At 36.0% G+C, this 144179-nt stretch overlaps 1 long non-coding RNA gene and 1 pseudogene across 1 annotated transcript; one reads left to right on the top strand and one right to left on the bottom strand.

The window, feature by feature from the left end:
- Positions 1 to 15500: 15500 nt before the first annotated feature.
- On the bottom strand, positions 15501 to 70871 carry LOC112625445. Its single transcript, XR_003119594.1, has 5 exons — positions 70802 to 70871; positions 68600 to 68748; positions 47569 to 47616; positions 15841 to 15879; positions 15501 to 15662 (listed from the first exon to the last, which is right to left on the bottom strand). It is a non-coding gene; the product is annotated as an uncharacterized LOC112625445 (long non-coding RNA).
- A 20479-nt stretch (positions 70872 to 91350) lies between these two features.
- On the top strand, positions 91351 to 92216 carry LOC112625283 (annotated as a pseudogene).
- The last annotated feature ends 51963 nt before the right edge of the window (positions 92217 to 144179 follow it).

Genomic DNA, 144179 nt, shown 5'->3' on the forward strand with positions numbered 1-144179 from the left:
TTATTTAAAAACCTCTTCAAAATGAAAATACATAGCCATTGTACAACTAAATATCCATAATAAATAATAATTAATTAGTTGAAAAACCACTAATACATCCACTAATAAATTAATATACATGGCACAATGTCAGGACCACCACTTAAGATACAGCGTGCCTCCTGGAGTTGCACAATATAGTAGTACTGACCTGTAGTTAGGTTAATTTTACATTTGGAGAAAAGGAATAAAAAATAGAAAATAGTTCATTCAAAATACATGCAATTGTTATACACTATGTGTCAAAATTGCATATTCAAAATAGATAAGTCATTATAAGGACAATATCAGTGCACAATTTCAATGCATAGCAGTCAAAGCAATGCCATTGAGAACTTAGGACCTTTGCATTCTCCAGCATGCATCCAATTAAATCTGCCTTTCTCATCCTATACTCCTCTTTGTATTTGAGTCTCTCTTTGCTTTTTTTTTTCTCTTTTCTCTCTATTAATTTTTTAGTAATCAATATCCCCAGAAATCTTCAGCCAAGGACTATTAACCTCTATTTTCATATTCCAGGTTAGATAAACTGTTTCTTAAAAAGTACATATTTGCTGAAGTTGTTCATTATTGGGACAATGGTAAACAAACAGCACCTGAGGGGTAATCATGATAAAAGTGGTAGGAATGCCATTTGGGGTGATTTGAGTCATTTTAAATACAAGGTTTTTCCAAACTAGGAAAAGACAAAAAAATGAAAGCATTAGTTCCTTCACATATCTTAGAGGTCATCTTCAGTAAATGCGTTGACCTCAAGTTGGATTGGTATATGAGTTCAGTCTTATTTTATTAGCTATTTCTAAGCTAAAGATCCTACTCAGATTATCTAAATGAAAAAAAAAAAATACTACTGTAACAGGCAACCATTTGTGACTGTCCTTTTGTGCCTGGTCTTCAGATTTCTACTTTTTCATTCTTACCATTTGGGCAAGCCTAATTCCTACAAATATTGAGCTTGCCTTGTCTGTACCATGGTGACAACAATAACTTTTTTGCAGAATTGTAAAAAACAAACATTTACATCACAATTGCCATTGAATAGTCCCTGGGACATCGTAGGTTTTTCTTTTGAAATTCTGGTAAAACAAAAGTATTTCTAAGTAAAATGTCAAGCCAATTTCTTTTTGCTTTGTGTGCATTTTAACAATCCCATAGGAAATTCCTTATAAGCACTTTCATTACTTATCTGCTGCATTGTGTGTGATTTGGGTTGTTGTTTTCCTATGTTTCACATGTTATAGATGGAGAAAATCGAACATTCAGACTTCAGGATTTTAAAGAGTAGAAAGTTTTACAAGAAAATATATTTTTCAACTGAGTATAATAGTTGATTATATGGAACATAGCTTAGAATTTAAAAACTACTAGAGATGTTATTTTTCTCACATTATTTCCCATAGGTACTATTTAAATTTTTCTCATTTTCTAATGCTATTCTTTTCCCCCACATTCTCTCCCTACCACCAGTTCTGCCAAGTTAAATGTAATTTTGATGTCAAAATTAGAATCAGTTGAGTAGACTGTAAACTATAGATGAGTTTTAGTTATATATAAAAACACCTTAAAAGAATTACCATTCCTTTCCCATGTAATCCAAATTCTAGGATACATTTTAAGGAAATAACCAGAAAAGAGGGGGTAACAGGTAATAATTGTTGAAAATGTTTAAATATATTTTAAAATATATTTATATCAATATGAAAACATATTTTGAAAATATTTAAATATTCCATAAACTCCAGACAATTTGCACACATTGTTATTTCCATGTAGTGGATTAGCTTATTAAAATGCTACTTAATGTATATTTAAATATAAAGAGATATTTGCATTATAATTTATAGTATAAAAATCAGAATTACAAGTTCCATTTTAACTTTTAAAAACATACATACTAGCTGGGCATGGTGGATCATGCCTGTAATCCCAGCACTTTGGAAGGCTGAGCTGGGCAGATCACTTGAGGTCAGGAGTTTGAGACCAGCCTGGCCAACATGGTAAAACCCCGTCTCAACTAAAAATACAAAAAAATTAGCCAGGCCTGGTGGTGCATACCTATAATCCCAGCTACTTGGGAGTCTTAAGCAGGAAAATCGCTTGAACCCAGGAAGGGAGGCAGAGGTTGCAGCGAGCCAAGATGGTGCCACTGCACTCCAGCCTGGGTGACAGTGTGAGACTCCGTGTCAAAAAAAAAAAAAAAAAAAAAACTAAACACATATAAGGAAATACACTAGAATATTGGCTGCAATAAGAATTAGATGGTACATTTTGAAATATTAAATATATTTTCTTTTTCTGATATTTTGTTTTCAAATGAGTACTTTTTTAAAAGTGAGCATTATTTTAAAATACGTGGTCTTGGAAACAAATTTAACTTATTATTAAATGTATTATCCATAAATTCTGTTCATAGCGTTTGACTATTTCCATGGTGTAAATACTTCCACAATGGCTGATTTTAAACTACCAATGTTTGAATAGCTAGCTGATAGAGATTCTGAAAATTTAATAATTTGGTCTGTGAGCTGGTATGAGCCATTCTAACACACCATTTCAGGGATCCCACTAATCATTCTGAAAACTAGGAAAATAAAAGGAAAGAATCAAATAGTTATAATCCTATTATAATTGAACTATCCCTTGAGTAGCCAAATAGTATATAGGAAATATCTCTTTATAAATAATTACTTTAGCTATAAATTAAAACAAGATGATAAAATTAAATATCACAAATTTATATCCTCAATGTATTAATGGATCTAGGCTTTGAGCTTCCGTGGGAGGAAGTAAGAGAGTGAATGAGAGAGAGAGAGATTGCTATTCACAGCATAAGGGCCAAGAAAACAGTGATTAAATAAATGTTTTAAACTATGTGTTTCAATTTAATCTGCATGCAATTATTCCCTGATCTATAAGTTGTATATTTTACAATTCCTCCCACTTTCTAGTCTGTTCCTATTACTTTTTGTCAGGGTTTATATTAAAGACTGCCTTTACTCTATTTTGTTTTTTCTTGGTGGATTGCTCTAGTTCCCTATATGAATTCAATATTTACCACCATTTCTTTATTAAGCGTGGCTATTTCATTTTTTAAAATTTTTGAATTCTTGACTTTTGAATTATCTTTTGTATGTCTGGATTTCAATACTAGTTTGCTTTTCAGCCATCCAAGAACCCATGCACACTCTTTTAAGTTGTCTCCTGTGAACAATTGCCATTTGCCTTTATACTCGAAAGTCAACTTTCTGGATAACAATTTTCACTCACACATTGTTTTCCCCATCAGAAAATTGAAGACAGTGTTTCACTGTATTCTGGAATTGAATGTTGCTGTGATGAAATTTAAGGGCATCTTGAATAATTTCTTCTTGAAGTTGACTTGCTTTTTCTGCCTGTTTGGTTAAGGTATTTTTTTTAATCAGGGACACACAATAATTTAATTATGGTTTGTGTAATTTCTGAATATTCTGTTAAAGGTTTTTCCTGATATATAATATAACCTCTTCAGATTCAGATCCTCATGTCTTAGAAATATTACTGTATTATATTCCTTAAATTTTTTATTTCACTCGTGTTTCTAATAAGTAGTTTTTCATATATTCAATTATCTTTGTGTGTCTATATATCATCTTTCAATGAGAATCTGTTTCCCTTGTCTCTGAATTTCCTATATTTGCTTCAAATCTTTTCTTTGTGTCAGTTATTTGACTTTTTATTTTGTTTATCTTGTTTCTTGCTATTTCTAATCTATCCAATCAATTTGACTGTTTTGGTTCTCAATTAATTTTCTTAGTTGTGAAATCTTGTATTTCAACTCATTTTTGTTCTCTTTCGTCTCATCTCTGAGATGCATTTTATTGACTCCTACTTACTCTTATCAAATTATTCTGTATTTCAAAATGATCTCTAGAGTATGCTTTTAGTCTTTGGATTATGTTTCATGCAGGTAGTTCTTTGTCCTTATTTTGTATATAATGTTCTTGTTTACTCTTTCCTTTTTTTTTTTTTTTTTTGAGACAGTTTCACTTTATCACCCAGGTTGGAATGGAGTGGTATGATCTCGAACTCACTGAAGCCTTGACCTCCTGGACTCAAGCAATCATCCTACCTCAATCTCAATGTAGCTAGGACTACAGGCATGTGCCACCATGCCCAGCTAATTTCTTTTGTGTATTTTTTTCATAAAGATGTGGTTTCACCATGTTAAGCTCAGGCAATCTGCCCACCTGGACCTCCCAAAGTGCTAGGATTACAGGCATGTGCTACTGTGCCCTGCCATATATAATGTTTTATTTCTTTTTCTTCTCTTCCACCTCTAACCTTATCCTTCTTTTCCTTTTTTTTTCTTCCTATTGCAATATATTTACCTAGTTCATTTACGCTATTTCTTTGAATTTTTAAAATGAGCAACTTGGCTCAGATCTTGTATTTGCACTGACTTTATGTGACTGAATTATCCTAGACAACATTTTCCACCTTTTAAGACTATTTTCTCTACACTGCTATATTTAAAGGCTAAATATTTTGATCTACATATTTTCTCTAGCTTGCATATTTGGTAGTATTCATGAACCTTTCCTGTACATATCCAAGGCCTCTCTAGTTGTGAACTGGATCAGGTCCCAAAGACACTCTTCAGCATTTCCCACTCTCCCTCCATCATCAACATTTTCTATCTCTTCTAGATGATCCCAGCAGTAGAAAAATAGGTTCTTACATGCCATAGTTTTAAAAGTGCTTGATTGACTCCTCTTTCTCTCCAGTCATTGCTGCATACCCCATCTCCATTTACTGCAAACTTCCTTAAAATATTTTCTATACTTACTTTCCCCAACTCTTTCCCTCTTATTCTCCCTGCCACTCAGTAGGCCTTCAGTCTTTACATTACATAGAAACCACTCTTGTCATAGCCAACAATAATCACCAGGTGGCTAAATTCAGTAGTCAATTCTCAGTCCTCATCTTATCTGATTATTAATTAGCAATATGTAACGTAGCACTTGACACTCATTCTTAGTGTCATCTGCTCTTGACATCCAGGACACCATCCTGTCTCACTGACCAGCCATTTTCAGTTTCCTTTTCTGGTTCCTTCTGATCTTCTTAACTTATTAAAGCTGTAATGCTCTTAGGCCCTGCCTTTTAACTTCTTCTTTTCTATTTCTCACAACCTTGGTGAGAGCTTTAAATGCTATCCATATGTTAAGAAGACCTTATGTTTTATCTCCAGTCAGACTCTCTTCACTAAACTCCACACATCAAATCTCCATTTGGATGTCTAATGGGCATTTCAAAATTTACATATCTAGAGCCAAACTCCTGATCTTTTTCACAGTTCCTGCTTCTGTAATATTCTTTCCCATCTCTAATGGCTACATTTTTATTTTCAGGGTATAATTTTGCAGATATACTTGACTCATTTCTTTTACACCCTCATCTACTCAGTCAGAAAATCCTACTAGCTGTACTTTCCAAATATAGCCATATTTCAGCCTCTTTCTAGAACCTCTTTTGCTACCACTGTTTCTCTGAATTGTTGATATATCTTCCTAATTGGTCCCCTTGCTTCTATTCTTGCTCCTCCTATTGTCTATTTTTGAGACCATAGTCAGAATGGCCCAATTAAAATATGTTAGATCAAGAGTATCCTGTGTTTGAAACTCTCCATTGCTTCACTTCTCACTCCATGTAAAACTTAAAATACTCAAGAATGAGGCCTATGCAATAGACCTGCCTCCAGGCCCAGCCCAATTACTCTTTTATCCCATCTTCTATTTGATACTGACCTCTACCTAGCTCATCCCATCTAAGTGACCCTGTCTAGCTGACTGTTTCTCATGCTTGCCCTTGCACCAGCTGTTTCTGCCACCTGGAATCTCCACCTCCACCTAGCTACATGGTTCATTCTCTCCCTTCCAGCCTTTGTTCATTTGCCACCTTCTCCCAGAGGCCTTCCCTGACCATCCTATTAAAAATTAGAACCCCTTTCCCCTCAGTTCTTTTCAATCTCTTTTTTCTCCTTTATTTTTCTTCATACCATTTAAAATATTCTAGTAAGAATATGATATCCTATAAGAATATTGAACATAAAATTTATGTTAGAACGATAAATGCCGTGAAGAAAATTTACTTGGTTTGTTTTTAATACCTGTCTCTATGATAGTGTAAGTTCCATAAAACCAGAGATTTTTGTCTGATTTGTTCACTCATATTTCCTCAGTGCTTAGAACAGTGCCAGATACATAATAGTTTTCCAATAAAGAATGGTCGAATAAACAAATAAATCAATGAAAAAATGAATTGCAGATGGGTGAGGCCTTAGCTGAAGCTGAGTGTAATTCATGCTATGAGACGTGGGCTTTTTCATATTGTTTCATAAATTTCCATGTCAGGGCACACTCATCCCATCTAAAAATCTGACAATCCCTTGGTTTTTTGCTCTTTTCTTTAACTCAGTACAGTGTGCCTGGAGATAGAAACTCCTGATGATACTTTCTCACTGATATTTCCCTGTATTATGTAAGTTGTTTGTAGTTAGTCTTATCCTGATTTTCCTAGGGCTCATGAGTCACTCCCTCAGTTAGGTTCACTCAAAACTACAGGGTATTGATGAGAATGTACAGAGTTTTTGTGACTCATTATTGCTTACATACTGGCTTCTTGAGAGATGGGGCAAGACATGATGATGCTGAGATCATCTGTTTTCTTGCTTTGGCTTTCTGCTTTTTCTGGCTGCTATTCTGTTGTACTCCTTTCATAATTTGGGTTGTGCTTGTGACTTTAGTTGTTGTAATTTTTAATATTTTTTTAAATTTTGTTAAATATTGTGGGAGGGAGATTTTTCAGTTCTGCTTTTATCCTATCTTTGCAAGAAATCCAGATATTATTTTTTAATGAAGCAATAGTCAAAAATAAATCAACAACCTGTGCTATTGGTATATTTTTGTTTCTTGTTTTTTTAATTATTATTTTAGTTAAAATGTGCAGCCATTTGTTGCAGATTTCAAGATCATTATGGTTTTTTGTTTTTGTTTTTGTTTTTTTTCAGGTTGCTTTTTACCTTTCCAGCTATAGATTTTACTGTGGAAATTTCTAAGTAATATTTGCCTAAACTGTGTAATTATGTACATTTCTTTGGTTTCAACATGAACATCCTTGTTTTGTGATATGTAAAAGCTTTTATAATTAACAGTAAAATTCAATAGTATTACATATGATCAAGAAAAAAGTAAGTTTTCTCCTATGCTAAAGCAGATCTTTATGAGGAGATTTTTCTAAATCTTAAACTTAATATGAAATTAGAGGAACATGGACTTTTTATTAAAATTCTTTTAACATCTTACATGAAAATGACACATACCTTTAAATTTTAATTTCAGCCACTCTAGCAACAAGATGCCTCATTAATAAGTTCTCTGCTATTTAAAGGTGGTCAGCATGGTTTGCATCAGAAATAAAAACTGAGTCATTATATGAGAGCCTACCTGACCCACAGTGGACTCATGGGGACTAGACTACGTTTTTCTTTCCTGAAATTCTTCAATTTACTAAACAAATGGTCTAATCATACACCCTTGTTTTCAGGAAAAAGAAAAGTTCTTATTGAATGTTCACGTTTCACTAGAGCTCACTTAGTAAGGGCTGTCTATAGCTGTTTGTTCCTGTTCCACTTCCTGCTCACAGTCAGGGGAACTGGTTCTCAGGCTGTCACCTTTAAAATTTGTTGAACCTCAGCCTCAATAAGTTACATTGAGGCAATAACATAAGAATGGAATAAATAATAGAAAACCTAGGAATAATGAAAAATGTAGGCATCAGAAGAATGTGTGTATAAATATGAAAAGGATGAAAAATGTTAGTGATAACTTGCTAATTTATGTTTTCTTTATTAATATTTTGAAATCATATGCATTTCTCCAACAGACTCTCTCTAAAAGCGTTGCAAACAGAAGGTGAATAATGGAATGGACACTTATAGTATTACCGCCCATTCTCAAAATTCTAACTCAGCATAAAAATTTTTAAATTATAGTTTCCAAGTAATTATCTTATACTGAGTGTAGGATAATTCAAAATAATTTTAGCTAACAAAAAGATATTGGCAGAAATGTATGCTTATTTTAACTAAAGATTTTAAATAACAGAAAGTATAACTTTCTCTACTAATTCGGAGATTTCTGTTGGTAGATAGAAAACATGATAGGAAGAAAAATATTGCCTTTTTCTGTCATACTAGAACTTAACTGAAGTATTTGTATTGAGGTCACATATTTTGTTTATGTAACATAATCAATAATGTTAAATAATTGACATTTATTAAGTTACTAATTCCCATACACATTATAGTGAAATGATTATAATTGGGTATGTAGTAAAGGATGTGTTTAATCAAGAGTTTTGCTAGTTATTTTCTAGCTTTTCTCAGATTGAGATGGCAAGTAGTTCTAAGTGTATCTGCTGCCTGCTTGTGTTATTTTCTGTTCTGATTTTCTTTAATGCTTGAGAAGTAAAAGGAATAAGTAAATTTCAAAACTATTTCCTCATTTGTATTTTAAAGAATGCTTATTTTTTTTTATACAACTCATCTTGAATAACGCTTCTTTTGTCCTGTGTAACATGCTCACAGGAACTTCTGCTTTAAAAAAAAAAAAGGGAAAAGATGGAATCATGAAAATTTGGTTATTTTTCATAGCATTTTAATATGGATATTATTTTTTCTTTTCTAATGGAGTCATGAACTTCTATCTTAAGTATAACAGCAGAAAAACAAACAACTCCTGAAGAAATACTTGGCAGACAAAATGAATGCCCCATGCTGAGTCTCACCTTTCAGCGAAGTCAAAGCATAACCAAAGGTACATTTGTAGGAGATTATTAGATAAGAGAAATGATTCACACACTGCTGGGATACAGATATTGCTCTGTGGGAACTTTCTTCAGAGTTAGGATGCTTCAGAGAGAATGGGCTAAACTGTACAGATGCCTACACAAACATAGGGGGTACGCGTATGATTTTCCAACAGAAAGATCATTTTATTTTCGAAACCTAATGTTTTCTTGCTACCTTCTAGATTATGCAATCTATTTTGCTGGATAACCATGGCAGTGCAGTAATTCTCAGGTTAAAGCTTTTCATGAAACAAAGCTTACATTTTTTCTAGCAGCGGGAAACATTTGACTGAAAAGCAAATCACAATCTTTTGAGACTAGATGCATGCTGTGTAATTTTGAGTTCAGCATGTGTCTTGGGGAGTGTATTTAATAAATTTTTTTTCCCTGAGGCAGCTCTATTTTGTCTGCCTAGGGATACAAAGGACATTCTGTTCAACTGTTAAAACTCCATATTGACCTAGGCAACTACTTATAATTGGTAAAAAGCAAATGAAAAATTGCAAATTAATTTGCTATTCTCTTTACAATATATTCTTATTGAAAATACTTTTGGGGGGCATATAAATAGATTATTTTAGGATGTTTTTATGTTTAAGGCAATACAATAAAATTGCTGAAAATGATATTACTAAATATTTTGCCTTTATTAAAGTGTTAGTCATCTCATTTATAAGACACATTTGTTGTCATTGATTTTCAACGTATGTATGCATGTTTGTGTGTGTAAATCATTTTGGAGTATTTGTTTAATGTACTCATGAAACTTGAAAGCACAAAAAACAGTTCTCTCTTTCTTCTCACAATAGTAAAATTTAAGAAAAACACAGCAAATATTTAGATTCATGTGGATAATAGCTATTTACTGATATATACAGATGTTAATAAACTCAATAAATTAATTCAACCATTTGTTTACTTATTTTATTTTATTTTTTATGTTTTTTGTTTGTTTGTTTGTTTTTGTTTTTTAACCAAACTTCTCATGTAGAATTCAATGGAAAGTTAAAATTTTAGAATTTGGCTTACTTTGTAGTTCTGGTTTGTTTTTTTTTGTTTTTTTTTTTTTTTTTTGCCTTGACCATTCCTTTCCCAAACATTTAAAATTATAATGTTTGGCAAAATAAGTTGTTTTACTGCCAAGAAACTGAGTTTCCTTTGAACACTGTAAATACAGATCATTAATATAGAGTTTACCTGCATTTATTTAGTTTTTGAGATCTATTTTTTTCAAACTGAACTTAATAATATATTACTCCCTTGTATTGCCTTATAGAATCTGAATACTAAATGCAATACTAGAAATAAAATGCAGAAAGAGTAGCTTGTCACATAAAAACAAATACTGTACAAAAAGTTTGTGGTGGTTTTAAGGCTAATATTTCATTTCTAATATTTAATTTGATATTTCAGCATTACAAACTGATGTCTTGTGTTTTTGTGTATCACGTTTTATGCTATACTTTAGCTTAGGGAGAAATAGAATTGCATAAATAAAATTTGGTGACTTAAAAAAGAAAATAGGAAGAAACTACTAGGAATAATAGGATAAAGGAAAGGAAAAATAAAAGCAGAATAAGAAATATTCTATGTACAAAATGAAAAGGACTCAACCAGAAGAATTATATGGTCTGTCACAATTTATTTGCCTTTTAAATTGTTTATTATATATCTATATTCAATATAGATATTCAATTCTTCTCTGAAACACTAAAATATGAGTTCTGAAGAATGGAAACACTGTCATTTGTTAGCTACATCAGAAACATTTGTTAATTATTTTACATTATCATTTTTTCTTTTTTATTTTATCAGCAATGGGTGTGGTTTAATTTAGGATTTAGGAAGACAGTGTAAGTATGTGGCATATATATTTTCTTAATGTTGCATTATTCCATACATTTAATTATTATGATGGCAAAATGCTAATGTCACATTGTGTAAAAGCTTTTGGAATAAAAGATATTGTTGTAGCTATCTTTGACCATTGTTTGCTTCCTGGTCATAAATATTCAAATATCTCCCACAAAGAAAATCCTTACTCCTTCCTCAAAACTAGAATCCCATTACAGCATTTGCTTGAAGTCTATAATCTCATCATTTAAGTCGTATCAATTTCTGAGTGATGCTTCCCAAGACTGGTATCTCAGGATTAGCTACTTGGACATAGCTTCTCTTAGTCCAAAGGCAAACCAGGAAGTTAATTTATTTGCCCTCCATTTATCAAACATATGATGTGGAAACAAAGACCAGATGACTTCTAGACACATATAAGTAAAAGAGAGCAGAGCTGTAGGCTCATAAACATCACAGATCCACAGCAATTCTAAAATTTAGCCAGGCAAATGAATTTGTGAGTTCTTTATTGGGGCAATTCTGCTCCCCTGGATTGATTCTTTGTTGTTCTTCACTCTGCCCACTAAGTAAATGTTCATTTTCTGTGAGGAAGGCATTTATGTGCAACTGAAAAGCTTCTCAGCACGCTACCTGACTGAAGGAATTTAGAGGCAAAAAGTCAACTTTTTAATTTTAGAATGTCTGTATCTCTCCAGCTCATGGACATATAAGTTATTTCAAAACCTCGTGGGTTTTCTAGATACCAAATTATAAATTTACTCCATTTGACGTAATTCATACCCCCAAATCTCTTTGAGATAACCCTGTCTCTGCTATACTTCAGGGTTCTGTGGGACAATTTTCTTAAAAGTTGTTTGTGTTGAATCAAACGTGAGTCATTGAGAAATTCCTTAGGACTGATAGAAGCCCATTTGTCCAGCTAAACTGTTCTATAGGGCACCTTGTTAAATCTGTTTAACAACTTACCAAAGGATTTCACAGTAGGCCTTTGATTTGATATTTACTCCTGAAACATTATGGATTCCATCTTTGCAAAGAGTCCTTTTTCAATAAGGTAGTTGTTTGTTTAGGGGGTGACCAAGGAGGAAAAACAATTTCATCTTTGATCTCAGTAAATATTGGCTTTTTAATATTTTCACCAAATTCTGCTTGAAAATGGAACAGTATCTCCTTTAGTACATCTCATTTCTTATATATTTGGTCATGGGAATCTAAAATAAGACAGTTGGCACTTACAGCATTTTGTATGAAAAATCTTAGCCAGAACTAAGTACATTGGGTACACTTTTCATATTCCATGTTATTCCTGGCCACACTTTTGATAATTTTGCTGTACTAGCAGCAAATAATAATTTGTATATCCCTTTTTTCCTATAATTTTCTCTGTTGCATGCAATAGCAGTTTTCACTTCCCTTAAAACTCCACTAATATTCTCCTTGGGTAACTTTAGACCTATTCCCACTAACAATTCCCAAAGTCAATGCTACATGTTTTAGGTTTCTATTACAGCAGCATCCCACTTCCAGATATGAATTATGTTTTAGTTATCCATTGCTGCGCTACAAACCACATCAAAAGTTGGTAACTTCAAACAGTAACAATAATCAATTTATTTGTATACACTTCCTTAATAAGAACTGGGCTGGGTTCTGTTTTGTTTTGCTTTTTCCTCAGGGTCTTACCAGTGTTATTGTTGTGGCTGTGTTTCACTGTTCAGTTTGGAGGCTGTAATAACTGATGTTTTACTCTTTTTATACAGACTAAATGTCTCTTGGTCTCTAGGTGGCCTATCCTGCAAAGTAGCTAGACATATTATAGGATGACTCAGTACTACTGAAAACTGAAAAATTTATGTCTTCAGGCCTTCTTAAGGCCTGGGATCAGAAATCTCAGGACATTACTTTTGTCATGTTCTTTGTCAAAACAGTCCCTGAGGGCATTCTAGATTCAAAGGGAAAAGCAGACTCTACCTCTTGACTGGAGAGTGCTAAGGTCACATTTCAGGAGAAGATTAGGAATGGGAGATTTTGGTGTAGCCATCTTAGAAATACAATCTTCCAAAATACATAATACAATACATTAGTATAGATATTTGAACTTCTAACCTCATTGGGTGTTATAATGATATAGTCTCATAAGTTATTCAATTTAGTATCCTATACATTGCAAGAATCTCTTCTTCTTGTGGAAATATAATAAAATATAAAATCTGCCAACCCCCAAATTTCTCCTCACAAATATAGAAAAAACAGCAACAACAGTTTTTATCATTGAATGAGCATTAAACTGACTATAATTCACATTCTAGACGATCCCTAAAGAGATGGCAAAGAACAAAAGAATCTAACTCTTCTATAGCCAAGCTGATGCAGTCCATTACATACATGTTGGATTGTATGTTTAAATGTTTCCATTCAAAGGAAAAATTAAACTTACATGTTTTTAACAAATAGGAAGTTACATCTTAGAGTCAAATATCTAGGCTTAAACTTCTGAGGAGTCAGGGAGAAAGAGTGGCCCCTCCTTGATGTTTATATTTCAAAAAGAGATGTTTTCAGAGGTCCCCATGTAAGACATTCCTGGGATCAAAACTGGCAAGAGGCTCATTGAATTTTAAAAAGATTTGCATATATCTCAGAGAGACAGAGAAAAACTTTTACAATTTCAGGTGTTCTAATAGAAGACAAGTAGTTCTTCGATGGTTGGGAAAGGAGTTCTCTTTCCCTTTGGCACCAGGGAAAATTTTTAGTGTAAATATTTTTTAGATTTGTATCTACCCTATATTCAGCACCATTTTTACCAGATGACCATCTAGGTGTGCACTGAGTGCTTTAAAGAGGAAATCGCTATAGCATTGTAAATTGTACTTTATTGGCAACTAGTCATGAAAGTATTCTTTACATGCAGTGATAAAGTTGGTGCGACTTTTACTCATTTATCCTGGGGCATCATTTATTCTCTTCACTGTCCTCTTGCCTTTTAATTGCTTGCTTTTATTATCATTGCCCCATTGAGTTCATCTTCATCACTGCCACTCAAGAGCTCTTTGCAAACCTGATCATGTTACTTTTCTTCTCAAATTGTCCATTAGGTTTTCTGTGCTTTCAGAATAAATTTCACACTTGTTTTCACATTATACAGAGAGTATTGTATGCTTTCTTTTGCCTACCTGTCTGACTTGCTTCCTTACACTTGCACCACTCTTTAGCTATAAGTTAAAATCTTTAGTTAAGGGCATCATGCCTTCTTAAGTCTCTGTGCCTTTGCATGTACTCTTGCTTTCATGCTAAGCATTCTCCTATCCCTTCTTCATATAAACTAATATAATGCCTGTTTGTTATTCAAAGATTCAGCTGATGCTTTATCTCCTCTGAGAGGCCATTTGTTTCTACGTATAGCTTCTGTCCAATGACTCTTTTTGATACTCTCTCCTATGTCTTCTGCATTTCTGTAACTCTGGCACCAAGTACAAAGTATTTGGTGCCCAAATTTTACCAAATAAATGTTTGATAAGTTTAAAAAGGAATAAGTTCTTTGAGGTAGGTCATCTAATTCTGTTGGGGGACTGAGGCAAGAAGAATCTGGAAATTTATTTAACATCTTTTGTTTTTTAAAGAGGAAAATTAAGAAGCTGATAAGCTGTTTTCTCCTTGGGTAAAAAAGCCCAAGATTGCCAATATGTGGGCTTTCTGTGGAGTAACTTTCTTTTAAAGTGAGTATGGGTTTGGAGTAACTTTAAAAGAAAATTTTCTGCCAGAATTTGAAATGGTGGACTTAGGTCTCAGCCAAGATGACGTTAACACCTCACCAAAGTTAGAATATGTTAAGAAATACAATAATCTTAAGTATAAAAATTAGGAAAAAATAATCCAAAAAATTGCAAGTTAGTGAATCAGAAAGAGAATAGAAGAATGCATTTGCCAAGTAAACTGAGGTCATATTAACTAAATTCCTTATGCTGTAAATGGGTTTAGCTATGTATTTGCTTGCCTTTTAATAGGTTTAATTATATGCTTTTTGCCAATGACTGGTGTTTCAGAAATGGGAACTTCAACATCAGAAAAGAGAAAGGTTATGGGAAGTCCTAAATCTAAGCTCTTTGAAGGAGAGATGTTTAGAGATATTGAAGGTTAGGAACACAGAAAAAGGGCAGTGGAAATTGGCATGTTAGTTTTCAGATTTCATGCTGCATATGTTGCCTATTTGGTACTAACCTATACATGCAGACAGTACTTTGTGAGCTGTTTTGTGTTATTACTTGGATTATAACAGTGAAACCAGGAGATACATGGAAGCAAGTACTCCTTCACTGAGTTTTTAAAAAGTTATCCTAGTGTCTCTATAATGTAACCAATTACTTAGTGGAAATGTACAGATAGAGGCTGAGAATGGCTACCATTTTTGGGAGGGACGGAGGAAGAGAATCTAATAAAGTGGCAAACAGAATAGTAGAATATAAGTAATGGCATGGAAATTAAGAAGAGAGAGAGGGAATAATTAATATTGCCAATGGCTGAAGAGACATTAAGTAGAATGAAGACTGAAAGAACTCATTGGGTTTGCCAAGTAGGGAACTATTGGTGGTCTTAGCAAGAACAGTTTATGTAGAATGATGAGGGTAGAAAATGTGGAAATCAGCCTGTCATAAATTAGAATAAATGAGGGGAGGAGTGGGAATATCAATAACATCACTATCATATTTATGTATCCATAACCAATGTGTAATATTGGATTGTATCTGTAAAAAATTTACAAATTATATATCTAGATAATACTATACTAGCTGGCATTGAAATCTATCCTTCTTGAGCCAACACAGCTGTAGGAAAATGAATCTTCCCTGGATTTCTTGGTGTTCCTATGAGGTCCTGACCATCTAAACTACAGAAATTGATACACTATGAGATAATGTTTGCTTTATTTCCCCCAGAAAAAAATGTTCTCTTCATATAGTATGGATACTAGATCTGCGTCTTTTGTCTCCTTAATTGTAGTCAGTTGATCCCATCTAGAGATTAAGAGTTCTCCTAATTTACCCAGAGCCAAACACTTACATTCTGGGGTAGGGACCTTCACCCTCTTCAGAAAGAGACCTTTGAAGGAAATAAGACCTTTGAAGGAAAAAAAATGTATGTTTACATTTCAAATGAAGAGAAAACCCTGAGTAGTAAACTCAGAGATGCTAGTGTTATTTTCCCTCTAGAAGCATATTTACACTCAAAGTGTAAGAACTCAAAATTCTTTCCCTTTTCTTCCCAAGGTGAATATGCTTACATTAGGAATAAAAGGTTTTCCTCCCTTAATTTAAGAGGGAAGGAGGGACAACTGTCCCTCTACTATATAAGCCCCTAGATCCGTATTTTCAGAGTCTCTCTCCTACGGTACCATCTTTGCATATGTGTGGAACTATCTATTTGACTATATGTGGCCTCTCATCTGGTCACCTAGGTGGTACTAGCCTTGGGGGACCAGTGCTACAATGTTACTCTGGCTGCTGTTATTGTAAGAAAATAAAGCTCCGATTTCTGTTCCAGATAATATCTACTATTATCTATTTATTTGTCTCTCTATCTGTCCATCTGTATTAGTCTGTTTTCACAATGCCAATAAACACATACCTGAGACTGGGCAATTTATAAAAGAAAGAGGTCTAATGGACTTACAGTTCCAAATGGGTGTGGAGGCCTCACAATCATGCTAGAAGGCAAGGAGGTGGAAGTCACGTTTTACATGGATGGCAGCAGGCAAAGAGAGAGAGCTCGTGCAGGGAAATTCTTGTTTTTCAAACCATCAGATCTACTGAGACTTATTCACTATCATGAGAACAGTATGGGAAAGACTCACCCCCATGATTCGATTACCTCCCACTGGGTTCTTCCCATGAACTGTGGGAATTGTGGAAGTTACAATTCAAGATGAGATTTGGGTGGGGACACAGGCAAACAATATCACCATCTATCTATCTATTTATCAATATATAAATGTGAAAGTAGGGTAACATCTCAGACCCATCACAGTTTCTGACTCACCATCAGCTAGACCATGTTATCTTGACTATCATATAGTTACCATAGATGAACAACTGAATTCTAGTTATTGCAATGTGAGTGGAAATGATGTCTGTCACTTCCAGGCCTGATTCTTAAACATTATTTGTTTTGTCCTCTATGTATTTTCTCTTTCTGTTCAACTGGGATTGCCAGAGATCTTGGAAACCACTTTTTGAAAATGGCTGATTTGCTATGAGTCTGGGTTTCTGAAAGACTGCCTACTTACCCACTCCTCTCACCTCCTTTGCCTTGCTGGCCAGAAACATTGATTCTTCACTACTGTTTGAGTGAGATGTAAATTTCTATTTTGTCTATTTGCTAGAGCAGTTAAGAACAATACTGTATTTACACATGATAGAGTGGGTAAGAGCTTATTTAGGGACAGATTGCATGTAAATAAATTACTAACTGTTCGATCTTCAGCAAAATACTTAATCTTTCTGTTCCTCATTTGCTCATCTGTAAACTGGGATAACTCTTAGGGCTTTTCTTGAGATTAAATTAATATATTTAAAGTGCTTAGAACAATGTCTAGCACATAGAAAATAGCCTGAAATATTTTGTTATTATTATTATTATACATTCATTACTTGATTTTTCTCTTAAGATAAGTTTTCAAGAATAATCTCTGTAGATAAATGTAGATTTAGTTCATTTATCTTGATGATTAGATTATATTCCATTTTATTAAGGCCCAGACTTAGTTATTTCTTGAATACAAACTATAAGAACACAAGTGTGAAGAACATGTAACAACTTCAGAATTGTAGTTATTTCTGTGGAAGAAAGAAAGAGGGGAGGGGATGCAATTGTGATGGAATTTTGATAATTATGGGTGGTAAATACATAGGTTTCTTTTATATTATACCTGTATTTTCTCCAATTTTGAAATACTATATAATTAAAATAAATTGCAAATTACTTTGTATGACCTTTTTCTAATAAACAATAAATTTTCATATAAATTGGTGCATTTTACTCATTTATAGCTTTTTTTCTAAGTCATTTATAAGTTTTGTGTTTTTCTGTACCATTAATGGAATAGTGCAGTTTTGAAAATAGCCCAAAGTATTCGATTCTTAAACATGGATGGTATAAATATGACATAGTAAACTTAATCCAACTATTAGTATTGCTATATTTTATTGAATCTAATATAACATCAAGTGTAAAATTTTACATAGCATTAAGAAAGAAAAAATTCTGATTTTAAGAAATCATGAAGTGTAAGATGCATTCTAATTTTAGAGATGTTAAAATGTAAAAAAAAATGATGTGTTGGAAATAATAAAATGTGTTTTTTCTAATAGCAGTTTTCATTTCTTCAATAGACATAAATATCAAAGATTTAATTTAGTTTGTTTTTTAGTCAGCTTTACTGAAGTATGTTTTATATAAAATTTTTAAAACTAAATGTAAAGGTTCAATTTGATGAATTTTGATAGTTATAGTGTGTAGTAGATCATTTTCGTCACCTCTTTACTATAAGTTTCCTTTCTGTGATCCTTTACCTGTAACAACCACTATTCGGGTTTTGTAGTTAAATTTTTCCTTTTCTAGAAGTTCATTTAAATGAAATGATACCATATGTAGTCTTCTTGGTCTGGGTTTTTTTTTTTCCATAGATTATTGGCATATAGACAGGTGGTATTTGGTTATATCAGTATACACTGCACCCTATTTGTACTCTTTTATCCCTCCCCCCACTCCCACCCTTCCTCCCAAGTCCCCAAAGTCCATTGTATCATTCTTATGCCTTTGCATCCTCGTAGCTTAGCTCCCACATATCAGTGAGAACATACAGTGTTTTGTTTTCCATTCCTGAATTGCTTCACTTAGAATAATAGTCTCCAGTCTCATCCAGGTCACAGAAAATACTGTTAATTCATTCTTTTTTATGACTGAGTAGTATTCCATTGTGTGTGTGTATATATATATATACACACACCACAGTTTCTTTATCCACTCATTGATTGATGGGCATTTGGGTTGGTTCCATGATTTTGCAATTGTGAATTGTGCTGCTATAAACATGTGTGTGCAGGTATCTTTTTCATATAATGACTTCTTTTCTTCAGGGCAGATACTCAGTAGTGGGATTGCTGGATCAAATGCTAGTTCTACTTATAGTTCTTTAAGGAGTCTCCACACTGTTTTCCATTGTGGCTGTACTAATTTACATTCCCACCAGCAGTGTAGAAGTGTTCCCTGTTCACTGCATCCACGCCAACATCTACTGTTTTTTGATTTTTTTTATTATGGTCATTCTTGCAGGAGTAGGTGGTATCACACTGTGGTTTTGATATGCATTTCCCTGATCATTAGCAATGTTGAACATTTTTTCATGTGTGTCGGTCATTGTACATCTTCTTTTGGGAATTATCTATTCATGTTTTTAGCCCACTTTTTGATGGGATTATTTTTTTCTTGCTGATTTGTTTGAGTTAATTGTAGACTCTGCATATTAGTCCTTTGTCAGATGTATAGATTGTGAAAATTTTCTCCCACTCTATGGGTTGTCTGTTTACTCTGGTGACTGTTCCTTTTGCCATGCAAAAGCTCTTTAGTTTAGTTAAGTCCCAGTTATTTACTCTTTTTTATTGCATTTGCTTTGGGGTTCTTGGTCATAAAATACTTGCCTAAGCCAATGTCTATAATCTTCTAGAATTTTTAGTTTCAGGTCTTAAATTTAAGTCCTTAATCAATCTTGAGTTGATTTTTGTGTAAAGTTTGAGATGAGGATCCATTTTCATTCTCCTACATACGGCTAGGCAATTATCCCAGCACTATTTGTTGAAAATGGTGTCTTTTCACTGCTTTATGTTTTTGTTTGCTTTGTTGAAGATAAGATGGCTGTAAGTATTTGGGTTTACTTCTGGGTTCTTTATTCTGTTCCATTGGTCTGTGTGCCCATTTTTATACCAGTATCATGCTGTTTTGGTGACTATGACCTTAAAGTATAGTTTGAAATCAGGTAGTGTGATGCCTCCAGGTTTGTTCCTTTTGCTTAGTCTTACTTTGGCTAGGCAGGCTCCAAAAAAAATTTTTTTTTATAATTTTGTGAAGAATGATGGTGATATTTTGATGGGGATTGCATTGAATTTGTAGATTGCTTTTGTCAGTATGGTTATTTTTACAACATTGATTCTATCCATCCATGAGCATGGGATATGTTTCCATTTGTTCATGATGTCTTTGATTTCTTTCAGCAGTGTTCTGCAGTTTTCCTTGAGAGGTCTTTTGCCTCCTTGGTTATGTATATTTCTAAGTTTATTCTATTTTTATTTATTTATTTATTTTGCAGCTATTGTAAAGGGGGTTGAGTTCTTCATTTGATTCTCCACTTGGCCACTGTTAGTGTATAGAAGAGCTATTGATTTTTGTACATTAATCCTGTTGCTGAATTCTTTTATGAGTTCTAGGAGCTTTCTGGAGGAGTCTTTACAGTTTTCGAGGTAAATGATCATATGGTCAGCAAACAGTGACAGTTTGACTTCCCCTTCACTGATTTGGATGCCCTTTATTTCTTTCTCTTGTCTGATTGCTGTGACTAAGCCTTCCAGTACTATGTTGAAGAGGAGTGGTGAGAGTGGGCATCCTTCTCTTGTTCCAGTTCTCAGAGGGAAGGCTTTCAACTTTTCCCCTTTCAATATTATGTTGGCTGTGGCTTTGTAAGAGATGGTTTTCATTAAATTGAGGTATGTCCCTTGTATGCTGATTTTGCTGAGAGTTTTAATCAAGGGATGCTGGATTTTATCAAATGCTTTTTCTGCATCTAGTGAAATGATCATGTGATTTTTGTGTTTAATTCTGTTTATGTGGTATATCACATTTATTGACTTGAGTATATCAAACCATCCCTGCATCCCTGGTGTGAAACCCACTTGATCATGGTGGATTATCTTTTTGATGTGTTGCTGGATTTTGTTAGCTAGTATTTTGTTAAGAATTTTAGGATCCAGAGCAAGATAGCTGAATAGGAAAAGCTCCAGTCTCTAGCTCCCAGCGTGAGTGATATAGAAGACTGCAGGTGATTTCTGCATTTTCAACTGAGGTACTGGGTTCATCTCACTGGGGAGTGCCAGACAATCAGTGCTGGTCAGCTGGTGCAGCCCAACCAGCAAGAGCTGAAGCAGGGCGAGACATCACCTCACCTGGGAAGCACAAGGGGGAAGGGAATCCCTCTTCCTAGCCAGGGGAACTGAGACATACAACACCTGGAAAATTGGGTAACTCCCACCCTAATACTGCACTTTACCAAGGGTCTTAGCAAGCCAGGAGATTATATTCCACACCTGGCCTGGAGGGTTCCACGTGCACGGAGCCTCCCTCATTGCTAGCACAGCAGTCTGCCATCTAACTGCAAGGCAGCAGCGAGGCTGGGGGAGGGGTGCCCACCATTGCTGAGGCTTAAGTAGGTAAACAAAGCCACCAGGAAGCTCGAACTGGGTGGAGCCCACAGCAGCTCAAGGAGGCCTGCCTGTCTCTGTAGACTCCACCTCTGGGGACAGGGCATAGCTAAACAAAAAGCAGCTGAAACCTCTTCAGATGCAAATGACCCTGTCTGACAGCTTTGAAGAGAGCGGTAGATCTCCCAACACAGAGGTTGAGAGGACAGACTGCCTGCTCAAGTGGGTCCCTGACCCCTGAGTAGACTAACTGGGAGACAGCCCACACTAGGTGCAGACCAACATCCCACATCCTCACACAGTGGGGTACACCCCTGAGATGAAGCTTCCAGAACAAGAATCAGACAGGAACACTCGCTGTTCAGCAATATTTTATCTTCTGCAACCTCCGCTGCTGATACCCAGGCAAACAGGGTCTAGAGTGGACCTCAAGCAATCTCCAACAGACCTACAGCTGAGGGTCCTGACTGTTAGAAGGAAAACTAACAGAAAGGACACCCACACCAAAACCCCATTAGTCCATCACCATCATCAAAGACCAGAGGCAGATAAAACCACAAAGATGGGGAAAAAGCAGGGCAGAAAAGCTGGAAATTCAAAAAATAAGAGTGCATCTCCGCCTCGAAAGGAATGCAGCTCATCGCCAGCAATGGATCAAAGTTGGACAGAGAATGACTTTGGTGAGTTGAGAGAAGAAGGCTTCAGTCCAGCAAACTTCTCAGAGCTAAAGGAGGAGTTATGTACCCAGCGCAAAGAAACTAAAAATCTTGAAAAAAGAATGGAAGAATGGATAACTAGAATAATAAATGCAGAGAAGGCCATAAAGGAACTGACAGAGATAAAAAACATGACATGAGAAATACGTGACAAATGCACAAGCTTCAGTAACCGATTCGATCAACTGGAAGAAAGAGTATCAGCGATTGAGGATCAAATGAATGAAATGAAGCGAGAAGAGAAATCTAAAGAAAAAAGAGGAAAGAGAAATGAACAAAGCCTTCAAGAAGTATGGGATTATGTGAAAAGACCAAATCTACGTCTGATTGGGGTGCCTGAAAGTGAGGGGGAAATTGGAACCAAGTTGGAAAACACTCTTTAGGATATCATCCAGGAGAACTTCCCCAACCTAGTAAGGCAGGCCAACATTCAAATTCAGGAAATACAGAGAACGCCACAAAAATACTCGTCGAGAAGAGCAACTCCAAGACATGTAATTGTCAGATTCACCAAAGTTGAAATGAAGGAAAAACTGTTAAGGACAGGCAGAGAGAAAGGTTGGGTTACCAACAAAGGGAAGCCCATCAGACTAACAGCAGATCTCTTGGCAGGAACTCTATAAGCCAGAAGAGAGTGGGGGGCAATATTCAACATTCTTAAAGAAAAGAATTTTAAACCCAGAATTTCATATCCAGCCAAACTAAGTTTCATAAGTGAAGGAGAAATAAAATCCTTTACAGACAAGCAAATGCTTAGAGATTTTGTCACCACCAGGCCTGCCCGACAAGAGACCCTGAAGGAAGCACTAAACATGGAAAGGAACAACCGGTACCAGCCATTGCAAAAACATGCCAAAATACATCAACTAACGAGCAAAATAACCAGCTAATATCACAATGACAAGACCAAGTTCACACATAACAATATTAACTTTAAATGTAAATGGACTAAATGGTCCAATTAAAAGACACAGACTGGCAAAGTGGATCAAGAGTCAAGACACATCAGTTTGCTGTATTCAGGAGACCCATCTCACATGCAGAGACACACATAGTCTCAAAATAAAGGGATGGAAGAAGATCTACCAAGCAAATGGAGAACAACAAAAAGCAGGGGTTGCAATCCTAGTCTCTGATAAAACAGACTTTGAACCATCAAAGATCAAAAGAGACAAAAAAGGCCATTACATAATGGTAAAGGTATCAATTCAACAGGAAGAGCTAACTATCCTAAATACATATGCACCCAATACTGAAGCACCAAGATTCATAAACCAAGTCCTTAGAGACTTCCAAAGAGACTTAGACTCCCATACAATAATAATGGGAGACTTCAACATCCCACTGTCAACATTAGACAGATCAACGAGACAGAAAGTTAACAAGGATATCCAGGAATTGAACTCAACTCTGCACCAAGCGGACCTAATAGACATCTACAGAACTATCCACCCCAAATCAACAGAATGTACATTCTTCTCAGCACATCGCACTTATTCCAAAATTGACCACATAATTGGAAGTAAAGCACTCCTCAGCAAATGCACAAGAACAGGAATTATAACAAACTGTCTCTCAGACCACAGTGCAATCAAACTAGAACTCAGGACTAAGAAACTCAATCAAAACTGCTCAACTATATGGAAACTGAACAACCTGCTCCTGAATGACTACTGAGTCCATAACGAAATGAAGGCAGAAATAAAGATGTTCTTTGAAACCAATGAGAACAAAGATACAACATACCAGAATCTCTGGGACACATTTAAAGTAGTGTGTAGAGGGAAATTTATAGCACTAAATGCCCACAAGAGAAAGCTGGAAAGATCTAAAATTGACACTCTAACATCACAATTAAGAGAACTAGAGAAGCAAGAGCAAACACATTCAAAAGCTAGCCGAAGGCAAGAAATAACTAAGATCAGAGCAGAACTGAAGGAGATAGAGACACAAAAAAACCCTCCAAAAAATCAGTGAATCCAGGAGCTGGTTTTTTGAAAAGATCAACAAAATTGATAGACCACTAGCAAGACTAATAAAGAAGAAAAGAGAGAAGAATCAAATAGATGTGATAAAAAATGATAAAGGGGATATCACCACTATCACCACTGACCCCACAGAAATACAAACTACCATCAGAGAATACTGTAAACACCTCTATGCAAATAAACTCGAAAATCTAGAAGAAATGGATAATTTCCTGGACACTTACACTCTCCCAAGACTAAACCAGGGAGAAGTTGAATCCCTGAATAGACCAATAGCAGGCTCTGAAATTGAGGCAGTAATTAATAGCCTACCAACCAAAAAAAGTCCAGGACCAGATGGATTCACAGCTGAATTCTACCAGAGGTGCAAGAAGGAGCTGGTACCATTCCTTTTGAAACTATTCCAATCAATAGAAAAAGAGGGAATCCTCCCTAACTCATTTTATGAGGCCAACATCATCTTGATACCAAAGCCTGGCAGAGATACAACAAAAAAAGAGAATTTTAGACCAATATCCCTGATGAACATGGATGCAAAAATCCTCAATAAAATACTGGCAAACCGAATCCAACAGTGCATCAAAAAGCTTATTCACCATGATCAAGTGGGCTTCATCCCTGGGATGCAAGGCTGGTTCAACATACGCAAATCAATAAACGTAATCCAGCATATAAACAGAACCAAAGACAAGAACCACATGATTATCTCAATAGATGCAGAAAAGGCCTTTGACAAAATTCAACAGCCCTTCATGTTAAAAACGCTCAATAAATTCGGTATTGATGGAACGTATCTCAAAATAATCAGAGCTATTTATGACAAACCCACAGCCAATATCATACTAAATGGGCAAAAACTGGAAGTATTCCCTTTGAAAACTGGCACAAGACAGGGATGCCCTCTCTCACCACTCCTATTCAACATAGTGTTGGAAGTTCTGGCTAGGGCAATCAGGCAAGAGAAAGAAATAAAGGGTATTCAGTTAGGAAAAGAAGAAGTCAAATTGTCCCTGTTTGCAAATGACATGATTGTATATGGAGAAACCCCATTGTCTCAGCCCAAAATCTCCTGAAGCTGATAAGCAACTTCAGCAAAGTCTCAGGATACAAAATTAATATGCAAAAATCACAAGCATTCTTATACACCAGTAACAGACAAACAGAGAGCCAAATCATGAATGAACTCCCATTTACAATAGCTTCAAAGAGAATAAAATACCTAGGAATCCAACTTACAAGGGATGTGAAGGACGTCTTCAAGGAGAACTACAAACCACTGCTCAGCGAAATAAAAGAGGACACAAACAAATGGAAGAACATACCATACTCGTGGATAGGAAGAATCAATATCGTGAAAATGGCCATATGCTCAAGGTAATTTATAGATTCAATGCCATCCCCATCAAGCTACCAATGACTCTCTTCACAGAATTGGAAAAAGCTGCTTTAAAGTTCATATGGAACCAAAAAAGAGCCCACATTGCCAAGACAATCCTAAGTCAAAAGAACAAACCTGGAGACATCATGCTACCTGACTTCAAACTATACTACAAGGCTACAGTAACCAAAACAGCATGGTTCTGGTACCAAAACAGAGATATAGACCAGTGGAACAGAACTGTGTCCTCAGAAATACTACCACACATCTACAACCACGTGATCTTTGACAAACCCGAGAAAAACAAGAAATGGGGAAAGGATTCCCTATTTAATAAATGGTGCTGGGAAAATTAGCTAGCCATAAGTAGAAAGCTGAAACTGGATCCTTTCCTTTCTCCTTATATGAAAATTAATTCAAGATGGATTAGAGATTTAAATGTTAGACCTAATACCATAAAAACCCTAGAAGAAAACCTAGGTAATACCATTCAGCACATAGGCATGGGCAAGGACTTCATGTCTAAAACACCAAAAGCAACAGCAACAAAAGCCAAAATTGACAAATGGGACCTAATTAAACTAAAGAGCTTCTGCACAGCAATAAAACTACCATCAGAGTGAACAGGCAACCTACAGAATGGGAGACAATTTTTGCAATCCACTCATCTGACAAAGGGCTAATATCCAGAACCTACAAAGAACTCAAACCAATTTACAAGAAAACAACAACCCCATCAAAAAGTGGGCAAAGGATATGAACAGACACTTCTCAAAAGAAGACATTTATGCAGCCAACAGACACATGAAAAAATGCTCATCATCACTTGCCATCAGAGAAATGCAAATCAAAACCACAATGAGATACCATCTCACGCCAGTTAGAATGGCGATCATTAAAAAGTCAGGAAACAACAGGTGCTGGAGAGGATGTGGAGAAATAGGAACACTTTTACACTGTTGGTGGGATTGTAAACTAGTTCAACCATTGTGGAAAACAGTATGGCGATTCCTCAAGGATCTAGAACTAGAAATACCATTTGACCCAGCCATCCCATTACTGGGTATATACCCAAAGGATTATAAATCATGCTGCTATCATACACATGCACACGTATGTTTATTGCGGCACTATTCACAATAGCAAAGACGTGGAATCAACCCAAATGTCCATCAGTGACAGACTGGATTAAGAAAATGTGGCACATATACACCATGGAATACTATGCAGCCATAGAAAAGGATGAATTTGTGTCCTTTGTAGGGACATGGATGCAGCTGGAAACTATTATTCTCAGCAAACTATCGCAAACACAGAAAACCAAACACCGCATGTTCTCATTGATATGTGGGAATTGAACAATGAGATCACTTAGACTCGGGAAGGGGAACATCACGCACCAGGGCCTATTATGGGGATGGGGGAGGGGAGGGATGGCATTGGATGTTATACCTGAAGTTAATGACCAGTTGATGGGTCCTGAAGTGTTGATGGGTGCAGCACACCAACATGGCACAAGTATATATATGTAGCAAACCTGCACATTGTGCAGATGTACCCTAGGACTTAAAGTATAATACTAACAAAAAAAAAAAAAAAAATTTTAGCCTCTATGTTCATCAGGGATATTGGTCTGTAATTTTCTTTTTTTGTTATATCCTTTCCTGATTTTGGTATTAAGTTGATGCTGACCTCATAGGATGAATTAGGGAGAGTTCCCTCTTTCTCTGTCTTGTGGAATAGTGTCAAAAGGATTGGCACCAATCTTCTTTGGATGTTTAGTAGAATTCTGCTGTGAATTCGTCTGGTCCTGGACTTTTTTTGTTGGTAATTTTTAAATTACCATTTCAATCCCACTACTTGTTATTGGTGTGTTCAGGGTATCTAATTCTTCCTGATTTAAGCTAGGAGAATTGTATTTTTCCAGTAATTCATTTATCTTTTCTAGGTTTTCTATTTGATGTGCATAAAAGTTTACATAGTAGCCTTGAATGATCTTCTGTATTTCAGTGGTGTCAGTTGTAATATCTCCTGTTTCATTTCTTAATGAGGTTATTTGGATTTTCTCTCTTTTTCATTACTCTTGGTAATGGTCTTTCAATTTTATTTGTCTTTTCAAAGAACAGGCTTTTTGTTTCATTTATATTTGTTGTTGTTGTTGTTGTTGTTGTTTCAATGTCATTTATTTCTGCTCTGATTTTCATATTTCCTTTTTGCTGCTGAGTTTGGATTTGACTTGCTCTTGTTCCTCTAGTTCTTTGATGTATAACCTTAGAAAGTCTGTTTGTGCTCTTTCAGTCTTTTTAATGAAGGCATTTAGGGCTATGAACTGTCCTCTTAGCACCACCTTTGCTGTATCCCAGAGGTTTTGATAGGTTCTGTCATTATTGTCATTCAGTTTGAAGAATGTTTTAATTTCCAACTTGATTTAGTTTTTGACCCAATGCTCATTCAGGAGCAGGTTATTTAATTTCCTTGTATTTGCATGGTTTTGAAGGTTCCTTTTGGAGCTGATTTCCAGTTTTATTCCACTATGGTCTGAGAGAGTGCTTGATATAATTTCAAATTTCATAAACTTAATGAGGCTCATTTTGTGGCCTATCATATGATCTATCTTGGAGAAAGTTCCATGTGCTCTTGAATAGAATGTATATTCTACGGTTGTTGGATGGAAAGTTCTGTATATATCTGTTAAGCCCATTTGTTTTGTGGTATTTGTTTCATGGATTCAACAAAGAATCCATTGTTTCTTTGTTGACTGTATGTCTTGATGACCTGTCTAGTGCTGTAATTGTTTTGTAAATTTGGGAGCTCCAGTGTTATGTGCATACATGTTTAGGATTATGATATTTTCCTGTTAGACAAGGCCTTTTTACCATTATATAATGTCCCTCTTTGTCTTTTTTAACTACTGTTGCTTTAAAGTTTGTTTTGTCTTCCGTAAGAATAGCTACCCCTGCTTACTTTTAGTGTCCATTTGCATAAAATGTCCTTTTCTACCCCTTTAAATTTATGTGAGTTCTTATGTGTTAGCTGAGTTTCCTGAAGGCAGCAGACAATTGGTTGGTGAGTTCCTATCCGTTCTGCAGTTCTGTATCTTTTAAGTGGAGCATGTATGCCATGTGTATTCAATGTTAGTATTGAGATGGGAGGTACCATTGCATTCATCATGGTATTTGTTGTCTGTGTACCTTGGTTTTTTGCTTTCTGTTTTTGCTTTTCAAATTGTATTTTTGTTTTATAGGTCCTGCCTGACTTATGCTTTAAAGAGGTCCTGTTTTGATGTGTTTCCAGAATTTGTTTCAAGATTTAGAGCACCTTTTAGCAATTCTTGCAGTGGTGGCTTTGTCGTGGTAAATTTCTCAGCATTTATTTGTCTGAAAAAGACTGTATCTTTTCTTCATATATGATGCTCAGTTTTGCTAGATACAAAATTCTTGGCTAATAATTGTTTTGTTTGGGGAGGCTGAAGATAGGACCCCAATCCCTTCTAGCTTGTAGGGTTTCTGTTGATAAATCTGCTGTTAATTTAGGTTTTCTTTCATAGGTTACCTGGTGTTTCTGTCTCACAGCTCTTAAGATACTTTCCTTTATTTTAACTTTAGATAACCTGATGACAGTGTACCTAGGTAATGATATTTTTGCAATGAATTCCCCAGATGTTCTTTGTACTTCTTGTATTTTGTTATCTAGGTCTCTAGCAAGGCCAGGGGAGTTTTCTTTGATTATTCCCCCAAATATGTTTGCCAAACTTTTAGATTTCTGTTCTTCTTCTGGAAAACCAATTATTCTTAGATTTGGTTGTTTAACATATCCCAGACTTCTTGGAGGCTTTGTTCATATTTTCTTATTCTTTTTTCTTTGTCTGTGTTGGATTGGGTTAATTAGAAGACTTTGTCTTTGAGCTCTGAATTTCTTTCTTCTACTCATTCAATTCTATTGCTTAGACATCCCAGAGTATTTTGCATTTCTAAGTGTGTCCAGTGTTTCCTGAAGCTTTTATTGTTTTCTGTTTATACCATCTATTCCTTTGAATATTTCTCCCTTCACTTTTTGTATCGTTTTTTGCATTTCCTTCCATTTGGGCTTCACCATTCTCTGGTGCCTCCCTGAGTAGCTTAATAACTAACATCCTGAATTCTTTTTCAGGTAAATCAGAAACTTCTTCATTGTTTGGATCCATTGCTGGTGAGCTAGTGTAATTTTTGGGGAGTGTTGAAGAGCCTTGTTTTGTCATATTACCAGAGTTGGTTTTCTGATTCCTTCTTATTTGGGTAGGCTCTGTTAGAGGGAAGGTCTAGGACTGAAGGCTATTGTTCAGATTCTTTTGTCCCATGGGGTGTGGTAGTGGGATGTAGTACTCTCCCCAATTTCCTATGGATGTAGCTTCCTGTGAGCCAAATTGCAGTGATTGTTATCTCTTTTCTGGGCCTAGCCACCCAGCAAGTCTAGCTAGCTCCAGGCTGGTGAACTATCTGTGGGTCTCTCAGCTGTGGATACTAGCACAGTATTTGGGGTGTCTCCTGGGTCCTGCTGTGGGTCCTCTTGGGATTCTTGGTTTGTTCTTTCAGTCATTCTGGAGCTAAAATTCATGATATGAGCCTCTGCACACAGCTCTGTCCGTCTGAATTGAAGCTGCAATCTAGTCCTGCCTCCCGTCCACCATGATGATCTTGCTTTGCTTTTTTTTTTTTTTTCGTTTACTGTAATGGTTTTCAAATTTATCTATGTTGTTTCATTAATAGGTTGGTGTTTTTAATTGCCCAGTAGGATTACATTATATAGCTATACGATATTATGTTAGTTAATTCAATAATTGATGAGGCATTAGATTGCTTTCAGTTTTAGACCATTGTGATTGAAGCAGTTATGAACATTTAAGTACAAGTCCTTATTTGAGCATATATCTCCATTGTTTTGGAGTAAATAAGTAAGAGTGGGCTTAGTGAGTGTATATTTAACTTCATAAAAGACTGGGAAAGAATTTTCCATGGTGTTTGAAACATTGTAAATTCCCACTAGAAATGTATGAGAGTATCAGTTGCTACATTTAATCATTAACACTGGATATTTTCTTTTTAATTTTAGCTGTTGTAGTAGGTGTGTAATGTGGTTTTAATTTTGCATTTCCCTGTGACTAACAATGTTAAATACCTTTCCATATGCCTATTTGTTGTTTATAGCCTTCTGTGAAACGCCTATTCAAATATTTTGCTTACTTTAATTGGTTTTTACCTTCTTATTATTGAGCTACAGGTATTTTTAATGTACTCTGGTTACAATCCTGAATAAGCTATATGTTGTTAAAACATTTTTTCCCAGGATAAGGTTTGTTGTATTATTTTCTCTAAGATTTCTTTTGAAGAGAATTTTTAAAAATTCAATGTGGTCAAAGTTATCAATTTTTTATTGTGTGGTTCATAATTTTGGCTTTACCTAAGGACACAAAGATTTCCTACCAGAATTTTATTTTCAATAAGTTTTATAGTTTTAGTACTTACATTTCTATCTAAGAGCTATTTCAAGTTTAATTGTTTTACATGGCATGACATAGAGAAATAAGACATTTTTGGCATACCAATATATAAAGTTATTACAGCAATATTTGTTGAAAATATTTCCCATTTTCTATTGAATAACTTTAGCATCTATGTAAAAAATTAACAGACCATCTACAATAGTCAATTTTTGAACTCTGAATTCTGTTTCCCTTATCTACATATCTATCTTAATCAATATCCAAACTATTTTGATATGTGTAATTATAGTGTATAATCTTGAAATTAAGTCCTAAATCTTTGGAATTTTATTCACAATCATTTTGGCTATTTTGAGTAATGTATTTCCTTACAAATTTTAAAATCAGCTTGGAAATTTCTGAAAAAGAAGCTTGCTGGTATTTCTATTGTGTTTCATCGGTAGATCAATTTGGAGAGAATTCACATTGCATCTTCTAATCTATTAATAAAGATTTATTAGGAATGTTAAAGATTTTCTCACCAATGTTTTGTACTTTGCAGCATACAGCTCTAACATGCTTTGTTAAATGTATCATTAAGTTTTTTATACATTTTGATGCTATTATCAGTGGCACAATTTCAACCTCAAATTTCAACATTTCTTGGCGAGTATTTAGAAACACAATAAATTTTTGAACATTGACCTTACACCTGTGACATTGAAAAATTCACTTATTAATTTTCGTGTCTTTTTTGTAAGCTTGTTTTATTTTTCCACATAGATTTTTATTTTTGTCTGTGAAAAAAGTTTTACAACTTCTTTTATAATCAGTATGCTTATATTTTTCTTGTCTTATTAAATTGGCTAGAAACTCCAGTGCTATGTTGAATAGGAAATGTAAACAAAGGCATCCTTGTCTTCTCATTTTAGGGCAAGAACACTCAGTCTTTCATCAATAAATATATTAGTTGTAATCGTTTCTTATATGTCATTTATCAGCTTGAAAATAAGTCTTTCTATTTCTAGTTGGCTGCTAATTTTTATCATAAATGTATTGAAATTTGTCAGATTTGTTTTGGTATCTTTTAAGATAATCTTTTTTTTTTTTTTCTTTTTTAATCTATGACTGTGGTAAATTACACTGAGTGATTTTTCAAATGTTAAACAATTCTTACATTCTTGGACAAACCCCATTTAGTCATAGTGTATTATTCTTTTTGTATGTTATTCAATTTGATTTAAACAGTTTTTGGAAAAGAAAGTTTTGGATCTACGTTAATGAAATATATTGGTCTCTAGTTTTCTTCAATTATGATGTTTTTATCTGATTTTGGTATTGAGGTATTGCAGGCCTCTTAAAATGAGGTAAGGAAGTCTGTCTCCTTCACTTTTCTAAAGAGTTTCAGTAGAATTGGCCTTATTTTCTCTTAAATGTCTGATAAAATTTATTGCTGAAGCAATCTGTGCCTCCCGTTTCTTTTTTTTTTTCTTTTTTTAATGGGAGAGACTTTTAAATGATATTCAATTTCTTTAGTAAACTGGGCTATTCATGTTAACTCAGTCATATTGAGTGAACATTAGTGGTTTGTATCTTTCATGGAATTTGTCTATCTTTTATACATTGTCAAATGTATTAGCTTTGCATAATTTTCCCTTATTTGTCTAATATTTATAGATCCATATTGAGGTTCTCTTGCTTTATATTTTTTTTTGTCTTTCCTATATTTTTGATCAGTTTGAAGTTTGTCAATTATACTGATCTTTTCAAATAACCAGTTTCATTTAATTTGATAAGTATATTTTATTACAAGTGTGCAAAATAGTTTTTCAGCTCTATGCTTATTTGTGCAGCTTCCTGGATCTACAGAATTATAGTTTCAGCAAATATGGAAACAAATTATCCATTACTGCTTCAAAAGAATAAGCTGATTCAATTGTAGGAATCACTTTGTTTCCCTTTTCTTGAGTATCATAGTCCTGTGCCTTCTGTTCAATAGCTGAAGACTGTTGTTTCTTATATTTTACCTAGTTTTCTAGTAGTTGAATAAAAGAAGGTAAATTTTGTCTTTGTTATTCTGTCTTGATCTATAATGGAAACCTTAATCTATTTACATAAGTCATAAATATCCAATTCTAAAATCTTCCTAAAGACTCTAAAATCTGGTTAGTGTAGAATCTGTGGAACATCTTAAGGATTCCATTTGAGAAATCTAGATGCTAATCAATTCTACAGCTATTTCTATTATGCAATCTAATATTTAATATAGAATGTCAGATTCAAAAGGATATTTATAGTACACTAAATTATTTATCTTTATGTAGTATTCTATGAAGACTATTTTAATTGGGGATTTTGGATAGATTTTGAAAGCTTTGTATCTTTTCTTTTATACAGAAGAGTTTGTACTTTATACCATTTATAGTCTGGTGTGTTTTGGTGAAAATAAGGTTGTCATGCTAAGTGTAATCTGAAGGATATTCAGAATAATCTTTCTCCCTTAACCTTAGAGTTGATAAAAATCAACTATGTGTGTGTTTATATATATACATATATACATATATACACACACACACACACACACACATATATATATATATATATGAGATCAGTGATTTGGCAAATTAGCAATCTCCTTATTTATTTTAAGTATTTTAATTTCTGTTTGAGTAATCATTATTTATGCCTGTGTGTGTGTGTGTGTGTGTATACACACGCATAAACACAAACATATTCTGCTTTCTGTATATCCTTCTAATAGTTTCAAATTTTTTGTTTTTATATTTAATTATTTAATCAATCTAATATTTGAGTCTGTTTGTATGCTGTTGTTGTAGGGATCCAAGTATTATTAATGTGGATGAACAATTGTCTTTGCATCCATCATCCAATTACTTATGCCTGGTCTTTCACATATGAAGTCCACACACATGCAGACACACACACACTCATATATATTTGGCTTGATTTCTAGGGTTCATTTTGTGTTTATCATTGGGATACTTGTAAATCAATTTAACAAATTAGTAATGTATAGTAAGTCTAGAGATACGGTTGACAAGCCCTTCCTCATTTTTTTAGTCATTTGAATTATTAGGCAATCGTGATAGCATAATGAAATTAAAATTTTAACAAAAGAGAAAACCTAACAAATTTATCAGTTATTTAATTTCATTAAAGCTAAACTATAACTAAATGAGTACAAAAATAATTTAAAAGTAGCATTTAAAAAACAATCTACATAATTTAGAGACTATGTTGAAATAATTTAAGATTCAGGACAAAATGGTATAAACATAAAAACAAATACTGCCCTACTAATTGGCGGTCATCAAGGTTATCATAAGAAAATTACAGTGATCCTCTCTTATTAATTTTTCCAGTTCATGTTTCAAGTTGCTGCCCTTTTAGTCTATCAGAAGTAAAACAATCAGGTCACTGTAAAAAGTAAGAAGTCTCAATTTATTCCTAAACCCTCCATTTTTCTGATTCTAGTGTGCTTTTTAAACATGACTATTAGTTCATTTTATATTTATAATTTTAGCTTAATAAAAGTACTTGTGATTCCACATACTAGTTGACTCAGTATTTCTGCTTTATTTACTTTGCATATTCTGTTTACTCTGCTTTGTGTATCACTTACTTATCATTTCCAAAATCAATCCATGCTTCAAAACCCAGTTTAAATGTTAGCTTGCCTGTCACTCCATGCAAAAATATCAGCAATCTCCTTTGAGTCTCTGTTTAACATTTTCATCCTTTATATCATAAATGTATTAGTTTCTACCTTGTATTATTACTTATGTGATAGCTTAATCGCTTTAATTAGACTTCCTGTTCTTCAGAAGCCTTACTTATGTATGATGCTTTTTTATTTTGTTAACATGCTGGTTTTTATCATACCATAGGTGATTTACAAGTATGTGTTGAATTAATATAAACTAGGGATAAGATTTGTCAAAGGATATAGAGAAGAAATAGTAAATAACGACAAAAACAAGGAAAGGAGGAGGTTTTAATCATTTAAAAGCGAAGACAAGCTATCATAAAGAACACCTGATGATTGAGGATAGATTAAAATGATATAAAATTTTTCTTTACATATTTTTTCTAGGAGGATAAGGATAAATAAACCCCTAGAATTAATGGCATCCACTCAGGTGATTAGGAGTTCAGAACTGAAAACTGGAAACTGTTATACAAAATGATAAATTGTCATTATAAATGACCCCTGTGTCAGAGAACAAATGTGACTGGTATAAATTAATAGAAATAATGACAATTACTATAAAAGCTATTGTAAAATAAAATAGTAACACCAAAAAAATACCCAATAATAGTTAACATTTACAGAGGGGTTACATACCAATATGGACATGCATGTGTGCAAACATATACACACACACTCAGAGGACTCTCATAGAGTAACTGTTCACAACCCAGTGACAGGACCTTGAAATTGTTATAGGTTGGTCTACTCCATGTTGGTGATTCCCTAATCATATCTCCAATCTGGCTGCAGTTTTGTCCCCAAACTCTGAAATTAATTATCCAACTGTCTGTTTGATATATCCATTTGAAGATGTCATTTGGAAAAGTGTCAGGTGTCTACTCATGATCAGTAAATATTTACTGAATCAAGAAATTAAAAGAATGATATTTGCAACCAAGTAGCATTTATTGTTGGGATGAAGGAAAATATTCCAATGTAACTAATTGAAATAGTAACTTAAATGATAACAACAATGTAATGATTTTAAAGGATGCTGCAAATCTGCTTCCCAAATTCAGGGACCTGTCCTAATAATAAGCTCAACTAAAATATGATTTGATAGCACATTAAAACAATTTAAAGACTATATGGAAAATGTTTGTAGCAAGCATAATATTAAATGTTAAAACACTAATCTTATTTCCATTAAAATCTGGATGGAGACAGTGATATCCTCTTGAATCACTGTCATTCAGTTTTGTTTTAGAGATTCTAAACAATGCAATATGGAAAAATAATCAAATAAGGAGAAAAAATGTTAAAATGTGAGATATGAATAATGTGTATATGGCAAAAAGAAAAAAAGAAATGGTATTAAAACCATTAGCATTATTAGGAGAATATTGCAAAGTCAGTGGAACAAGCTATATATAGAAAAATTTTTTTAAGTTAAAATAACAAATTAGGAAATTTTGATTATGAAAAAATAGCTAGGCATTATAATGTCCCAAATAAAACTAGATATATTAAGAAGTAAATTTACTAAGTTACTGGATACATATGAAGAAAACTACAGAAGTTTGTTTCAGGATACCAAATAAAACCTGCACATATATGGAAAACATGCCACAATGCTGTACAGGAAAACTGAATATTATTCAAATATTTACCACATTATAAATTAAATACAATATATTAATTCATACATTCATTGATTTAACAAATTTCCTAAGTGCCCACATGTCTTTGGCACTAGGTATACAGGCATGAGAGAGATGGACAAGATTTCTTCCTCCCAGAGCTTACATTCTAATGGTACAGAGAAAAAATAAACATATAAACAAGTTAACTTTTTTTTTAAGGTAGTAGTAAGTGTTGTAAAGAAAAAGAAACCAAAATCACGCAGGAATGAGCCTGATGGTGGTGGTTGGCTGGCCTTTTAGGTAAGCGGCCAGGGAAAGTCTCTGTGAAGACTACCTTTCAGGAGAGGCATCTAAGCAGTCAAGGGTCATTCCAGGCAGCAGTCTGAAGAAAAAGCCTCTGTTCAACAAGATCAACAAGTGCAAAGCTCTGAGGTCAAAGTATTCATGGTATGTTAGGGGAGAGCAGAGCAATAACAGTGAAGCAGTGTGAACAAGGGGGATAGTATGACAGGAGATGAATTTTATGGAATAATGAAAAGAAAACCCATGTAGGACCTGTACACACATATCAACCATACATATGTAATATGCAGTATACAATATTATATGGAATATAACATATATACTATATGGTACATATATAATACATACATATTTTACATATATGCATATGCATATATGTGTTCTATATAACATATATGCATATATGTTAGAATAAGTGAAAATTTTTTATAAACATTGTATACAATACACATTGTAGTTAAAGAGTGAAGATTTCTAAGAAATACCTAATATACAAATATACAGTTCATTATGGAGAAAGGGTAAATGGACTATAAACATAAGAAATTTAAATTATTTAGTAGAGAAATAGTAATCAAAACAATTATATACTGTTTTCAACAAAAGTTAGGCAAATTAAAGAATGAAAACATTAAGTGCTAAAGTCTTTTTGGAAAAACTATTTATTTGCCTCCAGCAAAATCTATGTTTTAGAAACTATCTCTAATAATTAAATTATATATGAGGATCTGTTTTCAAAGATGTTTATTCAATATTTTATAAACAAAACCCTCTTATCCATTGGCAAGATTTGAATAAATTACAGTAGTATATTTTTAACAAAAAAATGCTAATTGAATGAATAAATTAATTAAGAGAATGAATTTATCCTATATGAATTAACTTGTAGAGAACCATATATATCACTAAGTAAACAAGCATATTAAAGAATTATACATACTACATAATGCCATATATTTATGTAAGTTAAATCTTTATGTGTATATTTGTTTTAGTAAGAGAAAAGTATGGGTGAACCTACACAGAAAGTTATTTGCTACCTGCTAGGTAAGAATTTTGTATTTGAGGAGAGTTGGTGGTTTATTAACTTTTAAAAATACAGCTCTGTGGGGTTTTTTTCTACTGGTTCCAGTGAGCATTCTTTTTTATAATTTTATAAAAATTCAATAAAAGAAATTAAAAAGAAAGTACTGACATTAATATAGGCTTTTCTCTCTAAAAGTCATAAAGGATTCTGGCTAAACCTTCTCCTTCTCTGTAACCATCTTCCTTGTCCCTGATATATACCAAGGGATAGTATGGAAAATTTGCTGTTCATGCAAGCAATAAGTGAGTATATTGTAGAAAAACTTAAAATCATGTTCAAAGCCACTAAAAGTCAGTTGGAGTATTACCACCATGAGCTGGCAATTCTAAGCAATATTAGAGATAAAACGACCATCCCACAGGAATGCTTACTATCCGCCCCCCAACCTCCACAGTTACCACTTTTTTGTGTTTTCATTTCAGCCATGATCGTTGCTTTAAAAAATGGAATGGAAAATGCAAGAAAGCCAACATTTTTACTCTCTTCTGGTCTTTTTTGTTGTTGTTGTTAACATATTTTGTTTTCTAGAGCAATTTTATGTTCACAGAAAAATTGAACAAAATGTATGGAGAGTTCCCATAAACTCCAGTTCCCACAAAAAGACAACCGTTCAATCAACATCCTAGACCATAGTAGTACATTTGTTATAATCAATAAACCTGCACTGAGACAACAACATTATCATCTAAAGTCCAAAGTTTACATTAGGGTTCACTCTTGGTGTACATTCTATGGGTTTTGACAAATGTATAATGACATGTATCCACCATTGTTGTATAAAATAGTTTCAGTGATCAAAAAAACCCTCTGTTCTCCACCTCCTTCCTCCCTAACCTCTGGGACCAATGATCCTTTTATTGTCTCCATAGTTTTATCTTTTCCAGAATGCCATATAGGTTGAATCACACGTAGCCTCAACATTTGACTTCTTTCACTTAGTAACATGCATTTAGGGCTCCTCCATGTCTTTTCATGGCTTGATAGCCCATTTCATTTTCTTGTTGAATAGTATTCTATTATCTGTATGTACCACAGTTAATAATTAGGTAATAAAATAATTAATAATTAGTTTATCTACTGAAAGACATCTTGGTTGCTTTCAGGTTTTGGCAATTATGAACACAGCTGCTATAAACATCTGTGTGCAGGTTTTGTATGGACATATTTTCTTCCTGAGAGCAGGCCCTGCTAAGAACAGAATACTCTCACATGTTTTAAAATGGTTCCTTTTCCCCTTTCCCTGCTGAAAGCACTAGATGTTTCTCCAATATTCACTATGAGAACCAAGGCAAGCTCCTGGAGGTGAAACTCACCCAAGTTGGGGGATGCCCATGGACTGCGTCTCCCTGGAGTTTTTATCTCTTAGACTTGTCCACACTGAGCCTCCAGCAATTCATCAATTACAGATTGTCCTACCGTAGCACTGGTTCCCACGGAAATTTCAGAATGAATTTCTGCCCCACTAAGTTGCATTTCTCTGTTTCTATTTATCCCTTCAGTTTTCTGGGCAGTGGTTTGTCCTGTGACTTCAATTCTCTGATGAAACTAAAAAAAGTTATTGATTTTTTATTTTTCTTGTTGTTGTTAGGATGGAGGAGTGACTTATAAGCTTCTTACAAAATACTATTTACACTCAATATACACATAAATGTTCTCAAGTAAATCAGCCTTCATGTGATTTTGTGTGATGTATATTTAAAACTAATTTGTGAATTTGAAAGAAAGAAAAAGATTTATTTACCATTGAGATGTACCTGCTGTGTAAAAATTTGTTTTTGAGTCATGTGAAACTGAAGGGATAGCATTACTCAGATAAATCTATAAACACTCAGAAAATGTTTTTTTCAAATTCCATTCATATTGTGTTTATAATATTAATCCTTAACTGATATAAACCTCTTCTTGGAATATTAAGTTTTATTTTTCCCAACATTAAAACATTGTGTTAAAATGAATTTTGGAATAAGAAGCCAATGGGATGAACACACAATTGCAGCTTTTCTAGGAGAAAGTTGAGTGCTGATCTTTTTTGCCACTTCTATTTAGTTCCTCCCCTAAGATGGTCCCTGAGGCACCTTTTCAGAATATCTATGGATCTCCAGAGAAGTATTTTGGTATTTTGCTGCAGATAAAATGTATACCATATACAAGAATCACTTCAGTTAAAGTATTCTAAGATTATTTGCAAAACACTGAAATATTAGCAATAGCATATTATTCTAATAATATGAATATGACTATTTTTATTGTTTCAACTAGAGATTGTGGTCAGGAGACATTTACTCAGATAACTGACACGGTTTAAACTCTGTGATAATCAATATATTGTACATGACATAATAATATGTAACAAATTTATAAAGATGCATGTTTCACCACAAATCAAGTATAGTAGCTGCCCACCCCTTGTCTGTGGTTTCAGTTTCTGCAGTTTTAGTTACTTACCCACAGTAAACTGTGATCCAAATATACTAAGTGCTACATTCCAAAAATAAATAATTAGTAAGTTTTAAATTGCCATTCTGAGTAGTGTGATGAAATCTCAGGCTGCCCTGCTCCATTCTGCCCAGGATGTCAATCATCCCTTTGTCCAGTGTATCTAGCTGTATACACTACCTACTTATTAGTCACTGACATTGACATCGACACTGCTCCTAATACCCAACCATCGATATTGTCATTGCTTGATGATCCAGGATTACCCGAAGCAGATGACCCTCAATCTGACATATCATCAGAAAGTCAATAGTAGCCTACTGCTACGGTGCAATGCCTATGTCATTCACCTCACTTCACCCATCACAATGCTTATGTCATTCACCTCACTTCATCTCATCACAATGCCTGTGTCAGTCATTCACCTCATTTCATCTCATCTCATTGTATTTTATCATCTCACATTATAACCAGAATTGTGAGTACAGTACAAAAAGATATATTGAGGGAAAGAGAAAGACCACATTCATATAATTTTTATTATAGTATTTTGTTATAATTGTTTTATTATTGTTGTTAATTTTTTATTGTGCCTAATTTATGAGTTAAACTTTATCATAAGAATGTGTGTAAAAACAACAACAACATAGTATATACAGTGTTTGGTGTCATCCAAGATTTCAGACATCCACTAGGGGTCTTGAAACATATTCCCTGCAGATGAAGGGGGACTACTATATATTAAAGATTGCATGTTATATAATATATGTTGAAAGATAATATAATGTATTTTAGGAAAAATATATACTGTACCAAATTCTTCCTTGCAAAATAATTTTTACCCCCACACTATAAAACACAGAAAATGTTTAGTGAAAATATTTGAAAATGTAGTACAAACCAGAAAGGCAAATGTTCCTCCAGTCTCAGTCTGTCAACTGTGTTTTAAAATCACCTGAGTCTCATTAAGAGGATTCATCTATCATATTTCTCTAATCTCAATGCCTCCTTACTTTATTTTATTGTTAATTCTCTCTCTCCTGAGGGAGAAGGCTGGTATTAAAAATCAGAAAATAATTGTCCTGAATCTGACTTTCATTTTATTTTATAAGATGCAAATAAGCATAAACCATCTACAATCATAGCTCGTCATATGCAGTGGTTTCACTAGGATTCATTGTTACAGAAGGATATTTTTTAGTCATGTAAATTTCTATTTCTTTATATACACATAGCTCCTAGAAATAAGACATGCTCAAATTAAAATCTCTTTGTCTGTTCATTTGGTTACTGGTCCTTTATACTCTCTCCAGTCATTCTCTCACTATGTCCTAACCTGCACATAAAACAAAACCTTTTTTTGGCCCACATGCTCCCACTTGCCTTTTTGACTTCTTGACATGGAGATTTCTGCCTCTATGTTTTAGTTTCTGTGTCTGTGTCTTACTGTGGCATTTCTTCAGATTCCCTTTTTGGCTCTATGAGCTTGGTCTTTCTACTTGGTTTTGCTTGGGTCTCTGGTTTTTGTCTTCCTTGAGGTCTTGGGTCAGAAACAACTAATTTTATATCTCATGAATCTTAGATTCAAATGTACAACTGCCGCTCTCTTCCTTATCCTAGCATCCCTCAGACATATTACACTCAGAATGTCCAGAACCAAATCTAATATCTTCCTCTCTGATTCTGTGCTCTCACTGTACTTTCTCTCGTGGCAACATCCTACCAGTTGTATTTGGTTCCTTCTTCTGCATTACTACCATTCATAATGGGGCAACCCAATGTTTCTGTCAAGCCAATCCTCAACATTTTCTTCCAGCTGTTACAGATTAGCTTGATCAATATTCCTTCATTTCTGGTTTTGGTTCATTTTATTTCACAAAAGTAGAGATGACTACGGTTATTTCAAATCCAAATTATTTAGCATGAACTCAGTTCTTTAATATATTAACATGCATTTTTTAAAAAGTTATAGATGTCATTGGGTTGTTATTTTAGAAAACTGAGCATTCCCTTTAGCCAATAAACAGGTGGATTTTAATAGCACTACCCGAACATCATGATGGCACATGTTTGCCTGAGTTTAAAACAAAACGCTTCCAGATTGTGAGAGTATTACCAACCTTTGTTTTTCTCATCCATATTTCATAGAAAAGTTACAGCTAATTCAATTGTATAGACCAGCATACTATAATATTTTGAAGGCAGTAAACTTTGGTTGTATGTGGTTTTTAATTTGGTTCTGTTGTAGTTTTTACATCTGTGTGGAAAGAGAAGCCAGATGGTCAAGGTGGGAGAGCTCGTGTTTCTTAGTTATCTGTGAGAAACCTTAAAGTAGCCTGACTAAATAAAACTGCTTTTCTCAGATATCTTTTTCTTCGTTTTCCCGTTCCACTGCATAGGCCAAATCACTATGAGGCTATTTGACACATGGAAGAATTTTATCTGACTAGGGGAAGGAAATAGGATTCATCTGAACTGGAAGGGAGTTGATTTGCTGTTCTATAGTGTTTATAGAGCATAGGAAAAATTTAATAGTCCAGGGATTCTATTTACCATGACCACCTCCAGAAAAGCTGCTCGGACTGGTTATTACCACTTTTAAGTACCTTTTCTTCTGAAAATCAAAGGTGCCAGATACAGAGCTTTATATGGTAGTGCATGCAATACATTTAGGAATGTGAGAAAGAAAATGGAATAAAGCACAAAAGGAGATGACTGATGCTTGTAGGGAGCTCCCATTTAGGTGACATCAGTTACAGCAATCTGTGCAATTAAGCTCATTTTCAGATAGCACAGAAGGCACTAGAGTTTTCCTTTCTTCTTGATGGTCAATCAGAAAAGAATGTGCTTATTTTTGATTAATTAAAAAAGAAACAAACTTGGTTGGGCAGAGATATGGATTTTTAAAACCCAAAGAAATAACTTTCCGTCATCGCTTTCAAAGACTAGTAAAATGTAATATACAAGTTTGTCACTGTCACAGATTTTTGAAGAAACCATTACACTGGAAAAAAAGTTTGACAAATATTTTGTGTACTAACTAATCTCTTAGAGTCTTATAAACTTTAATCTAGATATAGAAGCTTTTCTTTTAGTTTTTGTTGTTTAAACAAGAAATTAATGATGGAATGTTAAAGTATAATTTAATCACTGGATTAATCTTTATAAGGATATGTATCAAAATCTTTAAACATGCTAATGCCTCTCTTTTTCCTATCAACTTACTCTCTTAGAGATAATATAATGTTTATTCTCTACAGTCTATGTATTATGCCACATAAGTACCTTACCTAGGAGCAAATCCATTCTTAATGCAGTAGGTAGAGTCCTATGCCATCTTTTTTTAAAAAAAAAAAGGAAAAGCAGCTTTAAAAACTCTTATCAGCCATATTCTTACTCAAACTATGAGATGACTTATAGAGTTCCTGGCAGTGTTCCTTGCTCTCTATCTAATTATTTTTCATTAGCCTACTCTGCATTTGCATTTATCTCCTGATCCAATCAACAAAACAATCTAAACTTTTTAGCCTGTTTGCCTACTTTCTCATAATGGTGTTTTCTCCATTTCCATTTTGAGTATAGTCAGTTAACAGACTGGTTTCTTTTTAATAGGTTTTAAAAATCACTTTATTATTAATATGCCTTGTGGTTCATATAACATGAATACTGTATGAATGTAAAATGAATTCTTGAACTCATTATATATGTAATTTATTTTAAAGTTGAAAACTTCGTTTGGTAAATCATCATCTGGTTATTCTGTTTTACTCTTGCCATTAGTATTGAATGATGATGCTTGGGATTTTTTTTTCTATATGAATAAAGGAAGAAGAGTATTTGATTATGGTAATATATGATTAAGAATTTATATGCTTTTTTACCTAATTTAAATATTAAAATCATCAAATTAAAATCATATACTTTTAACATTTTAATTTATGAAATGATAAACCTCTTTTATAATTGCCATGAAAATGAAAAATGTTCATTTAGTAAGGTTTTAAATATAATCAGATTTTGATTGTAATAATGTCAAAGTAATGTCTGGTTAAGGCTTCCCCAGAAGATAGGGTTAAATTCAGTGGCTATGCAATTCTTGTGACCTTTTTCAGATACTGGAGATAACTTAGTCATTTTCCATTTCTCAGCTATAGTATTTCTTTTGAATGTTGTGAACTTTTTAAAAATGTCACTAAAATGTTAACTATTTTTTTTCTTCACACATTTCTCGGTTTTGACTATAGTAGCTTAGGTACTAGAAAGTCTATTGCAAATATCTTTAACAAACTCTATAACTATTTCTCAACTTATAGGTAATCCTATTTCACACTTGAATGCATGATATATGGCTTCCAATAATCTATGATCCAGGTTTCTGAAATGACATGGAGAAAGATCACTAGTTTCTTTTTCTAATATTCATTAATTTACCAACTTATTCAAATGACTTATTTTTTTGTTCTTACATTTCTGCTATGTTTACTTACGTTTTGGATGATTTTGATAAACTCTGTGAAGGTGTGAATAATATAACCATAAACGATGGAAGAAACTCACAAAAAAAAAATGTAATAGACTTAGTCATCTAAAAAGTTAAAACTTTTATATGAAAAATAAACACAACATCCACAGAAAGAAGTAGAAATAGGATATTAGTAAATGCCACAGATAACTAACAAGTGTTGATCAGTTGCTATGTCCCAAGCCCTCTTCTAAGAACTGCTCATTCCCATTAATGGAAAAGGAAGCTGAGTACCTAGCCCCATTCACAAAACTATTAAGAGGCAGTGCTTGACTCTAAATGTAGACAGTATAGTTCAAGAAAACATACTCATCTTAACCATTATCACTAAAAGTTAAGTGATTAGGGCATATCTAGATATTCAGAAACAAAACTGATGCAGATGTATCCTAACTTCTATTAATTACACACTCATTAAGGCTGTATAAACACAAACATTTCTATCTCAGACAAATAGCCTCTGTGGCCTTGGTGCTACGAGTTGGATGTGGCTGGATATTTGGAACAGGAAAAATTCAAATGATGGGCTTGAGTAAATCATAGGCATGGATATACTCTATATTACCTTTTGGTGTTATAATACATAGATAGAAAGGATTTATTTAAAACCCTGGAATCTTATAGAAACAAACACAAAACTTCTCTGTAGGGCTATTTTTGGTTTTGAACAAATTTTTCTTTCCTAAACTCTGAAAATGAGTTAACAACAACAACAACCAAAAAGTTACAAACCACTGTGAGGAAGAATAAACACATGTAAACAACAGGAGATTTAATATACTCGAGAACATTACAGTGGACCTCCTGTTTCTGTGGGTTCCTTATCCACAGATTTAACCAACCACGGATCAAAAATATTGGAGAAAAACACCAAAAAGTACAATTCAACAGAAAAAATGATACAAATAAAATATACAGTATAATAACCATTTATGTAGCATTCACATTGTATTAGGTATTATAAGTAATCTAGAGATGATTTAAAGTATATGAGAGGATTTGCATAGGTTATATGCTCATATGATGCCATTTTATATCAAGAACCTGAGCATCTGAGGATTTTGGTATCCACTGGGGTTCCTGCAACCAATCCCCTATGGATACAAGAGAAGACTGTACATGATAAAAGAATCTGATAAGAGATTATGAAATACATGATTAATATGATTAAACAAATGATATAATAGAACACAGAATGAATAATCGGGAAAGCATATATACACAAAGAACAGATATATTTTTCAAATATCCAAATAGACTTCTGGATTCAGCTGTAATATATAAAGAGCTTGAAAGTCATCACTCTTGTCTTTACAATAAGAAAAATCTGGACAAAATGAAAAATAATGACTTCACTTGGACCCATCTAAAAACAAGTTGCAGTAACAGCCATGATTTTGAAATCTGAACAGAGACAAATGGAGATTGATACAGCAAATGAGATCAGGAGTTGAAACCACTGGATCCATCAACTGGGAGGAATACAATGGTAATTTTGACAAATTGCTGGAGGCTGATCCAGAACTAGCTTGGGAATTAGAAAGCTCCAGACTTTCTAACCCACATATTCACATGCTTCCTCTCTAGTAGCTCACCCACAAGTTCTTGTAGCGTGAATCCTGGAAACGTTCCTTCAAAGGAGAGAGGAGTAAGCATTATGAAGTAAGACTGTAACCTTTTCCAAAATAAAATTCTACTCTCTGGGGGAAAGAACTTAACCTAATACAATTCTGAAACTATTCCAACTGAAGAAAACAGAGGCACAGAAAAAAATAATGACTTTTTTTAAGGGTGCATGTGTTGAGTACTATAATTGAGTGGACATAAATACGATCTTTTATGACTGTTGATATATACCTATGCAAGAATACATTTAGATTTCTTGCAAATATTCTGATAAATAATAATTCAATTCACCCACTATTTATCCCCACTATTATATGGTGACATGTACCAGGCAAGTACCAGTGATAGGGTAAATAAGCATGTAAAAATATAAGGAACATTTGGGAGGCCAAGGCAGGCAGATCACCTGAGGTCAGGAGTTGGAGACCAGCCTGGGAAACCTGTGTCTACTAAAAATACAAAAATTAGCCGGGTATGGTGGTGTGCACCTGTAATTTCAGCTACGTGGGAGGCTGAGGTAAGAGAATCGCTTAAACCCAGGAGGAAGAGGTTTTAGTGAGCCAAGATCACACCACTGCACTCCAGCCTGGGTGACAGAACTGGGTGAATTGCTGGTGAGGTTGAAGAATAACACTGACTATAACAGAATTAATTCCAGCATGAACAGTGGCACCACTACTAGTTTGGAAGATAGTTTGGCATCTTCCAAAGTATTAAGTCAACTCTAGATTACTTATAATACCTAATGCAATGTAAATGCTATATAAGTTTTTGTTATACTGCATACTTTTATTTGTGTCATTTTTTACTGTTGTGTTGCATTTTTATGTTTTTCCCCCACATATTTCACAAACTTTGTATAAAATTTCTTACAGAGCTAAATGTATCTTTACTGTACAATCCAATGACTGTGTTCTTAGGTGTTTATCCAACTGACTAGAAAACTCATGTCCATATAAAAACCTTCATGCAAATATTTACAAAACTTTATGCAAAATTGCCATAGACTTGAAGAAACCAACATGTTGTTCAGTAGGTGAATGGAAAATCAAATTTTAGTACATCTGTGTAATGGAATACTACACAGCAATGGAAAGGAGTGCAGTATAAAGTCACAGAAAGACCTGATCTACTAAATGTAATATGGTATCAAGATGGGATCTCAGAATAGAAAAAGAACATTAGATGAATACTAAGGAAATCTGAAAAAACATATGGTGTTACTAAACAGTAATGTATCAATATTGATTCATTAATGATAACAAATATACTAATGTAAGATAATAACAATAGGAGAGGCCAAGTGTAGTGGCTCATGCCTATAATCCTGCCACTTTGGGAGGCCAAGGCAGGCAAATCACCTGAGGTCAGGAGTTCAAGACCAGCTTGGCCAACATGGTGAAACGCCATCTTTACTGAAAATACAAAAATTAGCCAGGCATGGTGGCACACACCTCTAATCCCAGCTATTTGGGAGGCTGACGCAGGAGAATCACTTGGACCTGAGAGGAAGACGTCGCAGTGAGTCGAGATCACACCATTGCACTCCACCCTAAGTGGCAAGAGTGAAACTACTTCTCAAAAACAAAACAAAACAAAAAAAACAAAAAACAAAAAGCAAACAACAAAAACACAATACGAGAAAGTGGTATGGTACATACAGAAACTCTCTAATATCCTTGCTACTACTTTTCTATAAACCTAAAGCTATACCTAAATAAAATGTTTATTAAAAGCTAATAAAACATCTGGAATTTATATATAAATGTGTATAAATTCAGTTAAATAAAAAAAATGTAGTGACTGGGCACAACTGAGCAAAGAAGTAAAGGTAAATGTGAGGTATCAGTTACAGTACAATTCAAAAAGATAAAGAGATGAAAAATGTAAAAGACTGCTTGAAAGCTGGAAAATATTTCAGAAGAACAAGGTTAACAAAAATAAAACATGAAAAAATTATAATTTACCACATTTGCATATAGAGTAATGGTGAAAAATTATGTGATCATCTTAATAGATTCAGAAATAAAAGAATAAAATTTATGCTCATTGTAAACAACAATTAACAAAGAAATATAAGGAAATATATAATCAGATAAAGAAATTTTTAAAAATTATAATGGTGAATTATTGAAAGCTTTTTCTGCCTGTGACTGGGAAGTCAACAGGAATGCTAGTTATAACCACTGCTATTCAATTCTATACTGGAGGTCTTCGTCCATACAATAAGGAAGAAATAAAATTGCAAACATCTGTTGATAACACATTTTGAAATTTAAGAGTCCAAAATAATCTGCAGGTAAGTTATATGAAAATAAATGAGTTTAGCACAGTCGGTGAACAAAAATAAATTAAAATTTATAGCTATCAGCAACAAATTATTGGAAAATAAAAATTAAAAATTTCATGCCAATGATATAAAAAAGAATACCAAAAATCTAACAAAAGATGCACAAGACCTCTAAACTGACAACTACAAAAAATTATTGACCAAAACTAGGAATTACATCAATAAATAGAAGAAGGTATTATGATTATACATTCAATATTTTATGGATGCTAGTTTTTCAAAAATTAACCTTTAAATAAATTCAATGTAATCCCAATTAAAAATATCAGCGGATTGTATGTGTGTGTGAAAATTGACATGCTGGTTTAAAAATTTATATGAAAATTTATATAGAATTTGATCATGAAAGCAATTATGAATAAGAAAATAGCCTAGAGGATTTACATACCAAATATTAAGATTTATATAAAACTACTATAAGTTAGGTAATATGACATTGACATAAAAATAAAGAGACAAATGAGAGAGAAGAGCACAAGTAACAAATAGAGCCATAGATATGTAGGACAATGGAAAATTGGTCTTATCAATAACCAGTGCTTATTCAACTGGGTTTCCATATGGGATAAAAAGAATCTTGAGTGCTATCTTATACTACATACAAAATTGATTCCAGATGTATTGTTGATCTAAGAATGAAAAAAAAAAATCAAGATTCTAGAAAAGAAGAAGTAGGAGACTATCTTCATGAGGTTGTTAGTCAGGTACTTCAAGAGGACATAAAAAATGCTAATAATACAAAGATGATATATTGGATGACATTAAATAAAGAGCATCTATTGATTAAAAGATACCATTAAAATGAATGGAAGAGCATGACACAGAGAAAAGTGAAGATATCTAATTACAGATATCTAGAAATGAATTTAGAAATGAACTTCTAAAAATAGATTTAAAAGAGGCAGATAGTCAATAAAAATGGACAAAGACTTGAACAGGCACATTAAAAAGAAAAGAGGATATGCAAATGACAAGTCAACATATGAAAATGTTCTCAACTTCATTATAAGTGATAAATTAAAACTACAGTGTCTTTGTTAGTCAGTTTGGGCTGCTGTAACAGAATACCAAAGACTGAGTGGATTATAAACAACAGAATTCTTTTTCTCTCACAGTTTTGGAGGCTGGAAATCTGAGATCACTATGCCAGCATGGTTGGGTTCTGGTAAGGGCCCTCTTCTGGGTTGCAGACTGCTGACTTCTTGTTTTCTCACATGATGAAAAGAAAGCTAGCTAGCCCTCTGGCCTCTTCATATAAGGGCACTTATCCCATTCCTGAGGGCTCGACCTTCATGATCTAATTACCTCCCAAAGTTACCACCTCCTAGTAACATCAGATTGCAAGAGGTAGGATTTCAACATACGAATTTTGGGTGAAGAACAAACATTCTGCCCATAACAGTGTTATACTACTTTATTCCCGTTAGCATGGCTAAAATGTAGAAAGAGAGAGAGAGAGAGAATGAACCAAATGTTGGAAAAGACGTGGGGAAAAAGGAAACTCTCATATGCTCTACTTGGTAGATTCTGTAAAACTAAATATATGAATAATTTATGACCCAACAGTTACTCTCTTTTGGGTATATAACAAAATGGAATGTGTAGATATGTGCACCAAAAGGCATGTGCAATGATGGATAGAAGCACTATTTTTAATAGCTAGAATTGGAAACAACCCAGAAATGGTCGTCAGAAGTAGAGTGGATAAAATACATTGTGGTGTATTTATAAAATGGAATGAAGAGGAGAACTGAGCATGAATGTTATATGCAACCACACGGATCCATATTACAAGCATAATGTTGGATGAACGAAACCAGACTCAAGAGGAAATTCTCTATGTGATTCCATTTATCTAAAGTTCAATATTAGGCAATGGTGATCTAATAATAGTATTAGAAGTCAAGTTTCTTGTGGCTGTTGCAGGCTCAGAAGTGCATATGGGCAGTTGTGACTGGGTGTGGGAACGTAAGAGCATTTTGGAGGACTGGTGACACTTTGTTTTTGATAGGGTGTTGGTTACATAGCAGTGTTCATTTTTTGAAAATTCATTAAATTATAGTTACTTGTGCAATTTTCTATATGTATGTTATGCTTTTAATAAATGTTTACTTGAAGAAATACATGAAGAATAGTTTAAGAAGGTTAAACATGCCTAATAGCAGTACCAAGTAAAAACAGAAGAAAATGGAGAAGAGATGCACAAAATAATCTTAGCTGAGATTGTCCAGAAATAAGCGAAGACCTAAAGTCTCCAAAATTAAAAAAAAAAAAAAAAAAAAAAAGGAAAATAATTCAAGTATCTGTGTCAAGAATAGATCTAAGTACTATATAACCAATAGACAAAAACAGCTTCTGGGAAGCTAGATAAGAAGCAAAGCAAAATACACAATAAAATATATAATATGCATATTGTAATAAATAGAAAAAATTAAAGCAGAGAAGGAAGCTATCACATGTTAGGTCTGAGGAACAATGTTGAAATATTAAATGGGGCTTCCAGGGAAAACCCTGCTGAGTATAAAGGGACATAATATAGGGGTGCAGATACAGGAAAGTGGGTTGATGTAGTGGCGGGGCTTGGTGGAAGTAGAGAAAGTGAAACTTCCTTCTACAGGCATTGTGGCTAATTCTCTATAGTTAAATCATAATTCAATTACTAATTACCTGATTGTGAGGTGAATGCCCTGGTGTTATATAAAGACTCTGTAGAGCTTTCATAAGTGAAGCATAATGTTGCTTCCACTATCATTCTCTAATTATCTGAAAGAGTGAAATATCAAAGAAACATAACAAGACTGACAGACAGGAAACAGAAAATGCTTCTTTCTAGTATGTGTGTATAGAATTTATGCAAATAAACTCAGTGATTAGAAGGACCCAAGCAACACAGTAATATAGATTTTATAAAACTCAAAGTGAAAAATAAATCTGAAGCCATATAAAGTAGAAACTGACATTGTTCAAAAGAAGCATCCTTTGAACTGCATGATACTGGATTGAGTAGAGGACTTTGGTTTCTAGGGAAGATGAATTGTAACCAGAATATTAGCTAGAGAAGATGAACACTTGAATGTCTAGAAAAGTGACTTCGTGTTTAGAGTTTAAATTTTGTTTCAACATTTATTTTGAAAAATTCAAATATTGAAACACTAATTGTTAATATGTTGTATCATTTGCACTCTTCCTCTCTGCCTCTTTATGTGGGTGTCTCTCTCTCTCTCAGTCTCACACACTGATACACACATATTTATAAATTATTATTATTGTTGGAGAATATATTCTTAGGAGATATATTGTGTAACCATTTGAATCTAGCAGATATCTTTTACACTCAAATACTTTACCATGTATCTCCTAACAATGAAGATAATCTTCCTATATAACCACAAAAAATGATCAAATTCAGGAAATGTTTTATTGTTACAATATTATTATTATTATCTAGAATATAGTCTTTATTTTAAATTGTCCTTATGATATTCTACACCCAGAATCATCCATTGAATTTAGTTATCATGTTCCTTTAATATCCTTTAATCTAGAACAATTGCTCAGTCTTTCTTTGTCTTTCAGGGACATCAACCTTTTTGAACCTATTTGGTAGGATTAGTTTCAGTATTCGTTGATTCTCTGTCCTAACATGTGTGTGTCTAATCAGAACTACAAAAGTTAACCGGTCGTTATCCTCTCATCCTTCTTTGACAGGGAACAATGTAATGATTTTTTAAAAAATTTCCCATTGTGCTTTGAAAAGGCATTAATCACTCCAGTGGAAAAATATATTTAGTTGCTATTCTATCAAACATATGAATTAAAACACTTTAATAACCTCTTGTGACTGAAACATTTTAAACAATGTGTTTTTCTTCACATAATTAATATATACTATATATTTATAATTTCAGTGAGAATTATAAACCACGGAAAATTAGAATATATTCATTTTGCCTTTCATTTCATTATGAGTTTGAGAAAGAAAACATACAGCTTTTTAAACATGGTATTGATTTTACCTCAGTTATAATTCATATTTCAAACTCATTCATCATAATTTCAATGAAATGACAAATGAATTGTTCTTTAGTTCATATTAATTTTAAACCAATTTTGCATCCATAGAACACAGAATATAAAAATTCTAAGTGGACATTAGGCACTCTTTGCTGCAGACAAGTACTTTCAGATACTTTTGTATTCTGAAAGCTACAATTTGAACACGGTTTCAATGCAGATCAAATACACTTAGGACCCATCTTGTATTCATTCCTATTTTCAGGTGAAAAATGCTTTGAATACAAAATAACTGTTTTCATCTCTCTAGTAAGAATGCTAGTCTTTTTTCTTCTCCCACTTGCACATGATTTAAGAGAAAGTAAGTTGTTAATTGGAAAATGTTTTTGCACAGTTATGAACCTCTGATTATGTGCTGTCATCCATTTCACTTTATTTTTTTCACCTAACGGTGTAATGAGTGTTAAAGTTTAGTTCTTTCATCATTGGCACCTCTTCGTCATGGTTATTTAAGCCATTAATTTTTTCTCTAGGTTTCTTTTAACATCACCCCATTCCTCAAATGCTCTGCAGTTTAAAATTTCATGCTTAAGTTCCAGATTTTTAGTCTTTTCCAAACCCAAGCTGTCTCTTCATATACTTATCATTCTACTTCCACGTATTATTTGCAGCAATGGTGATTTTAACCCTTTATTTTTTGTTGCAAACTGTTAAAAGACAAACTTAGGCACATTAAAATGTTAGAGGTTTTTTTGTTGTTTGTTGTTTGTTTGTTTTGAGCAAACAGTGATTCGGGACTTGGACAGCACCAGACCAGAAGTAGTTCAGAACTCCACCTAGGGAGTGTGAGGTGAAAATTTATATAAGGTGTTCATGGACGCAAGACAATGAAAATACTTGCTTGGCTAAAGGGAAATGTTCCTAGTTAAATGTTAGTTGGTGGCCTATGCCTAGTTAAGCTTCAGTCTTGTTTCACTGTTTACACTGAGTTGGGTTTGGTTTGATTACATAGGCACTGGAGTTGCCTCAGCATAATGGCCTCCTAATTATTTTTAAGTTTTGGCAATTATGAACAAGATACCTGTAAACATTCATGTGCAGGATTTTGAGTAGACATAAGTGTTCATTTCATCTGGTTAAATAACAAAGAATGTGATCACTGGATCATATAGAAAGAATATGTTTAGTTTTGTTAAAATACTGACAAAATACTTTCCATAGTGGCTGTGCCATTTTGTATTCCCACCAGCAAGGAACAAGAGTACTTTTGCTTTTCGTCCTCACCACTATTTGGTATTGTCAGTGTTTTGCTCTTTGATCATTCTAATAGGTAGGTAGTGGTATCCCATTGTTGTTTTCATTTGTAATTCCCTAATGACATATGATGTGGAACATCTTTTCATATGCTTGTTTGCCATTATATAATCTTCTTTGGCAAGGTATCCATTCAGGTATTTTACTCATCTTTTTTTTTTTTTTTTTTTTATGGAGTCTTGCTCTGTCACCCAGGCTGGAGTGCAGTGGTGTGATCTCAGCTCACTGCAAGCTCCAACTCCTGGGGTCATGCCATTCTCCTGCCTCAGCCTCCCCAGTAGCTGGGACCACAGGCGCCCACCACCATACCTGGCTAATTTTTTGTATTTTTTAGTAGAGACAGAGTTTCACCATGTTAGTCAGGATGGTCCCGATCTCCTGACCTTGTGATCCACCCACCTCGGCCTCCCAAAGTGCTAGGATTACAGGTGTGAACCACCGCGCCTGGCCCCATCTTTTATTTTGTTATTGTTTAGTTTTAAGACTTCTTCATATATTTTGTATAACATTCCTTTGTCAGTAATATGGTTTGGCTCTGTGTTCCTACCCAAATCTCCTGATGAATTATGATCTTCTGCATTGGAGGAGGGGCTTGGTGCTTGGTGCTTGGTGGGAGGTAATTGAATCACAGGGAAAGGTTTCCCCCTTGCTGTCCTCATGATAGTGAGTGAATTCTCATCTGGTTTTTCAAAAGTGTGTGGCACTTTCCCTCCTTGCTCTCTCTCTCTCTTCCCTACCTGCTGGCCATGTGAAAATGTGCTTGCTTCCCTTTTACTTTCCACCATGATTGCAAGTTTCCTGAGGCCTCCCAGCCAATGCTTCCTGTACAGCCTGTGGAACTCTGTGCCAGTTAAACCTCTTTTCTGTATAAATTACCCAGTCTCGGGTAGTTCTTTATAGCAATGTGAGAACAGACTAATATAATTAAATATGTCTTTTACAAATATTTTCTTGGTGTCTGTAGCTAGTCTTCTCATTTTCTTGACAGTGTCTTTTGCAGAACAAAAGTTTTTAATTTTAGTGAAATACAATTTGCTTTTTCATGGACCATGCCTTTGGTATTGTTGTATGTAAAATGTTGACATGGGAAACATTTCCTTGTTCCCCTTGCAGGGTGTGCAACAGGGGGAGTGGCTCACTTCTTCAGTGCCCCACTGCTCAAACCTCTGGGAGGAGAATGTAGATGGGCAGTTTGTGGGGCTCCATCTGCATAGCAGTGTCTACGGGGGAATGCTTAAAGCTCCTGAAGCCTCAGTGGGCATGTGTTACAGTGTGCCCTTTCCGTTTAGCCATCCATATGTGGCTTGTGTCTATAAGCTCAATTAGACCCTCTGCCTCAGGGCTTTCTGTATCCTGGGCTACTTGCCTTGGTGTACTGGAAGAATTATATCACATGTGAGCTTGGAGAATGAATGTAAGGTTTTATTGTGTGGAAGTAGTTCTCAGCAGATGGGAGAGCCAGAAGGGGATGTAGTGTGAAGGTGGTTTTCCCCCGGAGTCAGGCTGCTCAGCAGCCGGGCTCTCCTCTGACTGCCCCGGCAAACTCCATGTTGTTCCAGTGGTGGATGGCCTGCCAACATCTGCTGATGTCTGCTGGTGTGTTCTTCCACTGGTGTGTTCCTCTTGACATCCAGCTGCTTGTGTCTCCGCCCACTAGGGTCTCGGGGTTTTTATAGGCACAGAATGGAGGCATGGTGGGCCAGGGTGGTCTTGGGAAATGCAACATTTGGGCACAAAAACAAATGCCTGTCCTTACCTAGGTCTGTGGGTGGAGCCCTAACCATGGGCCCTGCCCTTCTCTTCCCAGCCCTTCCCTGCCCCACTCCTATATCAATGTCGTTGCCAAATACAAGGTCATCTAGATTTTCTTTTGTGTTATCTCCTAGGAGTGTTCTGTTTTTGCATTTTACACTGAGGTCTGTGATCTCTTTTGAGCTAATTTTTGTGAAGGTTGTAAGATCTGTGTCCAGATATTTTTTTTTTCTATCGATCTGTTTGTTTCTTTTTTCCACCAATAAAATACTGTCTTGATAACTGCAGCTTTATAGTAAGACTTGAAGTACTGTAGTAGGCATTTTTTCTATAGTAAACAGTAGGCGTGTTTTAGAACCAAATATACCAGCTTTATATGTTTGTCAGAGCATTCTATTTTTTCTATATTAGGCATAATTTCTAAAACATCGTCAGGAATTCTTTCTAGACATTTTGAAAGACTTCACTGACTTTCTTATTATATAAAACAGCAATATAAATATCATCTCAGATACTTCTTTGTATATAGTCAGGATATATTCCTAAGACAAAATTCTAAGCATGATATTCCTTTGTATTTTCTTTTAGTTACTCTAATATTCCAGATTTTTAAACATTTAAACATGTAACTTTGCATGGGCACATAACATGAAGATATATATATATTTATTTTTACAAATGCAAAACTGATTATTCCAGTACTGGCAAATTTTGAATCCCTTTTCTGTTGATTAAAATGCCAGCTTACACACTAAATGTCTATTTTAAGCCTGGCAAGCTTCTTTTTCATTAAAGTTACCACCTGTTTTTAAGCTTAAGCCATGTTGTTTTAAATACTATATATTTATATTGTTTTATAATGTGTGGTACTATCTCAGTTTTCTAAATCTTTCTAAGAATGATCTTCAATTTAGTCTCCTTCAGATCTAGGAGCCTTTGGGGAAGAGTATAGGGAGAATGGCTGCAGGGAATACCTTAAGAAGAGTTTCATTTCTTTCCTGTGCTCTACATAAAGCCTGATCCCTCCACCTCTCTTCTACTTCTGTAGTGTCCATCCTAGTATCTCCTTTTGGTCTGATTCCTATGTCTGAAACAAAGTTGACTATGCTTACTTCTAAGTTGGTGCTGAGCATGGTGCCAGGACTGAAACCTGGGACCTCTCAATACTACTCGGACTCCAGTATATTATTCTCAATGATACCACACTAATTCCTCATTTTTAGAGAATGGCAAACTTTCAACTTCCTGAAGTCAATATTTTTTCTTGGAAGTTATTTGGGGATGGGAAACAGAAGGCCTGAATTCACTCTCTTACCCTCCCTTCAGTCCATTGCTGTCCCTGTTATGTCAAGCAGTAATTCTTTGAAAATTTCAGGAGATTAGTATCCTATTGTCACAGGATCTTTGAAGTCTTGCTTTTCTGACCTGAGACCTCTGGCTGGTGGTGCCTTTGCCTGAGTTTTTCTCAGGCTCGCTGGGCTGGTTCTGCCCACTCAGCCTCACAGGCTGTGCTCAGCTCACTCTACTGGCCTGGATCCCATGCCTGCCAAGGAAGAGTCAGGCATGGAGCAGGAAGGATGTGTGAGCAAGTGTGGGCTCCAGATTCTGCGCAGTCAGACATGCTGGCTGCTGTAGCGGGGTGGGCAGCTCCAGTGCCAACATGGCTGTCAGCTCTCTGTGAGGCTGCAGCTGGATCAGGTGTACACAAGCAGCTTCCCCTGCTGGCTCCAGGACATGCAGTGGCACCTGGAAGCTTGGAGATGCCAGGTACTGCAGGACTCCAAAGAGGGAGTCAAGCTCTGACTCAGGGATCTCCCAAGTCTGGGATCCCTGAAGGGTCGCAGCTCTTCTCTCCTTCTCTTTGTCCACAAGGTGGTGAGCAAGTGCACGTTTCAGCCCTGTTTGTGTTCTAGCTCTTTTAACTCCACCATTTAGTGGGTCCTGAGTTCTTGCTCTGTGACCAGGAAGAATGAGGTACACAGACAAGTGGAGGATGAACAAGATGAAGGGAAGTTTTATTGGGCAATAGAACAGTTTGCGGGAGACCCACAGGGGGTAGCTCCTTTCCACAGCAGAGGGTTCTGATGAGTGTTCAGCTCCTATAGCAGAGAGAAGACCCTGGATTGGGAAGCTCCTCTCTGCAGGCAGGTCATCCCATTGTCTTCCCAGCTCTCAGCAGAGAGGAGACCCTGGAGTGGGTTGCTTCTCTCTACAGCTGGTAGTCCTGGTAACTCTGCAGGTCTCTGAAGCTCTCAGCAGATAGGAGGCCCTAGAGTGAGTAGCTCCTCTCCGCTGTTGGTCATCTTGACATCTCCTTCTATCAACAGTAAGGGTTGCTCTTCTCTGCAGTTGGTTGTCCAGTTATCTGCTCATGTCTGGCTGAGTCTGGGGCTTTTATGGGCCTCAGAGGGAAGGCATTACATGCCAATTTGTCTATGGGCAGCCATGGGCAGGCCCAGAAAAGGCACCACAAGTTCCCACTCTGGTTTGTGGGACTGGCAGCCTGACCCAGCCTTGAGGCTATTCCTGGCCTAAAAAAGGTGAGGCCTCTGTGGAGACCTGCCCCATTCCACCCAGGAATCTGTCTGCCTCCAGCTGTCCTTCATGGTGCCCAGGCTCCACCTGACTTTGCTCCAAAATTGGAGAAGGTGCAGAGAGCAGGGAGAAGCCAGGCAGCAGGAGCAGGCCTTCTGAGCCTGTGAGGGCATGAGGGTCTTCCTGGGTCCCCAAGTGTGTAGGGATGTGTAAGTCTGCAGCCAGGGTTTGGGCAGCTACAGCTGCAGCTGTGCCTAGAGGTGGCGGGGCTCTTGCCTGCTCTATGGAGTGGGAGACCTGGCTCTGCAGCTGCAGTTTGGGTAGCTGCAGTGGCACCCGGGGAGCTTCTGCCTCAACTTAGTGGTGGTAGGGCTCCCACTTGTCCCCAGCTCCTACAGGCTCCATGGAGTGTGCAGCCCTGGCCGCACCTCCCTGCTGCAGCCTGTCTGATGGCAGTCTCAGGCTGTCTGCAGCAGCTGCTGCCATCACTATCTCTGTTCTTCAACTTTAACACATGATTTTCTCTAATTGTATGTTTTATTAGTAGTTTCCATGGGAATTTGAGTAGGAAGAATTCTTGATTGCAGTAAGAGAGAAAAACAATATCAGATGGAGAGTCTCTCAACTCCACTACATTTTATTCATAATTTATATATATCTGGATTTGTCTTATAATCCTTCGCAACTCTTGGAATAAATCACTCCTTTTCACTTATTCTGATACCTCCATATATACTCTAGATCTTATTTCCTTCTGTATTCTCTGGCACATTTCACTATCAGTTATTTCTCTCTCAAGTACAAGGTAATCCCTGTTGTCTTTTAGTTTCTAATATTTTCTGTTAACAAAAGAAAAATAAAATTGTAAGAAAGATCTCTATTTCCTATTTTTGAAACTAAATGTCTTAAAATGAAGTTTGTTGCTATTCTACCTCCTCCCTTCCCCTCCCCTCACCTCGCCTTCCCTCCCCTCCCCTCCTCTTCCCTCCCCTCCCCTCCTCTTCCCCCTCCTCCCCTCCTCTTCCCTCTCCTCCCCTCCCCTCCCTTCTCCTCTCCTCTCCTCTCCTCTCCTCTCCTCTCCTTTTCCCTTCACTTCTCAATATTCTCCAGTATGGATTATATGCATTTTAATTTACCTCAACTAAACTAATTAATATCCATTTCTCTTAATATAATGGGCATATTTCTGTCCACTTCACTTTTCAGTAGTACTGAAATCTTAAAACCAGACATATACATTCACTTCTCTTGGCTCTCCTAACATACCACTCTCTGATGTTCTGATCTCTTTTATAGGCTCCTACCCCATATCTGGCTATGAATTTGAGAGTTCATAAAGTCTTGAACCTGAATCTTTTTCTCATTCTATAATCTCTCAGTAGTCTATTTGTAGATAACCCACACATTTTCATTTTTTACCCATACTTCCCCCTCTGAACATTGGTCTATAGTTTCTTTCCTGCCTCCAGAAGGTAATTCTAACCTGAAAAACATCTTGATGAGTAACTCTTACTTAAAAATATGTATATAAATAAATATTAATAATTCCTTTTGAAATTAGTAGTACACAATTATTTTAGTAAATAAGTGCATGTAGGATATTTAATATTTATACAATAAAAACATTAATGTAAAATACAATAATAAGTGATTTTACAAAAGCAATAATCTCTTACCAACTTTGTAATAAACTTTAATGGCCTCTCATTACTTTTGTCATCACCAGAATCCTTAACATGCCCTACACAGGTCTATGGCATCATCCCTCATGAGGCCTACCTTGCTCCGTGCCACTCTAGGCTTATTAGCGTTCTTTCAGTTACTACAACATGCTACAGGATCTTTGCCTGTGTTGATCTCTGAGTCTGGAGTGCCTCCCCAACCCTATTCCCCACCGTTGCCTGATTAAGTCCTGTCTTTACTTCAGATTTCAATTCAATTGTCATGTCCTTATTGAACCCTCTGATCTCCTTTACTTGGTCCATTCTTCTTATTTTGTCTCTATGTACCTCTTCTTGGGAGTTCTTATCAATGTTTGATTTTATATGCATTTTATGATTATCTCATTATTGGTAATAGATTTTATGAAACCTGGGATTATGTATTTTTGGCTGACAATTTTATTATTAGATTTCTGTACAGTGCCTGATATATAATAGGCACTTGATGTTCACTCATGGAATAAATAAAAGGAGGAGGGAATAAGTGGAAGTTTCCCAATTTTCCTTCTATAAATCATGAAATATTTTGGATTATGACTAAAGCTTGGGGGTAATTTTATGAATGTTCGTTTTTTCTTTTGTAATATTTTTCTAAGCGATTTGACTTATATGTATATTTCTCTTTAGTTCCATAGTTATTCGATAGGCTCTTTTTAGATTTTTTAATGATTGAGGGACTACCTCACAAACTTTCTTCAGTTCCAATTTTATATTTTTTCTGAAACTTAATTTTGTTCATATTATAAATAAGTATTGGTGACTTTTTACAATATAGCTTCAAATTAATGCTACTTTCCTTTAGGATATGTTGTTTGCATTGGAATTGTGTTTCTGTTTGTTTATGCTTTTAAAAGAAGGCGTCTGTGCAAAACCAAAACTTCCCAACAGTAGGACATCTGGATTGCCCTGGCTCTGTGCTCTCACCCTGATCATGGAAATACTATTCCTTTTAATTTTATCCTAATGATATGCTAAAATAATCTACCTCAATGAACTTTTACTGTGTTTACAGACTGCTGGACTGAGGGCAAATTCTAACTGCCCTATTTACCACTGCCCTAATTATAAGAATAAAAGTTTATTTTTAATTAATTTGATGTAAATATTTACTCACTGGGAGACATTACACAAGATGATAATGAGGAGGAGGATAATAGTAATAGACACATATGGTTTTGATAGGCCATGCTTGATATGCTTTATACATTATTAACTCATGTAATCCTCATAAAAATATCTTATTATTTTAGCATCTTCTCTTTCCAAGTGTAAAGACCAAAGCACCTAGCAGGGTACGGTGTTGCATACCTGTAGTCCCAGCTGCTTGAGTGGCAGAGGTGGGAGAATCCCGGGCTTGAGCCTGTGAGACTGAGGCTGCAGTGAGCTGAGATTGAGCCACTGCACTCCAGCTTGGGCAACAGAGTGAGACCCTGTCTCAAGAAAAACGACAACAGCTACAAAACCAAAGCACAGAGATAGTAAGTTGTTTAAGAACACATAGAAAGCAGATAGCAGGAGTAGGGTTTCAACCAATGAAAGGCTCATGCTTTTGACCACTAAGCTATATTGCCTTTTTAAGATAAAGGACTACTTTCCATACCATAACTCAATTATTATAACCCCTAAACCTACATAAAATAGATCGCTTTGACTCCATTTGAAAAGTGATGAAACCTAAGTTCAGAAAGGGGAGGTAACATTTTGAAGTCCACAGACATTGAAAATGTCTGAGTCAAAATTTCTACCGAGATATATGAATTATCTTTCCACATGAAGCTGACTTTAAACCTGTAACTCTCATTCTATTACATGAAGACAGGCAATGAAAAACTGTAAATCTAAGAATGCAATATTCTCAACTTGTGCCTACTAAATATGTATCTCAATTTCTAACTTTTTAATATATCCTATTATATGACGTTCTTGTGGAGGAGAAGATTTAAAAAAGAGGATCATTGATAATAGCTATGTTAGGACTAATACATATCACATAAGAGGCACTCAAATAAATATTGATTGAATGACTATTCCATTAATTTCATTCTTCAATCAGCTCCTTTTTGCAAGAAATTTGGTGGACAGTCCTCAGAGCAATGGAAATAAGAGTTTGTTTTAGTTTTAAAAGTTCCTTTGAATTTTTGTCTGTCTTGATGTTTTCATTGGTATGTTGAATGGTGAATGTAAATTGACTTTATCTTGTTACTGCATGTTAATAGTTGGAAAATAGGCAGATAATATGCATTTAACAAACATTTGTTGAAAGAATAAATGCTGAGAGAAGACACATCTGGAAAGTCAATATCTGCTTTCATTGGAAGCAAGATTTATTTTGGGAATAAAAATTATTTGATATTAATACATGCAAAAATGTACATATTGCTTTTTTTAAAAGAAATTTTAGATTTCATCAAAGGTTTTTGCCTCTACCAAATATATATGACTTTTAGAAGAATATTAAACATGCATTAAGTTCATGACTTATAACTTTTATATATTTTATTTTATTTTTTACTTTTGGATATTTTAAATTATACTTAGGTATGTTAGCCCTAGGAATCCAAACATGTAAGATATCAATAAATGGTTTTGGTAAGTTATTTTATGTTAATGAGTTCATTATTGAATAATGTAAAATAATATTTCAAAGTTTATGAATGATACAATTAAAATATGCTATTCGTTTTTTTAATGTCCACAGCTCAGTCCGTTTTTAAGGCATACTGTTCTGAAGAGAACATTTAATGTAACTCTGCCAAATTCTTTCTTCATTGATAGAGAAAACACTTCCACTCTAGAACAAAAAGCCAAACAAAAACACCAAGGAGGCAAAATAGAATCTTCTAAATGGTGAGTGTATCAGTTCGTTCTCTCACTGATATAAAGAAATGCACAAGACTGGATAATTTATAAAGGAAAGAGGTTTAATTGACTCATTTTCACATGACTAGGGAGGTCTCAGGAAACTTACAATCATGGTGGAAGGCAAATGAGAAGCAAGTACCTTCTTCACAAGGTGGCAGAAAAGAGAAGGAAGAGGAACTGCCAAACACTTATAAAACCATCAGATCTCATGAGAACTAAGTCACTATCATAAGAACAGCATGGGGGAAACCACCCCCATGATCCAATTACCTCCCATCAGATCCCTCCTTTGACACGTGGGGATTATAGTTTGAGATGAGTTTGGGTGGGGACACAGAGCCAAACCATATTATTCTGCCCCGGGACCCTCCCAAATCTTATGTCTTTTTACATTGCAAAACAAATCTTGCCTTCCCAAACTCTTACTTCAGCATTAGCTCAAAAGCCCATAGTCCAATGTCTATCTGAGACAAGGCAAGTCCCTACCACCTATGAGCTTGTAAAATCAAAAGCAACTTAGTTACTAAGATACAGTATGGGGACAGGCACTGGATAAATGCTCCCATTTCAAATGGGAGAAATTGGCCAAAACCAAGGGGCTATAGGCCACATGCAAGTCTGAAAGCCAACAGGGCAGTGATTAAATCCTAAAGCTCCAAAATAATCTCCTTTGACTCCATGTCTCACATCCAGGGCATGCTGATGCAATGGGGAGGGGACTCCCACAGCCTTGGGCAGCTCCTTTACTGACTGGTGTTGAGTGTGTGCAGCTTTTCTAGCTGCAGAGTGCAAGCTGTCAGTAGAGCTACTATTCTGGGGTCCGGAGAAGGTGGCTTTCTTCTCACAGCTCCACTAGGAAATGCACCAGTGGGGACTCTTTGAGGGGCCTCCAATCCCACATTTCCCTTCCACACTGCTCTAGCAGAGATTCTCTAAAAGGGCTCTGACCCTGTGAAAGAATTCTGCCTGGACATCCAGGCATTTCCATACATCCTCTGAAATCTAAGCAGAGGTTCCCAAACTGCAATTCTTGACTTGTGTGCACCCTCAGGCCAAACACTACATGTAAACCACCAAATCTTGGAGCTTGCACCCTCTGAAGCAACAGTTTGGACCATACCTTGCCCCTTTTAGCCACGGCTGGAGCTGAAGCAGCGGGACACAGGACACCATATCCTGAGGCTGGACACAGCAGTGGAAACCCTGGTCCCAGCCCACAGAACCATTTTTTCCCTCCTAGGCCTCCAGGCCTGTGATGGCAGGGGCTGCCACCAAGGTCTCTTGATGTGCCCTGGAGACATTTTCCCAATTTTGTTGGCAATTAACATTTGGCTCCTTATTACTTATGCATATCTCTGCAGCTGGCTTTAATTTCTCCCCAGAAAATAGATTTTTCTTTTCTACCACATGGTAAGGCTGCAAATTTTTCAAACTTTTATGCTCCACTTCCCTTTTAAATATAAGTTACAATTTTAGATCATCTCTCTCAAGTTCAATGTTCCACAGATTTCCACGGCACGAGGAAAATTCTGCCAGTCACTTTGCTAAAGCACAGCAAGAGTGATCTTTACTCCAGTTCCCAATAAGTTCCTCATCTCCTTCTGAGACCACCTCAGCCTAAACTTCATTGTCCACATCACTATCAGCATTTTGGTGAAAACCATTTAACAAGTTTCTAGGAAGTTCCAAACTTTTTCTCATCTTACTGTCTTCTTCTGAACCCTCCAAACTGTTCCAACCTCTGCCTGTTACCCAGTTCCAAAGTTGCTTCCACATTTTCAGGTTATCTTTATAGCAGTACCCCACTTCTTGTACCAATTTACTGTCCAGTCTCATACTGCTATAAAGAAGTACCCGAGACTGGGTAATTTATAAAGGAAAGAGTTTTAACTGATTCACAGTTCAGCATGGCTGGGGAGGCCTCAGGAAACTTACAATAATGGTGAAAGGCAAAGGAGAAGCAATTACCTTCTTCACAATGTGGCAGAAAAGACAGAGGGAAGAGGAACTGCCAACACTTATCAAACCATCAGATCTCATGAGAACTCAGTCACTATCATGAGAACAGCATGGGAGAAACCGCACCCATCATCCAATCAACTCCCACCAGGTCTCTCCATTGATACATGGGATTTCAATTTGAGATGAGATTTGGGTGGGAATACAGAGTCAAACCATGTCAGTGAGTACACCTGTCCTCCCCGAGTTATATGGTTACTACATTTTTACAATCCATAAATTAACTGCCATAAACAATCTCTTGGTCAGGATATATTTTTCTGTCCTCAAAGCAATATATTTGTATCCCTGTTCTAGAAATTGGTTGTGTTTATGGCCCCAAGGTGTAATTAACAGATTATAATAGAAGACAATCTGCAGTATTCTAGAGATAAGTGCTAATCTGGTCAGGAATAGCCAGTACATGATCTTTACATTTTTATAAAGTCTGTTTTTCATTTGCCTTTAATAACAAGATAAAATAGTTACCTTAATCAGGTGAGTTGCTTTTTAATTAACCTATCTTTTTAATACAAATAAATTTTTGTAATGTTATGCTTTAGTCAGTTGTTGTAGGATTATATCTTATTTTAGCATGTAGACTTTTTTGGTCAAATTGCGTTATGAAGCAGTTTTGAATTAAAAGTTGGTATGCTTAATAGAGACGGGGTTTCACCGTGTTAGCCAGGATGGTCTCAATCTCCTGACCTTGTGATCTGCCTGCCTCAGCCTCCCAAAGTGCTGTGATTACAGGCGTGAGCCACTGCACCCGGTCTACTTAGGTTATTTTTATTTTGATTTACCCACATATTTAACTCTTTCATTGTTCTTTCCTTCTCTCATTTCTGTGCTTCTCTTTAGATCATTAGTCTTCTGTCTAATGAACTCCTTTAAATATGTATGTTTGCACAGGTTTGCTGTTGATGAGTTTTCTCAGTTGTTTGGCTGAAAACATCTTTATTTAATTTCCCTTTTTGAAGGATATTTTTGCTGAATAAACAAGTACAGTTTGGCATATTTTCTTTGAGCATTTACAAAATGTCATTCTATTGTTTTCTGCCCTCCATAGTTTCTAATGAAGTGTCTTTCCTTTGAAGATAATGTCTTTTATTTATCTGACTGCTTTTACAACATTTTTATGCATTTAAAAAAAGGTCAGTTTTACTCTAATGCTTTTAGATTTTCCTACCTTATGCCCCAGTTCTCCTTGGTGTTTGTTAATACTCTGGATTGTGTGGGTTGATGTCTTTCTATTGGCTCTGAAAGTTTCTCACCTATTATCTTTTCAAATATTGCTTCTTTAACATTTCTCTCTTCTCTTGTTATACAAATACAATTACAGATATTAAATTGTCTCATGTGTCTTGTATGCTCTTTTGTATATTATAGATTCTCTTTAGTTTTTGAATGTCAGTCTGTATATTTTATAATGATCTCTCCTTAGTTCAAAAATCCTCTCTTTAACTGTTTAAACACATCTATTGCATTCTTAATTTAAATGTTAGCATTTTCAGTTCTGTAATTTCCATTGGCTTATTATTTATAAATTCCAGTTGCATAGTGAGATTCTTGATCTTGCTAACAATTTTGTTCAGCATTTTATTCTTTGTTATTTTAAAATCTATGATGGATATCTCCAACTCTAATTCACCTTTGTATCTGCTTATATTATGTTTTAGTTTTCTGTTTTTTGATTCTGACTTCTGACATGCCTAGTAAGTTTGATCACATGTAGAATATTGCTAATGAAAAATTATAGATATAATTTGATGTTTTGTCTCATATTTTCTTCCTTCAGGGAGGATTTCCTTTAGATTTTTCTCAGGTACCTTAAATATGGGGCAGACCTGCTTTTCCATTATGGGGTTGTGCTTGTCCGGAGCTGAGTTTCACATTTTTGTTAAGAGTTGATATAATTCTTGTTACCTATGTTTTTGGAGTATAACCTTCTTTTATTCTATTTATAATAAGAAGTCAGGGATATTAACTAGAGTCCCTTCTCCAATTTTTTCTTCTTCAATCCTGGGAAACTGCCAAATACTCTGTTTTGCTGCCCATACCTTTAGCTGCTACTCTTGACTCCATTTGATATCCTATTAGCCCTATACCAGATAAAATTTAGCAAACGTCTTAAGGAGGAACATGACACGATGCTAAAATTCCCTTATTCTTCTCCCTTTTTCTTTGTAATTTAGTTTCTTGACATCCTGCTTTCTTAAACTACAAGTTTTATCTTTAGACATCCCAATAAGGCCAAAGTCTTAGCTTAGGTTTTTATTTGCCTTGTGGCTGTCTTCTTGGTCTTTTGGCCTTGTGCTATTTAGAAACTAAAAGATTCCTCAAGGGAAATGTAAGGCTCACCTCAGTATTACGCCTGCCTCACTATTCTCACGAAATTTCTGGCCCCTCAAAACCTGGTTGTCTGTATAGTTTTCCATTCAGTTAAATAGGTTTAAACAGAAATAAATTCTATAGATTTTATGTATTGCATGGCCTGCAACAAGTTATTCTTTGCCATGTCTGAATTTCTTTACCAGTTTGTCAAGCTCCTTTCCTTTCATCTCTCAATTTATGAAATCCTATATCTTCAATGAATAGTTACAATTAAAAAAGAATATATCCTAGATATGAGGTATCCTGCCATGTAACTATTTGCTCATAATTCTATAAAAAGCACACACCATTTTTAAGGAAATATATTTATTTATTAAACGTACTTGCAGATTTATCTTTTGAGAATTACCATTGTCACATTAGAAACTAAGATTATGTTAAGGTTGTATGTTTCATTATTTAACTATTTTTTCATGGTGTCACACAAAAATAAGCCCTTAGAAATGCTTTAGTATTCCAGGCATGCTCCCTCACATTCCAAGCCCTCTGTTAAATAAGCCTTCGGCAGGCAAAGCCAGACTAGCCCCCTGTCTAACTTTGCCATTACAGATGGACACAAAGTCCCAATTCTATCTTTTCTGTTTCTACACTCTCCTATTATTACCACTGAAGACCCTCAAAAAGCTACCAGAGTTGCATTCAGAATTATTCTGCATTTCAGTAAATATGATGTCATTTGGAGTCTCCCTACTTTAATTAACTTTAATTAAAAACAATTTTATTCTACAATGAGAGAGAAGTTTAATGCTTGGCTGAGCTACTACACCAACTCTAAAGAAAATGAGTGAGTTAACATGTTCAAATAGCTGTTATCAGCTCTAATTATGTTTGCATGAAGGAAGAACAAGCTAGATAACAGAAGAGTGTTGGATGATTGAAAATGGGGAAAGAGTAACCATATGAATAAAAAAAAAAAATGTAGTAAAAGTGATACAGCCAGAAAAAATTCTCTGCAATTCACAGGTTTGCCCTTGGGTTAAGCCTCATTTTCTTCAACTGTTCCTAGCCATAATGGACATCAACATAAAGTATTTTCATATAGGTAGTCTCACATACCTGAAGCTTAGTGAAAAAATGGTATTTCTGCTAAGATAATATCTAGTAGAGCCTCTAATGTGTTACAAGTTTATTTTATAACTAAATTTGTTGTAAAAGATTTTTATTCTCAAAATACTTGTCAGTGGAGAAAATAGTGTATTAAATTATATTGTGAAAGTTTTAACAGCTTATTTGATTTCTATTTCTTTTTTACTCTGTCAGTAACATTTTATCTTATTAGACTCACTATTATCATGATGTAATGTCTAAACAATTGAAGAATATATACTTCTATATATGCCTTTAACTACTCAAATCTTCAGCAGAGTCAAAAGGACAATAAATACAGAAGCCAGAATTATGTCATAATTCTGACATTAATTTGGTTAAAAAAAAGAGTATTTTGTGAAATTTTATATCTTTTTTATTGGAAGTACCTTAACTAGAGAAGCCATCTGAAAGAATATTTTGACTTAGGTGGAGAAGTACAATAGAGATACCACTTACTGAAATAGCTTTTCTTTTCCCACAGATATATCCAAAGGTAATATCTATTAATATAAAGGTAAGCTGATACTTCTCTCACAAAGGAGTACTTTCATGTTGATGATGTCCTCCATCAGCTGCTCACAGGAACATCATTGCTCTTCTAACATCTAGAGATAGAAAAATCTGTTCTTACATGATATTTGTTTTTTTTCAGAAAAATTTTCCTATTACAAAAGCAGTATATATATTCATTGCATTCTTTCTAAGCATATACTACTGATGCATCCATATAAAATATAATGCTGAATAAAGACATTTGATGAAAAGCCTTTCTTTTTTACTTTAGAGTCTCATTCTCTAACCAGAGAATGCAATTACTTTCCAAATACCAGGCATGCTGAAACAAAGTGAACGATGTTGTTATGCATATGTGGTATTCCCTTGACTTATTTTCTTACTCTTCATTTCTCTGAAATGCTAAAAGTAGAATATAAAAATCATAAAAGGAATATTCAGTATGTTTTACTTTGTATAACTTTTATGTGCAAATAGGAAAGCAAAGAAAAAAATGATTAAACTGTGGCAATATACTGAATTATCTTCAATAGCCTACATATTTGGGGAAGATGGGTAAATTTAAATATCACATCCCAAAACTTTTGGCATTAATGCTATTACGTTAATAGCAATGTTAGTAAATGTTAGTAAATGCCATTTACTAACATGTCATTTACTAACATGGTCTAGTAAAACAAATTAGTTGGAGATAAGGATTTATCAATAGTATTTAATGTTTCTGGAGGAGCATATCCTCTTTGAAATTTTAACAAATGCTATGGAAACCTCATTGATGAAAGTGGATTTATGCAAGCAATCTAAAATTAACATAATTCTAAAAGATTCAAGTGCTCCTGAAATTTTCAATGTATTCTGATTTAAGAAAACTGTATCTAAAATATCTCCATTAATGTGCCTAAAATCAATCATTCAAGATTGGAACAATAAACACCCCCCAAATGGCCAATAAATACTTGCTTTTCCATTGAATTGGATGAATTGAATTGAATTGAATTGAATTGGGAAAACAGCACAGAACTGGTGGTTGATGGAGAGGAGACTTTGAGCTCATCTCCTAGTTACATAACCCTAAACTAACTAGTTAATCACCTAGTTCTTTGTTCTATAGCTCCAAAATGAAGCAGTTGGTATATTAGACCAGTAGATGTCAAACATAGAGGATGTTTCACAATTACCAAGTGAGGTGGTAGAATAACACAGTTTTCCAACATCTAACAACTCTCCACCTAGTATTGCCTGTACTCTGAAATGGGTCCTGAAGCCTGTATTTTTCTATAGATTTTTATGTGATGTAGTTAAGCTCTAGGTACATGATCCCCAAGGTTTCTATCATCCCTATAGTATTTATTTTGGAAATTACCTTTTTATGTGTCATATAAACTATGCAAAATATAGTTCTTGTTGCAGAAAACTCAGACAACCAAGAGTATTTGACGTGCATTACATGTATTGCAACACCCTTGCATGTATTCTTTAAAAACAAACAAACAAACAAACAAAAAAACCTTATGGGATGATTTTTACTTTCTTATTTTTAATTCTTTTCCTCTATAATATATTACATAATATGCAAAACCTGTTCATGAATAAAGAATAGAAAAATGAAAATTCAGAACGTGGGAGAGAATTTCCAGTCAACTTTTAAGACAATGTTTTAATTATTCAGTAGAATAATTCTTATGTCTATAATCTTCTTACATATTAACATTTTCTAAACCAGAACTAGTAAAAATACATAAATTTTCATACTACTGTTATAACAAAATAATATAAACTTCTTGTCACTTAAAAACAAAGTTGAGAATTCAATATGTGAATATTGCATGGGAAGCATAATTATTTTGAAATTTTTGAGAGAGTAAATAATCTTGTTTTTAAAATGATAGCCTTTCTGTAATATTAAATTAATAATTTTAAGAGAACTACAGAAGAGATAAGCAGAAAAAATACAATAGTAAAATAGAAAAGGCATTATATTTATGTATATATATATACACACACATATTTATCTCTTTGGAAAGATGAGTAAAAATATAAATAAAATCAAACAACATGAAAGACTATGAAAACATTATATATTATTAAAAATATGAATAAGATAGAGGGTCTTAGACTATTAATCTTTCTCTGGAACAAACTTACCACAAGAAGCAAGAAATTGTTGAAAGAAATCTGCCTGGGGTCAGTAAAGCTTTCAAAAGACATTTCCTCTGTGAAAAAAGAGCAAACAATTCTGAAGTTGGAACATGTTAAGGCAAAGAAAACTCAGCTAATTGAACTAAAAGTGACATTATTGATAAGAGGGAAATTTAACAATTTATAAAATACAATCGATGATGTAGCAGTTCAGCTTTAATAACACAGAATTCACAGGGAAACAAGTAATAAAAATAATGATTAAGTTGGGATGGTTAGGAGATCCCAGATATGCCCCATTTTGCATTCCTAATCATGTCCGTGTAGACTAGTCACTGGCAATTAACTTTTGTAAAACTGGAAGATTTCCCCTTTTTCAAAGGCTTGGAACCAGAGATCCCAAGGGAGATAATGATTTACCCATTCTCTGAGAATGTATTCTGCAGAACACAGTGATTGCTTCAAATTAGAAAGGTTGAAAGGGATGGCTAATTTCCATAACTTTGACAAAAATGTTTGTAAAAATACTGAACAGCTGCCTTCTTCAGCTCAAAATTCAAGACAACTAAAATAGTATTATACTGATCCATTAATATATTTTATTCCCAGGATGTTAGTCTGTTTTGCATAGTTATAAAAGACTATCTGGACTGGATAATTTATAAAGAAAAGAGGTTTATTTGACTCATGGTTCTGCAGGCTGTTTAAGAAGTGTTGTGCTACCACCACCTTCTGGTGAGTCCTCAGGAAGCTTACAATCATGGCAGAAGGCAAAGGGGGAGCCAACAAGAGAGGGAGCAAGAGAGAGAGGGAGGAGGTGCCATACTCTTTAAATAACCAGATCTCCTGTGAACTCTTTACTAAGGGGAAGGCATCAAGCTATCCACAAGGCATCCACCCTCATAACCCAACACCTTTAAAGTTCATATGGAACCAAAAATGAACCCCCATTGCCAAGACAATCCTAAGCCAAAAATCAAAGCTGGAGACATCACACTACATGGCTTCAAACAATACTACAAGGCTGCAGTAACCAAAATGGCACGGTACTGGTACCAAAACAGAGAGATAGACCAATGGAACAGAGCAGAGCCCTCAGAAATAATACCACACATCTACAACCATCTGATCTTTGGCAAACCTGACAAAAATAAGCAATAGGGAAAGGATTCCCTATTTAATAAATGGTGCTGAGAAAACTGGCTAGCCATATGTAGAATGCTGAAACTGGATCCCTTCCTTATACAAAAATTAATTCAAGATGGATTAAAGACTTAAATGTTAGACCTAAAACCATAAAAACCCTAGAAGAAAACCTGGGCAATACCATTCAGGACATAGGCATGGGCAAGGACTTCATGTCTAAAACACCAAAAGCAATGGCAACAAAAGCCAAAATTGACAAATGGGATCTAATTAAACTAAAGAGCTTCTTCACGGCAAAAGAAACTACCATCAGAGTGAACTAGCAACCTACAGAATGGGAGAAAATTTTTGCAATCTACTCATCTGACTTGGAACCAACCCAAATGTCCATCAATGATAGACTGGATTAAGAAAATGTCACACATATACACCATGGAATACTATGCAGCCATAAAAAAGGATGAGTTCCTGTCCTTTGTAGGGACATGGATGAAGCTGGAAACCATCATTCTGAGCAAACTGTTGCAAGGACAGAAAACCAAACACCGCATGTTCTCACTCATAGGTGGGAATTGAGCAATGAGAACACTTGGACACACGGTGGGGAACATCACACACTGGGGCCTGTCATGGGGTGGGGGAGGTGGGAGGGATAGCATTAGGAGATACACCTAATGTAAATGACGAGTTAATGGGTGCAGCGCACCAACATGGCACATGTATACATATGTAACAAACCTGCACATTGTCCACATGTACCCTAGAACTTAAAGTATAATAAATAAGTGAATAAATAAATATAAGCAGAGACACTTAGTAAGCCTAAAAAAAAGTTCAATGCTGAAATTTATCTTCTCAGAGTTTAAATATGTCTTTAATCTGATAGCAAAGTGATTTATAAAAAAGACATTATTCCAAAAATAAAAGTTATCTTATTTTAAAATTAATCTTGTAGATTTCTTTAGAAGTCAATAGGATCTGTGTAATCTATAGGATTATGTGGAACATGACACAAGCCTATCTTCTTAGAGAGTAGTTCTTACTTGCCTAAATTATTATTGTTTTTTAAGCAATTGTGAAGCAACAAATTGAGCATAGCATTAATCATGCTGTGTTTTATGTAAAATAATGATGTATTGCATGTTTTTTGGTAAGGGGTCACAGAGCAAATTTTTAGCAGCAAATTACTCATCCAGATTCTATGCCTAAAACTTCACTCTCAACTAAAGCCATGAAGTTGATAACTGGGAATAATTTTTCTTGCGTGTCAAATAAATGGAACTGCTGATCTTAGAGCAACAATGAATTTAACAATTTAAAACTTTGTGCAAATAGATCATTATTTTATTTTATTTAAACCACAATAAAAAAGTTTTTATTTAGCAGGAAGTTACCCAGATTCTATGACTAAGACTGCACTGTCAACTAAAAATATGAAGTTGATACCTCGGGATAATTTTTCTTGAGTGTCAAATAAATGTAACTGTTGATCTTAGAGCAACACAGTAGTTTACCAATTTAAAACTTGGTGCAAATAGATTATTATTTTATTTTATTTAAACCACAATAAACCAGTTTTTAAATTTAACAGTTGATAAGTACTTGTTCTATTACAGTCATTCTCAATGTAATTAATTGTATAAATTCATAGAATTTCAAGATTCAAGGAATTTTTACAACTTTAAGCTGTCAGAGTACAAACAAATTTTGCAATGATGAGATGTGGGCCAAACTGAAGAACTATGTAACGTTTTTCTGAAACTGCAGACAGTGAACGTAAATGTCTTTTGTATCTTTGGTGTGTTTTGTTTTTTTAAAAAAATACTTTTCTTTAGGTTCGGGGGTACATGTGCGGGTTTGTTATGTAGGTAACCTCGTGTTATGGAAGACTGTTGTACAGATTATTTCATCACTCAGGTACTAAGCCGAGTACCCACTAGTTATGTTTTCTGATCCTGTCTCTCTTCCCCTCCTCCACCCTCAAGTAGGCCCTAGTATCTGTTGTTCCCCTTTTTGTGTTCATGACTTCTTATTATTTAGCTCCCACTTATAAGTGAGAACATGTGGTATTTGGTTTTCCTTTTCTGCATTGGTTTGCTAAGGATAATGGCCTCCAGCTCCATCTACGTTCCTGCGAAAGACATGATTTAATTCTTCCTTAATGGCTGCATAGTATCCCATGGTGTATATGTACTACATTTTCTTTATTCAATCCGTCATTGATGGGCATTTAGGTTGATTCCATGTCTTTGCTGTTGTGAATAATGCTGCAATGAAGATTCACTTGCATATGTCTCTATGGTGGAATGATTTATATTCCTTTGGTTATACACTCAGTAATGGGATTGTTGGGTCGAATGGTAGTTCTGTTTTTGCTCTTTGAGGAATCACCACCCCACTTTCCACAAGAGTCAAACTAATTGACAGTCCCACCAACAGTATATAAGCATTCCTTTTTCTCTGCAGCCTTGCCAGCATTTGTTATTTTTTGACTTTTAATAATAGCCATTCTGACTGGTATGAGATGGTATCTCATTGTGGTTTGGTTTACATTTCTCTAATGATCAGTGATGTTGAGTTTTTCTTCATATGCTTGTTGGTCGTATGTATGTCTTCTTTTGAAAAGTGTCTGTTTGTGTTCTTTGGCTATTTTTTAATGAAGTCCTGTTTTTTTCTTGTAAATTATTTGAAGTTCCTTATTGATGCTGCATATTAGACTTTTGTCAGATGATAGTTTGCAAATATTTTATTTCATTCTATGGGTTATCTGTTTACTTTTTTGATAGTTTCTTTTGCTGTGCAGAAGCTCCTAAGTTTCATTAGATCCCATTTGTCAATTTTTGCTTTTGTTGTGATTGCTTTTTGGTGTCTTCATCATTAAATGTTTGCCCATTCTTATGTCCAGAATATTGCCAAGGTTATCTTCCAGAATTTGTAGTTTTGAGTTTTACACTTAAGTCTTTAATCCATCTTGAGTTGATTTTTATATATGGTGTAAGAAAGGAATCCAGTTTCAATCTTCTGCATATGGCTAGCCAGTTGTCCCAGCACAATTTACTGAATAGGGAGTTCTTTCCCCATCACTTGTTTTTTTCAACTTTGTTGAAGATCAGATAGTTGTAGGTGTGGCATTATATCTGGGCTTTCTATTCTGTTCCATTAGTCTGTGTGTCTGTTTTATTTATCCTTGGTGTTTATATAAACACAATATTATAAAGTCTTCAAAAGGAAATTCTTCCTTTTATATGTCTTCATATTACCCAAAATACATAGCAGAATATTTTGCATGTTACAGTCAATCAGTCAATATATGTTGATTTGTTGAGTTAAATTTTGCTCATGACAAGTTGTTGGTAACATAAGAAATGCTGCACAACAAAATAAGATGTTTTCTTATTTCTCAGGCTAAATATTATAGCAATTTGGATGAAGCCCATCAGAAAAATATATATATATACACTATATATACACAAATATTATAGCAATGTTATTGGAAGTATTAGGCTACTCTCAATGTACATGTTAGTAGAACTCCTTGCAACTTGTACAGATGAAAAAATCTTTTCATATGTGTTTGCAGATGATTAAGTTAGTATGTGGTCATTAGAGTGGGTCCTAATCCAGTATGACTGCATCCTTATAAAAGGGGAAATTTGGATACAGAAACATACACACATGGGCAACACCAAGTGAGGACGAAGGCAGAGATCAGGGTGTCTTAGTGTTCCTGAAGAAAAGAAACACTGAAGATTGCCAGAAAATGCCAGAAGCTAGGAGAGAGAATGGTACAGATTCTCCTTAACAGCCCTCAAAAGGAACTGACCTTTCCCATATCTTGATCAACTCCTAATCACTAGAACTACTAAACAGTAAATTTCTGTCATTTAAGACACCACCCAGTTGTGGTACTTTGTTATGGCAGCCCTGGAAAACTACTATGCTATGAATCATAAACAACTTAAAACTTGGATATAGCTACTTAGGCTGTATAAGAATGGATTCCATGTTTAAACTTTACAATGTGCTTTCTGTGGCAAGAATACATGTTTGTGATTCAGAGTCAACAACAATCTCTAGGAAATGTCTGATTTGGTAAAAGTAGACGAAAAAAAGTGTCTGTGTATAGAACAGGATTAGAAGTGAAAATGGAAAAGAACTATAGATGAACTGGTACAGTAAAATGATCATAGAATTTTGCCCTTTCCCTGTTTCATTTTTCCACTTTTTTCAGTTTTATTAGTATTTCTTATTTTATTCATCAATAATAAAGTGCATATAAATTATATTTTCTTATAGATGGGAGGAGGTAAAGGGAATACCTTTTTTTACTTCCAGTAACATAATTTAAAAAATTGAAAGTCATATCGTTTAGATTATACATAAACATTTTTTAAAGTACTGTATTTAATTAGCTTGAATCTTAATTCTATACTCCCTAATATCTAAGTCCTTCATTTTTTTTTCATTTTTCTTCAATATTCTACTATCTCTGATGCATTTTCTATAATGTTATGTTGGGCTCTTTGGAAAATAGCCTCTGGTACATAGTTTAACATGAATGTTTTTAAGAATCTTTGAGATCAACACTAAAAATGGAGAGGGAGGAAGAAGGATTGAGCAGAAGTTGAGCAGTAATACAAACTCAACAGCAGGCTCAGTCAATCCTAGGGGGCACTCTGGAGACAGACTGGACCTTCAGAGTTGTTCTAAATTGGGCTAAGATAGGTGGCCTTTATACCTTTGCCTAGATCAGTCACTGGATGTGGGCCATCCAGGAATGAGTGTGACATAGTGCAAGGTGGCTCTCTGCAGCTGAGTCAATCTTTTGAAAGCACTGCCTGTTCAAAGCTGTCAGTCAACATCACTCTCCACCAGCTGAGGCTGTAAGTCCTTCATTGAAAGGAACCTCAGGATTGCATTACAATGTCCACTGGATGGAAGAATGAATATCCTCCTGAGTTTATCTCACCTTAGTATAAAAGGTGTTCTAATAATCTATGAAAATTTTTTTAACATTGGGATCATTTCAATTACTAGAAGAAGGATGTCATATGTAAAAATTTTGTAAATGAAAAACCATTTCCTGAAAGAAATAATCATCCACTAATTTACATTTTTAGTTTTAAGATACCCAATCTATTCCCATGTTGACTTTGCTGGAGGCAGAGTTCACCTTTAGGTATAAGTGCCCTCTGAAATTTTGAGTGCTAAATGATTTTCTACATTGGTGGATGTTGACCTGAACTTTCCTTTTTTATATACTTTAAGTTCTGGGATATATGTGCAGAACGTGCAGGTTTGTTACATAGGTATACACGTGGCATGGTGGTTTGCTGCACCCATCAACCCATCATCTACATTAGGTATTTCTCCTAATGCTATCCCTCCCCTAGGCCCCCACCTCCCAACAGGCCCTAGTGTGTGATGTTCCCCTCGCTGTGTCCATGCGTTCTCATTGTTCAACTCCCACTTATGAGTGAGAACATGCAGTGTTTGGCTTTCTGTTCCTACAATACTTTGCTGAGAATGGTGGTTTCCACCTTCAACCATGTCCCTGCAAAGGACATGAAGTTATCCTTTTTTATGGTGACATATTCTTTATCCATTATATCATTGATGGGCATTTGGATTGGTTCCAAGTCTTTGCTATTGTGAATAGTGCTGCTGTAAACATACATGTGCATATGTCTTTATTGTAGAATGATTTATAATCCTTTGGGTATATACCCAGTAATGGAATTCCTGGGTCAAATGGTATTTCTGGTTCTAGATCCTTGAGGAATCATCACACTGTCTTCCACAATGGTTGAACTAATTTACATTCCCACCAACAGGGTAAAAGCTTTCCTATTTCTCCACGTCCTCTCCAGCATCTGTTGTTTCCTGACTTTTTAATGATCACCATTCTGACTGGCGTGAGATGGTATCTCATTGTAGTTTTGATTTGCATTTCTCTCATGACCAGTGATGATGAGCATCTTTTCATATGTTTGTTGGCCGCATAAATGTCTTCTTTTGAGAAGTGACTGTTCATATCCTTCATCCTCCACTTTTTGATGGGGTTGTTTGTTATTTTCTTGTAAAATTGTTTAACAAGTTCCTTATAGATTCTGGATATTAGCCCTTTGTCAGATGGATAGATTGCAAACATTTTTTTTCCCATTTTGTAGGTTGCCTGTTCACTTTGATGACAGTTTCTTTTGCTGTACAGAAGCTCTTTAGTTTAATTAGATCCCATTTGTCAATTCTGGCTTTTGTTGCCATTGCTTTTGATGTTTTAGTCATGAAGTCCTTGCCAATGACTATGTCCTGAATGGTATTTAGCCTAGGTTTTCTTCTAGGGTTTTTATGGTTTTAGGTCATACATTTAAGTCTTTAATCATCTTGAGTTAATTTTTGTATAAGGTGTAAAAAAGGGGACCAGTTTCAGTTTTCTGCAAATGGCTAGCCAGTTTTCCCAACACCATTTATTAAATAGGGAATCCTTTCTCCATTGCTTGTTTTTGTCAAGTTTGTCAAAGATCAGATGGTTGTAGATGTGTAGCATTATTTCTCAGGCCTCTGTTCTGTTCCATTGGTCTGTATATATGTTTTGGAACCAGTACCATGCTGTTGTGGTTACTGTAGCTTTGTAGTATAGTTTGAAGTCAGGTAGCATGATGCCTTCAGCTTTATTCTTTTTGCTTGGGATTGTCTTGGCTATGTAGGCTCTTTTTCAGTTGCATACGAAATTTAAAGTAGTTTTTTCCAATTCTGTGAAGAATGTCAAGGGTAACTTGATGGGGATAGCATTGAATCTGTAAATTACTTTGGGCAGTATGGCCATTTTCACGATACTGATTCTTCCTATCCATGGGCATGGAATGTTTTTCCATTTGTTTGTATCCTGTCTTATTTCCTTGAGCAGTGGTTTATAGTTCTCCTTGAAGAGGTCCTACACATCCCTTGTAAGTTGTATTCCTAGGTATTTTATTCTCTTTGTAGCAATTGTGAATGGGCGTTCACTCGTGATTTGGTTCTCTGTTTATCTATTATTGGTGTATAGGAATGCTTGTGATTTTTGCACGTTAATTTTGTATCCTGAGACTTTGCTGAAATTGGTTATCAGCTTAAGGAGATTTGGGGCTGAGACAATGGAGTTTTCTAAATATACAATCATGTCATATGCAAACAGAGACAATCTGACTTCCTCTCCTCCGATTTGAATACCCTTTATTTCTCTCTCTTTCCTGATTACCCTGGCCAGAACTTCCAATACTATGTTGAATAGGAATGGTGAGGGAGGGCATCCTTTTCTTGTGCTGGTTTTCAAAGGGAATGTTTCCAGCTTTTGCCCCTTCAGTATGATATTGGCTGTGGATCTGTCATAAATAGCTCTTATTATTTTGAGATAGGTTCCATCAATAACTAGTTTATTGGGAGTTTTTAGCATGAAGGGTTGTTGAATTTTATCAAAGGCCTTTGCTGCATCTATTGAGATAATCATGTGGTTTTTGTCATTGGTTCTATTTGTGTGATGGATTACTCTTATTGATTTGCATATGTTGAAGTAGGCTTCCTCCCAGGGATGAAGTTGACTTGATCCTGGTGGATAAGCTTTTTGATGTGCTGCTGGATTCAGTTTGCCAGTATTTTATTGAGGATTTCGCTGTTCATCAGGGATATAGGCCTGAAATTTTGTTTTTGTTGTTGTTGTTGTTGTTGTGTCTCTGCCAGGTTTTGGTATCAGGATGATGTTGGCCTCATAAAATGAGTTAGGGAGGAGTCCCTCTTTTTCTATTGTTTGGAATAGTTTCAAAAGGAATGATAGCAGCTCCTCTTTGTACCTCTGGTAGATTTCGGCTGTGAATTCATCTGCTCTTGGGCTTTTTTTGGTTGGTAGGCTATTAATTATTGCCACAATTTCAGAACTTGCTATTGGTCTATACAGGGATTTGACTTCTTCCTGGTTTAGTCTTGGGAGGGTGTAAGCGTCCAGGAATTTATGCATTTCTTCTAGATTTTCTAGTTTATTTGCGTAAAGGTGTTTATAGCATCATTTTATGGTAGTTTCAAACACTAACAGATCGGCATGATAAAACAGCGTATAGCAACACCAAAAACAAACAAACAACAACATCAAAAAAAAACTAACGGGTCACTTTACTACTACTATTAAAGGGAACTTAGCCTTAACAAAAAGTTATTTTAAACAACATGCCATTTTTGCCATAAACCTTCATCTTTTTTACTTTCATTTATCTATGAAAGTGTTTTACATAGTTACTTCACACCACTGTGTAGGGACATCAGGTACTACCAGTATCATAATTAGATACGTTATAGGTTCACAATTATGTGGTTTAAGCTCCCTATACATCACTTACTGTGTTTATGAAGCTCTTAATTTGAAATCTGATTCTACCCAGGTTTTTGTCTACTGTATTTGGCCATTAACCATCTAGCTCCTAAAGTTTTTCTTTGTGATCAGTCTTATCCCTGAAGCAATCTATTTCTGCCTTCATTCTTTTTCTTTATTGCTAGAGAATTAAATTCTCATTTCTACCCTTTCTAAATCATAAAATTAGCTCTGAGCTAGATTCTTTCCATGGCATTTGGTCATTTCTTTCTTATCTCTAAGATTTTAAATGTTTTATAAATAATCTTTGCTTATTGATCAAATTTTCTTAACACTTTAGGACCTAAATTTCATGTATTTGTTTTCTTTGTGGTAGTAGATTTTCTGGTGCTCTGGTTTTAGCTTGTGTGTAAATACTATAAAGTTTTGACTAATAGATCAGCAGAGAAGGCATACAGCCTCACACACACTGAAATTTTTTTGCACAAGAAATATCTGCAAGTTTTAGAGTGTTAAAATAGGCCTTTGAATATTTTTAAAACTATTCCTGTTAATTCAAATATGTTTTTCTTAACTCCTAGATTTTTTTAAAAAATTTATCCAATGATTCGTAGGTTTGGTCTGGCGGGTTTATTATTTATCCACCAGACAAACAATGTTTTGTTGACATAAAAAATAGTCATTCTGAAAGCCAGTGTACATTATGATTATTTTGGTCACAGCCGGAGAGTTTTTCTTAAATACACTTTTATTGTGTGAAAGAGATATATGATGACAGATATAATATTAATTTAAATAAAAATATAAGAAAATATTTCTCTTCTTTTTAAATACAGTAGTTTTTTTTTCTACTAGCCTACTGAACCCAAATTATTAAGCCATTCTCTACTGTGCTTGATTAGTTACTATAATGTAAATTGATTCATGAAATTAATTCAGCAAAGTTGCAAAACATTAGTTCGACATACAAAAAAATCAGTTGTAATTCTATATACTAGCAATTAACTATCCAAAAAGGAAATTAAGAAAACAATTCCATTTATACTAGCCCAAAAGAGTGAAATAGAAGGAATATATTTAACCACAAAGTTATAAGACTTTTGCATTGGCAACCAGAAAACACTGCTTAAAGATATTAAAGAGGACTAAATAAATAGAAAAATATACTGTGTTCATTGATTTGCAGGCTTAATATAGTTAAAATAGTAATTTTTTTTTATTTTTTTATTTTTTTTGAGACCAAGTCTCGCTCTGCTGTCCAGGCTGGAGTACAGTGGTGCAATCTCACCTCACTGCAAGCTTCACCTTCCAGATTCACGCTATTCTCCTGCCTCAGCCTCCTGAGTAACTGGGACTACAGACGCCCGCCACCACGCCCGGCTAATTTTTTGTATTTTTTTAATAGAGACAGGGTTTCACCATGGTCTTGATCTCTTGACCTCGTGATCTGCCTGCCTTGACCTCCCATAGTGCTGGGATTACAGGCGTGAGCCACCACGCCTGGCCAATAGTAATATTTTCTAAAATAATGTTCAGATTTACATAATCCCTATCAGACTTGCAATGACCTTTTTTTTGCAGAAATAGAAGAGCTTATTCTAAAATTCATATGGAATTGCAAGGGACTTCAAATAGCCAAAACAATCTTAAGAAGGAAGAATACTCTTACAGAACTTCATTTGTTAATTTCAAAACTTACTACAGAGCTACAGTAATCAAAAGAGTATGGTATTGACATAAGGATAGACATATAGATCAATGGAATAGAATTGAGAATCTTTGAACAAACCAATACATGGTCAATTGATTTTTACCAGGGTGCCAATATCATTCAATGGGAAAAAGTAGTCTCTTTAAAAATAGGCTATTTGGTGCTGAGACAATTGGATACTCTCAAGCAAAAGAATGAAATTGAAGCATTTTCTTGTACAATATACAAAAGTTAAGCAAAAAATGGAACAAAGACCTAAGTGTAGGAGCTAAACCTATAAACTCTTAGGAGAAAACAGAAATAAACATTCATGACCTTGGATTTGATAGTCTTAGATATGACACCACAAATACAAGCAACCAAAGAAAAAAAATAGGTAAATTGAGCTTATTCAAAAATTGAAACATTTGTACATTAAAGGACAGTATCAAGAAAGTGAAAAGGCAACTTATGTAATATGAAAAAATATTTGCAACTCATATATTACATAGGGTCTAATATCCAAAATACATAAAGAACCCTTACAACTCAACAACTGAAAGACAAACAATCCTATTAAAAATTGGGTGAAGTACTATGGGGGCTCCAGAGTAGGACCAGTACTGGTCTGATAGTGTACTGGCCCTAAAATAACATGTGGTTTATCTCCCAGGGGTTTGGTGGAGAGGGAACTACATTGTTGCAGGTATGCATGACACTTTTGTAAAGTGGAGGCCTGGTCAATAGGTGAGGCAGGCCTGGCAAACAACCCTTCTATCCACCCCGTGATAGGCAGGCCTGTTTTTACTGTTACCAGTAAAGCAGTAGTTACGGGTTTAACTTGCTGCAAGACTTGTATACTCCTAGGATCTGTTGCTTAGTTGGGGAATGGTGGATTTTAGCATCCTTCCATAGTTGTGATCAAAATCCTAGGGGAACTGCTTTCCCTTGATGAACTTGTCAGAGGGACCAACTGGTTCACTCAGGGATAATGATCCCATTTGTAGACATTGATATTCTGGGAAGAGAGGAACATAAGACTTTTTCCCTGAGTCATTAGTAAATTAACCTTCTCAAATGCTTCCTCATGTTTTTTATTCCAGCACCCACTAGATCACTGTTCTACTAGATGGTATAGAGCTAAATATAGAATGAAAGCCCACCAGTATCCCAAAAGACCTAGGAAACTTTGTTACTGTTTAACTGTTTTAGGTGTGAAAAATTGTTGTATTTTTTCAGTTACTATGCTTGAGATAAGGCACATCTTACCTGACTAAGTGACCCCTAGGAAATTCACAGCTGATCCTGGGTCATATATCTTTTGTGGTTCAATGGCTCCTCCTCTGGATTAGAGACGAGTGCACAAGGCATCAAGGTGTTGCTCTAGCAATGACAAGTGTTTAGAGGTTAGCATAATATCAGCAAGGTAATGAAACTGTTTAACAGAATGTGGCATTGGGCTGCAAGTTAAATCTCTAGCAATTATTCCATGACAAATAGTGGGGTATGTAGATAACCCTGGGGCAACACTTGGAATGGCCATTGGTGGCCACTCCAAGGAGAAGCAAATTGGTCCTGTGAATCAGTGTATAAAGGGATGGTAAAAAAGACACTAGCTAAATCTACCACAGCACAAGTTAATGTTCATTATGCACCTGTGTCCACTAAAGCTAAGCTTCTCTGCTTGTTTTTGGACTCCAATAGATTTTGGATGCCACATGGGGCCTCCAGTTGCCTCCTACTGCTCACACGTGAAGGCAACCTTGGCCCCAACCCTAATCTGTAAGCTGAGGTGGAGTACACCCCTGGAACACAGAGACTGAGGTTCTTTTAGGTATAGTTCCTTTTGCTCCTTCTACCTCTTTTTTCTGATGGGACACTAGTAAGGAATCATTTTCACTATCTAGTTCCAGAACACTTTCGTCACCCCAAAAGAAATCCTGTAGCCATCATGTAGTCACTTCTCTTTTCTCCTTACCCCCAAACCCTGAAAATGATTGTTTAACATGGTGAATATAAAAAACGCCACTGAGTTGTACACTTTAAAAAAGTTAAAATGGTGAATTCAATGTTATTAGTCAACCTTTGAGTCTCAACTGAAATTTTGGGCCTTAGACTGTAAGGTCAAGGTGGCTGGCCAAGAAAAAAGAAAGAAAGAAAAAAAATTCAAAAAAAAAAAATGCTGTTCAAAATTGATAATTTACATTCTTTTAAAGTTTAGTTTCTCCTTAAAGTAGAAGCTTCTTGCCAAACATTTGCAATGGGTGTGATTTTATCTTAAAAATCCAAGTAAAAGAACGTTTGAGGACTCTTCCCCTTTTATTACATATAATAGCGTATGATGATAATCAATTTGCTTATTCTTTCAGAAAGTTATTTAGCTCAGTAGATACTAAGAGGTGCCACCAAATAAAAAAATTCTATAATTGATTTAAAAGCAGTGATTTGGATCATACAATTAGGTCTAATTATTGTATTTATTTTATTAAATTGCAAACTTACTAAAATAACATTGGCATATTCTCTGTCATAGATTTGTGGTAGCTGTATCCAAAATTGTTACTCCTCAAACAATAAATTTCATCTGTAAGTCTTTTTGCCAGTAGAATTCTAGACCTGAATGACATCAATTTAAATAGGTTATTACACTGATTCTAAACTCTTCTGCCTCATTGTAGTAAAAACTGGTCCAACTCAAAAAGGCCACATCAACCCAGCAGCTTGCCTTGAAAGTGCAATCATGCTCTCTAAGCACTAGTAGCACAATCATTGATTTTAGAATCAATGGGACACCAGGTTCACACTAGATCTCTGCTTGGCAGCCGGAAAATGGGTTAGAACATTTTAAACTTTATAAAATCAAAGCAAGTAAACATAAATTACATAAAATCATATCTGTTTTGGCTGCTTGTATCTTAAAGTCAACTGAAAGCAGACATGAAATGCCAACATTCAACTTCAGGAATTTGAGAACTAGCCAGCCATCCCTGACCTTATAGTCTAATGTCTGATTCCAATTGAGAGCCAAATGTTGATTTCTTCTAAAGAACTCTTTTTTAGATATTTCATTTTGAAATTTTTATCAGTTTTCAAAAACTGGAATCCTGGGTTGCAGGCTGAAATATGAGCGTATTCCCTCAAAACACTCACAGCAAAAAGCCCAGCGTTGTTTTATAAGCAACAACTTGACAAATGCTGAATTTATAGCTGTGATAGTAGGTAAAATATGCTTGGTGGAATAAATGCTAAGTGGCAGTTTGATCTCATCATTAAGTGACAAGGTAGAGATATTAATTTTTTCAAATTCATATGGATTTAGATGAGATCATACTAAGTAACAGAAAATTTGTTCTTTGAATTTTTTCTAAGCAACTCCTGGCCCCTTAATGCCCTTCCACTGATGCTTTTAATAGGATTAACTTGTGAAAGTAGTGGCAGATTGTAAAGAATATTTGCCCTTAGTCTTTGTGATATAGTTTAGGAGAGTCAATGTTAAGTTACAATGTATTTTGTTTTACTTTTCTAGACATCTCTAACCCTGAATAGCTAAAATTCTAGCACACTGTACACAATTTGTACTTAACTTTCTTTGTCACTTTAATTTTTTTTGACAGATGGCTGTTGCCAAGAATCAGCTTGGGTGGGGAGCTAAAGTTCCAAGAAATATAAGAAGTTGCATGCATAGCTGATATCCCTCAGGTTTTTTTTTTTTTTCCTGCACTCCAAATGATAAACAGAGACCTGAGCCAGAGCTCCTGCCTTCTGGGATGGCCCTTACCAATGACGGCTTTGTCTCTTGACTGAGTCCCAGGTCCCCAGTCTGTAAATCAGACATAATTTTGTTTGTCATCCCCTTTACTTCACCAAGGGATTTTAAGGATTGCAAAACCACATAGCACTTGACAATACAAAATGCTATAGTAATGGTTAAAATGAAGAATTACCGTGTCCTGCCAATGAGTAATCTACTCTCAGGGAGTAAGTTAAGCATCTGGGATGTGAATTAACTCTCTCCCGCCATCAGGGCACCATTTTTAGCTGAAGGCTGGAGGGTATAAAAATGTATATTATTCCTACATGAGGCCAAAATACTTCTGCCCTTCCCACTATGCTAACATTGTATAACTAAAAATTTACTAGAAGATATTAGACAGTCTTGGCAAAGTCTAAAAATTAAGTCTAGAAAATTATTATAGCTTAATATGTAATTATCGAAGCAATCGCCAATGTTTATTCCTTTAAAATAAAACAAAATGAAATCTTTTCATTCTTTCAGGTTTTCCTCCCTGAAATCACCAAAGACTGAAAGCATGAACAATAATATTACAGTTTTCCTTTGCAGCTCATTATAGCTTTATGATTTATGAATTTATACAAACTTATTTTTATTCTATTAAATTATTATCACTACAAAGTGATATGTGTTCTTTACATTTACAATATATTTTCTAAGTTAATAATCCATTTATCTTTGTTAGCTAAGGCTGCTGTGACAAAATACCACAAACTAAGTGTCTTACACAACAGAGAGTGTTGTCTCATGATCTAGAGACTAGAAAACCCAGATCAAGTTGTTGACAGAGTTGGTTCCTTCGGAGGCCTGTGAAGGAGGGTCCGTCCAGGCCTCTTTCCTAGCTGCTAGTGGTTTGTCTACAATCTTTGAAGTTCCCGAGTTTCTTCTCCATCACCCTGATCCCTGTCTTCATCTTCACATGGTGTTCTCCCTGTGTGCATGCCTGTGTCCAGATTTCTCCTATATGTAAAAACACCCAACATAATGGATTAGGGACCCACCTTACTCCAGTATGACCTCATCTTACATTAACTAATTACATCTGCAACAACCCTATTTCCAAATAAGGTCACATTCTGAGGTAGTAGAAATTAAGACTTCAAGTATGAATTTGGAGAGGGGAGACATAATTATAATCATAGCATAATTTTATTAACTCTAAATTAAATGTATTGATGTAACAAAAGACCATAACTGATTACAGTTAAATTTATATTTGAGACCGTGTTTTTTTTTTGACAGTCCACATGACTTTTCAGATTTTAATCATATCTCCTTTCAGATTTCCCTCCTCATGTCTATAGTGTTCTCATTGATTTCACTCAGGTGTCTTAGGAAAGATGCTCTTCTCTATGCCTTTTAGAGTAATTTCTGCATTTTTAGGGTCCATACTTCCATTACCATTTTGGGGGTTAGCACTTAGTACATGTGTTATGTATTATCTATTCACTCCGAAATTTGTACATTCTTGAAAGCCAGGCACTTGAAGCCAAGGTTTTAATCTGTCTGGCAGTAGATATATAATTCTGGACCAGTGAGTTTCTGTATATGTAAATAAATTAATAATGTTTTAATGGAGTTTTAGAGAGGATTAAATAAGATACTGAAAATAAAGTAGGAAACACTCGTAGCATAATGCTGAGACTTGGCTCAGGTAATTTTCTTGTTTTTATTTCATTATTCAAAATGGCCAAGTGTTATCTGCAAATTGTATGGAAAACTATGCAACCCTTTTTCCAGGTCATTTAACAAAATTTACATAAGATTGTGTCAGTTTTTTTTTTCTTTTTTAGGTTGCTATACCAAATGCTCCCTTCTCAAAATTTCAAATAACTTTAAAGAACAAAGACTTTTTTTTTTTTTGCTTTATCCTTTTTTCTTTTCCTTTTGTATTAGCTGTATTTCAGCTAATAATACAATTAATACAATACAATAATTGTATTAACAAATACAATTAGCTGTGTTTCTGCTCCTGTCACACATTTTTTCCTTATTCCAGGATCCAGGCTGAAAATGGAGCCTAAATACCTTATTGAAAACGTCCTATCTTTGTGACAGAGGAAAGGAGACCAATCCAAAACCAACAGCGTACCTTGCAGCTTCTCCTCACAACTGACATACTATTTCTTCTATTCACATTCCTTTGGTTAGAGCAAACCGTTTGAACAATTATGGTGTAAGAGATAGGGAAGTATATGCCTTCCATAGAAAGACACTGAAATTCACATGATGAAATGTAGAAATGTGTAATCTTCCAACAAGGGAGGAGGCAGAAAATAATTTGGAACATAACACAGCCTACCATAAAAACCAGTCACAATTCTGATACCTGAAAAACATCAATATTAGTAATTTTCTCTTCATAGGTGTGCCCTTTTATTTCTACTTAGGCTTTTTTTGTTGTTTGTAATCTCTTAGAAAAACAATAATTGTAGTGTTGAAATGACTACAATTCTTTGACCTCATGGAAGCCTCTTCAAAAAACATCTAATCAGCATACTTTCATCCACATGCATGATTACTTTCTTCAAACTCCTAAAGCAACATAATGTTTCCTTATATAGAGATTCATATTGACTTTCCTGTAATTTATATCCGAATAATTAGTGGTCTGTTAGACATCTTTTGCTTTTGCCTACTTTGGAAAACTTCCTGACTTTTGGTAATAGTGCCCCATTTAAAAAATTACCTGTTAACAAAAGTAAACCAAAAATAAAATTCTTAGGATCCTCCAACCATCTGAATGGACTTTCTCCTGGGCCAGGGCACTCTAAAATTTAACCTGAAAGCTGGTTCAGGCCACGATGGGAAATGAGGGGTTAGACATGCCTCATTTACCCTCCAGCATTAACATTAATACAGACCTTAAATCTGATTTTTAAAAAAAATTTACAATCTATTTTCTCTGAAGTGTGCTACCTGGAGGCTTCATCTGCATGATAAAACTTTGGTCTCCACAGCCTTTTATCATAACCCAGACATTCCTTGCCATTCCTTTCTATTGACAATAACTCTTTCAACCAATTGCCAATGAGGAAAATTTTGAATCTACATCTAAGTATGACCTGGAACCCTGCCTCACCCCCATTCTCCCACTTCAAATTGTCCCGCCTTCTAGACTGGACAAATGTACTCAGGATCTCCTGAGGGCTGTGTCACAGGTCCTGGTCACTCATATTTGGCTCAGAATAAATCTCTTCAAATATTTTACAAAGTTAGACTCTTAGTATCAACAGCATTTTCAGTCTTTGTGTCTCATTTGGGTATTCTGCACTCTAAAGAGTCACAATAATTGGTTCTTAGGCAGATAGATGACTCAAATTGAGCTAATCAGAGCAAACAGATGTGAGCCTGACAACTTTTATAGGAACTATGAGGAAAGACTGTCTCTCTCAGGGGGTTTATTAACTACTAAGATTCATCCCTGGAGCTACTGGTGACCCTCTGGCCACCATGAGAATATAGCTTATATGAGAATACTTCATATCAGAGAAAAGAATTACTGACAGTGGAAGAGAGAATGAGAAGATTAACAGGATTGTTTAAGTACCTAGATACAACCTTAAATGAAGCTCAACCTCCTTAACTTCTATTTTTTGCTTAAACTGATTAGATTTCTGTCATATGCAACCAAAATGGTCTTGACTCATGTATTCAATTTTCTAGCTTTTTTCCAGATTATCAGGGAGATGTGAATATATGCTTCCTGTTTCGTTCCACCCTCCCTTTTCTTCTGTAAGATTTTTTATTTGATCAAAGTTGTATACAACTGTCTTTTATTCTTCACTCCTTTTATATAAATTTAGTATAACCAAAAATTATTAAATAAATCTATTTAATAAGTACCTAAGAAAATTTTATTTCTGATCCTCATGATGGAAAGAAATAAACTAATTTTAACAAAAAAGTATTTGCTATATATTATATTCAAGCTCTGAGAGAGTGAAGTGGCAGTATGGAATCAAGGAAAAGAATAGAATTTGGAATTGTAAATCAAAGAAAATGACTGAGGTGAGCCTCCATCATTTTAGAGGTTTATTTCATCAAGATTGAGGATATGCCCAGGAAAAAGGAACACAAAACCACAGGAAACATCTCTGATTCGTGCTTTTCCCAAAGAGGGTTTTGGGATATATATATATATATATATATATATATTAAAAGGGAAAGGACAAGCAGTAGGGGAAAGACGAAGGAAAAGAAAAAGGAAGGGTAGATAAGGTAGAAAAAAGGCACAAACAGTTTCATTTCTTTTAGTCTTTGATCATTTACTGAATCCACATTTTACATGTTTGAGGAGGAAGTGGGAAAATAGTTATGCATTTCTCTGGTACTCAGTGAATTTTTCCAGAAGTCAGCACAGAGCAGAAGAAACTATCATATGTGCATTTGCCTCAGGTGAGTTGTGCACAGGGGAGGGTTGACTTGTAAGTCCTGTCCTTTGTCCAGTACTTGTGAAAATAAGCTGTTAACTTACATCGTCAGTGTGAAATTCAACAGAACTGTTTTAGGGAAAAGACCTTGAGGCCCACAAGGAATTGTGAGCAAATTGTGAGACAGGTATGTAGCCTTTTATCTTTGTAGCTATCTAGGAAGAAAATGCGAGGCAGTTTTGCATGATGCAGCTCCCAGATTGAATTTTTCCTTTGGCTTAGTGAGTATGGGGTCCGACGATTTTATTTTCCTCTCATAGAATTAATGAACGTGAGTTAGAAATCTGGTTCGTGTACTTATTAGCAGTGTGACCAGAGGGAATGATTTATACTTCATAGATAAAGTCTTAATTTTTTTATTGGGGATAATACTAGAAATTTAACAGCTATTGTAGTGAGCAAATGAAATAGTTTTTGTGACAAATAATATAAAGTTTTATAAAAATTACCACTATTCTTACCACTGGACCAAAGTGTAGTCCTAGGATTAGGAGCATTTACTTTACCCAGGAGCTCATTAAAAATACAGATTCTCAGATCCTGTCCTACTGAGTAAGACTTTTAGAGTGGTGCTCAGGAATCTATATTTTAAGGAGCTTTCCATGGAACACTTGTGAGAGTTACAACTGAAAACCATAATCTTAAACTTTCTATATGAATAAAAGAAGCCAATCACCTGGATTTGCTATGATCTATGTTGGTAAGTAGCATTTAGTGAACTATAAGAAGTCCATGTGCCAATAACCTTCTTTCTAGCCACAAAGATAAAATGGACACAGATCTTAAAAATTCAATGCATACGATAATGGTAAATGAAATACGATAAGGCATAATATGTATAATTATCAAAGAAATGATATACTATGAGATATGAAATTAAGAAGAAAAGATAATTGCACACTACAATTTTCTCAGAGGAACATATAATCTGAGGATAAATTCCTCAAGCTATAGACAGACTTTTGGGGGGGTTAAGTGAATGCAAAGGATTCCAGTTGAAAGAATTACGGTGAAAACAACATAGATGGGCAAGGCTAGGAATAAGTTCAGCATCACTGGAATGTAGAGTGCTTTGCAGGAGAAAAAAAACAAAACCAAAACACACACACACACACACACACACACACATACACACACGAACTCTTTCCCATCTGCATGGCTGGTGAAAAAGTTGAGAAGCCAGATACTAAAGAGAAGAAACCCAAAGCCAAGAAGGCTGATGCTGGTGCCAAGGTAAAAAAGGGTATCCTCAAGGCTAAAAAGCCCAAGAAGGGGAAGCCCCATTGCAGCCGCAATCCTGTCCTTGTCAGAGGAATTGGCAGGTATTCTCGATCTGCCATGTATTCCAGAAAGGCCATGTACAAGAGGAAGTACTCAGCTGCTAAATCCAAGGGTGAAAAGAAAAAGAAGGAGAAGGTTCTTGCAACTGTTGCAAAACCATTTGGTGGTGACAAGAACAGTGGTACCTGGGTGGTTAAACTTCACAAAACGCCTAGATATTGTCCTACTGAAGATGTGCCTTGAAAGCTATTGATCCACAGCAAAAACCCCTCAGTCAGCATGTGAGAAAACTGTGAGCCAGCAACACCCCCGGGACCATTCTGATCGTCCTCACTGGACACCACAGGTGCAAGAGGGTGGTTTTCCTGAAGCAGCTGGCTAGTAGCTTGTTACTTGTGACTGGACCTCTGGTACTCAATCAGGTTGCTCTACTAAGAACACACCAGAAATTTGTCATTGCCACCTCAACCAAAATTGATATCAGCAATGTAAAAACCCCTAAACACCTTACTGATGCTTACTTCCAGAAAAAGAAACTGTGGAAGCCCAGACACCAAGAAGGTGAGGTCTTCAACACGGAAAAAGAGAAATATGGGATTACACAACAGCACAAAATTAATCCGAAAGCTGGAGATACACAGATTTTACAAAAAATCAAAGCTATTCCTCAACTCCAGGGCTACCTGCAATCTGTGTTTGCCCTGACAAATGGAACTTAGCCTCACAAATGGGTGTTCTAAACGTCTTAAGAAGAACCTAATTAACTATCTGACCAAAAAAATAAGAAAAAACACAAGAAAGGAGCTTGGGATAAACTAAAAATGGCTTTTGATAACAAGAAAAATTCAAATGATGTTTTTAGCAGTAAGGAATGTATAGTGGGAGAATGGACTAGTGAGAGTACACACACATTAGAACATCATGGTGAAAAGCATGGTTCAGATAGTTCTGCCTCAATTTGAACCCTAAATTACTATTAACTACCTGTTAAATTTAACAGAAATGTAACCATTCTGTGTCAGATGTACAGTGGGAATATATTTGCATATACAGGTTGTTGCTCAGTTGCAGTTATCATAATCCATTCTGGATAGTTTAAGCATGAAGAGAGTTACGCAGAATGTTAAGTGACTTTTGGAAGCACTGGAAGAAGAGAACGGTCTTTATAATAAATGTTTTAAAATGCTGCCCAAAGCCGCATTGCAGAACTAGACCACCATGGAAAGAAACGTTTGCTCCTGCCATGATTAGGAAGCTACTGCCATATTGACAAGTCACCACTACATCTCTCAGGTCCAGCATCACAAAATCTCTGCCATACCCTACAACAGGTAAATGGGGACTTCGAGTTCTGTATGTCTCTTGACTTCATTCAGTTCTAATTCAAGTTTTGCATGAACACATGGGAACAATGCACAAAGTGACATCCGCAACCTGGACTGGAATAGTCTGGGTAATGTGGCATTTAGCTTGCCTACCTCAGCCCAGGAAGGCACGTTGGGAAAAAATTAGAATAAACTTTGAAGGAACCAGTCTACATTATCATCTTCTAATTCCCGGAATTACTGTGAGTACTAGATTCAATTCTCTGTATCAAGCTTTCGGGATGACACAGAATATGCAGCATATAGTAGATGCTCAGGAAGTGGTAGCTTATAAAAGATTTTAGGATCACAGTTTTGAATAAAAAGAAAAAAAAGCAATGGAACCATTTAGAAGACAATTTCTGCAGTTTAGAGTAGAAGAAATAATGACACAGAATGAAAATGAAGGTTGTACATATGAACAAATGAAGAGATACTCATGATATTTCAAGGGCATCATGGACCGGACTCCATGACAGAATGTTAACTGGTAGTTGCAAAGCTGATTGTTCAGATTGCTAATGATTTTCAGTATGAGGCTACTTGTTTTATTTCAGGATGGATGCTGGAAAGGGAACCAAATCAGTTTCAAGTGCCACAATTGATCGGCCATAGCCATTTTGTGTTCTCAGAACTGAAAATTGTTAGGACAGACATCTGAAGAGTTCGTATCAATTTGGCATTCTCTCTGAAACAGTAAATCTCAATAAATATGCCCTAGATGGGTCTTTTGTAACCTAAATGGGTCCTAGATGGTTTGTTTGAATACTTAAATAGTGCTTACCTGTAATAAGAAATGAAATTAATACACTTTTTAAATTGTATAAACTCAAAATATCTCCATTTTAAGGTAGAAGAAGTTATTAGTAGAAGTACTTTAGACTTACTTTCTGCAAGGGATTTATTTCCCTGAAACATGACTACTAGCAAGACCAAAAAATGTGTTAAATCCAAATGCTCAGTAGGACATCCAACTTAACCATGTCATAAAATCTTCCGAAACAATCATTCACTTAGCACCTTGTTCATGTACTTAGTACATGAATAACGGTCGTTTTCTCTGATGCCTAGTCAGAGTCTTTGGCTCTCAATCTTCTGCTGACTTCTATTTAGAGCTTTTTCTTTTTTCCTTTCTTTCATTCACATACAAACAGTGCAGGCTAGTTAGCTTAAGTAATGGCTTTTACTGATCACTGATTTCTGTCTGCCTCAAGGATTGTTTAGTTAGTGCTAAGTACACTTAGTGCATCTGGTTACCCTGACTCATCCTCTGAAGAATGCTGATTCCTCAGGCATGTCTTCAAGACGATTTTTTGAGATGGTTCTAACTTCTGAACCCCCAGGTATGTGGGCCGGGTTAGAGGAGCATTACATCTTCTCACTTAAGAGCGTTCACTTTAGAAACAATGAGAAGTGAATTTCCCATTTCTATACATGTTTTCCTCTTCTACATCGAAAAAATACAGTCAGAATTAGTTAATGATGAAAATGTTAGATGTTATGTGAAAGATAAGAAAATGTTTATATTGTGTCAATGTTATTATTTAATATAGTTATAGAAAAACATAAAATATAATACAAATAAGAAAATTAACACATATTGAACACTTCCTATATACCAGGTATCATGTGGACCACTTTGCATATATTCTCCCAGTTATTCCTTTTAACAATCATGTATGTAAGAGACTATTATCTTCATTTTATAGACAAGCCAACTGAGGATCAGAGATTAAGAAACTAGTCCAGTGTTTCACACATGCAGCTAGGAACTGCTAGCTAGGAAGCTAGCAGTTCAGGTACTCAAATCAGGCAGCCTGATTCCAGTTTCAGGGGAAATTTTGTGTGTGTGTGTGTGTGTGTGTGTGTGTGTGTAATGTGAACTAAGATCTTAATTTCTTAATGCTAATATTAAATTGATTCAATAAGCAGTTTCCTAGGAAAAGCAAATATTAAATGTCACAACAGATGGAGTGCTAATTTGTTGTCTTATTCTGCCCTTTGGATGTTTCAAACTGCTGTTTCCTGCTTCAAAATGTTGGTTAGGAAAGTCAAAGTTACAAAAAGTGAAAGCGAAAGAATAGAACCAATAAAGGGTAAGTCTATCAGAACACATTTAGGAGACTCTTCGATAAGGGAATGAAAAAGGAATATTGCTTTTCTCTAAACCTTTTTTTTTTTTTTTTTTTTTTGAGACAGAGTCTCACTGTGTTAGCCAGGCTGGAGTGCAATGGTGCAATCTCAGCTCACTGCAACCTCCACTTCCCGAGTTCAAGCAATTCTCCTACCTCAGACACCTGAGAAGCTGGGATTACAGATGTGTGCCACCATGCCCAGCTAATTTTTGTATTTTTAGTAGAAATGGGGTGTCAGCATTGTTGGCTTGGCTGGTCTCGAACTCCTGACCTCACGTGATCTGCCCTCCTTGGCCTCCCAAAGTGCTGGGATTACAGGCGTGAGCCACTGCGCCCAGCCTTTCTAAAATACTTTTTAAAGAACAAGAGGTTTTGGTCATTTCTGGCAAGATGGCCAAATACGAACAGCTCTGGTCTGCAGCTCCAAGTGAGATCAATGCAGAAGGTGGGTGATTTCTGCGTTTCCAACTGAGGTACCCAGTTCATCTCACTGGGACTGGGTAGACAGTGGGTGCAGCCCAAGGAGGGCGAGCCCAAGCAGGGTGGGGCGTTGCCTCACCTGGGAAGTGCAAGGGGTTGGGGAATTCCCTCTATTAGCCAAGGGAAGCCATTAGGGACTGTACCATGAACTCCAGACCAGATTCTACACTTTTCCCATGGTCTTCTCAACCCACAGACCAGGAGATTCCCTCTGGTGCCTACGCCACCGGGGCCCTGGGTTTCCAGCACAAAACTGGGCAGCCATTTGGACAGACACCAGCTAGCTGCAGGAGTTTTTATTATTATTATTATTATTTTTGTTTATTTATTTTTTCATACCTCAGTGGCACCAGGAATGCCAGAGAGACAGAACCGTTTACTCCCCTGGAAAGGGGGCTAAAGCCTGGGAGCCAAGTGGTCTGGTTCAGTGCGTCCTACTCCCACAGAGGCCAGCAAGCTAAGATCCACTGGCTTGAAATTGTCGCTGCCAGTACAGCAGTCTGAGCTCAACCTGGGATGCTCGAGCTTGGTGGGTGGAGGGGCGTCTGCCATTGCTGAGGCTTGGGCAGGCGGTTTTACCCTCACAGTGTAAACAAAGCTGCCAGGAAGTTCGAACTGGGCAGAGCCCACCACAGCTCAGCAAGGCCACTGTGGCCAGACTGACTCTCCAGGTAGATTATCTCCTGTCTGGGCAGGGTGTCTCTGAAAAACAGGCAGCAGCCCCAGTCAGGGACTTAGAGATAAAACCTGCACCTCCCTGGGACAGAGCACCTGGGGAAAGGGGCGGTTATGGGCACAGCCTCAGCAGACTTAAACATCCCTGTCTGGCAGCCCTGAAGACAGCAGTAGATCTCCCAGCACAGTGTTCAATCTCTGATAATGGACAGACTATCTCCTCAAGTGGGTCCCTGACGCCCTTGTATCCTGAATGAGAGACACCTCCCAGTAGGGGCCGATAGACACCTCATACAGGAGAGCTCTGGGTGGCATCTGGTGGGTGACCCTCTGGGACAAAGCTTCCAGAGGAAGGAACAGGCAGCAATCTTTGCTGTTGTGCAGACTCTGCCAGTGATACCCAGGCAAAGAGGGTCTGGAGTGGACCTCCAGGAAAATCCAGCAGACCTGCAGCAGAGGGGCCTGACTGTTAGAAGGAAAACTAACAAACAGAAAGGAATAGTATCAACATCGACAAAAAGGACGTCCATTCAGAGACCCCCTCTGAAGTTCAGTGACTTCAAAGACCAAAGGTAGATAAATCTATGAAGATGAGGAGAAACCAGCACAAAAAGGCTAAAAGTTGCAAAAACCAGAATGTCTCTTCTCCTTCAAAGAATCACAACTCCTCACCAGCAAGGGAACAAAACCAAATGGAGAATGAGTTTGACGAATTGACAGAAGTAGGCTTCAGAAGGTGGGTAACAGCAAACTACTCTGAGCTAAAGAAGCATGTTGTAACCCAATGCAAGAAAGTTAAGAACCTTGAAAAAAGGTTAGAGGACTTGCTAACTAGAATAACCAGTTTAGAGAAGAACGTAAATGACCTGCTGGAGCTGAAAAACACAGCACAAGAACTTCGTGAAGCATACACAAGTATCAATAGCTGAATTGATCTGCGGAAGAAGGATATCAGAGATTGAAGATCAACTCAATGAAATAAAGTGAGAAGACAAGATTATAGAAAAAAGAATGAAAAGAAATGAATAAAGCTTCCAAGAAATATGGGACTATGTGAAAAGACCAAATCAATGTTTGATTGGTGTACCTGAAAGTGACGGGAAGAATGGAACCAAGTTGGAAAACTCTCTTTGGGATATTATCTAGGAGAACTTCCCCAACCTAGCAAGGCAGGCCAACATTCAAATTCAGGAAATACAGAGAACACCACAAGATACTCCTCGAGATGAGCAACCCCAAGACCCATAATCCTCAGATTCACCAAGGTTGAAATGAAGGAAAAAAATGTTAAGGGCAGCCACAGAGAAAGGTCGGGTTACCCACAAAGGGAAGCCCATGAGACTAACAGCAGATCTTTCAGCAGAAACCCTACAAGCCAGAAGAGAGTGGGGACCAATATTCAACATTCTTAAAGAAAAAAATTTTCAACCCAGATTTTCGTATCCAGCCAAACTAGGCTTCATACATAAGGGAGAAATAAAATCCTTTACAGACAAGCAAATGCTGAGAGATTTTGTCACCACCAGACCTGCCTTACAAGAGCTCCTGAAGGAAGCACTAAACATGGAAAGGAACAACTGGTACCAGCCACTGCAAAAACGCCAAATTGTAAAGACCATCAATGCTAGGAAGAAACTGCATCAACTAACGAGCAAAATAACCAGCTGACATCATAATGGCAGGATCACATTCACACATAACAATATTAACCTTAAATGTAAATGAGCTAAATATCCCAATTAAAAGACACAGACTGGCAAATTGGATAAAGAGTCAAGACCCATCAGTACACTGTATTCAGGAGACCCATCTCATGTGCAAAGACACACATATGCTCAAAATAAAGGGATGGAGGAATAGTTACCAAGCAAATGGAAAGCAAAAAAGAAAAGAAAAAAAAGCTGTGGTTGTAATCCTAGTCTCTGATAAAACAGACTTTAAACCAACAAAGATCAAAAGAGACAAGGACATTACATAATAGTAAAGGGATCAATGCAACAAGAAGAGCTAACTATCCTAAATATATATGCATCCAATACAGGAGCAACCAGATTCATAATGCAAGTTCTTAGTGACCTACAAAGAGACTTAGACTCCCACACAATAATAGTGGGAAAATTTAACACCCCACTGTCAATATTAGATCAACGGGACAGAAAATTAACAAGGACATCCAGGACTTGAACTCAGCTTTGGACCAAGTGGTACTAATAGACATCTACAGAACTCTCCACCACAAATGAACAGAATATATGTTCTTCTCAGCACCACATCACACTTATTCTAAAATTGACCACATAATTGGAAGTAAAACACTCCTTAGCAAGTGTAAAAAATGGAAATCATAACAGTCTCTCAGACCACAGTGCAATCAAATTAGAACTCAGGATTAAGAAACTCACTCAAAACCACACAACTACACGGAAACTGAACAACTTGCTCCTGAATGACTACTGAGTAAATAATGAAAAGAAGGCAGAAATAAATATGTCCTTTGAAACCAATGAAAACACAGACACAGCATACCAGAATCTCTGGGACACATTTTTTTTTTTTTTTGTCTTTTTTTTTTTTTTTTTCCTTTTTGTGGAGAACGGGGTCTCGCTATATTACCCAGGCAGGTCTCGAACTCCTGGGCTCAAGCTATCCTCCCGCCTCTGCCTCCCTGAGAGCTGGGATTACAGGCGTGAGCCACCACGCCCGGCCTGGGACACATTTAAAGCAGTGTGTAGAGGGAAATTTATAGCACTAAATGCCCACAAGATAAACAGGAAAGATCTAAAATCGACACCCTACCGTCACAATTAAAAGAACTAGAGAAGCAAGAGCAAACAAATTCAAAGGCTGTCTGAAGACAATAAATAACTAAGATCAGAGCAAAACTGAAGGTGATAGAGGCACAAAAAACCCTTCAAAAAATCAATGAATCACAGAACTGGTTTTTTGAAAGATCAACAAAATAGACAGACCACTAGCCAGACTAATAAAGAAGAAAAGAGAGAAGAATCAAATAGATGCAATAAAAAATGATAAAGGTGATATCATCACCAATCCCACAGAAATACAAACTACCATTAGAGAATACTATAAACACCTCTACACAAATAAACTAGAAAATCTGGAATAAATGGATGAATTCCTGGACACATACACCCTCCCAAGACTAAACCAGGAAGAAAACAAATCCCTGAATAAACCAATAACAAGTTCTGAAATTGAGGCAGCAATTAATAGCCTACCAATAAAAAAAAGTCCAGGACCAGATGGATTCGCAGCTGAATTCTACTAGAGGTACAAAAAGAAACTGGTACCATTTCTTCTGAAACTACTCCAAAAAATAGACAAACACGGAATCATCCCTAACTCCTTTTATGAGGCCAGCATCATCCTGATCCCAAAACCTGGCAGAGACACAACCAAAAAAGAAAATTTCAGGCCACTATCCCTGCTAAACATCCATGAGAAAATCCTGAATAAAATACTGACAAACCAAATCCAGCAGCACATCAAAAAGCTTGTCCACCAGGATCAAGTCAACTTCATCCCTGGGATATAAAGCTGGTTCAACATACTCAAATCAGTAAACGTATCCATCACATAAACAGAACCAATGACAAAAACCACATGATTATCTCAATAGATGCAGAAAAGGCCTTCAGTAAAATTCAACAGCACTTCATGCTAAAAACTCTCAATAAACTAGGTAATGATGGAATGTATCTCAAAGTAATAAGAACTATTTATGACAAACCCACAGCCAATATCATACTGAATGGGCAAAAACTGGAAGCTTTTCCTTTGAAAACCAGCGCAAGACAAGGATGCCCTCTCTCACCACTCCTATTCAACACAGTGTTGGAAGTTCTGGCTAGGGCAATCAGGCAAGAGGAAGAAAGAAAGGATATTCAATTAGGAAAAGAGGAAGTCAAATTGTCTCCGTTTGCAGATGATGTGTTTGTATACTTAGAAAACCCCATCATCAGAGCCCAAAATCTCCTTAAGCTGATGAGCAACTTCAACAAAGCCTCAGGATACAAAATGTGTGAAAATCACCAGCATTCCTATACACCAATAACAGAAAACAGAGAGCCAAATCATGAGTGAACTCCCATTCACAATTGCTACAAAGAGAATAAAAGAGTTAGCAATACAACTTACAAGGGATGTGTAGGACCTCTTCAAGGAGAACTACAAACCACTGCTCAAGGAAATAAGAGAGGCCACAAACAAATGGAAGACATTCTATGAGCATAGATAGGAAGAATCAATATCATGAAAATGGCCATACTGCCCAAAGTAATATATAGATTCCATGCTATCCCCATCAAGCTACCCTTGATGTTCTTCGCAGAATTGGGAAAAAAAAAAAAAAAAAACTACTTTAAATTTCGTGTGGAACTAAAAAAGAGCCCACATAGCCAAGACAATCCTAAGCAAAAGGAATAAAGCTGGAGGCATCACGCTACCTGACTTCAAACTATATTACAAAGCTATGGTAATAAAAACAGCTGTACTCGTACCAAAACAGATATATAGACCAGAAATAATGCCACACATCTGCAACCATCTGAATTTTGACAAACCTGACAAAAACAAATAATGGGGAAAGGATTCCCTATTTAATAAATGGTGTTGGGAACACTGGCTAGCCATATGCAGAAAGCTGAAACTGGATCCTTTCCTTACACCTTACGGAAAAATTAACCCAAGATGGATTAAAGACGTAAATATAAACCCTAAAAGCATAAAAACCCTAAAAACCCTAAAAGAAGACCTAGGCAGTACCATTTGGGACATAGGCATGGGCAAAGACTTCAAGACTAAAACACAAAAAGCACTGGCAACAAAAGCCAAAATTGATAGAGTGAACAGGCAACCTACAGAATGGGAGAAAAAGTTTGCAATCTATCCATCTGACAAAGGGCTAATATCCAGAATCTACAAAAATCTTAAACAAATTTATAAGAAAAAAACAACCCCCTCAAAAAGTGAGCAAAGGGTATGAACAGACAGTTCTCAAAAGAAGACATTTATGCATCCAACAAATATATGAATAAAAGTTCATCATCACTGGTCATTAGAGAAATGCAAATGAAAACCACAATCAGATACCATCTCACACCAGTTAGAATGGCGATCATTAAAAAGTCAGGAAATAACAGATGCTGGAGAGGATGTGAAGAAATTGGAATACTTTTACACTGTTGGAGAATGAAAATTAGTTCAACTATTGTGGAAGACAGTGTGGTGATTCCTCAAAGATCTAGAACTAGAAATACCAGTTGATCCAACAATCCCGTTACTGGGTATATACCTGAAGGATTATAAATCATTTTACAATAAGGGCACATGTGCATGTATGTTTATCACGGCACTGTTCACAATAGCAAAGACTTGGAACCAACCCAAATGCCCATCAATGATAGACTAGATATACACCATGGAACACTATGCAGCTGTAAAAAATGATGAGTTCCTGTCCTTTGCAGGGACATGGATATAGCTGGAAGCCATTATTCTCAGCAAACTAACACAAGAACAGAAAACCAGATACTGCATGTTCTCACTCATAACTGGGAGTTGAACAATGAGAACACATGGACACAGGGAGGAGAACATCACATACCAGGGTCTTTCAGGGGTTGGGAGGCTAGGGGAGGGATAGCATTAGGAGAAATACCTAATATAGATGATGGGTTGATAGGTGTAGCAAACCACCATGGCGCGTATATACCTATGTAACAAACCTGCAAGTTCTGCACATGTACCCCAGAATTTACAGTATAATAATAAGAAAAGAATAAGAGTTTTAAGGGTAAAAAATGTGTTTATCCCATTCTTTATGCAGAATTTTGTAGTATGTATTGCAATATAACGTAGCATACATTAACAGCTCCTGCATTTGAAGAATTCAGGTACTCAACTATCAGTTCTTTTCTTTTCTTTATTTATTTCATATTTAAACACAGAAAGCAGTAAATTGAGGCCAATGAAATGTGTACTCCAAAACCTCTGGCCAAGCAGGGCAATTTCCGGCATGTTCAGCGCTCCTAGAATTCATACGGACACTTTAAAACAAAGAGACACATGAGCTACCAGACAGCATCTTAGGCTGCATTCCACCAAACTATTATTGTAACTTCTAGTGGTCACTACCAGAGAAGGCATCTGTGCAATTCCCCTTTGATTTCTTGCCATTTCCATGTTTTGCAATAGTTCATGGCAGCTTAGCAAGCTAAAGGCTTTGTGTGATTAAATCCTAGGCTTCTTTTTGTTTCTCTTTGGCCCAACTTATGACAGTGAAGCCACCAGCCTGGCAGGGTACATCCCCAGTGATTTATGCAGTGTCACTTTCTTGATGATTAACCTGAATAAATCATGCTGGTCTTTTCAGCAGTGATATAGCTGCCCTTTATATGCTTATCAATTTTCAGGGCAAGGAGAAATTAGCCCAGTTCTCCCATTGATCTTGTGAAGAAAATTGTACCTCACAGCAGTGATTCTACTGACAAACAATGAGAACAGTACAAATAACTTACTGGTTTACTTTTTAATCAATAAAGTTTCTCACAATGCATTATTCTAGCAATTGGCCTAAATCACTGTGCCTATAACTGTTGTTTTCAAAACCTTTTAATCTAATTGGAAAATCTTCCTTTGTACTAGTAATAAACACTCACTAAACTGTCTGCACCTAATTGAGCTATAGTAATTTATGGGTGCTCCCTACTGTTTTTCCCCTCTTTAATCAGAGAGACCACTTTATGTCTTTAACTAATGAATTCTAAGAATCCACCCAGTAGATCTGATCAAATGTCACTAGTGAATAAATCTTCATTAACACTGGCAGGTTCTGAACCTGGTCTCCATCTTGATTTAATTATTGTCTCACAACTGTACTCTCATCAGGTTTTCTCCATTTCTTCAAATAATGCCTTCATCACCAGATCTACTTGTAAAGCACAACCCCCTGCCGTTAAGAGTCTGTGCCAGTCCTAGGAATGAAAGCAGAGCCGACTCACTAGTATGATCAATACCACGTCACTCAGTTGTGGACATTGTAGTTGCTATTTCAGCTTCCTCTGCATCCTTTTCTGCATCCTTTCACTTTTGCCTGTATAAAAACATGCATGCTTCTATCAATTAATCTGGTAAATTAATTTATGCTACCCCAATCAGAAAAGTACATACACCAATAAACTGTTAAGAAGAAAACATATATTCACAATAGGTCATTATCTCTATAGGAAAGTGTTCTTGGGAAATCAGTTTAATGCCATACATTTGTTAAGGTAAGAGCAAATGAAGTTAGATAATACTAAGTGTGGTGGGGTGTCACAAAGCTGGCACCTACCAGTGACCAACCAGATCCACTGAAAGGACTCCATCAACTATGTTCACATTAAACTGATAGATCACTTATTTTCCTGAACTGTTTTCAGGAATACTCACTGATGAGGTTTATTTTGAACACTGCTTATTATCCCACCTGCTTCATTTTGAAATCATGTCCTCATGTTATCATTTATATAGTCCTCATGCTATCATTTATATAATTCTAAAAAAGTATGCCATCCATAAATGACTCACATTAAATTGAAAAAACAGAAATAGATGCTGCCATGCAGGAGAGAGCAACAATATTAGCCATGATGTTTAGTTTAATTGCTAGTTAACAAATATGTATGTAGAATTTACTGTGGGCCAAATACTCTTTTAAACACTTTGCAGGTTTTAATCATCCACACAATCCCAAAAATCTGCTCTTATTTAAAAATCTTATTTCCCAGATGAGAGAACTGAGGCACAGAGAGTTTGAGTGTCTTGCTATAGTCACACAATTAACAAATGGCAGAACTGGGATTTGAGTCCACATAGACATGTTTTGGAAGTAATTATTTTTTCTCTAAACTATGCTGTTTGCACAACCGAACGTTTGACTTGATTCTGAGTTCTAGGGTATAGGACAAAAATGGAGCATAATGATAGTTCGGGAAATCCTGATATTTAGTCATAAAAATATGTTCTAGCACATATTCCATGAACCCTGGTCTTTCACAATGATCCTCCAAAAAGAGATTCCATAGTTCAAAAAATTTAGGAAACTTTATCCATGTTATGACTCCCTTGGAAATTCACAAACACAGTAGCATGCTAAAGGCTCTGAGAGGATATTCAATGGAGACATAAGTGTAACTAGGTGCAGTGTAGTATTTGCAGACCTACTGGACAGCAAAACAATGTTTTCTGGAACATTCACTAAAATCTTGCAGATCTAATGACTCATCACGGATCACCATTATGGAAAAGTAATATTAAAGTCTTGTTTAATGTGGGTCCTTAGAGGAATATTGAATAATCTTTTCAACATTTTCTTGACTCAAATCCATAAAACAAATGCCAAAGTTGTTTTTACATGGTATGGCCATCATTCACTCTTTTATTTTTAACTGAATGTTTAGCATGGAAATAAAATGTGTTAAAGATGGTCCTAAGGGAAGCTAGACTACATATAACCTTCATATGGTCATTAGATGGAATGAAGACAGAATGCCCAAGCTAGTGGCCACAATTTCCAAGATGTTAACTGATAAAATGTGCTTTAGATTAGTTGCTTCTTAACTGAGATTTTGGAAAACACTTATTACATTATATTTTTAAATGGTACAGCTATTTTTTTTTCATAGTATAGAAACTTTTATTTCTTTAAGAGTGGTCATTTTTCTAAGCATTGGGTCAATTGCTGACTCCTAGAAAAATTGTATGTAGCCTTCTTTGTGTTGGGCCTTCAGTTGACTTTTCTATAGGCCCTACAGTATATCTTTGCACAAAATTAGGGAAGTTCTTTTCTTGTCCTTTTCTGCTTGGGTATTCTTCTGAAGCTAAGAGTATGAGCATTAGACTAATCAGAATGTAGTTAGAAACCTAGTTTCCATGTATTAGCTTTGAGACTGTAGCTAAGTTACTTTTCATTGATAAGCCTCTGATTCTTTACCTCTGCAATGGGGGTAATGAAAGAATATATTTTGCATGGTTATCATGATGTTTACCTGACATAATGCTTATAAAGCACTTAGTATAGTACTTGGCATTATCCAGTAACTGGAGTCTATTCCTAATATCATAGCTGAAATCACCAGTCTGCATCAGATATACTGGACAGCTTAGGACAGGTATGGTGGCTCACACCTGAAATCCCAGCTCTTTGGGGGGCCAACGTGGGCAGATCACTTGAGGTCAAGAGTTCGACACCATCCTGGCAAACATGGTGAAACCTCGTTTCTACTGAAAATACAAAATTAGCCAGGTGTGATGGCAAGAGCCTATAATCCCAGCTACTCAGGAGGCTGAGGCAGGAGAATCACTTGAATCCAGGAGGCGGAGTTTGCAGTGAGTCGAGATAGAGCCACTGCACTCCAGCCTAGGTGACAGAGAGAGACTCGGTCTCAAAAACAAAACAAAACAAAAAGAAAGACTGGAGGGCTTGTTAACACATGGATTTCTGAGACCCACCCCCAACATTTCTGATTCATTGGATCTGTGGTGGGGCTGGAGAATCTGAATTTCTAATAACTTCCCAGGTGATGCTGATGCTGCTTGTTTGGGGACCCCATTTTGAGAATCACTGCCATAGAGTAAGTGACAAATGTTCTATATAAACAGAAGTTGTCAAAAGTGATGAAGTTCTGTGAAGTCATTTTTTTCCGGACACATTTATCAGATGCACATATCAGACATATTTAATCGCTTTTGGCAGAGCAATTGTCTTACGTAGATCCTGCTGAGTATGTGAGTTGTGAAGAGATATACGAAACCTTCAACTGTTCTACACTGCTCTTGCATTTGCGTCGGATGGTTTCCTTCTCCAAAGAGTACTGCACTCACACTGAATGCTAAGTAGCAATGTTTTGTGCCATTGTTGTTTTATATCAAATTCCCTTGCTATGACATAATGGCCATTTGACATAGTGGAACCTATTTTCATTCTCGCAGGTCTGTTTTAATCGTGCAATTAGGATAGTTCTCCCCTAAAAGTTATCCAATGAGAAGTAACACTTATGAGTCACTGAGGGCCTCTGAGTATGCAGCCTGGAATAGAATCATTGAAAAGTTCATCTTTTCACCTTAGAACAGATGGAAACAGTAAGAGTAAATGATAGACAGAAGGAAAACAGATTTCATTAAACTTTCCAACTTAATTTTGACCTGGGAACATACAATAATTTCAAAGTTTGTCTTGATAGCTGAGAAAGACTTCTTAATTGGAGATAATGTCAAAAAGGTAGTTATTTCCCAAAATTCCTGCTCACCTACCATCTGCTACTGATAAAGGTTTGACAATTAAGGAATGTTAAGAATAAGTTCTAATTATCTTCCTCCTCCTGTATCTTGTTCCCTTGATGCTCTTTGATGGCCTTCACTAAAGCCCACATGTGAATCACAGCTTCTGCTGCATGCCCACTCCTTTTGCCTAAATATGCAGTTATCATCATCCATCCAGAATTGCCCTCTGGTAAGTATCTGATGTTTAAAAACATAATCTTATACTTCTCTCCATTTTGGTGGCCGTCATCTTATTTTACCTTAATAACTCTGAGTGTGGCATTGATAGCAGTTGTAAATTTAATTTCCTAGTAATGGCTAGGGAATGAGTGGCTTAGTCCACTTTGATAAATGTGATGATGTGGAAGTGGCAGCCTTTCTCACCAAACTGTGTGTATTGAGATTTATGAGGTCATATCCTATTGGTAGCAACTCTTCTCTCAAAACTCATAGAAACAAATTTTAGAATCTCTATTTTCAGTAGGGAAATTTTGCTTCCTGTGCTTTGGGTACTGCCAAAAGAGAACAGAAAAGAATCACAGTATTATTTTAGAAGTAATTTCTGACTGGAGCCTCTGCTTGTATAGGAATAAGAGTTTGTTTTTCCCTCCTACAGCCAGATAAAAATGATGACATGCAGACTCTATGTTGCTATGGTGTTTTCGAGGTGAGAGATTCACCTCACTGCAGTGACCTGGAAAAGTACAAACTAATTGTTTCACTGAGCCATCATAAATATATCACCACAAGTGTGCCCAGAATCCACAGAAAACCCCAAAATATCTAAGTTTATAAAATTTATTTATACCCAGCATCTGTTCAATTTCTTCAGTAATTATTTTAGTCAAAACTGGCGAGCCAGATCCTCATAATTTTCCACTTTATTACACAATCCAAAAATGCAGCAGAATACAAGCAGTTATTCTTTGTGAAGCACTTATAGGAGCAAAACCATATGTTGTTCTTGTTTGGGATAATTATAAATCTTTAAACATCTTAATGTAGTTGTCTTTAAAACTGATATTAACTCCAAACAAACAACTTAATGCCAACATCTCAACACCTAGAATGTCAATGTGCAAAGCACTTCATTAGGTTTATGTATGTATCCATGCAAATAATTACAAATGTCTTTCGTGCACTTGCATGAATAATCAAGGTAGGCTTATAAATTAACACACTTAAAAAAATTTCACTAGGACTTGAAGCCATTGACTTTTAGATTTAGGACTACATAGTCATCTAGTTCAGAGGTTCTCAAGCTTGACTATGTATCATAAGCTTTAGAGTTAAAAATGCACATACCTGAGCCCCACATCTGAGACTGTTATTCATAGTGTCTCCAAGATAAACTTGGCATGTATATTTTTATATGTTTTACAGGTCATTCTGATGGGCACCTATGTTCATTTCCTAGCACCACCATGACAAATTACCACAAACTGAATGGGTTAATATAACAGAAATATATTCTCTCACAGTTTTGGAGATTAGAAGTCCAAAATCAAGACATTGACAGAGTCATACTTCCTCTCGAGGCTCTTTCTTTCTTTTCCTCTTTCTACCTTCTGGTGATTGCTGGCCATCCTTTGCATTCTTTGGCTTTCAGCTACAACACTTTATTCTTAGCCTTTGTTGTCACATGGGCTTCTTTCCTGTGTGTCTGTGTCTCTGTGTCTCCTTATAAGGACAACAGTTATTGAATTCAGGACCCACCATTTGGGGGGTTGGGGGAGGGGAGTAACACAATTCAACCCTCTATAGCATCCAAGTGAAAAGTAGTGATCTAAAGTGTTCTGAAACCTACTGAGATTATTGAGTTTAAAATAGAAAAGTTGAGCTACTTGCACTAGTTGTTACCTATTTCTTCATAAGAAACTATCACACCAAATTAAAACAATAAAGCTTTATTATTGGTTATTATTATTATTATGAGTTTCTGAGGATCAGGAATCTAGAATTTTAGTAGCTTACAATCTAGAATTCTAGCTCTGAATCTTTCATGAGGTTGTAGCAAATTGTCATGTTGGGATACATTCAGCTGATGGTTTGAAAAGGGCTGGAAGATCCACTTCTGATCTAATCTAGTTTCTCACCGTCTGTTGGCTTTGGGCCTTAGTTCCTTGTCATGTAAGACTTTCCATAGGAATGTTCCCAATGTGGCAGTTAGTGCCACCAGAGTGAGTGATAGACTGAAAAAGAGAGATCAACCAAGACAGAAGCCAAAATGTCTTAGGTAACTTAATCTTGGAGTTGACATACCATCACTTCTGCCATATTTAATTGATCACATGAACAAATCCAGATACAGTATTGGTCTGTGTACAATGCCATCAGGTATGAATCAAAGGGGCCATCTTGGAAGCTAACTACCGTAGTAGGGAGTCAGGAATTATGATATTAGGGCCAGGAGACTAAACCATCGCACCTCAAGGTGTAATCCAAGGGTTGACATCACTTGGGAGCTTAGTAGAAATGCTAAATTTCAGGCCTCACCTCAGACATACTGAATTAGAAACCATAGTTTAATAAAATTCCCGGGTGATTTGTATGCACATTAACTTTCAAGAAGCACTAGATGAGAACAAATTACTAATTCAGACATGTTGCCCTTTTCAAAGTAATTGCCTTGGGTAGTAACCTAGTTCAAAGAGATTGCCATTGCTTGAAATCTGCTATGAACGTTGCTTTGGGCCAAAGCAGAAAACACTCTAAGAAATCAATATCTTCCCACTGCGGCCACACCACCTTACCGTAATCATAACATTTTATCCTTTAGTCATACTAATTCTATTTAACACAGTTGACTGAAAGGTTTTTACTTATTTTTAAAACACCAAAAGTATATTTAAAGAGTAAAAATATGTTCTACAGTAAGGATATTAAAAGTGTATTGCATCTTCCAAAGACCATCCCCAAATCAAATTGCTGTTTTCAAAAACAGTGTCATTCATTTCCAGCCTCTTCTGAGAGAAAGGCTGTCATGTTGCCCTGAAATTGAAGCCAGTAGTGAACCAAATCTAATTACAAGTATAACTAAGCTCAGACAAATGAAATATAGATTACATTAACTTAGGCCCCCATACTGGCAGTCTGACAGAACAGAGATGTGATATGGTTTGGCTGTGTCCCCACCCAAATTTCAGGTTGAATTGTAATCCCCATGTGTAGAAGGAGGGGCCTAATGGGAGGTGCTTGAATCATGGGGTCGGACTTCCCCCTTCCTCTTCTCATGATAGGATTCTCATGAGATCTGGTTTTTTGAAAGTGTATAGCTCTTCCCCTTTGCTCTCTCTTTCCTGCCACCACGTGAAGAAGGTGCTTGCCTCCTCTTTTCCTTCCACCATGATTATGAGTTTTCTGAGGCCTCCCAGACATGCTTCCTGTACAGCCTGTGGAACTGTGAATCAATTAAACTTCTTTTCTTCATAATTTACCTAATCTCCGGTAGTTCTCTATAGCAGTGTGAGGACAGAATAACACAAGATGTAAACTTTTCTGGGTGCTAAATAACATTTATTTAGCATTATACTATTTTGTATTTTTTAACACACAATCACTGTCATGTGATCCAAACTTCTAAGACAAATAAAACATCAAAAAAATTAGTACATCTTCAGAAGGGAAACAGTCATAAAGTCAGATGCAGAGATGGCTTAGATGTTGGAATTTTCAGACAAAAGCTTTAAAATAACTATGAGAAATATGTTAAATGCTTTAGAGAAGAGGTTAGCAACATTAGGGTCCAACAGGAGAGAGATGAAAACTATAGAAATGAAACAAATGGGATTATTAGAAATAAAAATATATGATAAAAAACCTGAAGAATTTATTTGATCAGTTAATGCAATCTGGGCACAGACAAGGAAAGAGTCAGTGAACCTCAAATGATGTCAAGAGAACTTATAAAATCTGAAACCTATAAACATACTCACAAAATTCTTAACAAAATATTAGCAAATCAAATCACATGACAAAGGAAAAGAATAATGCATAGTGATCAGAGTTTATCTCGGAAATGCTCTTTGTTGAGCACTAAAATTTTGACTGATTTAATTCACCATATTAAGAAGAAAATATAAAATAACCTCAATAGAACCAGAACATGCATCTGGTAATATTCAACACTCATTTTAATGAGAACTTTCAGAAAATGAGAAATAGAAGGAAACTTTCTCAGTCTAATTTAGGACATCTATGAAAAACCTACAGCCAACATCATACATGATGAAACATTCATCACTCTCCTTTCAGATCAGAAATAATGCAAGGGTGTCAACTCTGATCACTATGTTTTAACTTACAGCTGTTTTACATATATATTAAGACCAAGATTCTTACTAAGTAAGCTGAGACATTCTTATCCAGCAGTGTCTTGTCCTCTACTTGCCCCTGCAGCCCTGGGATTTGAGGATAACACTATACTGTAGTGATAGTCTCAATCCTTGATGTTATTCAACATCTCAATAATTCATTCATTTTATTAATTCAGAGTCCACTATGTGTCAGGAACTGTGCTAGGTGAAGTCCTTACAGTTGTTCTTAAGTAGCAGACAGACACGTGGAGGAGGAACAAAATAAGCAAGAATTTAGAATAGAGGTTGACACATGCTGTTACAGAAATAATCACAGACTCCCACTGGCACAAAGAAAAACACATCACCTCGTCTGGGAAAGAAGAGGAAGTAAGGAAAGTCTTCCAGGAGTCCAGGATATTAATCCTCAGATTTGACTACTGGCCATTGTTTCTTGCTATTAGGTCCCAAACCACAAACACTAAATCCAGTGCAACCAGAGAAATTTCCCAGAGACCCCACGTGTCTTTGGCCTTCTTTACTATCAATAAGGCAGAGACAGCATAACAGGAAGTACATTCATCTATCCCAACTTGAGAGAAAGGAAGTGTGTCTTCACCCTTAGCCCAATAGTACAGTAAAGGCAAGGCTCAGTGGTGCAGTAAAACTGTTGGCCCTTCCTTTTGATCTGGCTGTTTGTGTGACCATTCAGCTGATCAGTCCTTCCTGGTCTTGGTACTGCAGCTACTTTTTCTGGAACTATCTGACTTATTCATAATTTTCTGTATCCACTATTCCCAACGAATGCATGTTGAGAAACTAACTAATGAGCAGACACTGCACCACACTTACATTTCCCTCAAGCCAATGGAGAAATACTGACGGAGTTTAAGAAGGGAAATGTGTCACTGTATGATTCACTTTTATTTTAAGAAATATTACTCCAGTGACAATGTGAAAAGTGAACTTAAGGGGGCAAGACAGGAGTCTTGGAAACCATTTAGGAAATTGTTACCATAGTGGACTGCGAAATGATGACGGCATAATTCAAGGTGCTGGTGCTAAGGTGGAGAGAAAAGGACAGATTCAAGAGAATGAATAAATAGCACTTAGTGGTTAATTGGACTTGAGGAGTGACATAGGATAATTATGTTTTAGCCCTTCCTCCTTCATCATTCATCAAAGGGCATTTTTGTAACATTATATATTACCCGCCTGTATTTTATACTTTTTCATGAAAGCAGGCATTTCTCAATTACCTTGTTAAAAGCCTGAAAATGTTCATCCATTTATAATTTTTTGTCAGTTCCTACAATAGCAAAAAAAAAATGTATCTTTGAACAAACTATTATATCACGTTACAGCACAAAACTTTGAACATTATATTCGAGTATACATAAGATAAATACAAGGTGCAATTTTCATCTATCATAAAATAGCTTTACATGTTTATTTTAGTGGAAACTTGAACTAAAAGAAATCAAAGAATATTTCAAATTATTTTCTGGTTAACCCTAAATTAACCAAGATTATCTCTTTATATCAATATATATATATATATATATATATTTTTTTTTTTTTTTTTGAGACAGAGTCTCCCTTTGTCACCCAAACTGGAGTGCAGTGGCCGGGTCTCAGCTCACTGCAAGCTCCGCCTTTCGGGTTCACGCCATTCTCCTGCCTCAGCCTCCCGAGTAGGTGGGACTACAGGCGCCCGCCACCTCGCCCGGCTAGTTTTTTGTATCTTTTAGTAGAGACGGGGTTTCACCAGGTTAGCCAGGATGGTCTCGATCTCCTCACCTTGTGATCCGCCCATCTCGGCCTCCCAAAGTGCTGGGATTACAGGCTTGAGCCACCGCGCCCGGCCCTATATCGATATATGTTATTGAAAATCGTGTTAGAAATAAACTTTTCATCTCATACCTCACTAACTACACCATACCAAACATAATTTAATTTCTTTCATGAGTTAAAGATGTTTTCATACCCTTAATTCATTATAAATATCAATGTGTCATCACTCGTGAACTCACTTTATATTCAGTGATGACTTGATCCATTAAGCAAAACAAGGAAAGAATAAGATCAAGTTTCTTTATAAAACCAATAAACCAGTATAGTAAATAGCATACTTTCAGGGGGAGAATTTTAGATTTAACTTTCAGGAACACTACTGAATGCAAATAATGCGCATATTCAGAGAGGGAGTATTTTCATGTATGACCCTAGAGGGAATAGTAGTGTTCTGAAAGAAGAAGCATGTCTGGTCTTTTGAAAGAATAACAAGGAGGTAAGTATGGCTGGAAATGAGTGAGCAAGAAGTGGGAAATGAGATCTGAGAAGTGATCAGCTACAGTGGTTTTAAAACATAACTCTCAAGTTCTTTGGCACTCCTCCCATTGAGGAAGAAGGCTTAGACCCCATCCCTTGAATCTATGCCTAGTGACTGCTTGACCAGTATTGTATGGTTGACTTGAGGCTGTGCCAGTTTCCAGGCCAGACTTTAAGAAAATGGCATATTCTACTTCCTGTTCCTTGGGATGCTTACTCTTGGAGCACAGCTAGCAAGATGTGAGAAGGGCAATCCATATGGAGAGGCTACCTGTAGGGGTATGGCCGACAGTCCACTGACAGCAAGCATCAATTGTCAGGCTTGTAATTGAGAAGGCCTGTCAGATGATTCCAGCCCCATCTAGCCACCATCAGACTCTGAAGGCGGCAATGAGCCAAGGAATATAGTCAGCTTCTAGAAACAGAATGACCTTAATCCAACATCCAGCAAAGTAACAGGAGGGAGCCTCGGTAGCACAACTCCATGGAACTGAACTCTGTCAAAACACTGGATTCTAAGTGAGCAGGGAAATGGATTCTCCCCAAAAACCTCCAGAACAAATAAAGCCCTGATGACACATTGATTTTGGCCATGTGGGACCCAGAGCAAATAAACCAGCCAAATGTACTGATTTTTAACCTATGGAACTGGGGAATAATTTTGTGTTGTTATAAGGTACTAAGTTTGTGATATTTGTTATGGCAGTGATAAAAACTATACAGATAATATCTGGAAACACCACAGTGCTTGTCAATGCATCTGGCTAAATTTCTCCCAAACATTATTCAAAGTGTAATAGCAACCAAAAGAATACCCCATTACCAAACATATTCACCTTCCTTTCAGGTGTCTCTCTGACATTTAATAGTTTCTGAAATTAAGCAACATGACCCCAAAGTCTCCGAAATTCAGTATCTTTTCCCTGAGTATATCTTGACTTTTTATAAAGGGCACTCAAGAAAATCAAGGGACAACAAGAAAAATAAAAGAATAATGTTATGTTTTTACCTGGCAAGTTAGCAAAATCTCAATTCAAATATTGCATATTTGATGTTGAATAATAATGACTCAAGAGATGATTTCTCACTTGCAGAATAAAAATACTTTAACTTGAAAAAAGGAAAACTTCTATCTGTACACTTTACAAGATGACACTGTGAACACTATTCATTTTGGGATTTGCTCCAAGTCTCAAGGTCAAGAGAGTTAAGGTCATCTCAGAGGTCTAGAGTATACATTTCAAGATAGGATAATTCACACAGATATGATTCAGATGCAAGTGAAATGAAATGAAGATGTCTTTTTTACTTTCTGAAATATTGCTGCCAATCTGGTTTCACATCCAGAATATTAGTTTTATTCTACTCAATAACAAGTTTCCATAAACTTAGTGGATAAAACAACACAAATTTCTTACTTCTTATTGTCCATAAGTCAGGAATCTCCAGTCACAACTTGGCTGGGTTCTCTGCTCGTTTTCGCAGGGCTGCAGTCAGGGTTTCAACTGAGCTGCATTTTCATCTGGAGGCTTAGCTGAGAAAGCATCTGATTTCAAGCTCAATCAGGTTGTTGCAGAATTCATTTCATTGTAGCTGTGAGACTGAAGGCCCTGACTTTTTTCTGCCCGTCAGTTTTCAGCTGGAGGCTGCCCTCAGGTCTTATAGGCCACGAGGAGTTCTTTGCCATGTGGACTTTCTCAACATAGTTGCTTACTTCATTGAACCAGCAAGGAGAAGCTCTAAAGCAGTCGACTAGCAAGATTTATATAATGTAATGTAATCATAGGAGTGGCATCTTATCACTTTTTCATATACTATTAGGCACAAGTCACACAGGTGCCACCTACACTCAAGGGGAGGGATTATGCAGGAGTGTGAATATCAGCAGGCGGGTATTTTACTATGAGGTCGGAGTCGCCTTAGAGTCTGTCTGCTAGTCAAATTTCATGATTGTCTATGCTTAGAAAATAAAAAAAAAAAAGACCTTTTTTGCTTTTTAAAAGTTTCCTATACTCATTGAGAGACAAATACAGTAAACATTATGGGATCAAACACCAATTCTAATGTGTGATTTTGGGCTATTCAACCCCTTTAAACCTGGACTTACTCTTACGGAAAAATGCGGACAAAAATGTCTATTTACTAGTTTTTCTGTGAGAAGTAAATGATAGAATACATGTTAACATATTTAGTAAAGTGAGACAAAAATTGAGAAAAAAATGCTATTTATACTTTTTTTGTTGTTTTTATAAAAAAATTCCTTCTGATTCTCAGGCAAGAGTCAAAATGTGTATACTGGGAAAAAACAGTATCTGTTTTAAACAGTGTCTGTAGCATAACCCAGTCTGCTTAACAGATGAAATATATGCTCTATGAAGAGATTTTTCTGACTATATATTTCATTTTAAGTCATTATTATTCCATTAACACTAGTTTTTGAACATTTGAATTTTACAAATTTTTATTTTAAGAAATACGAAATTTAAACTCAAATTTAAAATAATTCTCTCAATTTGAGTTGAACTGGATTGACTGTTTAGTAGATATACAAAATAACGGAATATCTCAACAATTTTGAGGGGTTTATTTATCGACCTCCTTTAAGTAATGAGTTTGTCTTCAAGAAGCATAAAACTATCCAAGTACTTAGGATACAAAAAAAAGTGGCAATGGAGAGTGTTTTGTTATGCCATATGGGCTGCACTCAGTTTCACATAAATTGTTGAAATATAAAACATGGTTCATGGTATGAGTTCATGTACCAGCTGAATTTATTTTTGTCAATTAACAGCTGCATATGCTGCTGAGATCCTTTGGCTAATATGCCACATTACTTTCATATTGCAGCATCCAATACAGATCATACCAGGCCACTGCTGTCTTGCAGAAAATAATTTTATCGTAGTCATTATTGTGATCATGGAATATTTCCTTTAGCTTTTGATTCTTGCACTTCACTCATGGTAGCCATATAAATGGCTAGATAGGTATATAGGTAGGTAGATGAAAGATAGATAGATAGATAGATAGATAGATAGATAGATAGATACATAGATACATAGATACATAGATACATAGATAATAGATAGTACCTGTGAGTGATTCATGGCAGATACTTTTGGCAATTGAGCTGTATCAAAAGTTCCCTAGTGATAAAATTTATCAAAATGGATGTATATAAATCAGAAAAAGTATATATTAGAATTGGGGAAGAACATTGATTCCTGATTTGATTATTTAAATCCATTCTTGTCTATGCCTTAACTACTTTTTCCTTTCTGATTCTTTGTCCATCACAACTATTATTAAAACAAATAAAATTCAGAAAGGAGATTTAGACTTTTTAAAAGATGTGGGATCAGGTCTAGCACTTAATATTTTATTATTTTATGGTAATAATTTAATTCTTTTTAACTTCAGCTTCCTCCCCTGTAAAAATGAGATTGTTAATTTCTGCCCTGACTACCATACACAGTTGTTAGATTGTTTAGAATAATAAAACAACATAAGGAACTCAATATGTCTCAATTTCTACCTAAGTATGTCTTGAGGTCCTATGGGCATAAATATATAATATTGAGAATCTGTGGCTAAATTTGAGTCAGCCACACAAACACGAAATTTACTTAGTTTATTAATTTTTCTATGAAAAATGCATATAACTTTAAAAATTCTACTCCTTAATCCATTGCACTATCTTTAATAAAATTTTGTTTTATCCTGATACCAAAACCTGGCAGAGACACAACAAAAAAAGAAAATTTCTGGCCAATATCCCTGAAGAGCATCGATGTGAAAATTCTCAATAAAATATTGGCAAACCCAATCCAGCAGCACATCAAAAAGCTTATGCACCATGATCAAGTTGGTTTCATCCCTCGGATGCAAGGCTGGTTTAACATATGCAAATCAATAAACATAATCCATCACATAAACAGAACCAAGACAAAAGCCACATGATTATCTCAATAAATGTAGAAAAGGCCTTTGATAAAATTCAACAGCCCTTCATGCTAAAAACTTTCAGTAAATAGGCATTGATGGAACATATCTCAAAATTATAGTAGCTATTTATGACAAACCAACAGCCAATATCATACTGAATGGGCAAAAGCTGGAAATATTCCCTTTGAAAACCAGCACAAGATAAGGATGCCCTCTCTCACCACTCCTATTCAACATAGTATTGAAAGTTCTGGCCAGAGCAATCAGGCAAGAGAAAGAAAGAAAGTGTATTCAAATAGAAAGAAAGTCCAATTGTCTCTGTTTACAGATGACATGATTATATATTTAGAAAACCCTATCGTCTCAACCCAAAATCTCCTGAAGCTGATAAGACACTTCAGCAAAGTTTCAGGATACAAAATCAATGTGCAAAAATCACAAGCATTCCTATATACCAAAAACAAACAGAGAGCCAAATCATTAGTGAACTCCCATTCACAATTGCTACTAAGAAAATAAAATAGCTAGCAATAAAACTTACAAGGGATGTGTAGGACCTCTTCAAGGAGAAATACAAACCACTGCTCAGGGAAATAAGAGTGGACACAAACAAATGGAAAAACATTCCATGCTCATGGATAGGAAGAATCAATATTGTGAAAATGGCCATACTGCCCAAAGTAATCTATAGATTCAATGCTATCTCCATCAAACTACCATTGACTTTCTTCACAGAACTGGAAAAAAATACTTTAAAGTTCATATGGAACCCAAAAAAAAGCCCTTATAGCCAAGACAACTCTAAACAAAAAGAACAAAGCTGGAGGCATCACGCTACCTGACTTCAAACAATACTACAAGGCTATAGTAACCAAAACAGCATGGTACAGATACCAAAACATATATATATATATATATATATATATATATATATGGAGAGAGAGAGAGAGAGAGGGAACAATGGAACAGAGCAGAGCCCTCAGAAATAACGTCACACATCTACAACCATCTGATATTTGACAAACCTGACAAAAACAAGCAATGGGGAAAGGATTCCCTATTTAATAAATGGTGTTGGGAACACTGGCTAGCCATATGCAGAAAGCTGAAACTGGATCCCTTCCTCACACCTTATACAAAAATAAACTCAAGATGGATTAAAGACTTAAATGTAAGACGTAAAACCATAGAAACATAGAAAACCATAGAAACCTAGAGGACAATCTAGGCAATACCATTCAGGATGTAGGCATGGGCAAGACTTCATGACTAAAACACCAAAAGCAATGGCAACAAACGCCAAAATAGACAAATGAGAAATAAACTAAAGCGCTTCTGCACAGCCAAAGAATCTTTCCTCAGATGCAGGGGTTCATCTTGCAGACCCTGGTCCAATGATGGATGAATAATGTATATTGACACATAGATATTCTGCTTTGCCAGTCCAGCTGAGCATCTGGGTCACTTAGTAGCAGCCATAGGCTTGATCAGTCAGTGAGACTTGCATTTGTTTAGTAAAGATTAATTGACAAAAGTAGTGAGCAAACATCACTAGAGTGTAATTGACATTGTGGACCTCCTAAGTAGAAAGCAATTAAGCACCCACACTAGATCAAAGGTTAGTCTTTGGACCACATGAGTAAACAAGCTAGTTAGGTAAACTATTCTGCCTTCCTTTGTACTCACTTTAAGCTATTCACTTAAGTTAAGGATCAGGTTGCCTTTAGCCATAACCCTTACTACAGCTATGCAAAGTTCTTGGCCTTCCAAGAAGGTTTGTGGCTATTACTATAACTATATTTAATATTTTTCCCATCAGTCTGATTGAACACCCACAATCAGAGTGACCAGGCATCCTACAGAATGAGAGAAAATTTTTGCAATCTATCCATCAGACACAGGGCTAATATCTAGAATCTACAAAAACTTAAATTTACAAGAAAATTAAAAAAAAAACCTCATCAAAAAGTAAGTGAAGGATATGAACAGACACTTCTCAGAAGACATTCATGCAGCCAGCAAACATATGAAAAAAAACCCATCATCACTGGTCTTTAGAGAAATGCATATTGAAACCACAATGAGATATCACTCACACCAGTTAGAATGGTGATCATTAAAAAGTCAAGGAGACAACAGATTCTGGAAAGGATGTGGAGAAATATGAATGCTTTTACACTGTTGGTGGGAGTGTAAATTAGTTCACCATTGTGGAAGACAGTGTGATGATTCCTCAAAGATCTAGAACTAGAAATACCATTTGACCCAGCCATCCCATTACTGGGTATATACCCAAAGGATTATAAATCATTCTACTATAAAGATACATGCGCATGTATTTTTATTGCGGCACTGTTCACAATAGCAAAGACTTGGAATCAACCAAATGCCCATCAATGATAAACTGGATAAAGAAAATGTGGCACATATACACCATGGAACACTATGCAGCCATAAAAAAGGATGAGTTCATTTCCTTTGTGGGAACATGGATGAAGCTGGAAACCATCATTCTCAGCAAACTAACACAAGAACAGAAAACCAAAGACTGCATGTTCTAACTCATAAGTGGGAGTTGAACAATGAAAACACATGAACACAGGGAGGGGAACATCACACACCAGGGCCTGTCGAGGGAGGGGAGTAGACAAGGGATAGCATTAGGAGAAATACCTAACGTAGATGATGGGTTGATGGGTGCAGCAATCCACCATGGCACCTGTATATCTATGTAACAACCCTGCACGTTCTGCACATATACCCTGGAAGTTAAAATATAATTTTAAAAAAAATTGTTTTATATTCACTTTTGAGTAAAATTGATGTCCTGAAAAGATTTGGTTTGACTTGAAGAACTTTCTGTCATATAACTGCTTTGTAAATATAACTACTTTATAAATTGTAAATATATTACATATCTGTGTTCTTATCATAGATAACAAAGAAGGATAGCATTGACTGTTTCTGTGAAATATGCTAATGACTATTTTTTTTTTTAATAAAATAATATACATGGATGAGATTCAGGAAACCTAAATATATGTGATAGAGAGATAAATAGGAATATTCTGTCATGGTACTCCAAGTAGACAAAGTAGTTATTAGCAACAAACAGAGGGATATCTTAGAAATTATAAATCAGAAGCTTATGAAATAAATTTCTTCTTAGAAAGGTACTGGCAAATGCTTCATTTATCACATTGTGTAATAGCTTAGACATCACCTTATGAAATACAGCCAGCTTTTTCTCTGATCATGACGAAGTAATTGTCGGGGGCAATTCAGTGGCAATTTAAATAATCTAGTTTTATCAACAGTAATCATGGATATTTCTAAGACCCATGGATATATTAGCCGCTTTAATTTGACACTCAGAATGAGGGATTTGTTCAAGGTACAACATAATTTATTTTATTTGGTAACTCATCGGATTAGCTATGACTCCTACCAGCAGCCCTATGAAATAGCTAAGACTCCATTGCTTTCCAAATGTACATGTTTGTCCATACTTCTTCACCCAACAAAATCTTAGGTTAGTGAGTATTTAAATGTCACCATTCAATGATCTCCATAGGGCTTCTTTGCATTTCAGAAAGATTGAAGAAATCATACAAGGCCATCTTGAACATATATGAGGTCATGTATCCTTAACTTCCTGCTCCGCATTTACCATAGCTGTAACACAGTGCTAGTTTTATAAAAACGGGTTTCTGAGGAAGCAGAATCATTTGATATATGACACAATAAATAGAGGAGAGAACATAAATATGAAATGGAGAAAATTTACAAGGTGACTATACTCTTTCAATTTTTATGATTCTACATTATATCATTACAATTCAATTCAGCTGTTCATTCTTTTAAAGTTGGTTAAACTGCTCCATTTAAGGATTTATGTACTAGATTCCTTACAAATATGGAACATAATTATCTATGAATTATATTCTGAATATGGCACTTCTGAATCATTGTCACTTGGTCCTCAGAGAGAAATGGAAGGTTACATTTATGTTTGCTTGAGCTTACTGCATCGAACAGATGATTTTTATAAAACATGGTCAAAAATTTCTATCCAGTGATCTTGTTGAAATAAAAACGAAGGGTAACACATGTTGTCTCATTTTTTAATTATTTGTCCCCGCCCTTAGTCAATTACTGAAACAGGTAGACACATCAACACTAAATATACAATCACTTTTCCAAACGTATTTCCCAGTTCAGTTAAAGCAATGCAAATGTAAATGACTCCAATGATTGTATTTACTCTCTTCAGCAATTTAAATCTCTATTATATACATCTGGACATTGACAAATGTAGCCTGCGTGTCCAGATACTGTTAAAGTATTCCCTTTCTAATTCATGTATAAGCTGGGAGAAGGGGACTGTGAAAGCAGTTTGGTTGTGACAAGATTGCCAGAAACTCACCAAAACAATGAGGTCTCTGAAGATATTTTTACAGTGAGACTGGTAGGTAGAGAAAGTGAAACAACAAAAATTGGCCGATAGTGGTTTATTTTCACCATCCATTAATCCATTTGATGGGCAAATTGTAGCTATCCTCCCCAGAGGTTCTTAAATAAGTATTTTTTTTTCCTTTCTTTATTTCCTTTTTGACTCAGATATCTTCCCAGATTACTACCATCATTCCATGGGTAATGCATTCATTAATTTAAGAAATATTTGTTGTGTATCAACTATGTGCTGCCCACCTGTATTAGCTAGACATTATGTGCAGGTCATCTCTATTAGAACAAAACAGAAAAAAATACCTGCCCTCATGAAGCATATATGGGTGGCAGTGAGGTGCTGGATACTAAAATAACTAAATAAGTGCCAGGGAGGAAATTAAAGCAGAGAGGGGGATTAGGAAATTTCAGTGTGGAGTGAGGGTTGCAATTTTGGCTAGGGTGGCCAGGGAGGTCTCAATGAGAAAGGGACATTTGAGGGGGGATCAAAAGTAGGAATAGGGGGTGCCAGGTGGCCGTGAGGAGAAAGAACCCCAGGCACAGTATAAATGCTCTCAAGCTAGAGCATGTTGCTTCAGTAATGGCAATGAGAGTGATGCATTAGAGCAGAGTGAGGTAGAATGAGGTGAATAGGAGATGAAGCCCTAGAGGGATGGGAGAGGGCAAATCACAAAGAGCCTTGGGGGCCTTGCGAGGGCTTTGGCTTTTAATCTGAGTGAGGTGGGAAATCAGTGCAGAGTTTTGAACGGTGATGAGATACTTGATTTAGGTTTGAACAAGATCACTCAGGTGTCTTTTGGGGAAAGAGAATAAGGAGAGAGTAAGGACAGAAACTGGGAGACCAGGTTTCAGGTAAGAGGTGGGTGATAACAATGGAGAGAGAGGCAAGAGTCAGATTCTGGACATATTTTGAGAGTGAAGTCAACAGGATTTAGTAACAGATGAGATACGAATATGAAAGAAACAAAAAGAAAAAAAAAAAAAAGGTGACTCCCAGGATTTTGGCTGAGCCCCTCGGAAAAATAGAACTAATGAACTGTGAGAGGAACAGATCTAGGAGAAACTGTCTCCGGAGCCCAGTTTTGGACATGAAAGGTTTGAGATGTTTACTAGATATCTGAGTGAAGAGAATAAAGAGCTGGTTTATGTCTGGAATTCAAGGGAATGATCTAGACTAGATATAGAAGGCTGGAAGACATGAACTTAAAGATGGTATTTAATCCCCTGAACTGTATTGGACTACCTCAAGAGTAACCGTATAGTGACAAGAAGTTCATAGATGGATTATACTCCCTGTTTGACTTTGGTGTGCTGTCTTTTGTTTCTTGATTTTTTTTGCATCTCTTAGTTTGATTATTTTGGGAGTGGGAGGGAATGGTAATATAAGCATGCTTTTTATTACTTATTTTTAGGCTGACAGTGCTAAAATATCTTTGGAACCTAATTGTAACATATATTATATTGATATTTAATTGGGAGTTTTATATAGATATATTTGGGTGTGTGTGTATACACACATACACACACCCTTTTCTCTTTACTCTCTAATCTATAGAAAAAGACAGTACACATTTTAATAACCAAGTAAAAATTCCCATAATACATATTACTATCATAACTCATAACACATATTGTCATGTATATTCAAGACCTTATATCTTTCCCTTGGGGAAAAGGAGGAGGGGAAGGTAGCCAAGAAGGCAGAAACATTTATGTGATAATAAATCTAGTCCCTATCACATATTTCCCTAATCATTATTTGAAAATGTATGCAGAGAGGCTGATATGGGTTGGCTCTGTGTTCCTACCCAAATCTCATCTTGAATTATACTCCCTTAATTCCCACATGTTATGGAGGGAAGTGGTAGGAGATAATTTGAATCATGGGGTTTTTTTCTTCTATACTGTTCTCATGGTAGTGAGTAAGTCTCACAAGGTCTGATGGGTTTCTCAGGTGTTTCTGCTTTTGCTTTTTCCTCATTTTCTCTTGCTGCCACCATGTAAGATGTGCCTTTTGCCTCCCACCATGGTTCTGAGGCCTCCCCAGCCATATGGAACTGTAAGTCCAATTAAACCTCTTTTTCTCCGCTGAGTCTCAGGTATGTGTTTATCAGCAGTGTGAAAACAGACTAATATTAAACTGGTACCAGTAGAGTAGGGTGTTGCTGAAAAGATACCTGAAAATGTGGAAGCAACTTTGGAACTGGGTAACAGACAGAGGTTGAAACAATTTGGAGGGCTCAAAAGAAGACATGAAAATGTGAGAAGGTTTGGAACTTTCTAGAGACTTGTTGAATGGCTTTGACAAAAATGCTGATAGTGATATGAACAATAAGGTCTAGGCTGAAGTGGTTTCGGATGGAAATGAGCAGCTTGTTGGGAAATGGAGCAAAGGTGACTCTTGTTATGCTTTAGCAAAGGGACTGGTGGTATTTTGCCCCTACCCTAGAGATTTGTGGAACTTTGAACTTGAGAGAGATGATTTAGGGTATCTGGCAGAATAAATTTCTAAGAAGCAAAGCATTCAAGAGGCAACTTGGGTGCTGTTAAAAGCATTCAGTTGTAAAAGGGAAACAGAGCATTAAAGCTTGGAAAATTTGCAGCCTGACAGTGTGATAGAAAATAAAAGCCCATTTTCTGAGGTGAAATTCAAGACAGCTGCAGAAATTTGCAAAAGTAACAATAGCTGCATAAATTTGCATAAGTAACAAGGAGCAGGATGTTAATCCCCAAGACAATGGGGAAAATGTCTCCAGGGCATGTCAGAGGGCTCCACAACAGCCCCTCCCATCACAGGCCCAGAGGCCCAAGAGAAAATGGTTTCATGGGCAGGGCCCAGGGTCCCTGTGCTGTGTGCAGTCTAGGGACTTGGTGCCCTGTGTTCCAGCTGCTCCAGCTGTGGCTGAAAGAGGACAACATAGAGCTCATGATGTGTCTTCAGAGGGTGCAAGCCCCAAGCCTTGGCAGCTTCCATGTGGTGTTGAGCCTGCGAGTACGCAGGAGTCAAGAATTGAGGTTTTTGAACCTCCACCTAGATTTCAGAAGATCTGCAGAAATGTCTGAATACCCAGGCAGAAGTTTACCGCAGGGGCAGGGCTCTCATGGAGAACCTCTGCTAGGGCAGTTTGGAAGGGAAATGTGGGATTGGAGCCCCCACACAGAATCCCTACTGGGTAACCACCTAGTGGAGCAAGTGAGAAGAGGGCCACCATCCTGTCTCCTCCAGACCCCAGAATGGTAGATACACCAACAGCTTGCACTGTGTGTCTGGAAAAGCCACAGACACTCAGTGCCAGCCTATGAAAGCAGCTAGGAGGGAGGCTGTACCCTGCAAAGCCACAGGAGTGGAGCTGTCCAGGACCATTGGAACCTACCTCTTGCATTGGCATAACCCAGATGTCATACCTGACATCAAAAAAGAACATATTTGGAGCTTTAAGATTTGACTGCCCTGCTGGATCTTAGACTTGCATGGGCCCAGTAGCCCCTTTGTTTTGGCCAACTTCCCCCATTTGGAATGGCTGTATTTACCCAATGCCTGTACCCACTGTATCTAGGAAGTAACTAACTTGCTTTCGATTTTACAGGCTTATAGGTGGAAGGGACTTACTTTGTCTCAGATGAGACTTTGGACTGTAGATTTTTGAGTTAATGCTGAAATTAGTTAAGGCTTTGGGGGACTGTTGTGAAGGTATGATTGGTTTTGAAATGTGAGGACACGAGATTCAGAGAGGCCGGGGCGGGATGATATGGTTTGGCTGTGTCCCCACCCAAATCTCATCTTGAATTATACTCCCATAATTCCCACGTGTTATGGGAGGCACCCAGTGGGAGATAATTTGAATCATGGGGGTGGTTTCCCCGATACTGTTCTCATGGTAGTGAATAAGTCTCACGAGATGTGATGGTTTTATCAGGGGTTTCTGCTTTTGCATCTTCCTCATTTTCTCTTGCTGCCACCACATAAGAAGTGCCTTTCACCTCCTGCCATGATTCTGAGGCATCCCCAGCCATGTGGAACTGTAAGTCCAATTAAACCCTTTTTTCTTCCTAGTCTCAGGTATGTCTTTATCAGCAATGCGAAAATGGATTAATACAGAGGCCCAGTATTTAATTGTGAATTGTGCCCCTAAAATGCACACACCCTTTTCTCTGGAGTAAATGTCATTTCATGTGGTCACTTCTGGAAGTGCAGCCAAGCTCGGCAGTCAAATTCCTTTCTCTGGGACTTTGAAAGTGAGCGTCCGGTGGGAAGGAAGAGGGACTTTGACTTATCAGAGTTTGTGTACTAGAGTACTGGAGGGCAATGTATCATCAGAAATTCCTCATGGCCAAACACACAGACACACACAACTTTTGGTGGTGTGGATTTGCATCTGCCACATGCCCGTTCCTGAGAGTAGACCTGTTTTCTTTCTTTTTTTTTTTTTTTTTTGAGACGGAGTCTCGCTGTGTCGCCCAGGCTGGAGTGCAGTGGCCGGATCTCAGCTCATTGCAAGCTCCGCCTCCCGGGTTTTTACGCCATTCTCCTGCCTCAGCCTCCCGAGTAGCTGGGACTACAGGAGCCCACCACCTCGCCCGGCTAGTTTTTTGTATTTTTTAGTAGAGACGGGGTTTCACCGTGTTAGCCAGGATGGTCTCGAACTCCTGACCTCGTGATCCGCCCGTCTCGGCCTCCCAAAGTGCTGGGATTACAGGCTTGAGCCACCGCGCCCGGCCACAAGAGTAGACCTGTTTTCTAAGCCACATTGCCATACAGAAAGCAAATGACCAAGCAGAACCATTCAGGGCTGACTCTGAAAACTCCCTTTTGAGGTTCCATTTCTAGCTTTTTAAAAATTTTTTTGTTTTATTATTATTTTTTTTATGGTGTCTCACTCTGTCGCCAGGCTGGAGTACAGAGGCCCAATCTTGGCTCACTGCAACCTCCGACTCTATGGTTCAAGCAATTCTCCTGCCTCAGCCTTCCGAGTAGCTGGGACTACAGGTGCGTGCCACCACACCCAGCTAATTTTTGTATTTTTAGTAGGGATGGGGTTTCACCATGTTTGCCAGGATGGTCTCCATCTCTTGACCTTGTGATCTGCCCACCTTGGCCTCCCAAAGTGCTGGGATTATAGGCATGAGCCACCGAGCCCAGTCTCCTTTTCTAGTTTTTTACCACCCATGGGTACCTCACTTAACAGAAGTACCATTTCTTGTCCCAAGTCTGAACCATCGAGCATGCTGTGTAAGTAGTTTTCTTCACCAATGACTAGAGTTCAGATAAACCATTGGTGGCAAGGAAAACTGGATATAAAATAAAAATCTTGAATTTTTGTGCTTTATCTACCATAAAAGTTTATCCACTAAGATTATACTCTGGTTAAATTATAGATGTTTAGATATTGTACATATTAAAATAACTATGTGATAATTTTTACAGTACATTTAAGAGAATACTAAAAAGAGGCCTGGGGGTGTGGAATATTTTAGAAAAATCTGAGAAGTCAAAAGAAAATTCAGTATTAAAAAAATGGAAATCTTCAGCTAAATGGTAAGCTCAATAGGTTTTGTCCATATTAAGTGATATTAAGTGGATTTCCATGGAATTCAATAAATATTACTTTTGTGAACATATTACTCTCCTATCCCAATTTTAAAAATTTCTTTTGGAGATTACATGAATAAAATAGCCATTTTTGGTCAGGCATGGTGGCTCATCCCTGCACTTTGGGAGGCAGAGACAGGAGGATCACTTGAGCAGAGCAGAGGAGTTCAAGACGAGCCTGGGCAACATAGTGAGACCTTGTCTCTATTTGGGGAAAAAAAAAAAAAAAAAAATTGATGAAGAATTTGGTACTCTTTTTCCAAAAAAGACAAAAAAAAAAAAAAGGGGAGACACTTATCCTGAAATCTCATTTAGCCTTATGATTTTATAAATTCATTTTTCTTTATTTTTTAGCATGTCTGAGTAACTTTCTGGGAACAGATGTGGATTTGTCAGGATTTTTGTAAAGTCTCAAAATACTTTGCAAACTTGATTTCTATTTACATTTGTAATCAGCTATGAATTTTTCATTTGTTTTTAATGCACAATTTTCTAACAAAGGTTATTACAGAAGAAGTGATAGTCATGAGTACAGAGAAATAATATTTATTTAACTTTCTGTATCATTCCTCTAAGAATTAATAGTGTTTAATATGTCAAGTATCTCAGAACCCTACCTAATCACACATACAACAATGAAAACATTGCAAGTACTGTTAATTGATAACCATCCAGGCTTTCATGAATCAATTACTCCATTGCCCAAGATTTGACACTTAATGGGTGTTCAATAAACATTTGTTGAAATTAAGCAAATTGATTCAATGAACTTGAAGTGAGCCTCTTGTGGGTTGTTCATTTCTCTTCATAATCTGCATTTTATAAAGAAAGCAACAAATTAGCTAAGAAAATTCACAGTGTTTCTGAATTCACACATTGTAGCTCAGACAGTCATGATTAAATAAGGTGGTATTCTCTTGTATTACATGTTGAGCGTACCTTATCTGAAATGCTTGGGACCACAGTGTTTCAGATTTTGGATTTTTTCAGATTTGGGGATATTTGCATTACCAATCGAGCATCTCTGTTCTGAAAACCCCAAATCTGAAATGCTCCAATGAGCATTTTCTTTGAGCATCTTGTAAGAACTCATAAAATTTTGGATTTAGGAGCTTTTCAGATTTCACATCTTTGGATTAGGGATACTCAACCTATATTAAAGTTACCCATAACATCTTTTGATATAAATTCTGATATATGTAAAATATTTTATCTAGGATACAACAAGTAAGTAGAGTCATGTATTGCTTAATGACTGGAATGAGTTCTGAGAAATGTGTTGTTGGGTGATTTCATGTTTGTGTGAGTGTACTAACACAAACCTAGATGACATACCCTGCAATACTCCTCAACTATGTGGTATAGCCTATTGCTCCTAGGCTACAAACCTGGATAGCATGTTACTGTACTGAATATTGTAGGCAATTGCAATCACAATTGCCTACAGCAAGTATTTGTGTTCCTAAACATATTTAAACATAAAAAAAGGCACAGTAAGAATATGGTATAAAAGGTCAAAAATGGTACACTTTTCTTGGGTACTTACCATGAATGGATCTTGCAGAACTGAAAGTTGTTCAGGGTGAGTCAGTGAGTGAGTGGTTAGTGAAAGTGAAAGGCTAGGACATTACTGTACACTACTGTAGACTTTATAAACACTGTACATTTAGGACACACTAGGTTTATTTAAAAATAAGTAACTGAGCTACAATATTATGACAGCTATGATGCCTCCATGTGATAAGAATTTTTTAGGTCCACTATAATTTTATGGGCCCATCCTCATATATATGGTTTGTCATTGACCAAAACATCTTTACGAGGCACATGTCTGTATTAGGATAGTTCCATCTTACCTTCCCTATTTCTCTCTACTATAGATGAGTAACGGGAATGCTATCATTGTAACCTTTTAAAATAATATTCAAATAAAATCTAGTAGCTGAAATTTCATCAGTTGAAAATAAAGGAGAAAATAAAAGAAAAAAAATTCCTTACATGAGTTCAGAGCTATACAGTCCTTTGATTAGAATTTTATTATTATTATTTTTCAGTTGTTTATTACATGTTATTATCCTGTAGTGATTGAGGAGAAAAGTAATGCAATTAGCATTTCTTTCATTATCAGATTCTTTCAATCATTAATGGCACTTAGTTTTAGATAGCAGTTGACATATTTAGCCGTATTTACATTTAGGCTTCAATTCCAGGTGTATGCTTAGCACACAGTTGATATTACATAAATGTTTCTTGGATCAATAAATGAAACAGTGACCTAGCATTGATTGCTGTGCTTCTTCAGTAAAAAATGAGATGGGAAACCTTAGCAAAATAAGCAAAATAAATGTTACTCTTTGGAGCTGCATGATGTGTTTTGTAACTTTTTTTTTAAAAAAAGGAATATTCAGAATAATTTTTCTCAAAGGAGAAGGTAGACCTAGGACAGGACCTCAGATTTCAAAACACTTTTCTCCATCTTTACAGTAGCTCACCTTACCAACAATAAGGATAATAAAATATAAGATAAAGAAATAAGTAATTAGGTAAGATTTAATTTACCTGTTAATTTACCTGTTATTGTCAAGGGAGTGTATGATCCAGGTTGACAGGCATTAACATGTACCCCTTTAAATGGTAAAGTGTGTTATTATCATAATTAAGAAATATATACTTGCCTTCAATTTGAAGTACTTATATAGTGTTCAAAAAGTAAATAAAACACCTTTATTATTGAACAATTAAAGGAAGTAATAAAATAATAAAACAACTAAAATTTCACTATATAGAAACAGCAATTGATAAAATTCTTTACATATATTTTTCTATACTTTAAATAATGCTATGTTTTAAAACTTCTTATAAAATGATGTCATTGTGTAAAGATCACTTTAAATCTTTTTAAAAATTTAACAACTTAGTATGAAGTCTTTTCATGTAATTAAGTCAATCTACCATATTATTGGCAATGAGTGTGTTATAGTCCATTATATACATGTACAATGAATTAGAGCACTGAATTTTATATGCTTAGAATTACTTTTTGCTAATATTAGAAAATTTTAATATTTTGCTAATAATAGAAAATTTTTAGCTAATAATAGAAACAAATTAGCTAATAACCTTGTGTATATACTTTTCATTTTTTAAACTGTGTTTATTATGGAGACTACATGTGTAATTACTTTCATTGTTGATTCATATTTCCAAGTGTGAGAATTGATTTTATGTGCCAACTTGACTAGGTTAAGGAATGCCCAGATAACTGGTAAAACATGATTTCTGGATGGGTCTGTGAGAGTGTTTTCAGAAGAAGTTAGGTTTTAAATAAGTTGACAAAATGAGCATTACCATTAATAACATAGGTAGGCATCATTCAATCTGTTGAGGGCTCAAATACAACAAAAAGATGGAGAAAGGGGAAATTTACTTTCTCTTCTAAAGCTGGAAAATCTGTTTTCTCCTCCCTTCTGACATCGGAGCTCTTGGTTCTCAAGCCTTTGGACTTGGACTGGGAGTTACACCATTGACTTCCTTGGTTCTCAGGTCTCCAGACTTGTAGTGAATTACTCCATTGGCTTTCCTGTTTCTCTAGCTGGCCGATGGCATATTGTGGGACTTCCTGGCTTCCATAACTGCATAAATCAATTCTCATAATAAATCTCCCTATATATATCTATCTCTATATGTATCATATTGTTTCTTTTTCTCTGGAGAACCTAACACACCAAGTTTCCTTCCAGTTTGGCAATATGATTCAAGTTGGACTTCTACATATCATGAGGTATGTTTATTTCTCAAAATCATGCAAACAGTAAATCATATTATTTAAATCTTTAAATAATAAACAAATAAAGCTATCTCATTGTTATTTTAATGTTCATTTCTATACTAGCTAGCATTTTTTGAATTATTGCCGTACGCCAGCCACCAATGCATTCATTTTGTACTTTTCACAGAACACTGTAAGGTAAGAACTGTTATTGTTTTTCTTTTATAAAAAAAGACATTGAGATTTAGAATACCTTAAGTACCTTGCTGTAGGTCTTTTCCCCTCCTGACCTGGTGCTCTCAACCCTATGCCATTTGACCTCTCCCACAGAAAATAAACATTTAAAACTTTTATGTCCTTCCTGTAGGTATTTTACGAAACCTCATCCCCATTTTTAGTTTTTGCCCACTATTTTTTCCTTTGATTATCATTTTTTTCTTTCTGATTTGCAAGAATTCTTTAAATGTAAGAAAACGACTCTGTCATACTACACTTTGCTTTGCATTTCGATATTATTCAACTTTATGCAAAAACTCAGTATATCTACATAATTCTCCCAGATTCCCATAGGTTGGGAATTACTGCTTTAGATCGTTCAAAATTTGTGACTTCCAAATGAGTAAAATGCTGCTTGAGTTGACATGGTTTAATGCATGAAATCCTTTTAAGGATCTTTTTCAACTAGGTCCTGGTTTTCAGGACATTCCACATTACAACCCATACATTAAACAACTCTATTAATTTGTCTTTCACAATTTTTCTTCTGTGAATAGTTAAAAAGTTCTTAGTGGCCTCTTAAATTTTTCCAGATAAAATGTACAGTATCCTTTTTCTAAAGTGCTTTAAAAAAAGCACTGGTTAAGAGTTAACACTTCATTTTGAAAAAGTCATTTCAAGACATTCATTTTTAGATCAAGGAATAATCATCATCTTTAAATTCTTTTCCACGAGACTAAAAACATGGATTATTGATATATATTTTAAGCTAGTAAAAAAGATCTGCATCATTACCAGATTAGAAGTTGCATTGATGAAATGGCCCAAATGAAGGGAAAATGAGTGACAGTAAGGGTCATAAAAACTGCTTAGCCTTTGCATGAGCTCTTGAAAGCAACTTTTACAATGAATTAAGTTTTTCCTTTATTGAGTGCCACCTTAAATTTATTGGAAAGCTTCGTGAAGTTTTTCAGTAGGAGCTTTATAAAATGTATTTTTAACCCCATTTCTCCTTCTTTTCTCTAATTTAAAAACAGCTTGAGGATACTTGCCCAGTTGGTTGTCATTTTGAGGGGGCCTTTAGTGAGCATGTTCTGAGCAGGAACACCCGGGCTCTGTAAGAGACAGCTGGCTCTTATTAACAAACTTTGCATTACAAAACAGGCAGACGCATCACTCGTGGGGCTTATGAGCCTATTTTCCTCTCACTCCAGGCAGGTGTTCCTCTCACAAAGGCCAACTCCCAAGCACTTTTATTTTAACTGTAGATGAATTATAGGGAACATGTGCTCTCCTTTAGAGAGTACTGAGTAGCCTAGAAGCATAGTTACCCAACTTTAACCACAATATGGAATGATAGCCCCCTGGAGCAGAGATAAAATCAGAATAAATACTCCTGTGAATAGTAAAAATAGGCCGGGCGCAGTGGCTCACGCCTGTAATCCCAGCACTTTGGGAGGCCGAAGCGGGTGGATCACGAGGTCAGGAGATCGAGACCATCCTGGCTAATACGATGAAACCCCGTCTCTACTAAAAATGCAAAAAAAATTAGCCGGGCGTGATGGCGAGTGCCTGTAGTCCCAGCCACTCGGGAGGCTGAGGCAGGAGAATGGTGGGAACCCGGGAGGCGGAGCTTGCAATGAGCCGAGATCGCGCCACTGGACTCCAGCCTGGTCGACAGTGCGAGACTCCATCTCAAAAAAAAAAAAAGAAAAGAAAAGTAAATACAAATAACGAATAAACTGTATGAAAAAAATGCGTAATAACACTACAAATAGAAGAAACAGTTTGTGTGTGTGTGTTTGTTTTCTCTGCAAAGATTGTTGGTAAGGGTATGTGGAGAGAAATTGTCTCCATTTGTATGGCAGAATTTTAATTTAGGGAGGTGACTGAGTGACAGCAAAAAGAGAGGCTAATATCATTTTTTTTAAAAAAAGAATTTATTACTCATATTTACTGAAAAAAGGGGCGACACCAGGCATGTTACATAGGGCCATCTGGTGGACATCAGGATGGGGAGGAGGCAGAGGATGAGTTAGGAGAAGTCATAGGCCAGAGCCTTTTATTAGGATTTCTGTGGAAAGATAAGGCAGGTTTGAATAAGATTAGCTAGTTTGAATGATTCTGTCAGGCTTTGAGTGATATTCCTGCAATCTAGTTGCCTGATACCTGGTGCTAAAATGATATAGTGCAGGGAAAATATGGGCTTGGTGTGTGAGAGTTAGATTAGGAGATGGTTGAGGCTGTAGACTCCCCATCGGTTGGTTTGCCTATAAAAGACATGCTTGCCAATAAGTTTAAAAATTAGCTAGCCCTGAGAGGAGCAGTCTTTCCCAGGTCTATAAGGCTCCCAAATGCCAGAGAATCAAGGAATGTTTATTGCAACATTGATTGTAACAGTAGTAGTTTAAATGTTCATCCATATGGGATTCATAAAATCAGTCAATGCACATCTATACTAGGGCTACAAAGTGCCTAATAAAGAGGAGGAGGTCCTTTGTTATTCTGCTTCTTAGTGAGTTAACCTTCCCTGAGGGGTCAGAAAACAATACACCAAAGTAAAGGCCTCAGAAGCAGCCTCAGAAGCAAAGTTTCTCTATGACCTTCTCTTGTCCTGGGCTGTCTCTCACCCCTCAGTCTCCTCCGAGGATAGCCATAGAAATGAGAATCCCTCTTTCCCAAGGTGCATCATAGAAACTGGAACCTCTTTTCCCCAAAGCCAGCCATAAAGCCTGAATATATTACCCTAACCTTCTCCCACCTTTCTGTGTAACTGGCTATGAAGAATTTAAGACTTTCATTCTGGAGGTATCCTATCCTATAACCAGGATGGAGGAATGTAGAACAGAGGAATCTGAACAGGCCTTGCTGAGTTTCCACATTCAGTCTATTAGCATTAGATCATACCCTTTTTGTCCACTTATATTTCTACATGGCTGTCCATGTTTTATCAAACCTAAGTATAAAAATGGATCATTCACCCTGTATCTTTAGGTCTTCATTCTGAAGCCTGCCATATCTCATAATAGTATGATCAAATAAATTTGCTTTTATCTTGTTAACCTGTCTTTTGTTAGCTAGGGCTACCATCTATGACCCTTATGATAGGGAGAAAAGGGGTCATCCCCTTCTACCTCTACACCTTGGACAATTTACCTCTTTACACTTGATTTTTTCTCACATGTGTATGAGGATAATAATTGTATCTAACACACTAGTTATTGTAAAGATAAAATGAGTTAATTAATGTCAAATGTTGAAAAAGATGGCCAGCATACAGCTATTATAAGCACCGGAGTTTGTTATCTATAATATATTATAAAATAGAACTTCACTGTATTAATGATGTGAATAAATCAGATGATACACAATATGTATATTTCGCTATATATAGTCATTTGTACTTATATGCACACATAATAAATGTTTTATACACAAACATCCACATGTACATATATCTTCAATTTTGTCTGTGTATATAAACAAATCTGAGGGGATACTGACTGTTAAACAGTGATGGTCTCTAGGGTGACTTAAGGAGCAACTTCATTTTCTCCTCCATATATTTCTTCAGTTTGGACATCTCTATATGTGATATTTTGAGTAATCTCCATGAATTATTTTTTAAAAATAGAACAACAAGGTTATTTTGATTATAGAAACAATCTGAAGAACAAAGATATCTTCTAAATAAGGGAGAAACTTAAATCACGTATGCGAAAATAAGCCCAATACTTACTAGAAATTAAAGGAAAATATTGTGATCCAATATTATTCTGTAGATATAAAGTGTTACAATCAGATGTTAAATCTTTTGATTTTTGTGTACTTTACCAGTTTCCATCAAATATTCTTAAGGAAATCAAATAAAATAGTTTTATGCACCTGAGTTTCATGCAGCTGCACTTATTTCTTGAACAGTGCGTCATGGCTTTTATGTTCTATTATTTGCATAACATCCCAATCTTTGCATTTGTTTGTGTTACTTGATTATAAGATGTTCGGTTAATACTAGAGAACTTATTTATTTATTTTTTTTAGCTATGCCAACACTCCATTACCTAAATTATGACTGTGAGAATGATTTGACCACATCCAGAGTCTAACATTCCCTGTACCTTTTCTGTAATTAGAATGATAACATTTGCAGGCCGGGCGCGGTGGCTCAAGCCTGTAATCCCAGCACTTTGGGAGGCTGAGACGGGCGGATCACGAGGTCAGGAGATCGAGACCATCCTGGCTAACCCGGTGAAACCCCGTCTCTACTAAAATATACAAAAAACTAGCAGGGCGAGGTGTCGGGCACCTGTAGTTCCAGCTACTCGGGAGGCTGAGACAGGAGAATGGCATGAACCCGGGAGGCGGAGCTTGCAGTGAGCTGAGATCCGGCCACTGCACTCCAGCCTGGGCGACAGAGTGAGACTCCGTCTCAAAAAAAAAAAAAAAAAAAAAAAAAAGGAATGATAACATTTGCATTCTTGATTCCTGGGGAAACTAAATATATTTGCCCCCTCTGACTCCTGCACTAGTATAGTACACTGTTTTACTACGGATAAAGAATAAGATGTGGGGCCGGGCGCGGTGGCTCAAGCCTGTAATCCCAGCACTTTGGGAGGCCGAGGCGGGTGGATCACAAGGTCAGGAGATCGAGACTATCCTGGCTAACATGGTGAAACCCCGTCTCTACTAAAAATACAAAAAAACTAGCCGGGCGCGGTAGCGGGCGCCTGTAGTCCCAGCTACTTGGGAGGCTGAGGCGGGAGAATGGCGTGAACCCGGGGGGCGGAGCTTGGAGTGAGCCGAGATCGCGCCACTGCACTCCAGCCTGGGAGACACAGTGAGACTCCGTCTCAAAAAAAAAAAAAAAAAAAAAAAAAAGAATAAGATGTGGAATTGCAGAGAAATTATAAAAGGATTCTCCAGATATAGCACAGAAATGAGTAGCAGAGTTGATCAAGGCTCCAATAAGTATTCAATGAACTATGCTCCAAGAAGTAGTCAATGAACTACCAGTGATCATGAAACATAAAAGAACACTTTTACATCACATTAGAAAGACCAGTCATTTCCTTGTGCTCTTAAATGAAAGGTCATCAAATATATAGTTATAGACTGACAACCTGGTTTCCTAACAGCATCTGAAAATTTGCCAGATTGATCCAGTTCTGCATTTTGACCATGGGCTATTTAAAAAGGTGTTTATATTTTCACATATTTTGTGATGTTCTTGATATCTTATTGTTTGTAACTTTTAATTAATATTATTGTGGTCAGAAACCCTATTTTGTATTATTTTGGTCCTTTGGAATTTACTGAGACATTCCCTCAGCATATTGTCTTTCTTGGTGAATATTCTATGTATGCTTGTAAAAAAAGGTGTATGTCTATAGCTGTTGGGTAAAATGTTCTACAAATATCAATCAGGCTAACTTAGTTGATAGTGTCATTTAAGTCTTCTATAATGAAACTGATAATTTTATCAACTTTTCATTTTAAAGAAAAGGTTCTTAAAATATCTACCACATGTAGATTTTGTCTGTTTCTTTCTTTAGTATTCAAATTTTGCTTCACATACTTGAAAGCTTTGTGTTTTTTTGTTTTTTGTTTTGTGTTTTGAGATGGAGTCTGGCTCTGTCGTATGTCCAGGCATACGACAGAGTGCAGTGGGCGGAGTGCAGTGGCGCAATCTCTGCTCACTTCAAGCTCCGCCTCCCGGGTTCACGCCATTCTCTTGCCTCAGCCTCCTGAGTAGCCGGACTGCAGGTGCCCGCCACCACGCTAGGCTAATGTTTTTTTTTTTAATGTATTTTTAGTAGAAACGAGGTTTCACCGTGTTAGCCAGGATGGTCTCAATCTCCTGACCTGATGATCTGCACGCCTCGGCCTCCCATTACAGGCATGAGCCACCACACCGGGTCCCAAAGCTTTGTTTTCATACATTAAGTCTTTTTAATGAATTCATGTTTGTTATTTTGAAAATGTCTTTAGTTCTAATGATAATCATTATCTAGACATACATTCTGATATTAACAAAGGCACATCTTCCCTGTGCTCAGTGTCTGCATAATATATTTTTCCATGCTTTTATTTTTACCATTTTTGTTTATTTAAACTGTTTATTGTAAACAACATATAATTGATTTTTTCTTTTTTACCCAGTTTAACAATCTCTGCCTTTTATGTGGAGTGATTATGCTTCCCCCTGCCCCCCGACAGAGTCTTGCTCTGTCTCCAGGCTGGAGTGCAGTAGCGTGATCTTGGCTCACTGCAACCTCTGCCTCCTAGGTTCAAGCAATTCTCCTGCCTCAACCTCCCGAGTAGCTGGGACTACAGGTGCACGCCACCATGCCTAGGTAATTTTTGTATTTTTGCTCACGCCTGTAATTCCAGCACTTCGGGAGGCTGAGGCAGGCAGATCACAAGATCAAGAGAGTGAGACCATCCTGGCCATTGTGGTGAAATCCTGTTTCTACTAAAAATATGCATTTTAAGTAAATATATTTATCAATATGTTTGAGTTTGTCTATCATCTTTATTTGTATTCTTTATTTGTCCTATTTGTTTTTTGTATCCTTCTTTTTCTCTGTCTTCTTTTGGGTAAACCAAGTGTTTTTTAGTATGCCATTTTATCACATTCACTGGTATTATAGCCATAACTCCATATGTTGCAATATGCATCTTCAATTTACTGCAGCATACCTTCAAATATCGTATTACTTCATTAACATGATAAAAAAGTACAATAGTATAATTCTGTGTTCTTATTGTCATATATTTTACTTCTATATGCTAGATGTATATTGCTTTATTAAGTCAACATTCTTTTTAAAACATTTAAAGATAAATTTGTACATCTATTTGTAAAAGAAAAAACAATCAGGAATTGGTAACATTTGGCAGAAACCAATAAAGGGACTAGATAGGGTAAAAATACGTATAAATATAAAATATATTTTTACTCATATTTCTTAGCATTACATATAATGAATAAAATTCTGAAGAATATTTCATAGCATTACATATAATGCAGGCCTGCTAAGGATGAATTTGCTCAGCATCTAATAGTCTGAAAATATCTTTCTTTTGCCTTGAATTTTGAAAAATATTTTCACTTGATACAGAACTTCAGTTTGATAGTTCTTGTTTCCTTTCTTTCAGCACTTTAAAGATGTCAACCAATCATACTTGGTACTCATTGTTTCTGGTGAGAAGTCAGCTACAAAATTAATTCTATGTAATCATAGAATTTTTTTTTAGTTCCTTCTAAGATTGTTTTCTTTTATATTTGATTTTCAGCAGCTTGATTATTATGAAACTAGTTATACTTTACCTTGCATTTTTGCTGCTTGGAGTTTCTTGATTCTTCTCAGACTATGAGTTGATATGGTTTATCAGTTTGGAGAAAAACCTCTGTCATAATCTTGTCAAAATAATTCTTCAGGTCCATTTTCTATTTTCTCTCCTTCTGGGACAGCAATTATACATGTATTATACCATTTGATATTGTTCAACAGATTTCAGGTGTTCCATTTTTTTCTTCTTCTCGTCTCTTTGGTTTACACTTTGGATAATTTCTATTGACAATGATCTTCAATTTTACTTGTTCTTCTGTTGCATCTGTCTGCTGTTAATTTCATAGAAAAAATCCTGACATTGTATTTTCCATTTCTAGATTTTCCATTTTTATAATGTCCACCTCTCTGTTAAGATTCCTCATTTGCACATGTAAGTTGTTTACCAATTCTTCTGGGCATACTCTTCCTACTTATTTTGAAGCTCCTGTCTGATAGTTCCAGCATCAGAGCAAATTCTAGTTCTGTTTCCATTGACTATTTCCTCTCTTCACCAAAGGTAACACTGCTTGTTTGTTTCTTTTTGCCTTTATTTGTTTTTCCATGACACTGTATGTAATAGATTAATATAAATAATATTTATCTTCAAAAAAGTTATCCTTCTTTTGTCAGTGATGTATGTTAAATCAGCCTAATCCTTATTCTGCTTCCATCTAGACATTTGTGCTGTTTTATTTATTTATTTTTTTTATTTTTATTTTTTTTTTGAGACGGAGTCTCACGCTGTCGCCCAGGCTGGAGTGCAGTGGCCCGATCTCAGCTCACTGCAAGCTCCGCCTCCCGGGTTCACGCCATTCTCCGGCCTCAGCCTCCCGAGTAGCTGGGACTACAGGCGCTGCCACCTCGCCCGGCTATTTTTTTTTTTTTTGTATTTCTTAGTAGAGACGGGGTTTCACCGTGTTAGCCAGGATGGTCTCGATCTCCTGACCTCGTGATCCGCCCATCTCGGCCTCCCAAAGTGCTGGGATTACAGGCTTGAGCCACCGCGCCCGGCTGTGCTGTTTTAATTAAATTCAGTTAATCACTGACTTAAAACATTTTGAAGAACTGACTTAATATGCCTCCTTTTACCAAGGCTTGGCATCCAATCACTGGTAAGAGTCTGCTGATGTCCTTTATATTTATATTTATATACAGATTCCAGCTTTCTGGGTCATTAGGGAGTTCCAGTTCTACTCTTTGGAAGATCTCTTTCTGTCTTGCCACATGGCCTTAGACTTCAGAGGCCTGGTGCTATGTACTTGGTGAAGAGTCAGAATTTCTCAGTGGGATTTCTCTCTATTCTCCAGCCTGGTTCCCAGCCTTTAGTATTCTACAGTGCAGCTGACAAAAGTCAAGTATCATCTTTATGAATTTATCTCATTGCTCTGTCCCCAGACCCACCTTTCAGGGCATTGCTGCTTTGTCCTTGGAAAAGGTCCCAGGCACTTCAGAGAGAATGTCTCTCAGCTATCTTTTCCTGGCCTCAGGCTTAAGTATACCCCATCATGGGGAATAAGTAGAGAAAGACTTGGCAAGTGGCTATGGACTGACTGTAGCTAAAGCTTCTAGTGATTCTCATCAATTATAACAGTCTACATACTGCTGAGAACATTCATTAAAGATTAGTCAATGTTCTATATGCCTTGATCTTATCTCTGGAAAATTCCTCCTCTCATTTCTCTGTCAAGGGTGAAAGTGGCTGTTCAAGCACACAGAACTTTCTGCATCCTTGGTTCATTTTGGTTTATTTGTTACTCCATTTTCAAATTAAAAAAATTTTTAAATGTTTTAATTTTTTTACTCTAAGTTCCAGGATACATGTGCAGATTGTGCAGGTTTGCTACATAGGTATATGTATGCCATGGTGGTTTGCTACACCTAGCAACCTATCACCTAGGTTTCGAGCCCTGCATGAATTAGCTATTTGCCTTGATGCTCTCCCTCCCCACCCTAACCCTGTAACCAACAGGCCCCAGTGTGTGTTGTTGCCCTCCCTGTGTCTATGTGTTCTCGTTGTTCCACTCCCACTTATGAGAGAGAACATGCAATGTTTGGTTTTCTGTTCCAGTGTTAGTGTGCTAAGGACAATGGCTTCCAGCTTCATCCGTGTCCTTACAAAGAACATGATCTCATTCCTTTTTATGGCTGCATAGTATTCCATGGTATATATGTACCAGATTTTCTTTATCTGGTCTATTATTGCTGAGCATTTGGGTTGGTTCCATGTGTTTGCTATTGTGAATAGTACTGCAATAAACATACATGTGCAGGTATCTTTATACTAGAATGGTTTATATTCCTGTGGCTATGTACCCAGTAATGGAATTGCTGGGTCAAATGGTATTTCTGATTCCAGATCCTTGAGGAATCGCCACACTGCCTTCCGCAATGGTTGGACTAATTTACATTCCCACAAACAATGTAAAAGGGTTCCAGTTTCTTCACAGCCTTACCAGTATCTCTTGTTTCTTGACTTTTTAATAATTGCCATTTTGACTGGCATGAGATGGTAGCTCACTGTGGTTTGATTTGCATTTCTCTAATGTTCAGTGATGTTGAGCTTCTTTTCATTCGTTTGTTGGCTGCTTAAGTGTCTTCTTTTGAGAAGTGTGTTCATATTCTTTGCCCACTTTTAGATGGGGTTGGTTTTTTTCTTGTGAATTTGTTTAAGTTCCTTGTAAGTTCTGCTTACATTGGAATCGGTATTCTAATACCCATTAGACCTTTGTCAGATGGGTAGATTGCAAAAATTTTCTCCCATTCTGTAGGTTGCCTGTTCACTCTAATGATAGTTTGTTTTGCTGTGCAGAAGCTCTTTAGTTAGATTTCATTTGTCAATTTTAGCTTTTGTTGCAATTTATTTTGGTGAATTCATCATAAAATATTTGCCCATGCCTTTGTCCTGAATGGTGTTGCCTAGGTTTTCTTCTAGAGTTTTTATGGTTTTGGGTTTTACTTTTAAAGTATTTAATCTATCCTGAGTTAATTTTTGTATATGGTGTAAGGAAGGGGTCCAGTTTCAGTTTTCTGCATATGGCTAGCCAGCTTTCCCAGTACCATTTATTAAATAGGGAATTATTTCCATATTGCTTGTTTTTGTCAGGTTTGTTGATGATCAGATGGTTGTAGATATTTGGTCTTATTTCTGAGGTCTCTATCCTGTTCCATTCATCTACTTTGGTACCAGTCTGTCTGTTCTGGTACCAGTGCCATACTGTTTTGGTTACTGTAGACTTTTTGTAGAGTTTACAGTCAGGTAGCATGATACCTCCAGACTTGTTCTTTTTGCTTAGGATTGTCTTGGCTATGTAGGCTCTTTTTTGGTTCCATATGAATTTTAAAGTAGTTTTTTTTTCCTAATTCTCTGAAAAATATCAGTGGTAGATTGATGGGAATAGCATTGAATCTATACATTACTTTGGGCAGTATGGCCATTTTCACGATATTGATTCTTCTTATCCACAAGGACGGAATGTTTTTCCATTTGTTTTTGTCACCTTTTATTTCCTTGAGCAGTCGTTTGTAGTTCTTCTTGAAGAGGTCCTTCATGTCCCTTGTTGCTGTATTTTTAGATATTTTATTCTCTTTGTAGCAATTGTGAATGGGAGTTCATTCATGATTTGGCTCTCTGCTTGCCTATTGTTGGTGTAAAGGAATGTTTGTGATTTTTTTCACATTGATTTTGTATCCTGAGACTTTGCTGAAGTTGCTTATCAGCTTAAGGAGTTTTTGGGGTGAGATGATGGGGTTTTCTAAATATAGGATCATGTCATCTGCAAACAGAGACAACTTGATTTCCTCTCTTCCTATTGGTATACCTTTTATTTCTTTCTCTTACCTGATTGCCTTGGCCAGGACTTCCAATACTATGTTGAATAGAAGTGGTGAGAGAGGGCATCCTTGTCTTGTGCCAGTTTTCAAAAGAATGCTTTAAGTTTTTGCCTGTTAGTATGATATTGGCTGTGCGTTTGTGATAAATAGCTCTTACTATTTTGAGATATGTTCCATAAATACCTAGTTTATTGAGAGTTTTTAACATGAAGGATGTTGAATTTTATCAAAGGCCTTTTCTGCATCTATTGAGATAATCATGTGGTTTTTGTCATTGGTTCTGTGATGGATTACATTTACTGATTTCCATATGTTGAACCAGCTTTGCATCCCAAGAAGCTGACTTGATCATGGTAGGTATGTTTTTTGATGTGCTGCTGAATTCAGTTTGCTGGTATTTTGTTGAGGTTTTTTGCATTGATGTTCATCAGGGATATTGGCCTGAAATTTTCTTTTTTGTTGTATCTCTGCCAGGTTTTCGTATCAGGATGATGCTGGCCTCATAAAATGAGTTAGGGAGGAGTCCGCATTTTCAATTGTTTGGAATAGTTTCAGAAGGAATGCTATCAGCCTCTGTTTGTACGTCTGGTAGAATTTGGCTGTGAATCTGTCTGGTCCTGGGCTTTTTGTTTGTTAGGTTATTTATTACTGCCTCAATTTTAGAACTTGTTATTGGTCTATTCAGGGAGTCGACCTCTTCCTTGTTTAGTCTTCAGTGGGTGTATCTGTCCAGGAACTTATCCATTTCTTCCAGATTTTCTGGTTTATATGCATAGAGGTGTTTATAGTATTCTCTGATGGTAGTTTGTATTTCTGCGGGGTCAGTGGAGAGATCCACTTTATAATTTTTTTTATTGTGTCTATTTGATTCTTCTCTCTTTTTGTCTTTATTAGTCTATCTAGTGGTCTACCTATTTTGTTTTTTTTTTTTTTTTTCCAAAAAATCAGTTCCTGGGTTTATTGATTTTTGAAGGGTTTTTTGGTCTATATCTCCTTCAGTTCTGCCCTGATCTTAGTTATTTCTTATCTTCTGCTAGCTTTTTGATTTGTTTTCTTGTGCTTCTTCTGTTCTTTTCATTGTGATATTAGGGTGTCAATTTGAGATCTTTCTAACTTTCTGATGTGAGCGTTTAGTGCTATACATTTCCTTCTTAATACTGCTTTAGCTGTGTCTCAGAGATTCTGGTATGTTGTCTCTTTGTTCTCATTGGTTTCAAAGAACTTCTTGATTTCTGCCTTAATTCATTATTCACCCAGGAGTCATTCAGGTGCAGGTTGTTCAATTTCCATGTAGTTGTGTCGTTTTGAGTGAGTTTCTTAATCCTGAGTTCTAATTTGATGGCACTGTGGTCTGAAAGAGTGTTTATTTTGATTTCAATTCTTTTTCATTTGCTAAGGAGTGTTTTACTTCCAATTATGTGACCAATTTTAGAGTGAGTGCCATGTGGCACTGAGAACAATGTATATTCCATTGTTTTGGGGTGGAGAGTTCTATAGATATTTATTATGTCCACTTGATCCACAGCTGAGTTAAAGTCCTGAATATCCTTGTTAATTTTCTGTCTCATGAATATGTCTAATAGTGACAGTGGGGTGTTAAAGTCTCCCACTATTATTGTGTGGGAGACTAAGTCTCTTTGTAAGTCTCTAATAACTTGTTTTATAAATCTGGGTGCTCCTGTATTTGGTGCATATATATTTAGGGTAATTAGCTTTTCTTGTTGAATTGACCCCTTTACCATTATGTAAGGCCCTTCTTTGTCTCTTTTGGTTTTTGTTGGTTTAAAGTCTGTTTTGTCAGAGACTAGGATTGCCTCCCCTGCTTCTTTCTGTTTTCCATTTGCTTGGTAAATTTTCCTCCATTTCTTTATTTTAAGCCTATGTGTACCTTTGCACATGAGATGGGTCTCTTGAATACAGCACACCAATGGGTCTTGACTCTTTATCC

Source organism: Theropithecus gelada, chromosome 5 (genome assembly GCF_003255815.1).
Source record: "Theropithecus gelada isolate Dixy chromosome 5, Tgel_1.0, whole genome shotgun sequence".
In the NCBI taxonomy this organism is placed as follows: domain Eukaryota; kingdom Metazoa; phylum Chordata; class Mammalia; order Primates; family Cercopithecidae; genus Theropithecus; species Theropithecus gelada.